Source organism: Pygocentrus nattereri, chromosome 19, assembly GCF_015220715.1.
Source record: "Pygocentrus nattereri isolate fPygNat1 chromosome 19, fPygNat1.pri, whole genome shotgun sequence".
NCBI lineage: Eukaryota > Metazoa > Chordata > Actinopteri > Characiformes > Serrasalmidae > Pygocentrus > Pygocentrus nattereri.
This window is the reverse complement of record NC_051229.1, coordinates 19,397,673-19,522,731: the sequence shown is the minus strand read 5'-3', so window position 1 is coordinate 19,522,731 and position 125,059 is coordinate 19,397,673. Positions and strand designations below refer to the sequence as shown.

The following is a 125,059-nucleotide window of genomic DNA, read 5'->3' as shown; positions in this document are numbered from 1 at the left end:
CTGAGCCCCCTTCTGTATACACGCTTCACGTATGACTGCATGGCCTCCCAGAACAACACCAGCATCATCAAGTTTGCTAATGATACTACAGTCATTGGACTGATCACTGGTGGGGATGAGACAGCATACAGGAAGGAGGTGGCTGAGCTGGTGGCCTGGTATCATGACAACAATCTTTCCTTAAATGCAGACAAGACCAAGGAAATGATTGTTGATCCAAGGAGGAAGCAGGAGCTGCACATACCCCTGTACATAGGTGAGACAGAGGTGGAGAGGGTGAAAACCTTCAAATTCCTTGGCATCCACATTAATGAGGATCTCACCTGGTCCCAGCAGCGACTGTACTTTCTGAGAAGCCTGAGGAAAGTTGGCATGCCAGCCAAAATTCTCAGCATGTTCTACAGGAGTATGATCGAGAGTGTTCTTACCAGCTCCATCACGGTCTGGTATGGAAACTGCACTGCTCAGGATAGAAAGGCCCTCCACCATGTGATCAAAACTGCACAGTCCATCTCAGGAGCAGCATTCTCCTAACTACAGGATACTTATCACACCAGGGTCATCAGGAGGGCCCACAACATAATCAGGGACAGTACACACCCCCAGCACAGACTCTTCACACTCCTACTTTCAGTAAGACGCTACAGGAGTGTCAAGTCCAGGACTGCAAGACTGACGAACTGAAGTTTCTCTTCACAGGCCATCAGGCTTGCGAACACCTCACTCACTACCTCTTCCCCACTCCCACTCTGAACTGGTTTAACTTTTGGCAGACCTTACACTCAATAACTGCACCTTACATACACTTCGTTTACATCTGTTACATCTGTATATCTGCAGCATGCACTTTATGAACCGCTGCTCTACATACTTGCACATACGTACGTGTAACTTTGATTTTTCTTTCAACTTTGCACATATAACTGTACTTTTACTATTATTTTACTATTGTTATTCTTATATTTTCAATTTTATTTCAAGTTTTCCATTTTTTGTATTCTAAGATTATATTTGATGAATGGAGGAACAGCAAAGGAAGAATTTCATTGTACAGTGTAACTGCCTGCTTCTGCTGTGCAAACTCTTGAATCTTGAAGCTGTTATAGCTGCAAAGGGTGGGCCGAAATCATATTAAATCCTAAGGCTTAAGAATGAGACATCAATCAAGTTCATATGCGTGTGAAGGCAGATGAGTGAATACAACCCCATTTCCAAAAAAGTAGGGACACTGCATTCTGTTTTATTTATATTTTTCACAATGACGTGCAAATCATTTAAACCATATATATATATATATATATACACACACACACTGCTCAAAAAAATGACACAATATAACTCCAAGCAAATCAAACTTCTGTGGAATCAAACTGTCCACTTAGGAAGCAACACTGATTGACAATCAATTTCACTGCTGTTGTGCAAATGGAATAGACAACCGGTGGAAATTATTGGCAATTAGCAAGACACACTCAATAAAGGAGTGGTTCTGCAGGTGGGGACCACAGACCACTTCTCAGTATCTTTCTGCTTTCTGGCTGATGTTTTGGTCACTTTTGAATGTTGTTGGTGCTTTCACACTCGTGGTAGCATGAGACGGACTATACAACCCACACAAGTGGCTCAGGTAGTGCAGCTCATCCAGGATGGCACATCAATGCGAGCTGTGGCAAGAAGGTTTGCTGTGTTTGTCAGCGTAGTGTCCAGAGGCTGGAGACGCTACCAGGAGACAGGCCAGTACACCAGGAGACTTGGAGGAGGCCGTAGGAGGGCAACAACCCAGCAGCAGGACCGCTACCTCCGCCTTTGTGCAAGGAGGAACAAGAGGAGCACTACCAGAGCCCTGCAAAATGACCTCCAGCAGGCCACAAATGTGTATGTGTCTGCACAAACGGTTAGAAACCGACTCCATGAGGATGGTATGAGGGCCCGACGTCCACAGATGGGGGTTGTGCTCACAGCCCAACACCGTGCAGGACGCTTGGCATTTGCCAGAGAACACCAGGATTGGCAAATTCGCCACTGGTGCCCTGTGCTCTTCACAGATGAAAGCAGGTTCACTAGCAGGTTCTCAACCATTAGGTACCGAGATGAGATCCTCAGACCCCTTGTGAGACCATATGCTGGTGCGGTTGGCCCTGGGTTCCTCATAATGCAGGACAATGTTAGACCTCATGTGGCTGGAGTGTGTCAGCAGTTCCTGCACGATGAAGGCATTGAAGCTATGGACTGGCCCGCCCGTTCCCCTGACCTGAATTCAATTGAGCACATCTGGGACATCATGTCTCGCTCCATCCACCAACGCCACGTTGCACCACAGACTGTCCAGGAGTTGGCGGATGTTTTAGTCCAGGTCTGGGAGGAGATCCCTCAGGAGACCATCCGGCACCTCATCAGGAGCATGCCCAGGCATTGTAGGGAGGTCATACAGGCACGTGTAGGCCACACACAATACTGAGCATCATTTTGACTTGTTTTAAGGACATTACAGGCTGATCCAACTTTGATGTCGTGTGTTTTTCCACTTTAATTTTGTGTGTGACTCCAAATCCAGGCCTCCATTGGTTAATAAATTTGATTTCCATTGATGATTTTTGTGTGATTTTGTTGTGTATAGTGTATGTATGTATGTATATATGTATCCCTATATATAATATATCCCTCCAGAATTATTGGCACCCCTCATTAAGATGTGTTAAAAGCCTTAAATAAAATTTTTATTTCAGAAGCATAAGCTCACTGAAAATTGTAGAAAAATGTAACCTTTAACTCAAGTGAATTACAAAAAAAAAATCCCTGACTAAGAAATCATTATTTTTATATCACAGGTTCCACAATTATTGGCACCCATAACAATTCCTCGAAAAATAAATGTACACTGTGTACACAATTATTAGGCAAGTCTTATTTTTGAGGATTATTTTTATTAATGACCAGCTCCAGTGCTCTCTGTTAATCCAAAATGTTAATAAACCTCAAACATGAATGTTTAAGAAAAATAAAGTGAAGTTTTGGCTTTCTTAGGAGAATATCTATATGTGCACATTTATTGGGCAACTATAATGGTGCAGAATTATTACGCAACTAAATGAAAAACACACATTTTCCCATCTCACTTTTTTATTTTAATCTGTTCAAGTCAGGGCCATGTCATAAGTTTTTCATCTTTAATGCCTTTACTGGCTAGCCATGCAGAGGAGTACTTGTAGCATTGTCCTGCATAAAAATCTTTTTGAAAGATGCAGATTCTTCCTGTACCACTGCTTAAAGAAAGTGTCTTCTAAAAACTGGCAGTAGGTTTGGGAGTTGATTTTGAGCCCATCTTCAACCCGAAAAGGTCCAACCAGCTCATCTTTAATAATACTAGCCCATACCAGTACCCCACCTCCACCTTGCTGGCGTCTGACTCGAAGTGTAGCTCTGTCCCGTTACTGATCCAGCCACGGGCCCATCCATCTGATCCGTCAAGAGTCACTCTCATTTCATCAGTCCATAAAACCTTTGAAAAATCTGTCTTCAGATTCTTCTTGGACCAGTCTAGACACTTCAGCTTATGTGTCTTGTTCAGTGCTGGTCGGGTTTCAGCCTTCCTTACCTTGGCCATGTCTCTGAGCGCTGAACATCTTGTACTTCTTGATACTCCAGCTAGGCTGCAGTTCTGGAATATGACAGAACTGGAAGATGGGTTCCTGGTAGCTTCACGCTTGATTCTTCTCAAATCCTTGGCAGTTATTTTGCGTCTTTTTTTCTCAACACGTTTCTTGCGACCCTGTTGACTATTTGCAACAAAACGTTTGATGGTTCTGTGATCACGCCCCAATATCTTAGCAATTTCAAGAGTTCTGCATCCCTCTGAGGGACTTTTGGTACTTTTTAACTTTTCAGAGTCAGTTCAATCTCTTTTTTGGCCCATTTTGCCTAAAGAAAAAAGCTGCTTAATAATTATGCACACCTTGATATAGGGTGTTGACCTCCTTAGGCCACACCCTCCCTCATTACACAGATACACATCACCTGCTATGCTTAAATCCATTAAGCATTCAAGTTTATCCAGCTTGGAGTTAGAAAATATGCCTAAAAATGATAATATGGTCAAAATACTCACCTGCCTTATAATTGTGCACACAGTGTAATTGAAGCATTTCTGTCATTTCTACTGTAGTTTGTAAAGTTGATCAGTGTACCTTTAATTAGTAATTCATCACTTCCTGTTTCCCTGGGGTATAAATATGATGTGACACAGAGGCCTATTTCTCTTATCCACTTTTAAACACCTTTCAGGTAAGGCAGATGTGTGTCGACCTTCATAAGTCAGGCAATGGCTACAAGAAGATAGCCACTTGCCTACACCTTCCCATGTCTACAGTCAGAGGAATCATCAAGAAGTTTAAAACAACTGGAACAGTGGCAAACAAGCTTGGATGAGGACGTAAGTTTATCTTGCCACCACGCACAGTGAGGAGGATGGTAAGAGAAGTCAAAAGTTCTCCAAAGCTCACTCTTAGAGAATTACATGAAAGAGTAGTATCTTGTGGTCGCATAGTCTCCATAACAACCATCAGGCGCTATCTACATACCAACAAGCTGTTTGGGAGGCATGCACGGAAAAAGCCTTTTCTCATTTACAAGCATAAATGTAAACGTCTGGAGTTCGCTAAGTGGTACTGGGACTTCAACTGGAACCATGTGCTTTGGTCATATGAGACCAAGATATAGATTTTTGGCAACAAACACTCTAAGTGGGTCTGGCGTAACACAAAATATGAGTATGCGGAAAAGCACCTTATGCCCACTGTGAAGTATGGGGGAGGATTGATGATGCTGTGGGCCTGTTTCTCTTCCAAAGGCATAGCATCATGAAGTCTTTGAAATACCAGGACATTTTAAATCAATGCCTCTGCCCAAAAGCTGAAGATGGGTCGTCATTGGGTCTTTCAGCAAGATAATGACCCTAAGCATGTGGCCAAATCTACACAAAAATGGTTCACCAGACACAAAATCAAGCTCCTACCATGGCCATCTCAGTCCCCAGACTTCAACCCAATTGAAAACCTGTGGGGTGAGCTGAAGAGGAGAGTGCATTAGAGAGGACCCAGGACTCTGGACGATTTAGAGAGATTGTGCAAAGAGGAATGTTCGAAGATCCCTCTCTCTGTATTCTCCCATCTTGTGAAATGTTATAGGAGAAGATTAAATGCTATCTTGTTTTCAAAAGGGGGTTGTACAAAGTATTAACATCAGGGGTGCCAGTAATTGTGGCACAGGTGATTTCATGTAAAAGAATTATTTCTTAATGTGGAAATTTTTTCCCACTGAATAAATGCACTTGAATTAAAGGTTGGATTTTTCTCTTTTTTGCATTGTTGTCCTATGTTATTTAAAAAAATAAATAATAATATTAGAAGCCTAAGAACACATCTTAACAAGGGGTGCCAATAATTGTGGAGGGTGCTGCATATATATACGTTTCATAAAAGTGGGGACAGGGTAACAAAAGGCTGGTGAAGTTGTGTAATGCTAAAATAAACATCTTGTGATTAGTTGACAACAGGCTGAGTCTTTCAGAAGTAAAGATGGGGAGGGGTTCACCACTCTGTGAAAACATACGTGGGCAAATAGCGCAACAATTTAAGAATAACATTTCTCAACCTTAAATAGCAAAGAACAAGGGGATTTATTCAATAAAGTACATAATATTATTAAAATATTCAGAGAAACTAGAGAAATCCCTGTATGGAAAGGACAAAGTGAAAACCAATATTGGCCATGATGTTCAGGCCCTCAGGTGGCACGTCATTAAAAACACACAATTCTTTAGTTAAAATCTCTGCATGGGCCCAGGATCACTTACAAACCCTTTGTCTGTGAACAAAGCTCATTGCTGCATCCATAAATGCGAGTTAAAACTCTACCATGAAAAGAAGAAACCATATATAAACAAACATTGACAACTTCTTTAGGCCCGGGTTCATTTAAGATAGACTGAGGCAAAGTGCCTCAAGTGGAGGAGTTTAAGTATCTTGGGGTCTTGTTCACGAGTGATGGTACAAGGGAGCGGGAGATTGACAGGCGGATTGGTGCTGGGTCAGCAGTGATGCGGGCTCTTTACCGGTCTGTTGTGGTAAAGAAAGAGCTGAGCCATAAGGCAAGGCTCTCGATTTACTGGTCGATCTATGTTCCCACCCTCACCTATGGTCATGAGCTTTGGGTAATGACCGAAAGAACGAGATCGCGAATACAAGCGGCTGAAATGAGTTTCCTCCGCAGGGTGGCTGGACTCTCCCTTAGAGATAGGGTGAGAAGTTCGGTCATCCGGGAGGGACTCGGAGTAGAGCCGCTGCTTCTTCACGTCGAGAGGAGCCAGTTGAGGTGGTTCGGGCATCTTGTTAGGATGCCTCCTGGACGCCTCCCTTGGGAGGTGTCACAGGCAAGTCCACCGGGGAGGAGACCCCGGGGAAGACCCAGGACACGCTGGCGTGACTATATCGCCCAGCTGGCCTGGGAGCGCCTCGGAATCCCTCCCAGGGAGCTAGTGGAAGTGGCTGGGGAAAGGGAGGTCTGGGCTTCATTGCTCAGGATGCTGCCCCCGCGACCCGAACCCCGGAGAAGCGGAAGATGATGGATGGATGGATGGATGGATGAGGCAAAGTGGAAAAGTGTAGCGGTGCTCTGTGGTCTGCTGAATCAAAATTTGAAATTCTTTTTGGAATCGTGGACCCTGCGTCTTAATAAACATCACCCAGCTTGTTATCAGCACACATTTCAAAAACTAGCATCCATGATGGTATAGGGGTGCATTAGTGCACAAAGCATGGGTGTGAAGGCATTATAAACACTGAATGATATGTATAGGTTTTGGCGTAACATATGCTGCCATCTAGATGGCGTCTTTTTCAAGGAAAGCCTTGCTCATTTCAACAAGACAAAATACTTTCTGCATCACCATTGAGAACATTTGGTGCATTATGAAACAAAGTATGATAAAGGAGACCCCAAGCTGCTGAGCAGTTGAAATCATTTATCAAGCAAAAGTGGGAAAACATTTCACTTTCTAAACTACAGCAATTGGTCTCCTCACTTCCCAAACAGTTGGAGAGTGTTGTTAAAAGCCGAGGTGATGCAACACAGCAGTCAACATGCCCCCATCCAAACTTTTCTGAAACATGTTGCTGGCATTAAATTCAAAATGGGCATATATTTTTCAAAAAACAATAACATTTCTCAGTTTTGAGGTTTCTCAGGTCACCTTTCTACCATATTCAATTAAAAATATAGTTGAAAAGATTTGCGTATCATGGCATTCTATTTTTATTTATATTTTGCCCAGTGTTCCAACTTTTTTGGAAACAAGGGTGTAGTCATAGTATTAGTAGTACTAAAAGTTATCGCATCAGTATCAGTAGTAATAGTCAAATGGCCTTTTCCCCTCCTTTTTGCAGGTGCACTACATGCTTTAGTACATCAGGCCTATTATTGAATATATTCTATTTGTTGACTGTACTTTTACATAATTAAATTGTTCTCAATAGTTTAACATCCTCAGATCATTACTCTACTTTTAGTCCAGTCAGCAGAGTGTTTTGAGTTTAGATTGCCATGTGATCTAATTAGATGTAGCACACTTCCCCTTAAATGCAGCCCATCGCTTTCTGCTTGTCAGATGAGGCAGGTATCTTAACATGATCAGAGTAATTTGTATTGTTCAGTGGCAGTATGCACTCTTATGCTAAAAGCTTGTGCAGCTAAATAGAAATTAAGGGTGGCATTTGACTAAGGGATGGTAAATATGTCTGTTATATTAAAGAATAATTGTAGAAAATTAGATTTGGGCTGCATTGAGAGAGCTAGCATTGAAGGGGCATTACACAGAACTGTTCAGCCTGGTTTCATTGGAACATACAAAGAGATCTGAGGGGTTTTTTTTCGTATCTATTTATTTTGCATTATATGGAGTTTCATAAATCTTTGTTTCTAATGAAAACTCTACAATGTTGATTACACACAAAAATGATATGCATTGTATTGCTGTAAAGTGTGTTCAGTTTCCACACATGCTTAATGGAAAATGATTGCCTCGACTCGACAGAGCTGCCCTTGCCTAATTTGGTTATGCAACTCATAAATAAAACTTTCCCCAATGAAATAGCTTTTCCTAATTGATTAGCTCATTTCTTCTAACTGAGGTCATTGTTCTCAGAACAGTTAAAGTACCCATTTAAACACAATTTACTCAAAGTGAACTGCGGAATTATGTAATGCTTGCATTTTTCACAAGAAATTTAAAAGGGAATCAAATAAGGAGACATCAAAATGATACTGCATGTGGGAAGATCATTTCATTGCCTGTGTTGTGGCACAGAAAGCTGTAAAGCCTCTTTTTCAGGATGTTCAGCAGCCTGTAGATTAAAACTGAAGGGAATAAGTAGTGTAACTCAATACATACAAATGAAATGGCAAGAGTAAAGACTGCCTTTGAAAATAAAACTTCATATTTTCCGCTACTGTTAACAGCACTGAAATTAATTTGTTGAAATTTAAGTATAGAGAACCTCATGTTAGGATGTCAGCTGAGCACATGAAAGCAATTTTGTGTTAGCAATTCAGGTGAGTGGACTTTTATTGTGTCTCTTTCCATATTAATGATATTTGCTTGTGTGTTAATTTCAGTTTTCCTGTCATCTAATTCATGACCTTTGGAGTAAATCTCTATAGTAAACTATATGCTGTGTATGCAGAAGGAGGCTGTAAAATAGGGTGTGGTGGGAGCTCAGGTCATTGAACTGTGTTAAAAGCTTGAGACAGCTAGCTCTTAACTGCAGATTTGCATGCTACAAATGGCCTCCAGTAATGCATAGCAGGATGGGTAGCCCTGGAAATTAACAGGACATTATAAATGTTTTAGGGATGATAATGATGATGATGATCAGTCATGTACATAGCATTGCGTAACTGAACAGATAAGCACTGTAATGGACAGTATGATATTGTTCTGTCCAGCAAATTCTGATGTCCTGGTTTTTAAAAAATCAGCTTAGTGATTATAATCAAAATGAACTTATCATCAAAATAAACTGACGCACGAAAGTTCAAATCATTTAAATGTAAACATTTATGCAATCACCTTAAGCCAAACAACTCATTATTGGCCTGTTTGTATTTCCATGTAAAGTCAAGTTAAAAATAGTGAATATAATACATTTAAATAAAGTTATTAAATAAAGTTTGTATTAAATAATTAAATAAAAAAACAATCATACTCAAAATGACTGAGTCTCAACAATTCATTTTTGAGTTAATTTGAATTTTTCAGATTACGTTATTCCAACTTTCGGTAGTATTTATTTAGTATTTGTGTTAACTTAATTATTTCATTAGGATGTGCAATGAGTTTTACAATGTACACTGAACAATTAATGAATTTGTTATTGTTTGACACACAATCTCATGTCAGTTTTCGTATATACACTGCTCAAAAAAATAAAGGGAACACTTAAACAACACAAAATAACTCCAAGTAAATCAAACCTCTGTGAAATCAAACTGTCCACTTAGGAAGCAACACTGATTGAAAATCGATTTCACATGCTGTTGTGCAAATGGAACAGACAACAGGTGGAAATTATTGGCAATTAGCAAGACACACTCAATAAAGGAGTGGTTCTGCAGGTGGGGGCCACAGACCACTTCTCAGTACCTTTCTGCTTTCTGGCTGATGTTTTGGTCACTTTTGAATGTTGGTGTTTTCACACTCGTGGTAGCATGAGACGGACTCTACAACCCACACAAGTGGCTCAGGTAGTGCAGCTCATTCAGGATGGCACATCAATGCAAGCTGTGACAAGAAGGTTTGCTGTGTCTGTCAGCGTAGTGTCCAGAGGATGGAGGCGCTACCAGGAGACAGGCCAGTACACCAGGAGACGTAGAGGAGGCTGTATGAGGGCAACAACCCAGCAGCAGGACCGCTACCTCTGCCTTTATGCAAGGACGAACAGGAGGAGCACAACCAGAGCCCTGCAAAATGACCTCCAGCAGGCCACAAATGTGCATGTGTCTGCACAAACGGTTAGAATCTGACTCCATGAGGATGGTATGAGGGCCTGACATCCACAGATGGGGGTTGTGCTCACAGTCCAACACCGTACAGGACGCTTGGCATTTGCCAGAGAACACCAGGATTGGCAAATTCGCCACTGGCACCCTGTGCTCTTCACAGATGAAAGCAGGTTCACACTGAGCACATGTGACAGACGTGACAGAGTCTGGAGACGCCGTGGAGAGCGATCTGCTGCCTGCAACATCCTTCAGCACGACCGGTTTGGCAGTGGGTCAGTAATGGTGTGGGGTGGCATTTCTTTGGATGGCCGCACAGCCCTCCATGTGCTCGCCAGAGGTAGCCTGACTACCATTAGGTACCGAGATGGGATCCTCAAACCCCATGTGAGACCATATACTGGTGCGGTTGGCCCTGGGTTTCTCATAATGCAGGACAATGCTAGACCTCATGTGGCTGGAGTGAGTCAGCAGTTCCTGCAAGATGAAGGCATTGAAGCTATGGACTGGCCCGTCCGTTCCCCAGACCTGAATCCGATTGAGCACATCTGGGACATCATGTCTCGCTCCATCCACCAACGTCACGTTGCACCACAGACTGTCCAGGAGTCTCATCAGGAGCATGCCCAGGCATTTTAGGGAGGTCATACAGGCACGTGGAGGCCACACACAATACTGAGCCTCATTTTGACTTGTTTTAAGGACCTCACATCAAAGTCGGATCAGCCTGTAGTGTGTTTTTCCACTTTAATTTTGTGTGTGACTCCAATTCCAGGCCTCCATTGGTTAATAAATTCCCATTGATGATTTTGACATGCAACTTTGTACAAAAGTATTCAATGAGAATATTTCATTCATTCAGATCTAGGATGTTTTATTTGAGCGTTCCCTACTGAGCAGTGTAATTTGATCTGTGTCTATCAAATGAGCTGTCTCTCTATCCTATAAATAGATAATATATAATGGTTGGAAAGTATATTTGTTTCTTAAAACATAGAATTGCATTGAATTTGTTTGCACTCATTCATCAGACCTTTCTAGCAAATATTACAAATAACCACCCATGAGGTAAATTGTGACATTGCACTTACTGTCATTGTCATTGCAAGTGTTCGTTTGTAGCAGAGATGTGTATGTTGCTTGTGTAAAACCATGATTATTCATGTTTTTATACAAGCAACATGGAAGAAAACCTTGTATCTCAATGTTTCAGTTTTTGGCATAATTTAAAAATGCCTGTTGCCATTTATATTTTGTGTAGATTGATTGATTAATGGACCAAACGAAGTGGCCCAAAATGTTTTGGAAAAAAGTTGACTTGCATTTCCTGTAAATACCTATCATTTTGGAGATACAAGGTTTTCTTTATTTTCTTAAATTTTAACCCAAAATGGCTAGTAAGTGTCATTTATTCATTTTTCATAAGATGCTTCTAAGAAGGTTATATAAATATAAAATAATTCACTTGTGAGAAGTCAAAGAAAAATAAGTGCAAAAACAAGTGTTTCTAAAACACAAATAGGACTCTTAACAACCATGCAAGACCTGATCTGCATTAGATGGACAGTACTCTTTGAGAGAGAGGATAAATTTAGGCTCCACTCTTGCTTCAGATCTGAAAAAATCCACAGGTGTTTCTGTCCATCCTTCCACTGTAAGAAGACACAACAGTGTGAGTCTGAAAAGATGTGTAGCTGTCAAGAAGCTGTTACTGAGAAAAATAAATAGATAAGAAGAAAAGAAAACCTGCAAATCCAACAGAGAAGCTGTTCATGTTCTCATTCTGGACAGGTCACCCCAGAGGCTGGACTTCATTATCACTAGATGTGTTTGTCATTAGTGTAAATTCTTATTGTTATTGGACTGTGAAAAGGAGAAAATGCAACCAACTTCTATGACTGAACTTTGAAAGAGTCAAAAAAATATGCCTGCAGATTTCAAAAAATAGAACGCAAGTCTACAGAAAGGACAGCATTGGACACAGTTACAGTGGGGCAAAAAAGTATTTAGTCAGCTACTGATTGTGCAAGTTCTCCTACTTAGAAAGATGAGAGAGGTCTGTAATTTTCATCATAGGTTCACTTCAACTATGAGAGACAAAATGAGAAAAAAAATCCATGTAGGATTTTTAAAGAATTTATTTGTAAATTATGGTGGAAAATAAGTATTTGGTCACCCACAAACAAGCAAGATTTCTGGCTCTCACAGACCTGTAACTTCTTTAAGAAGCTCTACTGTCCTCCACTCATTACCTGTATCAAAGGCACCTGTTTGACCTCGTTGTCTGTATAAAAGACACCTGTCCACACCCTCAAACAGTCAGACTCCAAACTTAACCATGTCCAAGACCAAAGAGCTGTCATAGGACACCAGGAAGAAAATTGTAGCCCTGCACCAGGCTGGGAAGAGTGAATCTACAATAGGCAAGCAGGTTGGTGTGAATAAATCAACTGTGGGAGTAATTGTAAGAAAATGGAAGACATACAAGGCCAATGATAATCTCCCTCGATCTGGGGTCCACGCAAGAGCTCATCCCATGGGGTCAAAATGATCATGAGAACGGTGAACAAAAATCCCAGAACTACACGGAGGGCCCTGATGAATGACCTGCAGAGAGCTGGGACCAAAGTAACAAAGGCTACCATCAGTAACACACTACACCGAGAGGGACTCAAATCCTGCAGTGCCAGGCGTGTCCCCCTGCTTAAGCCAGTACATATCCAGGCCCATCTGAAGTTTGCCAGAGAGCATATGGATGATCCAGAAGAGGATTGAGAGAATATCATGTGGTCAGATGAAACCAAAATAAAACTTTTTGGTAAAAACTAAACTCACCGTGTTTGGAGGAAGAAGAATGCTGAGTTGTATCCCAAGAACACCATACCTACTGTAAAGCATGGGGGTGGAAACATCATGTTTTGGGGCTGTTTCTCTGCAAAGGCAACAGGACGACTGATCTGTCTTAAGGGAAGAATGAACGTGGCCATGTATCGTGAGATTTTAAGCCAAAACCTCCTTCCATCAGTGAGAGCATTGAAGATGGAACGTGGCTGGGTCTTCCAGCATGGCAATGATCTCAAACACACTGCTTGGGCAACGAAGGAGTGGCTCCGTAACAAGCATTTCAAGGTCCTGGAGTGGCCTAGCCAGTCGCCAGACCTCAACCCCATAGAAAATATGTGGAGGGAGTTAAAAGTCTGTGTTGCCCAGCGACAGCCCCAAAACATCACTGCTCTAGAGGAGATCTGCAGGAGGAATGGGCCAACATACCAGCTACAGTGTGTGCAAACCAGATGAAGACTTTTAGGAAACATCTGACCTCTGTCATTGCCAACAAAGGTTATGCTACAGAGTATTGAGTTGAACTTTTGTTATTGACCAAATACTTATTTTCCACCATAATTTACAAATAAATTCTTTAAAAATCCTACAATGTGAATTCCTGGATTTTTTTTTCTCATTTTGTCTCTCATAGTTGAAGTGAACCTATGATGAAAATTACAGACCTCTCTCATCTTTCTACGTAGGAGAACTTGCACAATCAGTGGCTGACTAAATACTTTTTTGCCCCACTGTACATGTTTTCTGCTTTTTTTCTCATGCTGAAGCTTAATGGTATTTGTGTTTTCAAGGAATTTCTTTGAACATCTTCATATGTTATTGTTCACTTAGGGTCACATTGAAAACATTCTATGAGTACAATGACTTTTTTTATTTTTATGCAACATGACAGTGGTGGACGAAGTACACATACCATGTACTTGAGTTAAAGTAGTGATACTCAAGGTAAAGTATTACTTCAGTAAAAATAGACGCCCTCCCTTTAGACCTCCACTTGAGTAAATGTGCAAAAGTATTTGCCTTCAAATGTACTTAAGTATCAAAAGTAAAAGCACTAACAGATTAATTATGACTTCAATGTCCTTTTATCATTTTTATAACAGGACTCTTACTTCATAAACTCATTTTAGGTCAAAATACTGTGGTGTCACTCAGTCTTTTAATAGAATGTCATTAATTAATCTGTCACTGACGTCTATTAAAATGATCATAATGGCAAAACACTGAAGGCAAACAATTTCCATTAGGTAGAACCAAGTGGCTCTGAAATAACTTTTTATGAACAAGCAAAGTTTCAGTTTAAGATTTATTTGCAACTTAGTTACAAATAAAAACTTTAAACACAGGTTCACAAATTAGTTTTCCTTTACTATATTGCAACTGTAGGTCTCTGTTCATGAACAAAAACTAACAAAAACAAATTTACTATGAAATGAAAGTCTTTGTATAAATTCAGAAAAATTAAACATGCCAGTCACAACTGCATATGTGTACATATTTCTATATTGTGGTTTATTTACACAAAGTTAGATTAGTTCCATCATTTATGTTGAACAGATACCCCCAAAAATTTACACTGCTGCACTGATGTTGAACTGTATGCTTGTACTGGGTCGGTATGTCCAACAGGTCAAAACAAAGTGCAGGCTGTGCCCTGATTGGTGTTCTTGCTTTGCGCTTCTTTCTCTGTGACATATTACGTTATGAATATGTTATTGGCATGTTATGTTTTTTATGCACACATAAGCCAAAAGAAACAACAGATTTTACATAATATAGTGGAGTAACAAGTAAGATATTAGACCCTGAAATGTAGTGGAGTGAAAGTAAAATGTCACCCAAAGTAGAAATACTTCAGTAAAGTACAGATACACAAAAAAATGACTTAAATACAGTAATAAATTACCTTTACTTACTTACTGTCCACGGCTTACATCCAATCAACATAGATTACATAACTCTAATCCATGCCAGTGTAAAATCTGCAGACAACAGATGAGTAAGATGACATCTGATAAGCCTTTACAGACCAGACAGCCCAGCTTAAACTATAAAGCAAAATGAAATATTTTTTAGTGGTTTGGTCATGTTCTTTCATCTGTGTTTATGAATGAAGTCAGCGGTATGCATTCTGAGTATTATTTTGCTATAAAATGATCAATTGTGATACTTTTTTGACCCACTGTTTATAATCAATATGTTTTGCTTTGTCTACCATTAAGCCTCACTATCAATCATATTTAATGTGCATAGATAAAACTTTGGGACAAAAAAAAGTCCCTACCATTGCCAGTGAAGGGGTGGGGGGTGGGGCAAGAAAATGGCATCCATTTCGTCTGCAACATTAACTCAACAACTCCTAAATTATGGATAAAAGACGATTGTTTCCTGATGTTTGTTAGTCACAGAGACGGGCCTTCGGAGAACAGTCTTAAAAAGTATCGGCATCAGTCAATAGATGCCACTTTGCTCTGTATTGATTGACTGTATGCCATTCATCCATTGCTTCCTGAAGAGAATTGCCTGAGTAAAGTAGCTGTGTTAACGGGCAGGGCGGGGGAGGGAGTGTTGTGAGTGAGATAATTCTGCGTGAACATCCTCCCCTATAGATCTTGATCATCTGTAGTGTCGTTGGTTTGCTCGAGAATGGGTTCAGTGGCTTAACTATTGAGGGAGCCAGGGGGTGCAATCATACTGGAACTCATAAGATCACAGTTACATCAGTGGATGGGATCACTACCCTTAGAAAGCAAATTACTGTTTGCCTCAGTCGGAAACACATTTAGGAGCTAAATGACTTGATGGTAACTTATCAATGTCAGCTCCCTCAATGTGCATATAATCAAATCCTGTGCAACAGCAGCCATGCTGGAGTTTGCTGGAGTTTGAAAAGATAGTATTATTTCTGCTACACATGTGATATAGGAAGCATGAAAAATGCCAAGGCCCACAGCAAGTTCCAACTGCTTTAACCAAAGAATGGTTATACAGATGACCCAGATTGGTTCTATAAGTCAATTCTTAGTTTCGTTGCTTTTGTTCTTCTCTCAGAAGTGTACAGTGGGTTGGAGTTAGGAAATTTAGGAAAATGATTGTAATTTTGAACTTTGGTTGTAAATTTAAAAGCTTTTTTATGTCAGGTCTTAGATTTAATGATGGCCTGGTGGCATGGTTGGTAGCGCTGTTGCCTCACAGCAATTAAATTGCCCCTATATGTGAATGTATATGTCTGTCTGACCTGCGATGGACTGGTGACCTGTCCATTGTGTACCCTACCACCCAATGACTGCTGGGATAGGCTCGAGCTCCCCCCAGAAAGATAAGCGGCTTAGAAGGTGTGTGTGTGATCTACACTTAAAATGATCATCATAAATATCGTTTTCAATGAGGAACGCCTAGGAAATCTGTTCCTTTATTACCTTTTTCACTTTTGAACATTTCCCCCTACAGAAAGTACTTGCATATCTAGAAAGCATATTTAGGATGACCACCCTTTTATTTCTCTGATTTTCAGTCAAAATGACCTTTACGTACAAGTTATTTATTTTTCAGTGTTAGAAAAAAGCAGTAAACATATTTTTTAACAGAAAATTGCACAAAGGCCTCCAACATTAGCAAATTTATCATTATTTATTTGATCTACTCTTTGCTTTTGTGCACCCTACTATCACTTTAGCTGTTCCATCCCACCATTAAAAACCACCATTAAACTACAGCTAGTCCTGTCATGATTATGAAATTTTAGCTGATGATTAATTGTCATAAATAATTAAGATAAAAAATTAATTTGTCTTTTCTAATTAATTGAATTCTAATATTACAGTACAAGTTTAAAGTGGCTACATTTGTTGACACAGCTTGATTAGTGATGATTAGTTTGATTAGTAGCTAATTTTTGTTGTACTGTCAAAATGACACACTACTGTTGTGCCCAAACACTCACACAAAGAATCTACATAATCTTATATTTAGTCAAGCAAAGCTACCCAAGAGTGAAAATATAAGCAAAAAGCTCTGCTAGCATGCATGCTGAAAATGTTAGAATTAGCTACATACATAAACAATTATACACCAACATTGGCACTGTCCTCTAAACAAGTTAGGAGGTAGAATATTTTTGTTTTCATAAGCGCCATGATGTCTCGGTGAATGCATTTACTGCTTTTTTAATTTACATTTACATGCCTCAACCCAGCACACTCTGTTTTCATTTTACTTATTGCAGAAATCTAACTAACCTAAGTGTTGTAGGACTAAATAATTGCAACTATCTCAAATAATTATGAACATTTCAAAGAATTGAGATTAGGCGATTATGTAAAAATTGTGACAGGCTGAATTACAGCTGTGCCCTCCCAACTGAAGCTGTTACCAAAGGTTTCAATGGCATTATGCTCCCCTTCAAAAAGACACTAACATTCACGAATTCAAATGTATGTACATATCCAAACTCACCATAGCTGCCTTGCAAATTTCTTTCTCTTCTTCTTCTTCTTTTGGCTGCTCCCTTTAGGGGTCGCCACAGCGGATCATCTGCTTCCATCTTGCCCTATCCACTGCTTCCTCTACTTTTACACCAGGCATCTCCATGTCCACCTTCACTACATCCATAAACCTTCTCTGAGGTCTACCTCTTCTCCTTCTACCTGGCAGCTCCATCTCCAACATTCTTTGACCAATTGCAAATTTGACCTTGCAAATTTCTTTCTCATGTGCATCTGAAATATCTAATGAAATATTTTTAGATTTGATGTTGTTCTCAGAACAATAGACTGCCTACCCCAGAGCCCAGACCTTAACATCACTGAATGTGTTTGGGATAACTTGGATTGTGAAGAAGCAGAAAAATGCAACCAACTACTAAGACTGACTTTTGGAGGTGTGGAAGAACATTGACACAGAATTCATTGAAAATCAGAAAGTGAAATCAAACTCCACTCTTGCTACAGAACTGAAAAAATCCACAGGTTTTTCTGTCCATCATTCCACTGTGAGAAGACAACTCAATTCTGTGGGTCTGAAAGGATGTGTAGCTGTCAAGAAACCGTTTCTGAGAAAAGGAAATAGCTGAAAAAGAGAAAATTAGCACTAGAACACTGGACAGCTGGATATTGAGTAGGGTTTTTCAGACTGATGAGTATAAATTTATAATTGGCTTTGGATCGTGAGAAGCAGAAAATGTAACTTATAAGACTGATCTTTGGAGGTCTGGAAAAATATCCCTGCAGTTTTCTTTGTAAAACTTAAAGCAAGTCTTCCAGAAAGAACAGACGTTGCAATAAAGGCAAAGGGTGATCACAGTAAACACTGAAAAAAGATATTATACTTTTGCTTCTGTGGAATTTTCTATTGAATATTTGTTTTAACTGGAATTTACTCTGACTTTTGCATGGTAGATTTACAAGAGAAGGCAAGAATATTTTTAGCTTTTAATATAAATTAATAAAATACAATTTTATTTCCATTTTTTTATTATGAGTATTTTACACAGTGTAAAGGACAGTTGATGTAGAAAAATAGAGATGCATGGTTGTATATGACAGTGATATATACAGTTCAAGACATTTGTATGAGGTGGGCAAATATTTATTGATATTGATTGATAAATTATTTCATTATACACTTTTCTAAGCAAGTCATGGACATCATTAGTACCTAAAGAACATTGACTAACTGTATTTTTCACAATACAGTGACCAAAATTACACCTGTTTAGTTGGTTTTCATTCAGTACAGTTTGTAAAACACTGAATAAACTCATTGTAATTGTAGATTTATTATTCTTATTGTTGTTGTATTTTTTTAAATATGGCACTACAGGTTCTGTTTTGTCTGTTCCAGCTTAATAAACATGGAACAAAACCTTAATAAAAAACTTAATAATCACAGAACAAAAACATTATGAAAAAGACTGAAAGTATCTCACCCCACATTTACTCACAGTAAATTTGTAATATGCATTTCTATAAAAATGTAATAAATTATGACAGCTTTACATTTAGTCAATGCTGTTCAACAGAGTTACAGATACACTCTGTTTCCAGAAGTATTCAGTCACGTATCCAAATCATTGAATTCAGGTGTTCCAATCACTTCCATGGCCACAGGTGTATAAAACCAAGCACCTAGGCCTGCAGACTGTTTCTACAATCATTTGTGATAGAATAGGTCGCTCTCAGGAGCTCAGTGAATTCCAGCATGGTACTGTGATTGGTTGCCACCTGTGCAACAAATTCAGTCATGAAATTTCCTCACTACAAAATATTCCAGTCAACTGTCAGTGGTATTATAACAAAGTGGAAGCGATTAGGAACAACAGCAACTCGGATTGCAAAAGCGGATGCTGAGGCGCATAGGTCACCAACTTTCTGCAGAGTCAGTCACTACAGACCATCAAACTTCATGTGGCCTTCAGATTAGCACAAGAACAGTGTGTAGAGAGCTCCATGGAATGGGTTTCCAAAGCTGTTATAGCTGCAAATGAAGCTGTTATAGCTGCAAAGGGTGGGCCGACATCATATTAAACCCTAAGGATTAAGAATGCAATCTCACTCAATTTCATATGCGTATGAAGGCAGATGAGCAAATAGTTTTGGCAATGTAGTGTATGAAGTCACTGCAAGGGTGGGCCACTTGAAGATACTTTGGGTTTGGTGCCTTGTACAAGGCCACTGCAGCTATAGCCATCAAGTAGGGTCAAATGAGCTGATGTACCAAATGTAATAGAAAATAAACCTAGTGTATCTATTATTAGCCATGAGGAAATTGTTAGACACTAAAAGCTGCAGAGAAGTTAGACACAGCAGCCTAATTGCTTTTGGCAAAAAGAAAGTGATGATGTAATTGACTGCCTATGCCTAAAAGTGGTCTTCAAATAGTTTACAACATAGAGTAGAAGCAACAAAATGTAACATCAGTTCTTCTTTCCTAATCAAAGCCATTAGTGGCTAACTTAACATTAAAAGTATTATACAGCAGTAAAAACGTTTGCATTACACTGAGAACGGTTGGGTGACATGTATGGATATTTTGTAGAAGAAGCCATTAAAAATACGAGGGTAATGTAAACAGATTATTGTTACAGACATTTTAATGATTTGAAGTGACTTTTGTTCTGGCATACATAAACTTCATACTTGTGCAGTACTTTGGAAGTGTGAAAAAATATCTCTTTGACAGTTTGCTTTGAAAAACTGAAAGCACGTCTCCAAAAAGAATGGATACTGTAATCAATGGCCACAGCTTGCCGACAGACAAAAAAAATAAAAAAAATATTACACACTTCTATAAGCTAAGAATAGCTAAACTAGTTTGCACTGTAGTTAATCTATAGGGTTTAATATGATGTCGGCCCACCCTTTGCAGCTACAACAGCTTCAACTCTTTTGAGAAGGCTTTCCACAAGGGTTAGGAGTCTGTTTATGGGATTTTTGACCATTCTTCCAGAAGTGCATTTATGAGGTCAGACGCTGTTGTTGGACAAGAAGGCCTGGCTCACAGTCTCTGCTCTAATTCATCCCAGAGGTGTTCTACCAGGTTGTGGTCATAACTCTGTGCAGGCCAGTCAAGTTCTTCCACACCAAACTTGCTCATCCATGTCTTTATGGATCTCACTTTGTGCACTGGTGCGCAGTCATGTTGGAACAGGAAGGGGCTGTCCCCAAACTGTCCCCATAAAGTTGAGAGCATGAAATTGTCCAAAATCTGTTGGTCTGCTGAAGCATTAAAAGTTCCTTTCACTGGAACTAAGGGGCCGAGCCCAACTCCTGAAAAACAACCCTACACTATAATCCCCCCTCCAACAAACTTTACCCAGACTCATCCATTGGATTGTCAGACGGAGAATCGTGATTCGTCACTGCAGAGAACATGTCTCCACTGCTCTAGAGTCCAGGGGCGGCGCTTTACACCACTGCATTCGACGCTTTGCATTGCGCTTGGTGATGTAAGGCTTGGATGCAGCTGCTCAGCCATGGAAACCCATTCCATGAAGCTCTCTACACTGTTCTTGAGCTAATCTGAAGGCCACATGAAGTTTGGAGGTCTGTAGCAATTGACTCTGCAGAAAGTTGACCTCTGCGCACTATGCACCTCAGCATCCACTGACCCCGCTCTGTCATTTTATGTGGCCTACCGCTTTGTGGCTGAGTTGCTGTTGTTTCCAGTTGCTTCCACTTTGTTATAATACCGCTGACAGTTGACTGTGGAATATTTAGTAGTGATAAAATTTCACGACTGGACTTGTTGCACAGGTGGCGTCCTATCACGGTTCCACGCTGGAATTCACTGAGCTCCTGAGAGCGACCCATTCTTTCACAAATGTTTGTAGAAGCAGTCTGCATGACTAGGTGCTTGGTTTTATATACCTGTGGCCATGGAAGTGAATGGAACACCTGAATTCAATGATTTGGATGAGTGACTGAATACTTTTGGTGATATAGTGTGTGTAATATATATATGTAATTAGTTTGCTAATGCTTGGTCCTTAGATGAGCTCTGTTCCTCACATCTCCAACACCTTAACTTAAACTTTAAACTAAATGAAGCATCACACTTTACTTGAACATAAGTTTAAAAGGTTTTATAACACAGCAGATCAAGAGAAAGAGAGAGTTTATAGAGAGAGAAAAATAGTATTTGAAAAGAAACGATATCTTGTCCGTACTGTATGGAGCCTATCTGGCGTTGATTGATTTTTATCAGTAATTTGCAGGGCACATTTTACAGACCATTTAACAGCACTGGTACAATTTTAAATTCCTACATATTATTCTATCTAAAATGTAGTGAAAGTGGACTCTTAAGAGTATTGGAGATTTACCTGACCATTAACCTATCTAAGAACAATCTGCTGGAGAAATCTTGGGAAAGGTAGAGCTGGGCTTTTCATACTTAAAACTTTTCTAGGCCAAATACACGCAGAACCCAATGGTCATTTCTTAGTAATGGATCTGAACTGGTGGCCTGTTTCTCAGCAGATCTATTGTGATATATGCTAACGCAGAGATATGATAATTGTTTGTTTACATTCTTGGCGAAGTGCAGACTTCCCCAGCTGTGACTGTTTTCTAGGCGCTTGGAAAACGGAAGATGTTATTGAAAACCTGATTCTTTTACATATTAGTTAGTCAGTCAGAAGATACATCTGCAACAAGGCGGCTGACAGGAATAATCTTCTCTAAAAAACAAAAAACAAAAAAACAACAACAAATTTTTAATGTACCGGAGCTCCTACTGAACGTTGGCGCTGTCTGAGTGCTCCCCCCACCACCTGTATTCCGGAAACCCCGCCTCTCTCACGCGGATTGGTTGCTACGATCCCGCGTTCTGCGCTGGGATTGGCTAGTATTTCATACTAGCTTTCAAACCACATATCGAACTGCGTCTGAGTGGAATCTATTGGCCAATCCTAGCATAGGAGGCGGGGTTTGTCTGAATATGGGTGGGAAAGAAAGAACGCGGTCAGAGTTAAACTGCCTCTCGCGCTGGTTCTCATTGGTTGTGTCGCTGATTGCGTATGAATTATTTTGTTATTGCCCCGTGAGCGGGCAGCATTTCAGTCAGTGCAGCCTCGTGGAGTTTTTGGTTGAGGTGCGGAGGAGCACCGCCTCAGAAACCGAGCCTGAGGTAAATATGAAACCATTTATCTGATAGTAAATTTCACATAAGACTACAAGTATTTACTCAGTTTACTCCACCAAACAGCACCGAGAACCTTTTTGTCCGGCATTTCATTGAACGCTGTGGTTGGTGTTGACCGTTAAGTTGAACCAACGGCGACAGAAAAGCAAGAAAACACACTTTTACCAGTAGACTGAATATTGTGACTCAGTGATACCTGCCTCCGTTTTTGTGCCGAGGTGAGTCTACCACTTTAATGAGAAGCGTGAAACTGCGTGAAATCTGTGGAGCTGAGAAGTGAAGCAGCCCGGGGACTCTCTGAGGGACTCATGTAGCGCGATGCCGCCTTGTTCGGACTCGAGAAGGGAAACCACACGGCCAAGTTCATTTGCTTTAACTGAACCGCACAGCAGAAGTTTTCCGCTTTTTTGACGTTTTGAACTAAGCTGGATGTGAGACCTCTGGGCCATGGCAAGCGAGGTCGTGTGTGGACTCGTCTTCAGGCTACTGCTGCCGTTTTGCCTGGCGGCAGGTGAGTATACCTACATCCTCATCTCAGAGACTCTCAGCTGAAGACTTTCTGATAGGGTTAGGGTTCAAATTTAATGGTCTTTTTCCTCACATTTTTCTCGTCTGCAAGTAAACATTAAGAAACTGAATTTACCAGAATGCGAGAATGAATCCACTGAAAATGTTCTCAAACACCCTGAGTTAGTTTCCCAGACGGGATTAAGTTTAGTCCTGGATTAAGCAGTCTTCTGTATTCTGGAGATTCTCCATTGAAAAGAAGAATGCAATCCAGGTCTAGGTTTAATCCCTGTCTGGGAAACTGACTTAGTGTGTTTGACTCAGGAAAGATCTTTGACTTCTGCTTTGTTTCAGACAGTGTCTTACATTTGGAGTTCATTCAGAATCAGATGGTAGTTTTTTTGTGAAAGCTCTTGAGCTTTGTGTGTGTGTGTGTGTGTGTGTGTGTGTGTGTGAGGCCGGCCGTGTGGGTTTGGGCTGCAGTCAGAACATTTTCACTTGAAGCAGATTTTTGGGGAAAAGACAAAACAAATAAAACCACTTTAGAGCTCCATTTCTTTCTGCTGAACTGCTAAAAAGGCATATTTCTCAATGAAGGTGACTTTTGTGTTCGCCTGCCTTTTTAAAAAGTTCTTCTTTACATGCGTGCTGAATTTCTTCTTTCAAACTCTAATGTTTGCCATGGAAAGATGTTAAAGAGAAAAAAGGTACATTGAAAACATTTCACACAATTTAAATTCTTGATTTAGGTGGTATTTTTAAAAGAATAGCCTAAGAAAATAACAGGAATCACAACACAGTGCATCCTCTTTGTGGATTTATAATGATGCAGGACTCACATATATAGAACAAAAGTACTTGGGTGTTATATTGAATACACACAGGTTCATATCTCTGAAATCTCACTGGGTGTTTTTGAGTATGTATAGCCTTTTAACAGTGGTCAGGTTTCACTGCCAGTACTCATCTCTGACAAAATGCAAAATGGAGCTCTCTGTGTTGTGCCAACACAGTTATTGAATTGGACCCAGATATTGCAGTGTGGTGTTAATGTGCCATTCCTGTAATCCATTAGGCATCAAACACCAAGCACTTCATTTTAAATCTACATGTAATAAATAATGCCACTTAATTTTACATATCGAAGGTCTTAATTTGATGTATGGGTGACCACAATTGATAAGAATTAAGCCACTGTCACTCATAATACTCAGAATCGCTCTCTCAGTGTGGGCTTTCAGCAGCTTGGAGCTTTCCATAGATAAGATCCACTCAACAGTATAGACTGATAATGTATCGCCTGACAGCTGACAAAGTCTCTTCTTTTTCCTCAGAAAGCAATCTCACCAAGCTGTGGCGCATCCCCATTAATCGCTGGAAAGTCGCTTTAACCGCATGAATTAATAATGTGGCATGAGAGGAGAGAAAAATTGACTGCCCATTATCGTAAACACACCTTTAATATTTGATGATTTTTCTTTTTTAAGTGGGGATGAGCAGAGGTCACTCACAGGAATGTTCCATGCTAACAGGAACAAACAATATGGAGAAGATAGGAAATCTACACGGGTAATGAAGATGAATAGAACACAATGAATTATGGGAAACAGGGTCATTTACAGTCTTGTATGAGTGATCTGCTGTTTGGATGAGTCCTTAATAAATACTACTTGCTGATTGTTCTGGCTTTTAAAGACTCTGAGATGTCTGTGCTGAGACGCAATTTATTGGAAACTACCAAGGAAACAAGGCCAAAAGGATCATAGCGTTAAGATGCTCTTAACTAATGAAAAACATTATCAAGTGATGGTAAAATATTTGTTTTACATTCGGTTTGGCTATCTATAAATCTGTAAAAATGGAGTCTTTTGTGCCTGTTTCACATTTCTACGAAATAATTTGACGGATGTGAGTTAACGGAAAAGTGACGGATCAATAACAGTGTGATTTGTTGACTTTAGAGGTTTGACCTCTATATGTAATGGCAATTCCTCATGTAGGCTGGTTCGGTTAGTGTAATTTGCTGTGCATTTATTTATGCCTGTTAATCTGTATCAAGTTCAATAATATCAGATGGTTAATGTTTCTCTGTTTACTGCTCAGGTTTCTCAAATTTCAGGCTCAAAAAAATCGTGCAAAGGTTAAATAATCAAGAATGATGTAGACATTAAATCTTTAGGTGTTCTCAAACCACATCATTTTAAACACAGCACACAGCTGCTGTGGCTTCCACTTCTCAAAAGGCATCAATTATTACTGAGTCGGTTCGCCATGCTGGTCAAACCCGGCAGTTAAGACAAACGCAAGACTGTTGCATTCTGAAACCGCTGCTTTTTTAAATTCATGCTCATGAGCTAGGCCAAGTTCACTACAACTAAAGATGAGCATCACTGTAAACAGTCCTATAATGGCTGACAAATACATAACAACTTAGCTTAACCTATCCTTAGATGTTCTACATGCTCTGAAATGAGCCTGTGTGTATAGTGTGGTTGTCATGATGAGAATATTTCAGCTTTACTGCTGATACCAAATGATCCATAACAAAGCAATTCTGTGACAAAAAATGAAAAACACTCATCGTTTGAATACCTAATGATTATTTGAATTGCTACAGTTTAATTAACCTATCTGACATCTAATGTGTTCTGATCTATTAAGTAATTGAAATCTCTTTCAGAATATTCTGAAGCGTAGATCAGCAGAGAGATGATTAAAATAACATTCATCGCACTCTGAGACAACCAGTAAATAGCTTGTACATTATATTGACGGTTTCTAGGTGTGAATGAATGAGATTCTTCAGTTTTGTGTAGAGATGGCACAGTACCACTCACATTTTCTCATACCGCTATGGATATTTCAGCTTTGACAAGAGTTGATTCCATATTTTTTCTTTAAGCATTACCAAACTTTAAAATAAGCCTTTGCATAAGATTCTAAGCTGTTTTCACACCTAGTTTATGGTAGTACATGCTAAAGTTTAGGCTTTTGTGACATGACATCTTTTTCAGAATTATACGTATGGGTGGTTGTTCATTGGTGAGAAACTGCAGGGATACAAAGGCCCTGTTACTGTCACACTTGCTACCATTTGAGCCAAAAACTCATATTTGCATGAACATAGAGAAACTTACAATCTATGTGTATTACAAAACACTTGGTATGTGCTTCATTGTGATTGGGTTGTCAAATTGATTGTCAGTTGCTGTTGTGAATTAGGAGGTTATCAGTTTTTAGTTGATGACTGAGGGCTGTCTTAGATGGCACCCTAAAATATCCATCCATCCATCCATCCATTCATCCATCCATTTTCTAAGCAGCTTCTCCGTTAGGGTCGCGGACCCTAAAATATGTAGGTTTCAAAACAAATACAAGAATTAAGTGAAGCATTTTTGAACATGTTGACTTACACCAGAGAGCTACTCTTTACTCTCCTGGCATTGAACTCCATTTGTTTTCATTGCGTAATTGTGTGTTAGAGCTCTTCAGTGGGCATTATTTCCAGGGTAAATAACACTCTCTCTGCCCTGCAGTCAGTGTGGCGTAGACAGAGGGATGCACAGAGGATACGTAACTTTAGATGAGTAAGGATTTTACCCACCTTTCAATACATAATACAGTACACCTTAATTAGTTTTGAGTCCAGCCATTACGACACGTGGATATGTCAGAATTGAACATTGAAAAGTGATTGGAGTATTGCTGAGTCTGGTTCGACATAATTGGATGAAAAGGGACCTCAGATAATTTTGGCTCATCCCTCCCCACACCAAAACTACTGTTTATGTACTGGTGATGTCATGTCGACACAGATCGTCACTCACAGGTTTTGCTCAAGTTTTAAGTTTGCAGCTTGACTCAGATGACAGTCATTTTTTCTCAGACAGCGCTCTGCTTCTTCTCTGCATTCTGGTTGTGTGTTTTATCAGCAGGACAAACGTGTGCATTGTGACGATATATAAGGTTGATGCCCCCTTTGGTGTTTAGAGGGTCCTTATTTCAATGTTAACTTTTTTTCTCTGTCTGATGACAGAGCTGTGGGTTTGTATCACTGTGAAATTGCTTTGTTTTCCATGTAGTTCAAATGATCTTGCTTTAGAACAAACTCAGCATGTCTCTGTAAGGAGGTGCGTAAAGGAACAACATTTCAGTGCAGTGATTAGGGCTGGCCTGAGTAATTCAGATACCTGTTTTTGTTTGTACTGTTGGTATTTGTTTCTCGATTTACTGTTCCGTCCATAATTAACCTTTTCAGGTGGGAATCTTGGCTTTTTCCTCATTTTCTTTTCTAATTTCAGTTTTACAGCTTGTTTCAAACTTGATAGCAGAAATGGCGAATCTGTCTATCATGGACAAAGTTTTTTTTTTTTTTTTCGCTATTGGTATCAGAGAAGAGTAGTCTCCACATACCATTAAGGCAGCGCAGTGGTTGCAGGGCAACTACAAGATCATCACATTTAAATAAGTTATTATTTTGACTGGATCTGTAGATCTGGAAATGGAAAAAAAAGGAAAAAATAGGCTTTTTGATGGACACAAAATACAAATCTAATGTGTCCGTTCCATCAGCAGCCATCTAGAAATAAATAAGTATTACTAAAATATACAATATAAAGAATACATCAAATATGATTGTTTTTGAGGGTGATTTTGAGAAATACTAGCAAGTATACAAAGCCTTTAAAATGCTTTTTGGACCAGCCCTACTAACAGTGAATAAAAGCTAAGATTTTCAATTAGCATGGATTTTTTGTATTAACCTGTAACACTGTTTCACTGTGAAGTCATTGTTACCTGGAAATGCTTTCTTTCATTGTGACTTCATGTTAATTGGCAATGCTTGTTTTCATTCATTGTGAGCTCACACTGATTGACAACACAATCTCCATTATGATAAAATCCTCATTGGGTACGTTTATGTTCATCCATTGTGATGCGATACTAACTGGCCACACTTGCTTTCATTCAAGGTGATGTCATGCTCAATTATGAGCCTTGTTGTTGTATATATTGTTTTATACAGGTCAACACAGGACCCATAAACATGTGTTATATTAAGAACTTACAATCATTACTCATGTCGGATACGACGGTATAATGCTGAACGAGGCAGCACTCAGAATGACGTGTTCAGCCGTGTTGGGGCAGTTCATGCTGAATGGAACTCCAGATCAGTTGACCATTACAACATGCAGGTTATCGCCCTCTTTGACGACCGCCTCCCGATAAAGGGTTTCAAACACCAGAAGCAAAAGAAAATTTTCAAAAGCAAAAGAGCAAAGAAAAAATCTACAAAACAACCAACTGGAAAAAGGAATATTAAATGTGTATCAGAATGAGTGAAAATTTGTAGTAAGTAGTTGTAGTTATAATAGTAGTAGTAGAGTTGATTTAAGTTGATTTAACTCATTTGCATTTTCAAAACATGGAGATTTTTGATATTGCTTGTGGATTTTAGCATTTAATTTTAAACTTTTGGCACAAAATTAACTGCATACTATAGTGTTGCAGTTTACTGTAGTTATTTCTCTTTTATTACATTACAAAAAAAATTTGCTGCACAACCAGTTAAAGACACAAGGCACAATATTTTAATCTTAGTGTATCGCCTCTGAAATCATCATCATAATATCCATCATGTCCTCATGTTTTTATGTCCAAAAAATTTGTCTAGTTTACTGCATAGTCAGTAATTGTGTGGACTGCGTAACTTAAAATTGGGTGGCATTATGTCAGTGTTTCATAAATGTTATATGAACAGAATGTTTTGGTTATAGATTACTGCCAGAGGCTGCAGCATGTGAAAACGACAGGAGGAACCTTGCTTTTCACATAGTTTGAAACAAAAAAAGATGGATTTATAATAAATCTCAAAAAATGATCTGCACTTACAGCTCAGCTCAAACTTATTATAATTTACCATGACAAAAATGTCCTGGTCCAGTGAGTGCAGAGAAGAAATGGAGGGATTGACTCCATTGTCCAGCTGTCGCCATCTGGATGGCAATGCTTCAGAGCCATTAGTGCAGCAGCTCTGCAGAGGCCAGATCAGACTTCTTCCTCTTGTCCCTTTTTCACACATTTTTACGGGAAAGAAATGCTGACCAGACACAGACCTTGCCATTAGACACCAGTTGAATGAATGTAATTTCATTTTATTGGCAATTTCTATATTGCAACGTAATTGTTTTCTTGATGGCCTGGCACACATTGAGGTTTTTCTTATGTTTGATGAATGGATCGCTGTTAGATTAACATGAGATCTTGGATTGATGATTGGATTTGTTTGTTTTGTGCTTCAAATATGTAGTGATGATATGGCAACAGTTTGTGGCATGATTTTTTTCTAGAGCTTGATTTAGATATGTCACTTAGTTTTAGTCCCAGTGCAGGTTTAAAAACAGGTGTTTTTAATGAAGAAATTATCCTCACAGTGCCCTATGAAAATTACTACATAGCCTCTGACCAATGGACCTATGAATCAATGTTGATTCGCTGAATAAATTCACAATATCCTAAATGCACCATTAACCAGCATTGATTCAAGCCTATGGAAGACACAAATGTATTACATCTTCATATATATTTATTGGTATAGCCTATACCTTTTACCACAAACATGTCTGAGAGATGTGTAGCCAACCTGAGATAATATATATAATAGGATAATGTTTGTGTGTATATATATATATATGAAGTAGTCATCACATGAAATATTGGCATTAGGCTAATTTAAAGGGTTACATCTGGTTGACTTCATATATTGACATTCTGAACCTTAATGTATTGATGAATGTGGTTCATACATGATCAGTTATAATTATCTTTGCTCATGGCCATGTCTTGAAAGGAGATCTCAATGCAGTCAATCTTGCTTCTTCTGCTCCTCATTTTGTTTTTTGTTTGCTATGACGGTATTTATAGGGGATTTAATGTTTTTTTTTACTGTTCTTACTTTTCTTTGGGTTGCACTGTAGCAAAAGTAATTTGTTTAGCTTGTCTTAATTTAATCTTTGGCTCTGGTTGTTTTATACTGAATTCCATTTCCCTGGAAATGCACCAGTGCAGTATATTACCTGGACGAGGTACGAAAAGCTAAATTAACCACATTTCAGTACTGCAGAGCTCAATTAGTGAGCCTGGCGTTTGTGCAGCATAGCCCCAGAAAGACCATCACAGAATGAAGCCTGAGTTGTAATAACACTTTTAGAGGAAAGAGGAAAGGTTTTATGACATTGACAAATTTGCCTTAAATAAATGTTAGATTTTCACAGATTTTATCACTGTGTTGATTATACAGTGCAGTAACTTTTTATTTACCTGTATTAAATCTTCCATGGTCTGTTTTTTTGTGTTTGTTGTGTCTTGTTTCTCTGTAGCGTGTTTGTTCAGGTACAATGGTCTCTCCTTGGTCTACCTAATCTACCTCCTCCTCATCCCGCTGTTTCCCGAGCCCACAACCAAAACTATGCAAGGTAAGAGCTGGTCTAATTCACCACTGAGTTTAAATATAGTGCTTGAACCAAATCCACCAAATAGCTGATTAATAGAAACCAATGGACATAAAAATGTGAATGAAATTATTTAAGATAATTATTATTCAATTTATTTAGTGATCTTAGTCCTTCAGTGTTAAGTATTGATCCAATACTGTTATGATCTGATTTCAGAATTATTTTTCAGAAATAATGCAGCCACACACAGCACGCTACCAGTGCATAATAGGTCAATCAAGTGTAGCTAAGATGTTCTAGGGTGCCAGTTAATGTTACTGCAAAAAATACTTCATATGATTTTAGTGAGTAAATAATGTCTTACTCTGAGCTGATACATGTCATTTTTGCGCTAGTTTTAGGTGTCTGTGAAAATTTATATTTAAAAAGCTATTCATCTGAACAGTAAGTAATTATGCATTTAAGGAAAAAACACTATTATTAGAGTAAATACAAATAATATTATAAGTTCTGATTTAATGTATGCAAATGTGTTTATTTCCAAACCTCTCATTGATGAAGCTTGAATTATTTATAGTTATCATCCAGTACCTACTTCAGCTAATCAGCGCTTCTTTAGCTTAAATAATGTGGGCTGTTGATGGAATTTAATAAATTCATGCAGCCGCTGAGGGCACAGACGAAATATCTAGATTGGACAGCCGACCGGCCACTTCCTGAAAACCACCTCCTTGTTTCTACACTCATTGTCCATTTTATCAGCTCCATATAGCTGCATATTTGTAGGTCTTCAGTTACAGTCTGTAGTCCATCTGTTTCTCTGCATACTTTGTTAGATCCCTTTTACCCTGTTCTTCAATGGTCAGAACCCCCACAGACCCACCACCAGAGCAGGTACTATTTGGGTGGTGGATCATTCTCAGCACTGTGACACTGATGTGGTGGTGGCATGTTTGTGTGTTACATAGTGCATGTGCCATTTAATTGTTTGTCTAGATAAGAGACATACTGATATAACTGCCATTTCACTCATTTCTAATATACCCTGCTTCGTTATCATGTCTAGCCAGTTCATGAGAGTAGCTTTGTATTGTTGTTTATTCATGCTCCTACATACCTTTTGTCTTTATTACACATTTATGTAAGAAGCTTAAGCGTCGCGATTTTGTAGTGCTTTGTAGTCACAATAAAGATTTAAAGGTCATTAAAGTTTAATTATTTGAGAGACATTCAGTGACTGGGGCAGGACACTGCATTGATCCACTGACACTTAAAGTTTGCCATTTTATCTCTCTTGATTAAAAACTTGTAGCCTTGTGTGGCAAAGCCTTGGGAAAGTCCTTGCAACTGGGTTATATGAAGTTAAAGCCTCTTCTATACAAACTAAACACAGCAACTTTGTTCATTCGTTCATGCATTCAGTCACTCATTTATGAATATTATTTGAAACAGCTAAGACAGTTGAGAACAGAATACAGTCATGAAGGGCAATAACATACAAACATCAGAAAGGTCATTAGTCTTAGATTGGAGATACTGACCATCATGTGTCACCAGAGTCACTGTTGTTACAGATTATTTTACCATGCAACAGCACAGTAGCTGTGTGGTCTTAAGTGTCGTGCTCAAAGACGCTGTAGTCAGAGTGGTCAGAGGAAGGGGCAGGGACATTACTGCATTGTGTCTTATGAAACCAGGAGAGAAAGGAAGAGGATGGGAGTTTCTAAAGTGGACCATTACACCCTCATCAATAGTTAAAGAGACCTGCCTACATTGTAAAGAAAATGCACTCTGCCATGGTGTTTCTTAGAACTTTGTGTTAGAGTCATATAGTTTTGTAATACCTGTAGAAGAGGACAATATGATGATATTATTGTTATCATGATAAATTGCAATGATATTCTTTCTTGAGCACAATGCAGGTGTCATCAGTATTTCTACAATAATGAGATCATCTTTCATTAAAAATAGGGATTTAGACCTGACCTGACCTGTAAATTCACTAATACAGTACTGTGCAAAAGTTAGAGACTACTCTTTATTTATTTAATTTCCAGTCGAAATGGCAAGCAGCCAATCTCTGAGACTAAGCTTTGGAGGTAAGGAAAAATGTTCCTACAGATTCTGTTTGAAAACCTAAAAGCAAGTCTCTTGAAAAAAAAACGGATGCTGTAATAGGTAAAGGGTTGATACACTAAATACTGGAAAAAATGGTGCTATATTTAATTCTTGAGGCTTCCGTATAATTTGATGCTGAAAAGTGGGTGGAATGGAAATTAAATCAATGAAGGGTGGTCTGTGACTAGCACTGACTGATATATCACTACAGTAAAGGTTTAACAGAAGTGAGCAGGACTATGAGCAGGACTAGAGTTATGTGTATTTGACCATCAGTATTTGTCAACTGTATGAATACCTGCGAGCTTCAGTACATTATATTAATCCAGTGTATATATACTATAAAAGTAGCACACACACTCACTATACAACGTGTTCAACACTTGAACTAGATTTTCTCTTCTTCAATAGCAGCACTTAAACTGGAACAAGTGTTTTCTGTTCCAAGCTGTATTCTTTACACTCTACAACAGTAATATAACTGAGTTATGTGTTGATAAAGGCACTGTTGGTTCTGTTACTGTGTTGTAGAACTGGTTTATATCTTTTTCTTTATGTGTATGTCTTTTTTTTTCAGAAAGCTGTTGGTAAGGCTTTGAGACTTCAGTGATGCTTTTGATTGTAGAGTCAAACATTGAGATAAAAGCAACTATGAAAAAATATTTTAATTTAATAAAATATTTTAATATTTAGAGTCAACCTTCCAGACAATGATTAAATCCTAGATTGGCAATGAATATAAAGCTTTCCCCTTGAAGATGTTAAACAGACTTTTATAGGCACTTATTTGTGCTCTGCTCTAGATAAGAACATCTGGTAAATGATAATGCAGCAAAAAACGCAATGCAAAAATTAGACACAGACAGTAAATTCTATAATTAAATGTTAGAAAATAAGTTACTGTAAAATATTAATGTAGTCTTCTGTATTTAATGTTTTACAGATAGAATATTCATTCGTGGCATGTTAAACATTAAATAGTGAGTTAAAATCAGCTTCATTAATAAAATATGACATGATGCATGCGTCTTTCAGTTATGATTTAACCATTGAGTGATTAATTTGTTTGTGGGTTTTGTGACTCATTTAGTAACCTGGGGTGTTATGTCTGTGACGTTAAGTGTGTTTTCAATACTACTCAGCTGTTTGAAACTATTGTTAGTTTGTACTCTGTACTGAAAGGTTATGCCAGGAGGCATTTTAGTCACATCTGTGAAATGTAGATGATGAAAGAGTTTGCCTTAGGACAGATTTGAAGAGCGGGTACAGTATCCTGTATTGTCACCAGAGATTGAACACGGACTTGCATACACAAATAACCATGGCATATAAAAGGAGCCAAATAAGGGCAATTCAGCTAAATTAGTTTAAGCTGTGGTCCCACAGTAAACAACTTTAAAAACAGTTATGTAATCAGACCGTAGATATTTAAGAGGATTATATTATGATCTATTTTTAAACCAAGGCATTCATAGGGGTAGTAATACGCTAAATATGTGCAAAATCATCATCTTTAGGATACTTCCTATTTGGAGGTGACTTTCTCTAATCAGTACGTTGTAAGTTGTGAAAAGATTTAATTTATCGTAAGTTTAATTTCTAAATAATAAAACATGTCATTACCTAAACACAAAACTTTTTAAGTCAATGGGCAGAGGCTTATTTTAGCTGTACCCCTGCATTTTAGAACAGGAAGTGAGACTGCATGGTGAGCAGTTGGGTTACTGTAATATACAAATAACATTACAAAACAAGATCAGTTAATATCAGTTAGTTCCTAGTTAGCTTGTCTTAATTTAATTGCTGATATCTTGATAAGTCGTATTATATAGGACTGTACAGTGCTTATTCACATTCTGTTCTCATGTTCTCAAACATGTATGTCTACACTGAACATGTGAAACTTTGTTTATTTCTTACAAATGTAGTCCTTTCTGTGCTTCTGAATTTTCCTTTGTATTACTGAACTTTTTAGTCAGTGTAATCGGTGCTATGCTGAAAAAATGTTCTTGATTAAAATGTGGTAAGTTGCATCACAGTTGCTTTATTTAAATATGCTTATTTTGGAAATAACGTTTGACAGACATAGCAACAATAACTAAGGGAAATGCCCTTTTTATTATTATTATTATCTAATAACATTATGACCATCTCCTTGTTTCTACACTCAATGTCCATTTTATCAGCTCCACTTACTATATATGAGCACTTTGTGGTTCTACAGTTACAGACTGTAGTCCATCTGTTTCTCTGTGTACTTTGTCTAACAGTGGACACAATGTTTCAAAACTCCAGCAGCCCTGCTGTGTCTGATCCACTCATACCAGCACAACACACACTTACACACCACCACCATGTCAGTGTTACTACAGTGCTGAGAATGATCCACCACTCAAATAGTATCTGCTCTGTGAGTGTCCAGAGGGGTCCTGACCACTGAAGAACAGGGTAAAAGGGGGCTAACAAAGTATGCAGAGAACAGATGGACTACAGTCTGTAATTGTAGAACTACAAAGTGCACCTATATAGTAAATGGAGCTGATAAAAATGGACACTGAGCATAGAAACAAGGAGCTGGTCATAATGTTATGCCTGATTGGTATATGTACTGCATTTGAATTAAATGTTTTAAGTGACAGTCTCCATCTTTTTACAGAGATGCTTGTTAGGAGTTTTAGCTAAACACAAGCACATTTCTTTGGATGCACATTGAAAATGCACATTTAAAAATTGTCATATTATTGCTAAATATAACCAGAAATGAAATTTAAGTTCGTATTTAAGTACTTACTTCTCATCTGTCATTTTTTGATAAAACCTGTTTAAAAAAGCTTCACTAGATTTACCAAAATGTGGCCTTTTCCTCATCACTTACACTTTTGTTTTATGGGGACAAAAGCAGTCGCATCTGGAGCAGTGTGATGTGGTTTAGGGTTTTAGCAGGGAATTTGAACCACAGGCTTCTGGCTCTCTCTTTTCCATCAACCTCACATTAATGAGCATTCTCTATCCTCTCTGTGACTGCCTGGGGCAAACTTGAGGGGAAATTAGCACAAATTGTTTTGTGCTCTCAGTTTTATGAAGCCATGGCAGGCCTGAGCCAGGGCTGAGTCAGATAAGGTAGGTTAAAAAACCTGGCAACCTGGAGCTGGTCTGTGTTTGGGATCCTCGGGTCTCTGTACTAAACTTAATGGTCGTTTGGAGTAGGTTAGAGATCATGCTTCACAGCAACAGTTGGACCAATACATTGGAGCATATGGAAATTTGGTTAAGAGAAAGTGCAGAAACTCATGATTATTGCTTGCTGTATTTTTGCTACAGTAGGTTATAAGATAAAATGTTTATTGGATATGTAAAGGAGTGTCCATAATTACAGCTATATTGCAGCTAGATATAAGCTCTAACAAGTGTTGATAAGGTTTATAGTTCTCTAGTGATAACAGGAAAATCCTTATCCAGTGGAAAATGAAGGATTCACAGTGAAATTATCACCCAAACAACCCTTAGCATCACTTCAAAATATGTGCAACATAAACATTCCTGAGTGTTTTGCTGCATTTGCTAAAAACATACTTTTTCCTTAACAGCCTTACTTTCGTTTTAACCAGAGTAGGTTACATTCTATCATGATTTGCCACTTTTCTTCCTACATCAGCCTGATGTTAGTCTCTTTATGGCTTTGTTTGGCCAAAACATGGACACTCATCCAAAAAATACTACATTATTGAGATGTTCTGTGACCCTGTGGAAGAGTGTGTAAATTCTGTGTGTTGTGTTTCAGAGATTTCATGTAGTATTCTTGTATTCATATTAGCAGTGCATGATTAGTCTGATTTATCAAATCATTTGGCACCAATATGATCTAATTAAACTAATTAATAATCATATGAATTATGTTGTATTAGTTATTCAGTTACATAGTTACCAAGACATACAATAGGGTATTCATTTAAAGTTGTGTGTGTTTGTAATAACATCTTGTAATCCCTTTCCCTGATATTGTTATGTCTTCTACAGGCCACACAGGGCGTTTGCTGAAGTCTCTGTGCTTTGCCTGTGTGATCTTCCTCGTGTTCCACATCATCTACCAAATCACAGTCAACAGTCTGCTGGCAGGAAACACCATTAGGCCTGACTTCAACTGTAAGTTCAACACGCTTTTAAGTATGATGTCAAATCAGCTAGACATATTCAGTTACAAAGGATTGTACAAGGTAAAGTAGTTAAATAGTCATTGGCTGTGCAGCTTGCTTACAGACTTAAATGCCTACCGTGACACAATACAAAGCAGACCTTAGTTATTAGTAGCTTGGAGTAATTTAAAATTACAGATCATTTTTAAGGACTTAGAAACACATTAATTCTGGTCTGATAGAGACAGTGGTCAAAGTGGTCAGTCTACCATTTTATAATGATCTTTGTCCAGCAGTGCTTGTGGAAAGACAGGCTCACACTTGCCAACAGAAAAAAGAGGCTACCTAAGCACAAACTGTAACATCTGCTCACAAGATGTGTATTGATAGATAATCAACAGATGGAAAAGATTGGCTTGGTGTTATCGCTGACTGAGGTCATTGCAAAAGCCTTTTAAGTGTTTCAGAAGTGGAAGATATTGGTTAAATTATACCAATATATTCGTCACGTTTCAAATTATATCTGACAGATAGCTACATATCTTTTTTTTCTTCTTCTTCTTCTTCAAGATTTATGTTAAAAAGCAAGTGCCTTCTGCTTTTCACAGTCCATTAAATATAAACATACTGGATCAGAAGTACTGACATTAGTTTACATAATATGTACATAAATTGTGTTAAGTTTATTACTATCAGTTTTATGTAATATCAATATTGGTTCTTAAGTCAAACGGACTGAGCAATGCTTGATTGCAACATACTCAACGCATGTTTATATGACCATGAAAATCACTTCAGGCTTTAACACGATATTATTTCATGAGTATCTAATTTAGGAGAAAATGGCCATATTGTGTATCCAGTGTGTGTGTGTGTGTGTGTGTGTGTGTGTGTGTATATGTATATGTATATATATATATATATATATATATATATATATATATATATATATATATATATATATATATAGAGAGAGAGAGAGAGAGAGAGAGCGAGTACTTTTCAAAACAGCCATTTGATTGCTAAGCACTATAATAACCCAAGACCATATTCTCTAAGGGGGTAGCAATCCTGGGTTCACGATTCGATGTTCTTATGATATTTTGAACAAAATACAAATGAAGAAACATGAGTTTCATAAGATTGTTGACAGCTTACTAACAACACTTGAGCCGAGAGGCATGAGGAGTGCAGGTAGTTGATTGGTGCCAAATGTTTGCAAACTTTGTATTTAAACTATGCAGGTGCATTAGGTGGCTTGATCAGTAGAACATCCGTTATCCATGATGCATTGTCACACCTGCATGATGCACATTGTCACAGTTTTGCATATCTCCATATGAAACATGTTGAACGGAGCTTACTTTAAGGAGAAAAGACAGAGAGACCATGAGTCTGAAAAGCCTCTTGGGCTGGGCAGTTTGTGGATAGTTGGCTTTCGAAAGCTCGTGAAACTCTGCCTCAAACCATTAAAGTCATATTTGTCTAGACAGGACTGCTCCTGAGCTTGGAGAGATTCCTCACCAGAACTTTATATTTTCATATTTTATATTTTGCCTTCACAGACAGGTGTTTAGATCTTAATGAAAGCTGATTTGCAAACATTAGAATATGTTGTTCATATCTCATCAACCATTCTAGTGTTCTAGTCAAATATAAATCTATAATATGTTGATTTTATTTAGGAATAAATCCATCAGACTAAGTTCTTATGTTTCACCCTGTGAGATCCTTCAGAGCTGGCTTTTCTGTCCCAATTAAAAGTCAAAAAAGCACAAAAACTCTCTACACTGCGTAGGCCATCTGTCTGGTGCTCTGATAACATGACACCCTTCCCTCCTATTTCTGTTCTCACCATGCTTCTGTCCTCACTGTGCCAAATAAGCCATTAATGCAGTAACCTGGAAACAAACACAAAACATGGGAGAGCTGTTATTTGAGCAGTGTTTTGACTTTAAAAAATGTGACGATGATGTGTGTTACAAAGTTATATATATCTCACTGCTCTTAGAACAGATTTTTTAATTTTCAGTTTTTGTCTTGAAAATGCCTGTTGCCCCTTACATTGTGTCTGGATTTCATAAGTGCACCAATAGACATGGCCCAAAATTATGTGTGAAAAAAAGCCTGATTGCATAGACTTACGTTAAATATAAAGTATGTTTTTCCTTCTTTTATGAAGTTCTTATTTTGGTGATGTGACTTTGATGTGAAGGTTTTCTTCCGACAGTAACGACATGTATGTACCTACATTTAATGTATTCTAAACCTAACCTTAACTCTAACCTCACTTACAAAAATAAATGGTTTTGACCTATCAGTTAAAATAGAATGAAACAGACCTTTTGTAATATGCCTAGACCATTTTGTCAAAGTTAAGACCCTGTTGTTGGTCCTGTTAGTGTAGCTCGCCCTTGTTTTTCTCAGGATTATTGAGACATTTTTATTCTGAAACGTTGACGCATACACATATTTCTTCAGTCCTCGCCAGAACCTTTGCAGAGTTAGTGATGTCTCACTAAGCCAGTGGTGTCTTGCCCCTTTAGTTCCTTCTCAGGCTCCAGTGCATTGTGCTGACCACAATCATTTTTATCACTTTTTATAGACACGAGTTACTGCTAGCTGAAAAAGACATATCCTGCTGCAAAAAAAGACAGAAAATAGCACAAGATAGTAAGAGTAAATTTTCGGTTACCATCAAAGATAAAGTTTCTATTAGCTCCTTCTGAAAAGTAATGATCTTAAAAACATCTGACTAATGGAAATGCTACAAAAACAGCCAGGAACTGCCTCTAAAAAGAAATGAAAACAAAACAAAAGAAGTATGTGCAAGGAACACTGACCAGATGGGTCCCTTGGGAAGGATTTGGCTTAATAAATAAAAGCTGAGGGTTGATTGCAGCCTTTATGAAAAACAAGACCATAGTGTTGATTAATGATAATGAGCACAGTGTTGCCTCATAGCTTCATCAGTGCTTTCAGCACTTAGAAATGCATGCCCCTTAAAAAAAGCTTCTATGAACTTATGGTCTTTTTGACCTTTCTGACCTTGTAAAGCTTTTGAATTTTCCATTGTGCCTCGTATTGATGTTTCAGGCCTGCAATAATATGGAATGCCTGTGCTTTTAGGTATACTGCTATGGATTTGAACCCCATCACCCTTTCATTAATACACTACATTTGGCTTGGGACATTATCCAGTGAAATTCTGTATATTTATTTTTGGTATCATGACTTAAGCCAATATTGTTAAATACAGACCTTGAGCCAGGTAACTCTAACTGTTCATATGAATGATACAATCTTATGGGGAGGAGTGGCATTATTGCTGTTGTTACAAAATGCTTAGGATTGTCCATGTGAACAAGTCAAAAAACATGGAAATGAGGTATTATTGTATTGAACTGACCAAAAGATTGCACATCAGGGAAAGTTTAACCATAAACCATCATAGTATAAAAAGCATCACTTAGAATACTCTCTTTACAGTAGATGTGATGTTTTGAAAGTTTTGCCAATTGTCTTCTGAAGCACAGTTGTTTCTGTTCCGTGAAACAGCCATCAATACTCATCCACCTGTTGGCTCGGTTTGGGCTGGAGGCATTTAGGTGTTACGAATGTTTGGATCCAGGAATGTCAGTTTTTCTTTTATGGCAGTGCTATTCACAGCCTGACTAGACATTTTCTATTTACATCCTCAGCAGTGCTTTAGTGCTCCAGATTCTGTTAAAACAGAAGGATAAAATATTACTACTCAAAGTTTGTACTTGGCTGAAATCCTGCAAATTTGGTAGAAGGCCGATTTTTCCAATTGTCATAATTCCTTATAAATTAACTTAATTCATACTGTCACATCTTTGCTATTATTGGATAATATGTAGAATAGCAATTATAAAATGAAGAGTAGATGTGTTCAAACCTTTGATTAGTGTATGCGCATATGTACTTCAATATAAAAACCTGTAATTGCCTGCGATGTTTGTTTGATGTTTACCAAATGCAGTTCCTAAAGAAGTGGGTTCCTGTGTGTGATGTCACACTTGAATTATGGAGGTTCAGACTTTGGTGATTGCTCAGAGGCTGAGTAATGCACCTCTGCCTCAAAAGGCAATCCAACACCTAATTACACACCTAATTTACTAACAAAACAGACAGACATATTGATTTGTCATTATTGTAAATACTTCAGTTATAGATGAAGCTGTGTACAGTTCTTCTTGGCAGCCTAACAAAGTCCAGTTACCGGCACCACTCGGCTCTCAAGGCAAAGAATACCTGGAAATGAAATGCAGTGGCTGGAATGACGATCGGGAACTTTATTAAACAAACATTTAAATAGAATGTACTTTGTCTGTTTGTTTGCTTGTTGAAATGTTCCAGACTGTGTGAACTATTTTAAACCATTGACAGAATAAGGCCATGATATAAAAAAACTAACTCAAGAAATAATGTAAATGCATTACACAAATATTTTTATCACTGTATTGATTGATTGTGTTGTGAAACTGTAGCTATAAATGACTTTTTGCTCACATGAAAGCAAAAGATAAATTAGAAGTCATTCACTAGTATCACAAAGTTACCTGAAACGAGCTCCCAAGAACTCTGCAATGGCTATTTTCATTTTGTATTTACAAATACAGTTGAGAAAATGGGTTATAAAGAAAAATGTAAACCAAATGTTAAAAGCCTTTGTTTTTTGTTTCTCCAGGTACGATGTGGGAGAAGTCTATACGACAGATTGGGTTTGAGAGGTAAAATATAATGATTTTACTTTGTCTTCTGACTCCACATGGATTATTTTATGTCTGTCGCATACACTGTATTGCAAGTTGAAATCCATTTCCAAATGACTTTGACGCATTGTAGATTAAAGCTAGAGGTGTCAGACTGCAGTCTAGGAGGGCCAAGAAACTGCTAAGCTTAGTATTTTCCCTGATTTATCACACTTAATTCAACCTTTATGGGTGGATTTGAATGTTTTAGAGCAGTAAAATGCTCTGCAGAGCTGTGATCTTCCAACATTTGAGTTCGAGATTCATAGATATTCTCTCTAGAGAGAGTGTTGTACGTTGGTAATCTTGGAGCTGCTGTAGATTGCCATAGTGTTCTGCTGCTGGCTTTTTCAGTTCTATTTGCAGCATGAATTGTGAGGCTGCTATACTGGATAAATTGAGCATGAATCTTCCCCTCCCAGGGTCAATCAGCTCTGACCACATGGCATTTTACAGTCAATAGAGTTTCACTCGGGTGAGTGTATGCTTTGAAACTTAAAGCAAGGTCAGCATGAAAGGAGCGTATTAAAGAGAGAAGAGAGCACGAGAGCAAGAGAGCACAAGAGCAAGAGAGCGAGGGGGGGCGGGGTGAAGAAAAAAGAAAGTCTTTTACACTTTTGATACTGGTGCATTAAGAAAGGAGTTTGTGTGTAAAGTACCAGGGAAAGGTTTGGACTCATCTCATTGAGTGTGTTTTTCATAATCTTGCAGAAATTTTGGTTTAAAGGCTTATGCTTAAATGCTTGTTTTTTTTTTCTCAGACAAATATAAGCCGTGAAGTTGATGACAGTAGTCTCATTTATATTTACGCCATTGCCATCACATAAGGAGGGCCTAGTCCATTTTTGGATTTGTAGGCAAGAATTCTGGATCATATGCAAGGGCCTGATGGCATGCATAGGAAGACCAGGAGCAAGTTGCAGTAGACAAGCCTTGAGATAATAAGAGACTAAACAAGCATCTGGTTGGTCTCCCCATGGAGAAAGGGTTAAATACTTTGGATGCTGTAGAGGAATAGCTTGCATGACTGAGTCAGGTTTGCAGTATGAGCAGAGAATGACCAAATCCCCACTTAGTCTCCATTTAGAAATGTATTGACGTTTAGAGATGGAAAATATCGAACCACAATCATTGTATCATCCCGATTACTGTATATTAAGTTAATTTGTCTGATCAGCTGTGTTGTAAGGTAGGATGCCTTTAAATAGTTTTATTTGGGTGAAGGGCAATATTTCTAATTGCAGTAATTCCATATTCCGCACGCACAGCTGTTTCATCATTTTCATGTCTTTACTATTAACAGCGTGAATGTCCAAAAGGGGCTTGTGCTGGATGTTGTGTTTTTCAGGTGCGTTTTGACAGTTTGGGGTTTAAGGGAGGGCTGTATGGAGGAGCACCAGACTTGGTCCGTTTGTTTGGAAGAGATTTCACTCATGGTACACCCCTTGTAGCTTATAACTTAACATGGTGGAAAAGTATCGACTAGCACACTCTTTTGCAGTTGGTTGTCTCGAGTCTAGGTGAGCGAGAGATGTTTGTGATATTTTTAAAGTATTGAGCCGCTTGCCTTTGTAAGCATCATGTTAGCAGAAAACAGAATCAAACAGCATTACAGCCCACTCACATACGTGTTTAGCAGTCTGCCCATCACTTCAAACGGCTCCAACCTGTATTCTCCCTCCAACCGGCAGCTTCCCTGAAGATGACTAAACCCAATTACACCTGACCTGAGCTTGACAGCCTTATTTTTCAGAGCCTGTCTTGACATATGGATGTGCTCACAAGGCCCTGATCCTATTAACCGCGGTTTTCCTAAGTGCGGGAACGTCCGAAGCATGTCTTTTGCCAGCAGCACTGCAGACAAGGAGCCCAGGGCTGCTGGAAAGTGGCAGGAAGCTGAACTGTAAACTGTTTATGTCCCTAATTGACCTGTTACTCCAACGAAGGCATTTAGCCATGACATTACGGCACACTGATGCCTCTCTCCTCTTAAACCTGGCATGGAGATGCAGGAGAGGGAGGAAACAGAGCCGCCAAATTGACTTAGAGCCGGGACGGCAGGGAGTGATGAGTCTAAAGTGGCTGCTTTGGCCCTGAAAAGATAGAAACCGGGCATGTTATTACATAGTGTTTTCGCCAAGAGCTGTTAGCGTGAGTTGAAGCACCTATTTAGGTGTGGTTTAATTTGAGTTTCTACAACCCCCACCACAGATGAATTATTGACCATTGTGTTTATTTGCTTTGTATAGATGTTTATCCTTCATGCATGTGTTGCTTCATATGTGTGTTTCCTGGACATACCCATGCAGCTTGTTGAAGCAACATAGAGGTTCTATCAAAAGTGCCATTTGTAAGTATTTTTAGTATTTTTCAATACAGGATGCAAATCGAATGTAAGTGTGATTTAAGGTCCTTCTTGTTTTTATTTAAAAAAAAAATACATATTAAACTTTAAACTCCTGCAAAACAAGTTTTGACCTGAATAGCCTACCGCTTCATTATGCGTGAATACAAACATGAAGATTTGTTTGAATGATGCATACCTCTAGCCTCAAATGCTATATAACTTGTTTAGCTGACAGGTTTTGTGCTGTGGTCTCATGGCAATAGACCTAAATCTCATGGGTTTTATGCTCTCCAGAGAAGTTTGTTTCAGCTCAGTGCCATCACAAAACAGAAAGTGAGATCAGCTGCGTGTTTGCAGTGCGTTACTCAGCTCAGTTAGTTGCCAATATGGCCTCATCACATTAAAGCAAAATATGTTGATTAGGCATGCTGTAATGATCACAACATCAAGGCTGTTCAAACTGAAAATTTGCAGTTTGCAGATTAATATTAAGTTTGTGCTCATAAATTTTTCTTTCTACATCTGTCTATTTTAAATCAAGCTCCTATGCTCATTGACAAGAAGACAGACAGAAAAAACGTCTGTTTCCATCCATCACGTTCAGTAGCTCTGTAGGTACATTGGCCCTTTGTGAAAGTATTGTTTCATTATGTTTTAAAGGGCAAAGTTAAGCTCTTCATCAAATGGAAATACCAGAGGTTCCTAATTAGACAGGAATTCGTTTTTCCAACATTGATTAACTGTTGCGCCTCCACTCTGACACTTATAAGGCACACACCCCTTGTTAATCTAGTCAGTGACAGGCTCTTTTCTTCAGAAAGCCACATTTTACTGACAAAAAACATTGCAGTGTTTTTTGCAATCAAAGTGACAGCAAGAGTTGCTTATTGTAATTAGTTTCACTTGATTAAAAGTGTGGCATGAGAGGTAAATACACTTTGGGTCACAGGAAAAAACGTGTATTAAAAAATGTATCTGTGGTAAAATAAATCTCCTTATAAACTGGCAAGTAAAAAGGTTGAGAATCACTTCAAGGATTATGTTTATTTCTCATCTCTTAGCTATTTACACCTTCTCTTAACTTTGAATATAAACATAATGTCCTGATGTTCAGTAGTTTAGGCAGGAGAACTTCAAACATTTCTCAGGGATTGTGAGGTGTGATATTTGACACATTGAATGAACCATTAAAGTGTCCCGTTGCTTGGCTGCAGCTTTCTTATCACTGCTTATTTCCTGAATTATAAACGTACTTATTATTTTGCAAGCCCCTGACATCACAGAAGTTTCACTTTGTGGTTTTAAGTAAAAGTTCAAACTGTTTGCACAGACCGAAAGTACACCACAATGCTTCTGAAAGAAAAGCCAGCCTCCTTCAAAAACAGGATTTTATGGACACCCTAATGGAGCTCTGAAAAAAAAAAGGTTTTGAAGAAGTCATTCCTATATAGAATAACACTTTAGAGAAGGGTTTAATTTCACTGGGGATGCTTTAGAGGAAGCCAATGTGTGTTTAATGAGAAATATTTATATCCTTTTAACATGGGGCAAGGCTGATTTTATGGAACTGGGTGGAGAGGCATATAAAACCAACGCATTATAGCACACAACAGATGTGCAAAAAGCTGTAGTTGGAAAATGCTGCCGGAAAAATCAGCATTCCCAGAAAGTTCCCACCTTTCCATCTGTCCAGATGGTGTTTGTTCACAGGAGCTCTGCAAATGCATGTGGTATTTGGTTACTGGCAGATGAACCCCAATAACAAGTTCACACGTGACAGGGTTCTCATGAAAATACTAGCCTTACTTTAACATTGCTGAAGTTCTCAGAACATGAAAGAAATTACACAGAAATGTATCTGTATTGTGAAATATGCACATATATGCACATTAATGGTGTTATATCAAAATATGATGCTGGTCCAAATATTGCCATAATCAGAAAACCTTTTAGTAACTTTTTTAGGGTGAGATGTTGCATTATTAAAGCAATAGTTTGATAAAAATTCTAACTTGTGTAATTTTTCCTTGAATGTAGGCAAAGTAATGTCAGCCAGGTAATCTCAAAAAGACTTTCTCATGTCATTTCTGACCCTGAATGACCTTCTAAGTGTGTTGTATAGAAATAAACAAAAAGTATGTTACAAAACGACATTTGTTCATTTGTGAAGATACGATTATTTTGTATAGTGTCAGAAACCACAAGAGCAAGTCTATGATTTTATAATACATATTGTGTCATATATAATTGGTGAGGTATAAGCTTCCATTAATTGCTAGCTACATTATATATTATAGCTCAAGTGTAATTCCAAAGCCAACTTAAAACAGCAACTTAAAACAACTTTAAACAGCAAACATATTGGCTGATTGACTACATTTTGGGAACAATTAAAAATTATATTTAGATTTTTTTGTTAAATATTTGCTTAAAGAATCCCAGTAGAATGTAAACCCACAATCAGAGCCTTGTCAACTACTTGTCTTGAAACCCAGCAACTCATTTCTGGTGTCTTCACTGTGGTCAGCGTTGTAGGGGCAGATGCAAGCAATGGTATCCGGGTGTTTATCCCAGACATTGGCATGTTCATGGTAGGCCTGGGCACCTGGCTGCTGTGTAGGAGTCTCGAGCAGAAGAGGCCGTCGGAAGAAATGGCTCAGTACAACCATGACTTTGAGGCAGAAGATCAGGTAAGATTCATATAGACTATTAAAGCGTATTTTCATTCTTACTCTTATTTTTACTCTTCTCACTATCAGTTCAATTAATTGTGTTGACTGTAGTCACTTGTGGAAAATGAATAGCTTGTACTTAATGGCCATCTGGGCTGGAGATTAAATAAATGAAGGATGGTCTCAGGCTTTTACACAGTATTGTATAAGTACAATGATAATTTTAATTGACATCCTACATCTAATTAGGCATGGTCAGTTATCCCTTTTTGGTCTGCTGCCATCATCTGAGACCAAACTCACCCAACAACAGAGCGAAAACTTTAACAGCTATGCTACTTAAGAGGCACTTCTAAACCTCTTTTTAAAGAAACATACAAATATATTGTAATACCATCCAGCTCTACAAGCAACAGAGAAGCAAGCAAAAAAAACAATTTGGTTTACCCTCAACAGAATTCTGACTTGTGATCGGGCAGTTATTTCAAATCTGGTAGGCCAAATAAGCAGCACACAATGTTTAGCTAGTATTTCATTTGATAACAAGAATTTGTATTTTTAAAAGTTTCATCTGGTTTTCTGTTTGATTTTCACTTATTCGTATAGCTTATTTTACAGCATTTTGCTGGGTGGCTCCGCAGCTCTGTGTGTGTTCTATAAATGCTGTGTGCTTTTCTTTTAGAAATGTCTGACTTGTTAACACGAACGCTGAAACACAAAAAGAGAAGTTCTGGGTAACTCACGACATGCAGAGCTGGTCTTTTGAATTAAAAATATTTTCACTTAACAATGAACAGTAAATTAACATTACGAGCAGATCATATACCGTTTTCTCACTATGTGGTCTGCTCATAAAATTACGATAGTACAGCAGTGCAAAGGGATCACATTATCTGCCCAAAAGTTTATGATACTGAAAATGAAATAAATTATTAATATTTAATTTAATATGTAGTCAGCCATGACTTTAGTTTCCATCCATCCAAATTAAAGTCTGTCATCAGATTAGAACATAAATTCTTTTTTTTTATATATTTATTCATATTTACAAGTGCAAAAAGCAGAGTCTCAGTTTGGTCCTAAACAGTTCAATTGCAACAGGTGTGGCAATAGAACAGTAATTCCATAAAACAGAGAGCCATTATTTTTTGGTATTGATTTTGCTGATATACTGGGACACTGAAGTATTTGACTACATTAACAGTTCAACAAATTCAGAACAGTTGTGTTGACAAAAAGTGATGTTCAAAAGACGTAGAGACATGCTTGCACACTTATGTACACACACAAGCACATTTTCTAAGCCGCTTATCCTCCTGGTTCATGGGGGTGCAGGAGTCTGTCCCAGCACTCGTTGAGCGGAAACACCCTGGACAGATTGGCAGTCCATCACAGGGCAGCATTCTTATACAGACATGCTGTGTTTATTAGTTTGAAGGTTCTTTTACTTGCTCTAGCTTCAGCTCATCTTGATGTGCATCCTTTATTTCTTGGACTGAAAACAAAGTGAAGGGCTTGTGGCAGTCTCTCCAAAGCATAGCTCTATATTTTCCTGTAATAAAACCCTGTTGTATTTTACACTGGAATGACTTGTAAACATCAGAGTGACAATTAGCTAACAGAGAATCTCTTTGAAAAGAATGGCATCCTTAGATGAGGGTGACGTCACTGTATTTATGATTTTTATTTTAAAAAGGCTGCTTGGGATCGCATGTAAAATGCATGGCAGAGCTATAAAGTACTTAAGTTTTATTTGAAGAAATAGAAAGCTATGATTAAATGTCTGTAAACGGCATTTTTCCTAAAAGGTTCTGCTGTTTAGTATTTGTTTACCTCCATTATAAGGCTTTATTCTCATGAGAACAACTTTATTATGCTGTAGAATTAAGGTGGGAAAATGGTGCATAGCCAAATTTAGACTGTAAGATATCCCATACTGAACTGAAAATGTAGCTGCATTTACATTAATGTGGCTAATTTATTTGCTTTGGGTGCTCAGTTCAGTTCAGAATGGTTTATACAAGACTGCCACTTTGTGTAGTTTGCCTTGCATTTTGCATCACACTTCTTTTTGTGCTCAGCTTATAATGAACTGAAATAAATGCTTAGCTGTCCACATATATTGTCAAGGTTTCATCTTCTTAAAGGCTTTTAACAGCATAAAACTAGGATGCATTTTCAGAGCCAGATGAAGTCTAAGCCTAGACAGAAAAGGTATAGGTTGGTATAGTTTAGTGGTGGTTAGTATTGTGTAGTGGGTATCACCTCTGCCTTCAGACCCTCCCTGGTAAAGCACCCTACACTATACCAAAAAGAGTCACTGGACTCCTAACACTACCTTCACCTACCTTTGTAAAATGATCAAATTGTAAGTTGCTGTGGGTAAGAGTGTCTGCCAAATGCCATAAATGTAAAATGATTTTTAGGTGTGTATATATATATATATATATATATATATATATATATATACACACACACACACACACACACACACACACACACACACATTGCAATGTAAATTTCCCAACTAGCCTCCTGAAAAGTCATTGGTACAGAATGTAAATGTGCAGTTTCTCACATAACTGTAAATTATTATGCAAGTGTGTAATTACATTCATACAGTGTAACAGGACAAAAGCGATAACTCTCAGCGTCTAATGGTTAATGTCAAATTCTAGCCTTACTTAATGTTCAGGAAACCGGCCCATAGTGTTTAATCAGTAAGCATTAGCACAAGGTCTGTGAAGAGCTCTTGTGTGTGTTCAGTAGAGCCAGAATGCCGTGCTAAGGTTAGGGTGCTGGTTCCTGTGCTGTAGGCCACACATGTGGAGTAGTTAAAAGCTTGTTTAGTTTATTGTGTGTTGTTGCTGATGGAGTACAGATTTACAGAGGTGGGTTAATATGCAGCAGGTTTGTTATGTTGCAGTCATGCAGGGACACAATTTTACACAGACGTAAGGCTGATTCATACTTGATGCACATTAGGGCTGAAAGATTAGCCGTGATATCACAACTACAAATAATTGGCAGACTGCACGAGGATCAGCGTTCAAGCCTCAAGCCAGAAATAGTAGAAACAATTGCAGTTTAAATCATAATTACATTTGTCTGAAAAATTGTAGTTAGATATTTTGCCAAAATTGTTCAGCCCAAGTGCACATAGATGAGTCTACATCAAGACACAGTGAAGAAGTTGATGAAGAAGTTCCACTGTCTCGCTCGCTAATTTCTTCAATTTTCCACTTCTCCCTCTCGCTTGTTTATTAAGTATAAAACATTTTCAGTCACAGTTTAAATTTATTTCATCTGTGCTGTTTTCTGTGCTCTCCTTATAGAGGAGTTCTATAGGAACTCTCCTATAGTTCTTCTAGGAGCCTTAAGCCAGAAACATAACCTATGCAAGTATGCAAGTGCTTTAAGATAGAGCTGGGCAATATGGCCAAAATCTTTATCACGATAAACAAAATTCATATCGTTCAATATCGATACATATTGCAATAAATGTCCAATCATTATTTCTTTTAAGTTTGAAGGCTGATTTTTGCTCCTGGTTGGTTAATTGCTGTTTTAAACTATACTTTATGGTCAGAACTTAACACCAAACAGTGAAACATTTCACAAATCTGTCATGAGAGAATGGGAGAAAGTGTCTAGTGAACTGTTTTTATCAGCTGCAAAAGCACGACTGCAGTTTTTGTAATAGTTATGATTTAAGAAAGAAAACAGATCATTTTTAGCTGCCTGGTGACGAGTATTCGGCTGTCCCGTTACAAATGCTAAATAAGTGGCCAACAGTACTAAACTGTTTAGTTTCTCAACAACATCAACTTAGTATGAACAGCAAACATTAGCTTGCCCGGTAGGTCAGTGATGGATTACACCGCCTTACTACCATCACTCCTACCACATCCATGTCAAAGCACATTGCACTATTCAGTCACCAGCTATTAGACATCTGGATTTCTCTATGGTAATTTGAGGGGTGAACCAGAATATATCTAACATCAGACAAATAAAGTCCAACTTTTAGGTGTGTTTAAACTGAAAGCGGTGCTTTTGTGTCTTATTTGATCTACAGTAACATCAATTCACTGTGTTGTGCAAGTGCTGCTTCAAGTTAGCCAGCTGCTAAAACAGCTAGCAGATACTATTCTCCTGCTTTCCAGTGCCTCACAGCTTCCTCGTGCACTAATACTTGAATGTGACTTTTTGAGCGCTGCAAATGTTTCTGGTATATTTCTGTCCTTAGCCTACTCCACGAGAGTTACTCTGTCTGTATCTGTTGGGATATATTCATGTTGTCAAACAAGAGCTTAGTTAAGGTTTGGGGAGCACTCAAAAGTGGAAGAATCATTAGCTAGCTTCATTGTAGTTCTGTTTCATGTTGTGTCATTTGACATTATTTCTGTGAATCCACATGCAGGAGGAGGAGAGTGAGGAGAAGCGGGACCTTGATGATGAAAATGACGAGATGCTTTTTGATGAGGACTTTGATGCTGAAGATGAGGCTGAGGAAGAAGATGATGGTCTAGAGGAGGAAGAAGAGGGCGAAGAAGTGAAGGAGAGTGCTAAGATGAAGGTCCTGCGTATAGTTGCAGGAGTGGCCTCTAAAGTGAAGGATGTCATTGGTAACCTCATCACTACAGCAGGGAAGGTGGTAGTGACTGTATTGCTGGGCCTGACTGGTAAGAACCGCTGATAAAATGAGGCTGATGTTTAAAGCAAAAATGACAGACATTTTCAACAAGAGGCACTTGATAGCAGCAGCTTATTGTCAGATAACAACAACATTACAATGTGGAAGAATGTTATTAGTTCTCCTTTTGCTTTTTAGCAATTTCAGGGAATTCTAGACATGTTCATTTTTTATGTGAACTTAAATTAAATTACTAAATTATACATTAAACTCTTAAGAATGGACACCAGCTCCAGGTCATAACAAAGAAGAAAATAGCACAAAAATGTGAACAGTATGTTATAGTAAATATTTATTTTGTGGGAAAGTTTTGTCATTGTGCTTTCTAGTCCAGTGTCAATCTTTCATTAAAGCTACATGTTTTCTGTGTGCTTTTAACTTTATGTGCTCTCATCTTTTCTTTTCCCTCTGTGCTCACAGGTATGATGCTGCCCTCTCTGACCTCAGCTGTCTACTTTTTTGTCTTCCTGGCTCTGTGCACATGGTGGTCTTTTTGCCGGACTTTTGACACCCTCCTTTTCAGTTGCCTGTGTGTGCTGATGGCCATTTTCTCTGCTGGTCATCTCATTGTCCTCTACCTCTACCAGTTCCAGTTCCTCCAGGACAGCATCCCACATAATGACAGCTACATCAGGTTTGGGATAGAGAATCTGTAAATCTTTAAATTTAGTTTTTAAATTTAGGTTCTAGGCATCACACTAAACTTGAAGAGCCTAGGATGAAATAGGGACTTCAGTCTTCATTGCATTCTGTATCTGTTTCTGTAGCTGTTTCATCATAATTTTTTTTGTTGTTTTATCTCTCCTGTCTAGTACATTGGTCTATTAAATTAAAGTCATGAATGGCATCTTTAATTTGAAGGTGTGTTTATTTTCAGGCCTTATATTTTGGCTCTGCCCTGATGGATGTTTTCTGATTCTTCAGCCTCATGATAGAATACTTCTGGCATTGACATTGATTTGGTCTTCATTTTAAAAAACAGCAGCAACAGACTACAAATGTAAATTCCACCTCTATAATGAACTATAGACATTTTGCTAGCTGGATTTTGGTTGAACAACAGAGCCAAGATACAACTAGCAGCCAATACAGGTTAGCTTTTTACATCAATAGAACAGCAACAAAGCTACAAAAATGTGCTAACTAACGCACAGCACCGGTGTAGATCATGGCATATGTTGGCTGTTAGCAGTTTTGCAGCCAGTGTAGTACGTTCACAGTGCCAGTAATCACCCAAAGAACCCTGTTAAGAGTACTGTATTATTCTGAATGCTGACTAATCCGTCAGTGGATGTATTCAGGATGTACTATCAGATCACTTTTTAATCAATACTGGCTTGATAAATAATGCATGTCTAAATGCACCTCTACCCTGTGGCATGGTGCTATGTTGTATTTCAGTATCATAGATAACCTTTTTTGAAACAGTATTGTTTTTTGAAGCAGACTGTGTCTGTCAACAGCTATTTTGAAACATAGGTCAGATCTCATCCAGCACCTGTTCTCATTCTCTCATCTTTACAACAGCCTGCCAATAAAGGAGTTTGCGTGTGAATGGAGTTTATGAGTCAGACAAACTGAAACTATTTTAGTTGTTGTGTAAACTTGTGTAAGTTTATATAATTGAAGTAATGGCTGAGTAATATTAGGAAAAAGTCAGATTGCAATATTTAAGATTTTTGCAAGAATATTGTGATATTTGATAGAGCAAATAATCTCCCTAGTAATGGAAATACTTGGTTTAGAGAGCTACTTAAGGAAGTAATTCAGTATTCTGGTTTGCTTAATGACTGTCTTCTATTAATACTTCTGCTTCACAGTATGTACAAAATAACACATTTAGTTTATTTTGTTAGATATTTCAGATGCGACATGGCTTGCAATATATTAAAACACATTAGTGAACCTCTGATATGCCTATATTTTTAAAACCTCATTAAATGATATTTACTGGATCATGTGAAGGCCTTGATTTGTCAAAATACCTATTGAGGTTGGTCAGCATACCCATCACACACAATAAAGAAAAAATTCTGTAATTTATTAGAGGGCTCAATTGCATGCTGTAGCATACTACTGTTTCATTGTATCATATTTAGATAGGCCTGTTTCACAGTAATGATTAACAAACAATATAATGTGCAATTTTAGTTGGAATGTTCAAGTAACCATGCATACACATATTTTGTAGTTGGGAGCTTTGTATGTTTAAGAGTATGACAGATTATTTAAAATGTTTTGTGCAATTAGTCAATTTTTCAATCAGCCAGAGGCTATATTATTAATTAGATTCCCACAAAGACTAAAGCTGATGGCCAGCACGCACATCCTTAATTCGTCTGCACAATATGGAACATCTCACTATGGCAGGAGCTAGCAGTAGTCTACAGCTGTAAAACTGCAACATGTAAAGAATATATTGTTAACAAGCTTCAAATATCAACGTTTAAGCTAAATCTAGTGTGTGAAAGTCAAAGTAAACTACCATTAGCAGCACTAGGTGAGGAAAAAAGTTTAGTTAACATTGTACATTTGTATATTGTTTATTCAAACAAATAAAATACATGGTTAGCACTTGTTTATGATTATATGACAAATAGTAAAAATTGAATTGAAATGACTTATTTATTAGTAGGTTATCATTATTAGTATTAGTAGGTTATCAGAGCACCTTTAGAGCTTCCTTGTGCCCATGTTTATACAGAATAACATTATATATATATTCCCATTGGGAATACAATATTCAAATGTAAACATTTGGTAGCATAAATGGTTAAAAAAACCCTACCTAATGATATGAGAGTGCTGTTTGCTGGCATTACTCTTTCCTTTTCCTTGTCATGCGCTAATTTCCATCTCTCATGCTCAATAACCTTTGAAGGTGCCTGCTTACCTGTCAGCACAGGGACTAATGTGCTAATATTTAAAGAGCAGAGAGAAATCAAGCATCCCTCATTTTCAGAGGCTTTTTTCTAGAGTGATCTTTGTCACTCTGAAGTTACAGCCTCACTGCATCTATTCTTAACTATTAGTTCATTATCCACAATATTTCTGTCTGTGTGAGGTATTCTGAAATTTCCCCACCTTTCCCATAATACTGCCAAGCCATGCTCTGATTGGGTTGCTCATGTCTCTCTATACTCCCAGCACTTTCCCTGTGCCTTTGTATTGTTGTCCTTGACTCACTGTTTGCAAATTGATTTCAGGAGCTTTAATTCAGTTGCCTTGGAAGAATAAGGCCATTACTTCTAAGTATAGCTGCATCATCTTGGACGACCCTCACTTCCTCCTTTTCATTTGGTCTAATCTCAGGCCCCTTATAAAAAGATATCAATTTGATGGAACAGTGCTTCGCATTGTTCATCAGCAAATGCAGTGATGGGAGTTTATGAGCCTGACGATTATGTGCATGATGCTAAACTAGGTGATGTGAAAACTACATGCAATCACTGGTGCTAAATAAACACCTACAGTGTGCGTTGGAGGCTGATATAACTCTCCATTGTTCACTGGGTCTTTATACTGTATGTCTGGCATCTGAGAAAACTAAATTTTGTGGTGGCTCCAGTGAGATTTGCAGAATATTATGTTTCTTCAGCATCACCTATGTGAAAATTGTTTACATGATGTTTTTGCATGTAATCCTCTTATGGAAATTATGCATCTTGGAGGTGGCACCCTGTTCCCCGGGCATATTGGCTCACTGTGGCAGCTTACACAGTAGGTGTGTCCATGTCCCATGTCCCATGTCCCATGGCCTAATTGTGGCTGTCGACAGAGTCTTGGCCTTGGTCTACATGACTGTTGAAAGAGATTGTCGACAGACGCCACTTCCCACATCATATCCTGTTTGCATTCACAATAGAGCCATGGAACTTGACCATTCACAAGTACAGGAAGAAGGTTTAGCAGGAAGTGACATCATCAGGATGGAGGCTCATGTCTGTGTAGAACTGGCTCTGATGATTCACTGCAAAGGAAAATAGAGAAAATACTTTGCCTAAAAATGCTTTAAAAGGTTTGCTCAAAAATCATGATCTCTCTCTCTCTCTTTTTCTCTCCCCAGTGTGTTTGGCATCTCCTCTATAGTTCAGACAGACTGTGTCTCCACTTGGAGGTTCAATGTGAATTCCAACCTGAAGTGGTACCATTTTGTCAATCCCATCATGCTCCTGGTACTGTACTACACACTGGCCACCTTGATCCGTCTTTGGCTGCAGGATCCCATGATCACGGTTAAGACTAATGTTACTTTTCTTTCCTATTGTCCTGTAAATTAAATATTGTCCATATACAGCATTCATAAGGAGTTGTGATTATAGATATGTTGATATAACAGGCAAGCCAAAATTTGCTACTGGATATCTATTAGCCTAAACAGTTTTAATCTAGTTTCTGGCATGTGAATAAGACAGGTGTGCCAGAACTACAGGGTGGTAGAGCTCTAGGACCAGAGTTGAATACCATTAGAGTAACACAGTCTTTTCATCACAAGTAGGGTTGTAGCAACAAATCAATTACATCAGTATCTCTGATAATTTTATTAAAGAATAATTGGTCTCACAACACCTACTTTTTTCCATCTAATATTAAATCACTCAACTAAAATGCAGGCATTGGAAGCCGTGCAGGTGTGTATGACCCAAAAAGTGAAAAAAATGTGAGATGTATTCACTTTAACATTACCTAAAAAGACGGTTTCATGTAAACTGTGTGAAACTGAGCTGACACTATGCTTGAGAATCTTTGAGAGAGTGCACTGCATTAGGCTCAGCATGGTTAGCAACTGAGATACTACAACTGCAGTCATCATCTGCTTTTTAGCTGGTGCTGTTTTCATTTAATAAATAGAAAAGTGAAAAACATTGCTGATGGGATGAATTATACTTTGGAGTTCTACACCCGAAACACATTGTTTGCAGTAAAATTATGCTACTCTGTTGCCAAAGTTACATTTTTCTGGATTTAGAAAATTATTTGTTGAGAATGCTGCAGGACTGTGTGCTTCACATAGCTGACAACAAAGCTGTTTCGGTATGGACTGTATTGTGTAAAATGTTAAATATTTATAGCTAATTGCTAACAACCTAACACATAATTTCTTTTCACAGTTAACTAATTAATTGAAATCATAAGGGACTGATTAATCGATTACTGACCATCATTAGTATTAGCCCAAATGACAATTGGAATGGGTTTGGAATGAATTTTCCTTTTTTTGAAATGTCTGCATGGTTGAAGAGTGTAGTCTGGCATTATTAACTGGAAGCAGGTGGCATTATTAACTTGCAGAGTAGAAGACACAGTAATACGATTTGTCTGTAGTAGTGGCTGTGAAGTAGCAGAGATGCTATAAGATCACTAGAATGTCTAATCAGTACACTCAAATTTATTGTCTTAACAAGACTTTAGCATGGATTTCATTTGGTAGTGCAGTAAATTGTAACATGTTTAGTTAACAAACTTTGAGCCATTGTAACAATATGTAAAATTAGCATAGCATGACATTTTGTCCCAAAAATGCTAAAATCCAAAATCAATTGCTTAGCGTCCAAGAACAGAGCAGTATTCCCTACTATCCCCCCTATGGCTACACAGCCCTGCAGTACATAGTTTTATAGAGTGGTCAATAGTCCATGTCCTTTAAAAAGCTGCATGTATGAGAATGTATTGATCTGTGGGCTGAGTGTTTCTCTGTTTACAGTTTGGAAAGCTAGCAGTGATCATATCTTATTACACTCTAAATCTGTAGGTGACAATACAGGGAAGCCATTCCGGAAAGCAGTCAATATTAATGTTGATGTCTATATAATTATAAAACATTTTGTTTTCATCCAGCGAGATTGACCTTATTTAACATTTTGTGAGTCATATTTTTATCAATATTATTATTTTATTTTTAAGACATAAAGAATTAGTCATAAAAACTCAGGAACCTCATTCATTTTTAATTTCTTTGCACTATTTCAAATGCTCTTTTTACTGTGCCATCACTTTAAAGTGTTTTTTGTTTTTTCTTTTTAAAAAAAAAAAACAACATACGTTGAGTTAGGAACATTTGTTCCTTCTGTAAAGTTACATTTTCAGAGGTAAATACTGGCAGTATTAAATTTGAATTCATTAGGCATAATTCTTTTTTTTGTTTCATTATTCCCTTATTTATAGGAGAATGAGGAAGAGGAAGTGAATGAAAACAGTGATGCACAAACAGCAAACAGGAGGAGGCAGTTGTGGTGGATGGCACATCAGAAGACTGAGGAGAAAAACGTAAGTAATGTGCGCTCACTGTAAATGGATTAATAGTAAAGAAGACCAGTCATGCTATCAAATAATACATTTTAGCCTTCTGTACAAACATTAAGGACAAAATTTAAACAAACACCTCCACTATAAGTTAGTTAGCAGTACCAACTTTTGCTGTTGAAGATTGTGTAAGAAGCTAAGGCATTCTTCAGCGCACACTGCTGAGAGACTGTGAAATTGGTTAAAAGTGGTTGGCTTCTAATAATAACATAGGCTGAGATGAAACGCACAATCTACTAAAAACATTCTGTTGTGATCAAAAATCTTTAAGAAGTTTGTAAGGTTTGGACAATATCAAATCCAGACTGGAGCACTGGAGCTTTTTCTTTCTGTGGACACCGATAAACTGGAGCTTAGGTAAGGTGTGTGTGTGTATGTATGTATGTATATGTATATGTATATATATATATATATATATATATGTATATATATATTGCTTTAATATATATACAATTGCTTTAGCTGCTAGTGCTCACTTAATAAATGTTTGTCTCAACTCAGTAAAGTCACCTGAAATATGCTGAGGGGAAAAAACTGTGTGTGTTTTAAAATTGCATGGTTTTATGGTGGCTTCACAAACAAATGTTTCATCTTTCGCCTCTACCAACTCTATAAATGTAAAAGTTTCACTGGAGTCAGCCATATATAAAATATATAATATTTTAATACTGTACTTCATCAGCAACAGCAGTCATTGGGGATGAGTCCTTTCTCCATTTGATATCAGACCAAAAATGTCATTGACCTGGTTTGTCCTCATTTTTCTCACTGAAATGACTTGAAATGGTAAATAATGTTTTTTTTAAAGCTCTGGCATGACGCAGTACATTCTTACTTACAAAAATAGCCAGCATAAGAGTTGCTCTTTAAATGGTGGACATTTTAATAATTTCATGAACATTAATAATTTCATGTTTTTTAAAGTGGCAAGTGCCTCAAAAGAGAATATCAAAACACATAAACTGGGGGGTGAAAGTGTCTTAGTAGCTCTTGATAGATATTAGGAGTCGTAGCCTTTGGCCATGCGCCAGTAGATGGCAGCCGTATTATTCCAACAGCAGGGTTTCAGCTGTCCTCAGCAGGACTGAAAGCTTTTGGCTCAGGGAGGAGCGAGTCAGTGATGGTCTCTAATCGCTATAGGCTACTCCTCTTTGTTCAAGCTTTGCATTGATGTTAGAGAACAGAGTAATGCCATCGACCCTCTTCTGCTGGTCAATACCTTCACCTCACTCTTTTTTTTTCTCTCTCCATCTCCCTCTATGTCTGTTTCTCTCTCTAGCTACTGTCCACTCAGGATGGTTACAGCACCTCTGAGGTTAGAGCACATTTGTGGTTTTCCCAAGTGTTCTGAAAACTGTGCGTATCGACAAATTTAAGCCCAAAGATGTTACGCCACAATTGATTCTGTCCTTATATAATTTCGTTGCCCATAGTGCACTTGTTGTGGCATGATTTTTAGTGGTGTTGCATTAAGGTGGGTGTACACTACAGAATTGTTAACCCCGATTTTAAGTCAGATTTACCTGTTCTGACAAATTGTCAATGGTACTGGCATTTCGCAAACACTCATCCATCCGAAGTTTTGAGTTTCTGCTACGCTTCTTGCACTCTGTTGTTTATGCTTCCAAATCACAAAAAGTTGGGACGATATAGAAAAGCCAAATTATAGACAGTTAGACTTGTATTTCATTGCAGTACAAACACAATATATTTCATGTTTTGCCTGGTCAGTTTCATTTTGTAAATATTCCTCCAATCCTGCCTTTCAGACTTGTAACACATTGCAAAAAAGTTGGGATGGGGCAATTTAGGGCTAGTAATGAGGTAAAATAGTTAAATAATGATGTGATTTGAAAGCGGTGATGTCAACATGTGATTATAATCATGATTTGATACAACAGCAGCATGCAGGAAAGACCTAGTCCTTTAGTATCAGAGGTTCGCCAGGTTGCCATCAAATGCATGAGCGGGATAACGGTTCTTTCTGATGGTCATTCATCTATGAGAGATATAAACACATGGGCTCAAGATTTCTTTGACACACCATTGTCAATGGTGTCACTGCACTGCATAGTGTCAAATACCAGTTAAACCAATAGAGAATGTGTGGCACATTTTAAAATGGAAAATGTGACAACAAAGACCTTATACTGTTGCACACCTTAAAACCATTTCACAGGAAGAATGGGACAAAATTACACCTGAAACGCTAGGTATCTTCAGTCTTAAACATCTTTTAAGTGTTGTGAAATTAAATAGCAACATTACAAAGAGGTAAAGGGTTTACTGTCCCAACTTTTTTTTAATATGTTGCAAGAATCAAAATTGAATCAAGTGTTTATTAAAAAAATAAAATTGTCATGAAGTAAAACATCAAATAATGTACTGTTACATTGTTTTCAGTGCAGGTCAAAAATTATTTACAAATAACTGTTTTCAAGCTAAAATTTAATTTAACATACAATCCCAACTTTTTTCTTATTTGGGACTGTACTTGTCTTGCATGTAATACCATCTGTTTGCCTAGTCATCTAATGTGCACTCTCTCACAATAGTAACAAGAAATTCTGTAAAAGACTGACATTAAGTGTGACATGCTCTCTGTTTTTGCAGTCTGTTGGATTGTGTAAGTCGTGTGGTGTACACTTGGCTTGTTGGAAGAATTTGATATATTTGTTTATAGTTTTGCCTTTACTAGACATTTATAATATTAAAAATTCAGTGTTTTAGACACCTATAATTGCTTTTATTAAACGTTGAGGTGCCTTTTTTCACAATGTGTGGATAAATACTGCTGGATCTTTGAATCTTTTTAGTTGTCTGGTGTGAATATACACTTATCATATAGCTTAATATTAGGATAAACAGATTAAGTAGATGGGTTTGTTTATTTTGGATAACCATGAAAGATAAAAGTGTAAAGCAAAAAATATGTTTTCTGCCAACTTACCTCACAGGCAGCGATAGTGAACTCCAATGGGACATCTTTTGGCTATGTCTCCACCCAGAATTCAGAGAATGGACCAGTCAGCTTAGACCTCTACTCCACTCCTAAGTATAAAGTGGACCACACCAATATTGTTGATGGTGAGACTAATGTCGTAATTTCATATTCTTCATATTTATTTTTAAACAATGAGTTTTTTGTCACATATTTTGCATTTTATGGATGTTGCCTTATGATTACTGTATTAAAACATACATATAAACAGACTGATGAAATGTTATAATTATTAGAAGTGCATAAAGCTAGCAGTAGAGGTAGAGCCAGCAGTTAACTGCTATTTGTGGGTTGAACTATCCATCTAATAACAGTCTGTGACTATGTATAATGGTGGTCGTATACCATTTAACACAGACCAGAAAGATGGAGAGATATATGAAGTAGTGGAGGTGCCACAGGAAGAGGAAGAGGAGAAGACGGAAGACAGTGAGCAGTCCAGCAGCCCTGGAGCTTTTGCCAAAGTCTTTAGGTTCATCATGAAGCAGAGCTATGTCTGCGCTCTCATTGCCATGATGGTGAGTATGTCAGAAGTCTTAATGTTTATTGGGAAAAGTCAAGCCTAGGTTGCATGTTATTTATTTGTTTGTTTATTTATTTGTTTGTTTGTTTGTTTGTTGCTATTGTTGATTTGTTGGGCACTCGTGGGCTGGAGGTTGGGGAACCAGCCTTGTGACTAGACGGTTGCCGGTTCAATCCCCTGAGCTGACAGGACATGACTGAATTGCCCTTGAGCAAGGTCCTCCAACAGTTCTCTGGGTGCTGTGGATAGGGCTGCCCACTGCTCTGGGCAAGTGTGCTCACTTGCCCCTAGTGTGTGTGTGCATTCACTAGTGTGAATGGAGAGTATGGGTTTCACTGCACAGATCAGGGGGAGGTTAATGTCCCTGTTGTGGGACTAAGAAAGGGTAACTTAACTTTAAAGGTAAAGTTAGCACATGCCGTCCTCAGAGATGCGTAACACCAGCCATTTTAACTTTTCAAACTGCCAGCAGAGAGCAACTCAAAAATCCTGCCTATGAAGTTTAAATCCAGTTGATACAATTTTTTCAGTTCCACCAAATGAATCAATCAGCCAGTCACACACCTGCCTCAGACTCCATCAAGTTGTTAAGTAATGTCTAGAAGATTTGTTTATGTGGTTTTGACCGTACCTGACAAACTGCTATCTGTAAACATAGACAAAGACAAAATTCAGGCTTGGAAACATCAGTTTTTAGCTATGCAACATACCTTTGTCGATTTTTAGAGAACATAGTTACGTAGTGTTAGAAAACACATAAGCCAGTTTGAGTTAGTGTGTTTTGCTACTTGTGTTGAGACAAATGTGTGATAATTTAGGCAAGCAGTTTGCGCAATGTTGATTGCTGTTAATAGGCTTCCGTTACTTACTAATTACATTAGTTTTGTAGTTCTACTGCCTGAAGAGACAAACTACATTAGAAAAAAGCAGAAAATTGTGCAAATTTGATTGTCTGTTCTTTTCTCTCTTCTTCTCTCTTAGGCTTGGAGCATTACATACGTGAGCTGGTTGACGTTTGTTTTCCTATTGTGGTCCTGCGCCTTATGGATGGTGCGAGATAGGAGGAAGTATGCCATGCTGAGCTCACCCTTCATGGTGGCCTATGGCAACCTATTGCTGGTGCTGCAGTATATCTGGAGCTTTGAGCACTTAAAGCAGGTCCCCGGGCTTTTCCCCAAAATGGATGTGCCCTTCACTGCTCTCGGCTCTAAGGTAAAAATAGAAAGACTCATTCCAAACCCAACGAAAGAAAAGTCAGCCTTTTTTTTCTCCTAAAACTTGACCAGCATAAGGTGAAGTTTTCTTTTAAACATTTTTGCTTAGTGATGGGCACAAACACAGCAGTTAAAAAAAGAGGTACATTGCAGGATATCCTAAGAAGAACACCATTGTAGTGTTAGTTCTAACCTGTTGGTTGTGTGCAAGATTAAATAATGTATTCTTGAGTATGTTCTGTATAATTGTGTTGTCCGTTAAAGATGGTGTCCATTTCCTTTCTTTTTGTTCGGGAAGTAGAAATGGCAGTATCCAGTGATTTTTTTTTTTCTTAATGTATTCTTTTACTTACCTGCTTTGGGAAATGACTCTGTCTGTGTATGTACTTTGTAAACCCTGTGTAGGTGCTGTGTCTGCTGAGTTTCTGGTTGCTGTTGCATCAGACCCTGACTGAACGGCAGGACAGACTGAAAGAGGAAGCACCTCTTTCTGAAGTTACAGTTGACTCTGAAAAGAAAGGTGAGATGGTCTCCATACATGATCAAAGGTTGCTTTGTACTGTGCTGCTCAGTGCATTAAATGACCAAACACAGCAAAATATTGTATTTTTGTCTGAGAACATAGAATGAGATTCTTTGTACAGCTACAAGAATAAACAGAATGTGTGACAAATCACATATTTCACATTGTAGCCTACATCATGTCAGACATATAAACCGTCCCTAATCAAACACTATTCTGAATTAACGTTCTACTTTTTTGATAAAAGCATGTTACCTTAAGGAGAAATACTAAGCTTAATACTTAAATAAACACTAATGTCAGTTGTTTGTCGGAATGTCCAAAATGGCAAACATTTTAAAGCTCCTCCCTTCTGCATACATTTGCTGAAATTGCTGATTAGTACTCAAAATCAGAATTTGTTGATCAGTACTAAAAATGATTGTAGTATCTGTTGATGTCTGATGTGGTAAAAAAATGTTCATCCAAAGAATATGGTTGCTTAATTTTCTATTTATTTACTAAACTGAAAATATTGAAAATATTATTTGAAGCATTTTAACATATTTGAAGTATATTATTATGATACAATGATGATGAAAAAATTATGGTATTTATTGTATACATATATACATCAATGTATGTGTTATACACCAATTATTAGTTTTATATAAATATTGTATGCATTGCCCTTAAAATGCATTGTCATATAACGAATGAGAAAAAATGTTTTGTGCTGTAGAGGTGGAGAAGCCAGAGGAAGAGGATGGCGGGGAGAATGACTTGATGCAGGTTGTGGGAAAACTTGTGATGGCCATGCTGGTGAAGTACTGGATCTACATCTGTGGCGGCATGTTCTTCTTTGTCAGCTTCGAGGGACGCATCGTAATGTACAAGATCATCTACATGATGCTGTTGCTCTTCTGTGTAGCCCTCTATCAGGTACTGCTTAAAAGTTCAAGATTGTACTTGCATTTGTAATATGATTGCTCATGTAATGGAGGTCTGTAATGTTCAAAACTCTAGACTGGTTCCTACTGTTCACCATCACATGCTTTAGATATGAAGTTGGCCCTCTCTTCCCCAGGTGCATTACGAGTGGTGGCGCAGGATCCTGAAGTACTTCTGGATGTCGGTGGTGGTGTACACCATGCTGGTAGTCATCCTTATCTACACCTGCCAGTTTGAGGCCTCTATACCCATCTGGTCCAACATTACAGGCATAAGTGTAGCTAAGTGAGTACAGCAGCAATTTGGTATATAAACTTTTACGGGCTGAAAATAATTCGATGCAATTTTAAGGGGCTAAAAATTCTGATAACTTACTATGTTCAAATTATGTTGTAATTCAACTAATCACAATAGAATTTCATATGGTCAGTATATATTATTTTGTAGGTAATGTTGGTATAAGGACACAATAACATTTAATACAAGACTATTCACATTTACTCATCCATATGGTCAATCTTCTTCTCTCATCCTTTAAATAACCACATGCAGCCATTGAGCCTGATACTGGGACCAAAAAGACAAGGAAAGCTGCACATTTAAATCTACCGCCAGACAGTAGTTCTATCACTATATATAAAATATGCATGAGGCTTCCTTTCTTGTTGGGTGCACTGTGTTTATTTCAGAGTGCAGTTTAAATCACTAAGTGCTTTTTGACTTGTTTAATTAGAGTAATGATGAAGCGTGACTCCCGAGTGACTTTGATTTCTATTCATGTGTTTTCTCACTTTCTCACTATAAATTGTAGTTTGTGGTACATTTTATGCTAAATGAAAATATCAAATATTATATTTTGAGCTTTGTTATATCACATTCTTTACATAACAAATAAATGCGACAACATTCAGAAGTTGCATTAATAAGATATGTACCCACTTTCTATAAAAATGATGAAATGTTGATATTGATATCAATATTTATAGCTGCAGTCATTCTATGAGGCTAATTGTTGGTGCCATTGAAAACGGTGATTGTTTTAGCAAGAAAAAGCCTTAGTCGCCAACCGCTGTAGTGTAACATCGTCATCTTGTGAATATTAAATGCTGCATCCATACAATCCTCACAGAGGATTGTAGAAAAGTCGAAACCTAATACCACAAAAATGTGGTTGCTACTGCTGTACTTGAAATTAAAGGGTACTAAATACAGGGAAAAGATAATAAATGTTATCTTCTTTCTCTTCTGCAGACTGAATGATCTGGGCTTGGAGAGGTTTTCCTTAGGTGAACTGTTTACCCGGATCTTCATCCCTACTTCTTTCCTTTTAGTATGCATTCTTCACCTGCATTACTTCCATGAGCACTTTCTTGAGCTCACCGACCTCAAAGCTGTGGCTGCCAAACAGGACAGTGCCATCTATAGGTGAGGAGCTACTCCACAACAGATTTGTTTGTTGTTGATAAGTGCACTGGTCTTGTTAGAACTTCATAGTCAGGAGGCCTACAACAGTACTATGGGGAGTTTTTAGACAGGCAGTTTTAAAGAGATCCTGAATAAATCCGTTTTCACTTTCTTTGTGTTCCTAAGAACATCATGCTTTTTATTTCTTTGCTTTTATCTGCTGGTGTATTTGGAAATCTGTCTTTAGATCCAAACTAAAGGGGCTAAAAACTCTGATAACTTATCCTATTTCATTGCAATTCAACTAAACACAATATAATTTCACATGGTCAAACTTTAAACAGACTCCAGTAGTTCTAGTTAAACGGTGCTTTACTGACTGATAATCATTTTCAAGAATGACTGCTAGCTTTCAGTTTTCTAAACTAATATAAACTACAGCCACTCATAGTCATAATATAAATAATGTAGCACAGAGGGTGGAGTCAGAATATCAGCTCTTATTTGTCCTATTATATCAGTTAGAATCAATTCTGTAGCACAAGGTCACTATTCTGTGTATTCAGGGTTTTATATTTTAAGAGTTTCTTATCCAAATAGTGACCTTTTCTCATGTATGTCCTGGACCCATCTTAACCAATCCTCTGCTCTCATCTCTCCTTGCCATCTTTCATGGCACTGGTTCCACAGCCATGCCAAAGTCAGTGCTCGTATCTGTCTGATTATGGATAGGTGGGTGACTGCTCTTGTCCTACAGCATCCATGGACCTTCCGCACTGCAAATGTGTGAATTTCCCTCCCTCTCTTTTCCTTTAAACCTTTTTTTCCCCCACTTTCACTTGCTAGTTTGTACAACTATTCAAAAATGTTTGCTCCTGTTTCTCTACCGAATAAGAGTTTGTGAATGATTTGTTTGTTGGAAATGAATGCAGCAGTTAAGTAATGTTTTCATCTATTTGTTTATGAATGATCCTGTTTTTCAGTCCCTGGCACAGTAAAGAGACCTTTGATCCTGACCCACAGTGATCTCTCTCTATAGCCTTCTCCTTCTCATTCTCCACTGCATTCAAAATCCTTTCCTTTCCTCAGCATGTAAAGAATGTATACATTTATTTCCATGGTCCCAATCCCTTTTCCCCCATTGATAATCTCTGATGATGTCTTATTGTTCTGCAGAATTATTCTACTGTATAACCTTGTGGTTTCATATTTGAATTAAGACTGTCACTGTCGATTATATTAGTAAATGAGCTATATTCAGATGATTGATTAAAAATGTACTTAATATTATTGACTTTTTGAACAGTAACACACTATGCATAGCATACACAAGAAAAAAATCTACTATATGAAAAAATCATTTAAAAAATTGTATGTTAATGTATACTTACTATAAGACAGTCAATAGATGAATTTACAATAGGCATCATCAACAAACCCTTTCAACTAATCATTGCCGATTCATCAAGAAGGTGCATTTTAATTGGTGAATTTATGTTAGAGTTTTTTAATTTCACTGATTAATTGTGACAGCCCTAATTTGAATCCTGATCTTTTCCTCTGTTGTTGTTCTGATTTTCTATGTTTATATGTTCCTACTATAAATTATTGCCTTTGTAACAGCATCAAGCAAAGAATCCCCCCTCCTCAGAGCAAGTAAGTGAATTTGAGGCAGTGCAGAAAAAACTTACACTGCCATGCAGCCATGCCATGCAAGCATTCAACCACCTGACCCTCTATCACTTGAGGAGACAGCACTTATGGCACTGTTGCTGTTTTTTGCTCTACTTTAGCTCTTCATTGATATTTTGAGCATCGTTGACCATGCCCGTAATTCTGACGGAGATTGCTGCAGTTTCTTTACTTTCTACCCAGTACATTTGACCTATGACTGACAACCTGTGGCACAGAAATGAGCATTTGTTTTGTTTTGAAATGCTTTTAACCACCAATATTTCCCCGCTGTGCTATGAAGACTCTGGACTCACAGCATCCATGACCCAAACCCTGCTTGTACAAAAGAACCCAAATCCAGCTGTTTGATATTTATAAAGGCACTAACCTATAAATCCATCTTTTTATTATTTTTTTCAATATTCAAAGTCAGATTATGGAATTATTGTCAATGCTAAATAAATAAATGAATGATCTGTGATTTATAACAGAAGACAACATGAACTGTTAGTGCTCTTATAAATAGACAACTATGTCTGCCCATTCTTTAATAATAATAAATAAAAAAATAAAAAAATTTTGATGTACAGACTTGCCCATCCGGATGGGAGCTTGGCAGACCTCACCATGATGAGCTCCTCCCCTGAGCCCTTACTGAAAGAGGAGAGAGAGAAAGAGGTGCTAGTGGTAGAGGCCATAGTGGAGGAGAAAAAGGAGGAGGGGTCGGTTCACCTATCCAGCCATGACGGGAGTCAACAGTGCAGCATGGCTACAGATCCAGAAATCCCATCAGAACAAAGCTCAGGTATTCACCCACTGTTCTAACTGTGCTGAAGGGCTGAGAGCTGTATGTCACAGGACTAGACCTAGGACTTGAACAGATTTTATGCAAGCTTTACTTTTACTTTAAGATACTGTCCTTCAGTACAGCATCAGTGAACTGAACGATACTGTTAAGCAGCAATACCTGCATACAGATTTGCCTTTGTGGAATGTGTCATGTTACAGCAGTAGGGAACCCTCAGGAACTTCTAATGAGTTCTGATTTCTGTGAAATAATCATTTAATCATTTATTCAAGTTTATTTAATAATGCGTGTTGTATATAAATTCTGCAACTGTTGTAGTAATACTCTTGTTTCATTTTTGAGTTGGAGTTTCAGTTTTGGTTGGAAAGGGTGAATTAAATTTGAATTGAATTCAGCACCATTAGCCAACTGTGTTTTGCACACAGAGGAATTAGACCTCCGCATTTAATCCATCTGTGCAGTGAAACACCAACATACTAGTGAACACTAGTGAACACACGCACTAGGGGGCAGTGAGCACACTTGCCCAGAGCGGTGGGAAGCCCTATCCATGCCGCCTGGGGAGCAGTTGGGGGTTAGGTGTCTTGCTCAAAGGCACTTCAGTCATGTACTGTCGGCTCAGGGGATAGAACTGGCGACCTTCCAGTCACAAGGCTGGTTCCCTAACCTCCAGCCCACGACTGCCCCGTGGTTGGAAGGGGTTAAAGTCTTGAAGCGTCCAATTGTACTGCTGCCAAGTGATCTCTTTCAGGAGCTGGTCTTAAGGCCTAATTAACATAATTGGAAACTGACAGAGGAATCGGCCAAATACATTTGATTTCTAATGGGTGGGACCGAGGCCCCTTAGTTCCAGTGAAAGGTAATATTAATGTTACAGCATACAAAGACTAATAGTCATGGTTAGCCACTGCAGTATAGCACTCCCCCGCAGGTATAATTGCATAGTGTCTATTTTGTTTTCATTAAAAGCTCTGTTCATTCCTCTGATTCAGTTCTATAGTGTATGTTATGAACCATACAAAGCAAGAACAGCGTTTGTTATGCTGACCACAGAAGGTGGTAAGGAAAGTAATAAACAATTCAGTGAGAGGAGCACTGCAGGCTGTTCTAGGTAGTTTATGTGCACTTTACAAGTTTTATGAGTTATTTTATCACTGTGTACTGCCACAGCTTGTACTGAAGCTTCCAGAATTGATTCTAAGTTGGCATAGTTCCTTTGTATCGTAAACAAACCTGAGGATCATTCAGCAGGATTTTTCATTTTAAAGGTTTTCTTTTTAAGAGTGTTCCACACAGATCTGTGTGAAACTGATTACAGTCATCAACTACGATGATGCTAATCAGTTGCCAATAACCCTAAGCTAATTGCTTGTGTTTAGATCTGAAGAGCAAGTGGCACTTGGTGGTGGATCGTCTGACTGTGTTGTTTTTGAAATTCCTGGAGTACTTCCACAAACTGCAGCTTTTCATATGGTGGCTTCTGGAGATCCACATCATCAAGATTGTGTCTTCGTACATCATTCTTGTGTCTGTTACAGAGGTAATGGCTGGCTGATTCATTCTGACGTATTAATAACAAATAATTAACTGATGCTTGCTTGTAGGGTAGTGTGTGATACATTAATTTGAGAACGTTCAAATCAGTAATTAATTTTTATACCATTTCAGTTCTAGGACTATTTTGAAACATACAAATCGAAAACTTTGGTGTATTTTAATCGCCTGTATTACTGTATGAAATTTTCCTCCAGTCGCTTCCAGGTGAAAATGTCAAACATTTTGGTGATGTTAATCGGGTATTCAAGGAAAGAATGCATATTTTGGAATCTAAATGTCTATATTAGAATATTGTATATTGCGCTTTACATTACTTTACCCTTTAAACTGCATTCAGATGAACTAGGATTTCCTACACCGTGTGGCAAAAAGCATGTAGACACCTCATAATTATTTCAGGTGTTCCAGCCACACCTATTGCTAACAAGCGCACTCCTGTAACTGTAAAAGAAAAAAGTTACCTTTTTTTGTATAAGATGTACTTTGGTTCTGCTAGATCTGCACCAACTATCAACTGTAAGTCCTGTTTTTGTGAAGTGGATACGTCAAGGAGCAACATTAGCTCAGCCACAAAGAGCTAGTCCACTTAAACTCACAGAGCATGGCTGCAAAGTGCTGAAGTGCGTAGCACATAAAAACAGCTGTTACATTACTAACTACAACATGCCTCAGGAAGCAACATCAGCACAAGAAACATGCGTCTGCTGGTGCTTCATGAGTTTGGTGAAGAGCAACTCCAGTGGCCTGCACAGGGCCCAGACTTTGCCTCTAATGAACATATTTAAGATTAATTTAAATGCTGATTGCAAGCCAGGCCTTATTGTCCAACATAAGTGCCTGACATTACGAATGCCTTTTGAATGGCCACAAATTCCCACAGACACACTCCATAATTGTGTGATAAACCATTACTGAGGAATGGAGGCTGTTACAGTCACAAAGGGGGACAACTCCATATTAATTCACTCCTGTAACCTTCAAAAGAAAAAAGTTACCTTTTTTTTGTATCCTGATTACATGACACCGCTATGTGTATTCCATTACTACCCAGCCCTGCCCTAATTCTGTGGTGTTTGCAGGTGTCTCTGCTGAATTACGTGTTTCTGGCCTCGTGGGCCTTCGCTCTGCCCTACCGTCAGTTACGCCCTTTGGCCTCCAGTATCTGCACCGTGTGGACCTGTGTCATCATCATCTGCAAAATGTTGTACCAGCTACAGACCATAAGACCAGAAACATATTCCAGAAAGTGCACAATGGTGTGTGCCTGATGTTTAGAGATTTGAACAGACCTGTAGATATATTTATGTTGCTTTATGCAACAAAGGTGTTTTTGATGGTTTAATTCAAAACACGTAATAGCAGATTAATTCTACAAACTAAAATCCAGTCCGTTATTTGAATCCATGTACTAAATTCATGAATTTGTTTACTTATTTCCCATCAGCCTGCAAACTACTCTCAGCGCGAAATATATTACATGAATACGTCTCTACTGTACATTGAGCCAGTGGACCCTGCAAACTGGGTTGGACTGAAGAAGTTCGAACATCTCTTGATAAATCTGAGGGTGAGGAAAAGGCTTATATTCTAAAACCTGTTCTTTAATGATTTATGAAAATACTTGTCTTGAGATGTGTTGGCATCATTTATTTTGTCTACACTATTGGTAGAGGGCTTAGAAGTGAAGACAATCTAAATGAATCAAGGCAATCTATTTCCATAAATCAAAACAAATGTTTATTATTCAGATATACACTCTTATCAAAACATTGCTTGATTTTGGAACAGCTGATATTTTTACACAAAAGAAAACCTTCCTATATCTCTTTTTAGAGTTGTTTACAGTAGTATTTATACTAAAGACATCGAATGGGAAATCATTGCTCATACTGTTTTACCAGTCCTTGTCTGTCCTGTCTTCCAGAATAACTTGCTAATACTGGCCATTTTGGCTTTTGAAGTGACCATCTACAGACATCAGGAGTATTTTCGGCTACACAACAAACTCTCTCCTCCCCATTCTAGAACGATTTTTCATGATATTACTCGCCAACACCTTGACAATGGTATTGTCAACTGCATCAAATACTTCATCAACTACTCCTTCTACAAGTTTGGGGTAGAGGTATGTCAAATCATGTGTTGCTTTATAATAAAACTTATCTCCAAAATGAAAAGCAAGGAAAATTTATTTTAGCTTTAATACACGTTCATGTAACCAGATTTTATTTTGGACCATTTCTGTTCTATTCCAAATCTTCATGCAGTGTAAAGGGCTGCTGACATTTACAAATGGTTCCTGTCTCAGGTGTGTTTCCTGCTAGCAGTGAATGTGATTGGCCAGCGGATGGACTTCTACTCCATGCTGCATGCCATAGCACTGGCAGTGGTGATGTTCCGGCGCAGGAGGAAGGCCATTGCTGAGATGTGGCCCAAATATTGCTGCTTCCTGGCCTGCATGATCACCTTCCAGTATTTTGTGTGTATAGGCATCCCACCAGCAGCTTGTAAAGGTGAGCATTAGTGTGAGCCTGTGCAGTTAATTTGTGTTTTAATTTTTCAGAAGAATAATGCTTTTCTGTGTGAAACATTAAAGGAAACATTAGATTTTAAAAGTATAACCCCGTTTCCAAAAAACTTAGAATGCTGTGTAAAATGTAAATGAAAACAAAATGCAATGATGTGCAAATCATTTAAACCCAATATTTATTTGAAAATAGTACAAAGACAACATATCAAATGTTGAAAATGAGAAATTTTATTGTTTTTTCAAAAAAGTGTGCCCATTTTGAATTTGATGCCAGCAACACGTTTCCAAAAAGTTGGGATGGGGGCAACAAAAGACTGGTAAAGTTGTATACTGTTTTATAAAAAAAAAAAAAAAAAAAAAAAAACCTGATGGTTAATTTACATCTGGTCAGTAACATCACTGGGTAGAAAAAGAGCATCCCAGAGAGGCTGAGTCTTTCAGATGTTAAGATGAGGAGGGTTTGTCACTCTGTGAAAGACTGTGTGGGCAAATAATGCAGTAATTCAAGAATAACATTTCTCAACATAAAATAGCAAAGAACTTGGGGATTTCATCATCTATAGTACATAATCTAATTAAAAGGAACAAGGCTGAAAACCAGTACTGGCTACCCAAGATCTTTGACCTCATGTGGCACTGCATTAAAAACAGACTTGATTCTACACTGCAATGGGCTCAGAAAAAAAACCTTCTTCTAAAAACCACACAGTGAACACAGTTCATCATTGCATCCTTAAATACAATTTAAAACTCTACTATGTGAAGAAGAATTTATATATTAACAGGATCCAGAAATGCTGCCACTTTCTCTTTCCCTTTCCCTTTCTCTGGGCCTGAGATAGACTAAGGCACTGTGGAAAAGTGTTCCGTGGTCTGCCGAATCAAAATGAAATTTCCTAACTACAAAATATTTCACAGTCAACTGTCAGTGGCATTATAACGAAGTGGAAGCGATTGGGAACGACAGCAACTCAGTGGTAGGCCACCTAAAATGACAGTGAACACAGAGGTCGCCAGCTTTCTGCAGTCAATCGCTACAGACCTCCAAACTTCATGTGGCCTCCAGATTAGCTCAAGAACAGCATAGAGAGCTTCATGGAATCAGTTTCCATGGCTGAGCAGCTGCATCCAAGAATTACATCATGAAGCGCAATGCAAAGTGTCGAATGCAGTGGAGGAATGGTCACAAATTGCCATAAACACACTCCTAACCTTTGTGGAAAGCATTCCCAGAAGAGTTGAAGCTGTAATAGCTGCAAAGGGTGGGCCATCATCTTATTAAACCCTATAGATTAAGAATGGGATTTCATTCATGTTCATATGTGTGTGAAGGCAGACGAGCGAATACTTTAGGGCAGTATAGTGTATTTTTTAATAAACCTTACAATTTCTTAGTTTTAGCATTACATGTGTTGTCTTTGTATTATTTTCAAATATGAGTTTAATTGATTTGCACATCATTGAGTTTTGTTTACATTTTGCACATCCCATCTTTTTTGGAAATGGGGTTGTACATATTCAGCTTAGCTTTATTATTCACATATTAAATGCATATTTATAGCTTATCTGAGGTTAATTCAGTTTGGATAACTGACTTGTTTGTATTTACACAGATTACCCTTGGAGATTTCCAAACTCAACATGTTCTAACGTCATTAAGTGGCTCTATCTGCCTGATTTCCACACCAAACCAAATTCTAAGTTTCTCCTCTGTGAGTCATTACAGTCACCTATCACAGTATATTAGTTATTATGAATATTAGTTACATGTAGTATTAGCTATATTATGTCAGTTTGTCCATGTCATTATTATTACAGACATTTTACAGCTACTGACCCAATTGTTGACTCAAAAACAATACAGTCATTTAAATCAGCTGATAAAATGTAGGTAACTGAAAATTAAAAAAAAAAAAATCACATTGTTATCTCTCCCCAACCCCATGCCTCTCCCCATATAAACCTCCACCCCCCTCTTTCTCTTTTTCTGCTATAGATGACTTCATGTTGCTGCTGAGTGCCTCTCTGCAGCGACAGGTGTTTGATGAGGAGAACAAGGCAGCAGTGCGTTTGTTGGCAGGAGACAATGTGGAGATCTGCCGAGATCTAGATGCTGCCTCTTTCAGTGTGCACAACCCTGTGCCAGACTTTATACACTGCAGGTGCAAGCCCACACACATTCAGAGAATGAGGCATATACAGTAATGTATTAGTTTTACAGTATGATCATATCTTATAATGCAATACAAAATTTAAAAATGAGAGAAGGTAAATGAAAGGAATTCCATGAGATGTAAAAGAGAAAGAGAGAGAGATCTGCATTACATTAAAAAAATAGGCTCCCCTAGCAAAGACTCGGTCATCTGTATTTGGTAAAACATCCAATTGCCCCAAAGGCAGAGACCATTCAAGTCTCTTGAGATACATTTTGGTACATTTTAGCCCACTAACCTTGTGTTTCATACCTGAATAGACATTCCCACATTCCAGGATGTCAGCTGTATGGTGTCTCTGTGTGATCCGTTCAGCAGACATGATGGGACACTGAGACAATTTAACTGACCAAAAAAATCACCTCAATTGCAATGTTCAGTTTGGAATAGCAAGTAAAATTCTTAAATAGACACAAATTCAGGCTGAAATGTGCACCCAGTTTATGGAAGAGGGGGCTAAAGTTTTATCCTTACCTGGCAGGTTTGGTGCTGTTATTAAGGCAAGAAGATAGGTGACCAAATATTAGAAAAGAAATTATATATGTAACATTTTATTGTACTATGTGTTTGCATGAGAGTGTGCACTGATGTCATTAATATCCTGACAGTGCGTGTCAGGCTGAGAGTCCCTTGAGTTTTTTGTATCTGTAATCAAATCCATAAAAGAGCTTTGGAATGAGAAAAGATGAAGTGGTTTTAAGTTTGTCAAAAGACGGCGATTAATAAAAAGAGCTCTCTGCTGTACACATTAACAAAGTAACTAAAAGGATAGAGTGTTTACCGTCATGACAACCAGAACACTAATTATTTTAGTACTGACATTTGAGTTAATGCAAAACACTGTTTTTTCAGTGCATGACAACATATCCAGGTTAACAGTAAAACTGTAAAGTGGACATAATTTGGAGTTCACAAAATATGTGAATATTACCTCACTTTGCAGGACCCTGTTATGGTTGTTGGGACTGTAAACACTGTCCCTTGAGCTGCTTTGTTAATGTTTACAGCAGAGGGCTGTTTTTATTAATTGCTTTCTGTTGACAAACTTAAAACCACTCATAGTTGCCCTTCATCTGTTCTCATTCCAAAGCTCTTTTATGGATCCGATTACAGATAGTGTTACGTATAACTCGCCATCGCTGTCTCACTCGCTTGCAATTTTGGCCTTAACTCAATAAACTGCTTTTAAGTACAAAGAGGCTTGTTTTCTTTCCATGAGGCAGTTGAGCTTGGTGAGAGAGAGATATCTGTTTACCCTGAGTCATCAGCAACACGAATCTCATAACAACTTAGTTTTTCATCAAAGCCTGTGATACTGTTTTATCTTATGTATCGTTGGTGCTACATTCAGAGACTTTGTCCACTTTAACTCATTAAAACCTGCTCCAGAGTAGTTGGAAATTGAATCAGCATGTGTAATTGCAATTTCCTGTGATCTTTCTGTTTATTGTGATTGTGTCCACACATTCAGAATGGGATTCAGATTGTTAAGGACTTTTTACTGATTTGTTTAATCAGAGTAACAATCAAAAGGACTGGACTGTGTTCCTGTTTGTTTGTTTTTGGCACTCACAAAATAATTTTGTTGACTCAGCTGATAAAAATCCATACATACTAGCTTTTAGAGGCCGGATAGCAAGCACTCACCTCCTTTATGTACATACATGGAAAGTGCTCCAGGTATCGACCTTGTAGTCAATGTGACACTCATGTACAAATAAGACATAAAAAGACAGATAGTTGCTTTACAACATTATTTTTTACCATTTTTTTATGGTCCTTTAAATGACTTTTGTGCTTTGAATAAGCTACATTTATACTTCTGGTCCATATGCAGTGTTGATTTTTAATGGAAAAAGACAGGCATCAACATGTCTATACAGAATGTAAATTAAATGTATTTCCAGTTACTTTTACTAGATGGTTAAGCATTTTACTAGATGATGTAATTATTACATTATTTAAATAATTATTGTCAACTTGATTATGTCTAGGCTTGATAGTTACTTAAAGCTTATATGTTATATTGTAAATGAAAGCAGTAAAACAATTCAGTGACTTGTTACTCTGTGTCAGCAGTTGTTTGAGATTCAGTACACACGTTTAATTTGGTATGGGTGTGTTTCAGGTCATATCTGGACATGTTCAAGGTGATCGTGTTCAGCTACCTGTTCTGGTTTGTCCTCACCATCATCTTCATCACGGGCACCACACGCATCAGTATCTTCTGTATGGGCTACTTGGTGGCCTGCTTCTACTTCTTGCTCTTTGGGGGAGAGCTGCTGCTTAAACCAATCAAAAAGATCCTGCACTACTGGGACTTCCTGATAGCCTACAATGTCTTTGTTATCACAATGAAGAACGTATTTTCTGTGAGACACAAAATAGTTCAAATAATGCAGTGCTGAATCTCTGTAATTTTAATGTAAAAAAGACATCTTGTTAAAATACAGACATTCTTTGTGTATATTTCCTATTTAATATTGGACATTATAGTGAAGTTCTAACTTTCTCATCATTGTTTTGATCAGATTCTTGCATGTGGCTATATCAACAAACTGATAAAGAATTTCTGCTGGCTAATACAATTGCTGAGTCTGGCCTGCACCATCAAAGAATATGAAGACCTGCCAGGTATGAACCTCAGTGTTTAGCCTCAATGGTCCTTATTCATCAAAGTTGTGTAGAAATGAGTTCAGATTTTCCAGACCTGTTTGACTACCCGAGCTGTCTGATTTGGGAAACTGGTTCTGTGATTTCGTATTTTTAGGGAGATAATTATTTACTATAGCAGTAATGTAAAGCGGAAGTCTTTAAATATAGTTGCATTTGTTTGTATCATTGTGCAGATAAAAAATAAGTACATCCACTTTAGTTAAAGTATTTCTGTGTACACAGTTATCAATGTTCTCATTTGTATTTTCTGTTTTTCTTGTTATTGTTAATAAAATACTGATGATATTGATTATGCCATGGGCCCACCAATGGGCCCAGAGTTTTATTGTACACTTCTATACCCTAAAAATAGCTCAATTAATTTGCACTGAAGTCGCTGTAGTTACTGAATAATAAGTAATAAACCCACAGTGTTAAGGGATGTTACATACTCAATGTAAAAAACCTACAAATTAATGCAGAAAATACACTTATTATTGACTGATTATGTACTTATGATTATCCCTCATAGAAACGTTGTGAATGAAATGTTCCACATGGACAGTGTTTTCTTTTGTTCGGTTGCTGCTCAAATTGTTTGAAAGCATCTTTACTGAGTGGCACAAGACAACAAAGAAAACAAACAGCATTTTTAATCACTGCTTTTTATTTTCATTAGGCATCTGGAAACTGGCATTATTTGCCTAATGCTATTTGTACTACAATCAACATTTTCTGGTTTTTGCTGAACTACAGCAAAGATTTTCCAAACTATGACGCTACTGTTTTTTCTGTAAAATGTCACCTGGTGTGTTTTTCCAGGCTTCAAAGCTGAGTGTGACTTGCCCCGGGATGAGGCAGGGATCATCTGGGACAGCATTTGTTTCAGCTTCCTGCTTCTGCAGCGACGCGTCTTCATGAGCTACTACTTTTTGCATGTGGTGGCTGATATCCGCGCTGGACAGATACTGGCTTCTAGGTAAACTGCATCCAAATACACACATATATAAAAGAAACACAAACTTTTATATACTCTTCAGGGCATTTCTTTAACTTGCCTTTTCCCTTTTTATAATTCTTTAATGTGTCATCATAATGCTGTAAAACTAGCATTATACCCAGTGTATCTTATATCTTGCTCTGTTGTTCTTTCTTTTTCTCTTTTTCTATGTCTCTCAGAGGAGCAGAACTGTTCCAGGCTTCCATAGTGAAGGCAGTGAGAGCTCGACTAGAGGAGGAGAACAAGTCCATGGAACAGCTCAAGAGACAGTGAGAAACAAACACTACTAAACATTACCCTGAGTTATCCAATCAGGGGGGTGTGGGGGGTGGGGGGAGGTGTCGAGGGTGCTGGAGCCTATCCCAGCGGTCATTGCGCAGAAGGCAGAGAAATGAAATAATAAAGTTTAGAAATAAAAAAAATACTTTTACATATTGCTTCTGTCTATAAACTTTCTTTGACATTTGAGACTCTAATCATAGCCATTTACATTTTTGTTAAACACTGTGGAATATGCTCTGAAGTGGATTGTTAAAAGTGGTTAATAGACAAGTGCTGATATTTCAGTTCCAGGTTTTTGCCATGTAATATCTGTAGTCACTAAAGAAAGCAGCTGTTCAGTTTTATTGGGCAAACCTGTTTATTAGGTATTTGAATACTCATTTTGAGGAGAGTGATTAACATTTTACTCTCACTGAGTTGAGGGAAATATGTGAATAGGTGCATTGATATGCCTTAAATACATCAGTTTCCCAGTACAGTGTTGCTAATGTGTGATGGAGAGGGCAGCTTCACAGTTAAGTATCTTTCTATCAGGTTTTTTTTGGTTTAATTGTTTAATGATGGGTATCAGTTTTTATTGACTGTGATACATTAAATCATATCATGACAGGCTTGGATTTCTGGCAAAAAGGCTTTGCTGCATACAGTAGTGGCATATTTATTTGAGTCTACATTTGTTCATATTTAGCATATAATATATAATAACATATAATAATGTGACTGCAACGAGTAAGAACAAATCAGTTGCTCACAGGTAAAAAAAAAAAAACAGTTTTGAGGTTTTAATGAAAAAAGTTATCCAAGAGATCCAAATTCACAGTGATTAACAGGCCAAGCTCAAAACCAAGAGAGAGCCAAAAGGAACATCCAGAAAAAGGTCAAAACACAAATAACTCAAGTCAAGAACAAGACAAGACAGGCAGAAAACACTCAGTACTTTGGCACTACTTCACAAAAAAGTAGGAGCAAACAGACAATATATTTAGCCCTAGGCACAGGTGAGGAAAATCGACAATCAGGTGAAGCTGATCTGGGATAGGCTGGTACCTGAGAGTTCTGAGTCATGTGATCCTACTCTGAATTCTGGGAGTTGGAGTTTAGGAGCATGAGAGTCTGTGAAGTAGCAGAGTCAGAGGTAGGCATGATGGTGACTAACAACCTTGCTTTAATCCAAAGATGACATCAGAAGGGGAAAAATGCTTTTTTAAAATTACTGTGTGAAAAAAAGTTTCTTGTTTTATTTAAAATGTAAATTTATTTAAAGTGCAGTGACACTCCTTTTTTTCTGAATTGGCTTACAATTATGACAAATAATCATCAATAATTTCAATATTGTCCACAAATTGTATTCCTCATTTTATTTATCACTATTATTGTACTGGGGAGACACCTAAAATGATTCCTGTGCTGCAAACAGACATGAAATTTAACTCATGGCAAATTATCATCAAGGTAATATGCTGTCCATTGTCCCTCAATATACACTGCTCAAATAAAGGGAACACTTAAATAACATGTCCTAGATCTGAATGAATGAAATATTCTCATTGAATACTTTGTTCTGTACAAAGTTGAATGTGCTGACAACAAAATCACACAAAAATCATCAATGGAAATCAAATGTATTAACCAATGGAGGCCTGGATTTGGAGTCACACACAAAATTAAAGTGGAAAAACACACGACAGGCTGATCCAACTTTGATGTAATGTCCTTAAAACAAGTCAAAATGAGGCTCAGTATTGTGTGTGGCCTCCACGTGTCTGTATGACCTCCCTACAACGCCTGGGCATGCTCCTGATGAGGTGCCGGATGGTCTCCTGAGGGATCTCCTCCCAGACCTGGACTAAAGCATCCGCCAACTCCTGGACAGTCTGTGGTGCAACGTGGCGTTGGTGGATGGAGTGAGACATGATGTCCCAGATGTGCTCAATCAGATTCAGGTCTTGGGAACGGACGGGCCAGTCCATAGCTTCAGTGCCTTCATCTTGCAGGAACTGCTGACACACTCCGGCCACATGAGGTCTAGCATTGTCCTGCATTAGGAGGAACCCAGGGCCAACCACACCAGCATATGGTCTCACAAGGGGTCTGAGGATCTCATCTCGGTACCTAATGGCAGACAGGCTACCTCCGGCGAGCACATGAAGGGCTGTGCGGCCCTCCAAAGAAATGCCACCCCACACCATTACTGACCCACTGCCAAACCGGTCATGCTGAAGGATGTTGCAGGCAGCAGATTGCTCTCCACGGCGTCTCCAGACTCTGTCATGTCTGTCACATGTGCTCAGTGTGAACCTACTTTCATCTGTGAAGAGCACAGGGCACCAGTGGGGAATTTGCCAATCCTGGTGTTCTCTGGCAAATGCCAAGCATCCTGCACGGTGTTGGACTGTGAGCACAACCCCCATCTGTGGACGTCGGGCCCTCATACCATCCTCATGGAGTTGGTTTCTAACCGTTTGTGCAGACACATGCACATTTGTGGCCTGCTGGAGGTCATTTTGCAGGGCTCTGGCAGTGCTCCTCCTGTTCCTCCTTGCACAAAGGCGGAGGTAGCGGCCCTGCTGCTGGGGTGTTGCCCTCCTACGGCCTCCTCCATGTCTCCTGGTGTACTGGGCTGTCTCCTGATAGCGCCTCCAGCCTCTGGACACTACGCTGACAGACACAGCAAACCTTCTTGCCACAGCTCGCATTGATGTGCCATCCTGAATGAGCTGCACTACCTGAGCCACTTGTGTGGGTTGTAGAGTCCGTCTCATGCTACCATGAGTGTGAAAGCACCCACAACATTCAAAAGTGACCAAAACATCAGCCAGAAAGCAGAAAGGTACTGAGAAGTGTACCTGCAGAACCACTACTTTATTGAGTGTGTCTTGCTAATTGCCAATAATTTCCACCGGTTGTCTATTCCATTTGCACAACAGCAGTGAAATTGATTAATCAATCAGTGTTGCTTCATAACTGGACAGTTTGATTTCACAGAAGTTTGATTTACTTGGAGTTATATTGTGTTGTTTTCCCTTTATTTTTTTGAGCAGTGTATAAAGATACAATCATATACAAACGTTTGAACACACCTGGTCAAATTATGTTTAAGTGAAAACATGTTAACACACCCTCTACAGCAAATAAATGTAAATATGCTAATTTTAGAGCATGTTTTTTTATTCATTTGCCAAATTTAAGGATATTAGGAATTCATATTAGGAAAAAATAAATCATAACATATTAAATGTTCCATTTTGTTTTCTTTTTTCCAACTTGTTAAATTCAACAAACAGTAATTGTGCATTTGTGTGTTCATAAATTTTCAATTAGAAAATCAACAAAACATTGGCTTTTAACTAGCGATGCCCACAATTCTGCATACAACTGTATGTAAGGAATAAATAATTACATAAAATAAAACAATTCTAAGTAAAAGTGACTTCACAGAGCTCAGTTAGACCATTGTGAGTTCATTGTGAAATCAGAATCATATTTTTGAGTGTGAATGCATTAAACCAGGATGGACCGAATTAAGACCCGGCAGGAGAAGTTTAAGAAGGGGAAGGAGAAGATGCTGAGCATGGCCCAGGAATCTGCAGACGGGCAGAACCTTATCCCACCTGAAGGAGAAGACGATGATGGTATGATGGAGGCCTCTGAATTAAAGGGGAATATGTTTGGATTGAGTGTGTGGTGTATGGTCTCATCAAAAGACTGGCCTTTACTACAAAGAGTGGAAACTGTAGACGAAAAGTGACCTCACTGAACAGAATCATCTTCTCTGTCCTGAAAGATTTTATCTGTTTAATGATAAAGCCTGTGTGCTGTGACAATGCTTAAAAATGACATTGCTAGAAATTGTTACATCATAAGAAAACACAGCAAAATAATCTTACTTGTTGCATGTGCACATGGTATCAGTTTTGTTAATGATCTTGCCACCATTTTATTTTAGGAGCAGAGAAAGAGAAAACCAAGGCCAAAAAAAAGCAGTGGTGGAGGCCTTGGGTTGACCATGCTTCCAGTAGGTTTACCATCATCATTTCGTCTGCTCTGAGTGCTCCTCGTGTCCTTGACCAGAACTGAGGATTCCCATACTGCACCAGGGCTCAGTGAGACTGACCCGTCAACAAACACATATCACCCAGACCTTACATTTCTCCTGCATCTATTTAAGGCTTCTTACAACACTGGCAAAGCATGCAGTAAATATATATATATATGAATATTATATTTCATAGACATTACTGTTCAAAAGTTTGGAATCACTCGTCATATTATTGCTGTTATTTTATTCAAAAACAATTTGACTATTTATGGGAACATTCTTAATTCTGAATGTTATACATTCATGAATGTTATACATATACATCATTTTTCACTGCTTCATGCAAAAAAGTTCTAACCTGTGACATAGGGTAGGGTTGAAGCATAGAAGCGTTTTTATTAGAATCATTTTATAAATGTATTTGGAACAGAAATGGGTTCATACAGTTGTGTGGAAATGCTTTATTGATTTTCCAAGTGAAAGTCAGTTAACACATCTGCTGCAGAGAACACATTTCTGCACATTTTAATGCGTAACTACTATTTATTTGCTGAATTTAACAAAATGGAAGGACCAATAAAACAAAAATTACAGCACGTGCAAAAGTTATGGCACATTTATTGTTTTATGTTTGTCTTATTTTTACAATTATGTTAAACTCAGCAAGTAAATGTCATATTTAAATCTGTTCCTTGTAGAAAATCTGTTCATTTTTTACTTAGAAAAGCAACAAAGCATGATTTCACAAGAGGTATTCAAACTGTTGCGTATGACTGTATTAAAGAAGAGTGATTCTAAACTTTTGATGAAAGCTTACAAAGTTTTGAAGAACGTTGTGCCATTTGTAATTTATTAACTCAGTCCACTGATATCAAGTGTTTACTCCTGAAATTATATGAAATAATAAGTACCTTAAATAGATTTGTAACACAAAGCTTCTTAGTACAGGAAAAATGTTGAAATCTGGGTGGTATCAGGTTTTTGACCATGTTGTGACATGGATTATAAAAATGACCAGGTCTCCAGAGCCCACAGTTGAGAATCACTCTGCTGTGTTTCAAAGTAATCTCAAACCAATTAAGAGAAAGAGAGAGTTCATTTTTCCCAGTCACATGTACTTCTTAGAAATTAAGAATCATGACTGCAGTCTCTCTCTTTCACAAATAGAGATAGAGACACCTGCGGAATGAACTGATGTCTGTGGATAAAAGGTTTGATTTCATATACAGAGATGATGAAGATGAATTAAAAAATAGCTCTCACATGTATATTTTATGTCACATCTGAACAAAACTTTGTATCTCCAAAATGGTAACTTTTCAGGAAAAGGAAAAAAACATTCTCAACTTTAATTGTAAGTTGATGGTTAATAAACATTACATTTTTTCCTAAGTAATTTTGGGACCTTGTTTGTTGGTCCAAAATTACTATTTTGCATGAAGCATGAAATATTCACACAATTTAAAGACCAGCTGATATTTTCAGATTGTGTTTAAAATGCATGAAAAAAATTAGTTACAAGGTTTTGATCTGACAGTGATATTGTTCTACTGTACTAGACTATGGATGGTTCAACCTGGATTGCTAGCTAGCTAGCTTTGTCATATTAAGCCCAATTAACATTTCAACTACCCCTTAATAGTATAAAATAAATTACAAACCAGTCCAGATAAAAGCCAATTGAACATTCTCAAAATGTTCAGAAACCTTGAAGCAGAACAGTTCATCTGTGTGGGGTCCTGTCTATTATAAATCATGCTAGACATAATTTGCTTTCATTGTTTTTGTTATAATTTCTGTTCCTTCATCCATAGAAATTGATTCTGTTTCTATGTGGTTTATCATGTTTTGATTTCTTTTATTACCCCCACCCTATCCCACCCCTCTATATTATGACTCTTCTGTTCAAGGACATAAGGCAGTTTCCCTACTCGAATTCCTGTCCTGCACTGTGAAACTGAGGACAAATATGTTGATCCATTATTTTCTTTCATATGAGGACAAACTTCAAGCAGGGCTTGATTCATGATGTTATCATGTTTAGTCTGTTACAGGGCACTACTTAGAATCCTTATATAATGTCTAGTAGTATGTTGCTTACTATTTCCAGGCTTAATCTGTCATTTTAAGAGGAAAGCTAAAGTGTCTTAAAGCCAGTTTATCCTTTAATCCAAGCGTGCTTCTTTTCATTTCCCTTGACTTTTGCATGCTGTCTTCAAGCCACAGCTTTAATAGTTTTAGTTTTGAAATTGTACTGTCTGTGGTGTCTGTTGTGTTAGTAACATTTACCAGGTTTGTAGATTTTTCTTGAGTACTGTTATAAGTTTGGTTGAAAACTGGATAAATGTTGCCTTCCTTTGCAATCCATTTTTGGCTCATATAATCAGACAGTACAGATTCTTAAGTCTGAGATTAATGTAAATCACATCATTGACTGTGTGCTGTTGAATATCTGTGAATATCTCCATGTTAAACACTTTTAAACCTGCACATTTGATGTTATCCTGTGCTACTGTTCTAGCTAGAGACTTAGGTGCATTAGGTGACTATTCACACTTTTCCTCTCTTAGTGGTGAGGAGTGGAGATTATTACCTGTTTGAGACTGACAGTGAACAGGAGGAAGAAGAGGAAGAGAAAAAAGAGGATGAACCTCCCAAGAAATCAGCTTTCCAGGTGAGCAAACCCTAGGTTTGAGAGGAGAAAAAAATGGCAGCTGAATGCCAGAGTGGCCATATTAACATATTTTTTTCATGTCAACTTTTGGACCAAAGAGTTCTAACATTAACATAGCTCAAGAGAACAGTGTTTCAATTTTCCTATACTATGACTTTTAGTATTCACATTTATTATTTGTATCCTTTTGTCAAGCATGTGCATCATATCAATCTGTGCATATTTATTTATGTTTATTCAATTGTAATACAAAACATTATTGATCTGAAATCTCTTGTGTTGTACATATCCATAGCCTGGTAAAGGGATATGTTAACCAAAAAAACAGCTTGTACCTGTAGTGTAAATATCTGACCTAACAAAAACTGTATTTGTTGATGATTCTTTAGTAAACGACTCATTGTGTCATGAAATTTCTAATTTATCTTGATTTCCTTTTATTGTTCTGGATTTTTAAAAAATACTTTGTATATACAACCATGACTGGAGGTAATTAAAATTTTCAAATTTCAGTGAATCTTTGTTGAATGTTAATATAATCAATTATAATTATTATAACATTCAGACATTGTTGCACTGGAATCACCACCTACACCCTTATTGTTTGTGCTGTTGGCATTTGGTCATATTAGCACTGTTTAGACAAACTATCCCTTTAAAAGCACCCTTGAGGTGTTTTTTTTTAGCCCACTTACTCAGTGACTTTTTTTTTTAAGTTCCCTTTAACTCTGGCTGACTCTGTCCTTCTCCCTCAGCGAGCGATTGGAAAGTTTGCCTCAGCTGTCCTGGCATTGCCCAGGTCTATCATAAAACTGCCCAAAACTATCCTGCAGTATATTATCAGGGCAGCCAAGGTATCACACCAGAGTTATGCTACCACTGTCTGGTTGCTTGTGTTAGATTATGGTGTTCTGTTGGCAGTGCTTAGCCTTTCCCTCCCATGGTGCTGTTTGTTGTGTTAATGGGGTCTTAAAATGGGTCTAAAATATTGTCCCAGATGAGGCAGCGTGGAATGGAAAAGCTCTGTAAAATATGCCATCTTGTGTTTGTTTATTGGTTTGTTTATTTATTTAAAGTGCAAAAATCTTTGGTTAGCATGTATTTCAGATGTGCCATTACCTTTATTGATGTTGATTTGTATGTGAATTGTACTGTGTTGTGTAGTGTGTTTTTTTTTTTTTGTTGTTGTTGTTGTTTAGGTTCAGTCCATTTGACTTGCCCCATTGTATGATAGTAATCAGACCAAGCAAAAGCACTCACCAGTAAGCTTATTCAAAATTTCAGAAGTGGCTTCAATCTCAGTGGGGCAAACAAACTGTAGTCATGGCATTGTCCATCATGGTTGGCTTGTGTTGCCTGGATTCAAACAATCAAAATTAACAAAAATGAAAGAAAGATCTTTAAAATTGCAAAAATGATGTAATTGAGATTTCACATCACATCAGATCTTTGCTTGTTGATATGAAGATACAGAGATTATGAAAGTTGAAAGCAAGTAAGTTGAAAAATGGTTGTTTGACTTCAGTCTGAGGCTTGGCAATGTAAAAAATTGTGATATGTTGCCTGCAACTCACCCATGTAATTAGCTAAGTCTGTTTAGATGCTTTGATTTTTGTAGCTTATGTTACTCCACAGTTTGTGTACCACGCGTGGATTACAGACTCCAAAACAGCTCTGAAGCAGCGAAGCAAGGAGAGACGCCATTTCTGGAGAAGATACGGTAGAGGGCATAAACATCGTAAAGAGAAGAAAGAAGGTGCAGTGTAGAGCTTATAAAGCATTATTTGCTATTTCACATACAGTACACACTTCACATAATAAGACTTGATGATAGTAATGATAAGATGAATTTTGTTTGTGTGTTCAGGGCATGTAGCAATCGAGGTAGGGGATGATGAAAAACAGACTACAGAGGAGAAGAAAGAAGGGCCAGGTATGCCTGCAGATTTGCATGAAAGCAAACGTTCATGCTAATAAAAACCTCTAGTCATGCATTTGACTAAATCTGTGTCATATGCACGTGAGAGAGTCTGGGTCTGATCTGGTTGTCATTATTGGAAAAATGAATCACATTTTTGAAAATCACAACTGTCATGCTCTGTGATAAACAAAACAGTTTCAAGTGTTACTACTGTTGGTAACTATTCAACTGTAAAGTTTCATGTTTAATTACATAAGGAGTTACATTTATATTCAATTTAAAGACTTCAGACTTTTTCTCTTCCCTGTCAGTAAATAACATATTTAGCATAACATAGGACAAAAATATTTTTCTTTCCATGAAACAGGACTGTATACACAAAACAGTACTTCTGAGCAAATCCAGATCATAATAATATATCTCCTCTTTTACTTAAAGTGACTATTGAAAGTTTATAATTTATATGTTGAATTTCACTACTTCTTTTAGTGTGCTAGAATTGAGAAATAATTATATCAGGGTATATAATGCTTTTGTTATTGCCCATTAATGAAGCGTGCATTTAATATCTTTGTATTCCAGATCCTCTGTATAAGATTAAGTGAGAAAAATATTAAAATATAACTAAAAAATTTTTTTGGATTTATATTTTATTAAGATTTCCTTCACTCCAATTAAAGAAAGGCCTTTTAGCTTCTTTGTGATTCAGAAAGTTTATGGTTCTGTCTTTCCAAAACAGGATGCTATGGACTGTTTCAGGAAGACATTTTATACACAAGTTATTTGAGTAATATGTCCATCTTTTTCAAATAGACAACATCATTAAGAGGGTTTTCAACATAATCAAATTCACGTGGGTGCTGTTCCTGACCACATTGGACAGCCTGACTGTGTGGATCAACTCCATCTGTAAAGAATACATTGATATCTCCACTGTCCTTCGCATTGAACGCTGTATGCTCACCAGAGAGGTCAAAAAGGTGCTGAACACAAATATAAAACAACATATATGCATCCTTTTCCAATTACCTGCTTCGAAGTATACAGTCTTTGTGTTTTGTAATTCAGGCTAGACTGAATCATGCATGAACAGTCATCTAGTAGCCTTTCTCTTTTAATAAGAGCTAACACTTTCTTAGGGCATTTTGTTCTTGTGTCTTACAGGAGGGATAGTAATGTTATCAGTTTAATTTGTTGTCTCAGAATTTGTCTTAAGAATGCACAATGTCCTGTGTTGCACAAAAACAAATCCACTAGAGTAAAAGAAAAGTCAATTGTATTGAGCTTTTTTTGATGCCAAGAACAATATTTGCCAGAGCTGCTCACATTTGGTCTGATTCCGCAGGGAAATGTGCCATCACGTGAGAGCATCCATGTGTACTACCAGAAACAGATGCGTCTAAATGCATCCCGGGAGTCAGGGCTAGACAGGATCAGCGAGGAGGATTCTACTTCAGGCTCTCAAAGGGTCCGCCGCAGACGCAGGGGCTACACTATGGAGAGCCAGGACTCTGTGATGTCCAGAGACAGCATCTCAAGGTCCCTTTGACACCATAAATAGAGAATGTCTTTTGTCTTTTAACTATGTTGCTGACCTGTTTTTGAAACAGAACAGCACAGATCTACATTTAGAGCTACCTTTAATTCCTTTCTTGTATTGGATTTTTACTCAATTTACTGAATATCTGTTCATGCGTTTTAAGACTAATAACTGATTAGTAGCCAGTTTATTAAGCCAAAAAGTTCAAAGGGTTCAATTATCAGACCGTCTCTCCAAAAAAAAATAATCGCTCTTAATAGCTTGAGGACACTGAGAGCTTTTTTTGCAGTGAAATCATGGTGGTGTTACACTCTGCCTGTATCACACTCTAGTTCCACTTAGAAAACCAGTGGGCATTTATTTTTGCTGCATTCCATCAGTGAGCCTTTTGATAACAATACCCAGCCAAATGCTCAAATTTGTAAGCTTCATATGAATCGCACCCCATTCCCAGCTATAATATTGTGAAATTCCTTTAATGCTTTAAAGAAGAAAGAGTCTGAAATGTATGGCTTTGAGGATAATGTCACATTTCATCATTTATATACAGTTTGTATAATTTATATATTATTTTGCTCATGTTTTCTTTGTCCCCCTCAGTCATTTCATGTTTCCATCTTTCCGTCTCCTCATGTCTCCATCCATCAGTGCATACACAGAGGCCACCATGCTCTTTTCCCGCCAGTCCACACTGGATGACCTGGATGATATGCCTCAGAATGTGCCCAAAACAAGCGAGCGTGCTCGGCCCAAATTGCGCAAAATGTATGGCCTGGACATGTCCAACTCATCTGAGGACAGCGGCAGCAGTGCCATCTCCAGGTCTTTAATGCAATTACACATCCTCGGTTGTTAACGCTGTCATACCATCTCTTCTGCTAGATAACTTATGAAAAGAACAGGATTAAGGTCTGTTTTCAGTACTGCTAAAGTTTGCGGACACCTACGTTTTCAAAATGCTCAAGACATGAGAATTTTCCTTTTATTGAAAAAGGAGCATTTTAATTTAAGGAAATTTATCTTGAGGAAAGCATTATTGGAGGTAAATATTTGTGACAGTATTTGATAGAATACTACTCTACCATCAGGAATAGTGTAATTTTTCTGAGGTATTAGGAAACAGCTGTTTCATGTTGACAGCACTTTTGCGGGAAATCTTTCTTGACGAATAAAAAAAGCAAGAAAATTAAAATTTTCAAAAGAGGTTAAGGTGTCTCAAAACTTGATGTTCATAATTGTACTTCATAATTTACTTCTGTTTATTAGGATTGAGTTTGTGAAAATTGCTTTTTTTTTTCAATAGTGAAGCCACTCAGTGCATCACTTTATTCTCACGGCAAGGCACCAATGACACTATTGAGGAGGCGGAGGATGAGCAGGACCAGGCACAGACCAAACTGGAAAGTCCTAAACAGGTCGAAGAACAAAATGAAGACCCTTGGAGCTCCAAGAAGCCTGAACCAGAACAGGAGCCCAACTTAGAGCAGGAGCTTGAACCAGAGCAGGAGCCTGAACTAGAGCAGGAGTTGGAACCAGAGCAGGAACCTGAGACAGAGCAGGAGCCTGAGCCAGAGCAGGAAATTGAACTGGGGCAGGAGCTTGAACCAGAGCAGGAGCCTAAACCAGAGGAGGGGCCCAAACCAGAGCAGGAAATCGAACTAGAGCAGGAGCTTAAACCAGATCAGGGGCCCGAACCAGAGCAGGAGATTGAACCAGAACAGGAATCTGAAGAAAAAGACCCTGAACAAATTGAATGGGAACCTGAAGATCAGCAGGATGAGGAGCAGTACAGGATGGAGCGAGAAGCTGGAGATCAGAGCCCCAGGAGGACTGATGGTGAGTCATCTGGCCCAGAATACGTATCTGCAGATCGGGTAGCTGGCCAGCTCTTTACCCCTGACACAGATGCCCCCAACACGTCTGATGCAGATGTACCGCCCAGCTATAGCAAGGCCGTGAGCTTTGACAGGCTGTCAATAAGTTCGGAGGAAAGTGACAATGACAAGAGGCTGATGCTGATGACTTCAGACAGCAGGTCAGACTTGGACGACTCACTGCTGCCTTCACAGACCACCGAGCTCACGGCCAGCGAGCTGCTCCTCAACAAGTGAGCCATACACACTGTACACATTATATGTGTCTGATTATATGTTTTGAAGCTGGGAATTAGAGGTCTGCAAAGGCCTGATTATTTATACCTGCACCTGCCTGATTTAACCACTAATCACGTCCACCTGCACCCACAAAATCTAGTGTAATTCTTGCCCATCCCTGCCCGGTTCAGCCTACTTTGGGCTTTGCATGTGGTCCTCATCAGCTCCCACCTGTGTTTGCTGCAATCAGCTACTCTGATGTAGGATGTGTCCATGCAAATCCCATGAAGCTCCCTCCAAACCCTTCACACATCTGCACACCCTGCAGCATGTATAAACATTTCAGTGTTGTAAAAGAAAAGTTAATATTTTTGTATTTTAGGAAATATTTTGTGTAGCAGCTTGGTGTCCCTACTAACAGTTTTTTTTTTATCTGTGTCATCATTATATTCTTAGCTAATTACTCTATAAGATGTCTACAAGTTAGCTGAAATTCATTAAAAGTCAAAAAAGAAACTTATGCCACGGTGCAAGTTAAAAGGCCAAAAGATTTGTTATGGGAAAAAAATCTGTTTGTTTTTGTGCATAGATATTTCTTTAATGCTCTATAGCTTCATGTGTTTTGCTGCTTGTGATTATCAACATGTTTTTCTCTGTGGCCCACTTGCAGCTTATTTGTTGCTTGTTTGCTTCAACTTATTAGTTGCTATTCAAGCCCACCCAAGTCTGCCAGCCAAAATACCCACCAGAGTGTTTACCTGCAATGACCACAATGCTTCACACGGAATCCCACCCACAAATTATTTAGCAGAAATAATAACGCAGAAGCCGTGGGTGAACCCGCCTTGTGCAGACCTCTACAGGAGATGAAAGAGGACTTTATATTTTTTTAAATAATACAGTGGTACAATGTACAATTTAATTTGTTTCTCTCCATTTTCCAGAATGTTCTTTGACGAGGAGCTTGAAGGCTCTGAGCGGTTCTACAAGTCCCAGCCACTGGGTCTACAGCTGTGCTATGCCCTCTACAACCTGCTGGTGGCGCACTCTGAAATGGTCTGCTACCTGGTCATCATCCTCAACCACATGATCTCGGCCTCCATGGCAACGCTGGTGTTGCCCATCCTCATCTTCCTGTGGGCCATGCTCTCTGTGCCACGGCCCAGCAAACGCTTCTGGATGACCGCCATCGTGTACACAGAGGCAAGTGCCTTTTTCGTACTGGATAGTTTTTAGAGCAGATTTAAAGAATGTTGTAGTAGACACAGTTTTAAAATATCTGTGCATGTATTTGGACAGGTAATGTTCTCTCTTTCTTAGAAATTAATTTTATAAGAAAAATGAATCTCTTTCTGCCTTAATAAATTTCACAAAGTCTACATAATTAAATTTCATTATGATATGCAGTGATATGCAGGACTTAAAAAAGTGGGTAAACTCTTCTTTCAGGTTACCATTGTCATCAAATACTTCTTCCAGTTCAGTTTCTTCCCCTTCAACCAGAACATAGCGGACAGAAATAAGCCCTACCACCCCCCTAACATCATTGGGGTTGAGAAAAAAGATGGCTACGTCCATTATGACCTTGTCCAGCTGCTTGCCCTCTTCTTCCATCGCTCTATTCTCAAGGTGCTTCCCTTTGCTTATTTTTTGTCTTATTTCATTTTTAGATTATGCTTGCTAAGATAAAAAGAAAGTGTTCTTTATATATATATATATATATATATATATATATACAGTGGGTTGCAAAAGTATTCAGCCCCCTTGAACTTTTCAACCTTTTGCCACATTTCAGGCTTCAAACATAAAGATATGAAATTGACATTTTTTGTGAAGAGTCAACAACAAGTGGGACACAATCGTGAAGTGGAACGAAATTTGTTGGATATTTTAAACTTTTTTTAGAAATAAAAAACTGAAAAGTGGGGCGTGCAATATTATTCAGCCCCCTTGCTTTAATACTTTGTAGCGCCACCTTTTGCTGTGATTACAGCTGCAAGTGGCTTGGGGTACGTCTCTGTCAGTCTTGCACATCGAGAGACTGAAATTTTTGCCCATTCTTCCTTGCAAAACAGCTCGAGCTCAGTGAAGTTGGATGGAGAGCGTTTGTGAACAGCAGTTTTCAGCTCTTTCCACAGATTCTCGATTGGATTCAGGTCTGGACTTTGACTTGGCCATTCTAACACCTGGATACGTTTATTTGTGAACCATTCCATTGTAGATGTTGCTTTATGTTTTGGATCATTGTCTTGTTGGAAGATAAATCTCCGTCCCAGTCTCAGGTCTTTTGCAGACTCCAACAGGATGTTCAGGGTGATGAGCTGTATTGCTTTTACGCCAAACATAAGTTCGATTTTGGTTTCATCTGACCAGAGCACCTTCTTCCACATGTTTGGTGTGTCTCCCAGGTGGCTTGTGGCAAACATTAAATGAGACTTTTTATGGATATCTTTGAGAAATGGCTTTTTCTTGCCACTCTTCCATAAAGCCCAGATTTGTGCAGTGTACCACTGATCGTTGTCCTATGGACAAAGTCTCCCACCTCAGCTGTAGATCTCTGCAGTTCATCCAGAGTGATCATGGGCCTCTTGGCTGCATCTATGATCAGTCTTCTCCTTGTTTGAGCTGAAAGTTTAGAGGGACGGCCGGGTCTTGGTAGATTTGCAGTGGTGTGATGCTCCTTCCATTTCAATATGATCGCTTGCACAGTGCTCCTTGAGATGTTTAAAGCTTGGGAAATCTTTTTCTATCCAAATCCAGCTTTAAACCTCTCCACAACAGTATCTCGGACCTGCCTGGTGTGTTCCTTGGTCTTCATGATGCTCTCTGCGCTTTAAACAGAACTCTGAGACTATCACAGAGCAGGTGCATTTATACGGAGACTTGATTACACACAGGTGGATTCTATTTATCATCATCAGTCATTTAGGTCAACATTGGATCATTCAGAGATCCTCACTGAACTTCTGGAGTGAGTTTGCTGCACTGAAAGTAAAGGGGCCGAATAATATTGCACGCCCCACTTTTCAGTTTTTTATTTCTAAAAAAAGTTTAAAATATCCAATAAATTTCGTTCCACTTCACAATTGTGTCCCACTTGTTGTTGATTCTTCACAAAAAATTACAATTTCATATCTTTATGTTTGAAGCCTGAAATGTGGCAAAAGGTTGAAAAGTTCAAGGGGGCTGAATACTTTTGCAACCCACTGTATATATATATATATATATATATATATATATATATATGTGTGTGTGTGTGTGTGTGTGTGTGTGTGTATATGTATGTATGTATATATATGTATATATATATATATATATATATATATATATATATATATATATATATATATATATATGGTCTAATTTATATATTTTATTTATTTATTTATTCTCACCCCCATTGATGGGATGCTATTTCCTAGGGGACCATCAGCCAGTCCACATTTATGTTCTGTTTCAGCTACAAACACATTTGCCTTGGGTAATCAGTCTGAAAAATACTGATTGCCTGACATGGGTGTATTGTATACTAGAACAGATTGCAGAAAATGCAGACTGGCTAGGGGTTCCTAAGGACTAGGTTGAGAACCATTGGTGCAAAATACACACAAAGACATTGTTTACCTTATATCACCAGTGGCAACTTTATAAAAGAAGATGGATAGAAGTGTTCTTAATTTTAATGTGCATTAATTTTATGATTAATTTCAATGTAACTGTAGTGTTTCTATTGGCCCATAAAATTTTCACAGAGTGGAAGCTAACATTTTAGAATGTTTTAAAAAAAAAAAAAAATACAACAAGATTTTGATATGACAGCAACTGCATTCAGTATACAAATATATGCAGCTCCATTTATTACTTTCATATGTCTATTCTGATGGGTAGCAATGTCTTTCCAGTTTTGACCACTTGTCTTCTCGTTTTCTGCTTCCAGTGCCATGGTTTATGGGATGATGATGACCCAAAAGCAATGAAGAAAGATCACTCCCTTCATCGTGACGAGTCTGAGGATGAAGAGATGACAACGAAGACAACCCCTGCTGAGGAAGAGAAGAAGAGCTTGTCCCCTCACTCCATGAAGTCCATCAACATGGGCACCTCAATTGACTCCATGCAGGTGCACGTACATATGCGCTTCCCTGAGCAGTGCACGTACCAGCGACGCAAAAGCTCCAGCGGGGTCTCACACGTGTCCCGCAATTCATCTATGCGCTCAAAGAGAGGTGAGGGGTCAAGGTAGCCAAACTAGACAGAACATAACTATTCACATCAAGTTTGGTCAACGGAAAAAATGAAATATATCCTGAACAGATACAAAAGAAAATTTAAAATCTCCTGAAACTATATTTAAGGAGATTATTTGTATAAACATGTTGTTTTTGTATGTTTATAGTTAATATTGTATGTTTTTTGCCTCCCCCAGGCAGCACAAGTACAAGAAACAGCATTCGCAGAGAGGGCAGTGAGGCCGGTGTGCAGCCGAAGAGCCGCAAAGAGCTCATCATCGAGAAGATTCGAGAGCAGCTTATCAAAGCCAAGGTCTTTCTCCTTAGGAAGTGAGTGTACATAAAGCAAAACCTACAGATCCTACAGATCATTATTTTTGGTTTTATATCTAAATCTAAAGTATAGGATTTTCTCTTACATTGTTTTGGGTTTTAGCTTTCTATAAATTTTACAGCTAGATGTAACTATAAAAATGTGCCTGTAATAGCAGGTTGTCTGTTTCATTTAATTATAATCCAGTTGACCTTTCTCTGTGCTGTTCTTTATACTTTCACCAGAGCGATGGAGATCTACCTGCCCATTCGTCAGTTCTTCTATAACCTGATCCATCCTGAATATAGCGCTGTCACAGACGTCTATGTCCTTATGTTCTTGGCGGACACCGTTGACTTCATTATCATTGTCTTTGGCTTCTGGGCTTTTGGGGTATTTAAGATCAGACTGGTTATGTAATAAAACTGACATTTAATTATTTAATTGTTAAAGGAGCTATCAAATATAAAACATATATCATTGATAAATGAAAGATGCATCAACATCAGTTTCTTAAAATATTAGGCTGCCAACTGAAATCCAACAGAGGAAACACAAAATTGGAAGATTATTTTAGTCAACAATTGTCCTTTATTTGATAGTTAACAGTAAGTTGCAGGGCCCTATAGCAAACAGCAAAGAATGGATGAATGCAGTAAGTTGACAGCCCTCTAAACCTGTTGTTTTTTTAAGACAGAAATAATTTACCATTACCTCTCTCACTTCTAGTTCTGCTAATTCAAAGTCATGTTTTATGTGTGTCAAGCCAGTGATCTTTTTGTCTCATTAACATGTTCCTCTCAGAAACATCAAGGAGGAACGGATATTACATCCTCGCTGTCTGAAGACCAGGTGCCAGGAGCATTCCTGGTCATGGTACTGATTCAGTTTGGGACAATGGTGGTGGACCGGGCCCTGTACCTCCGCAAAACTGTGATGGGAAAAGTGATTTTTCAGGTCATCCTAGTGTTTGGCATCCACTTTTGGATGTTCTTCATCCTTCCAGGGGTGACAGAGAGGTAAACAGAAATGTCACAGAAATGTATTGCTTTTTCATACTAACGATCTGTATTGCTTTTATGAGGCTATTTAGCATTGTGTACAGAACCATTTTCTTGTGCAAGTCATTTAAAACCTATTATGTGCTGTATTGTTTTATAATTAATTATGCTAAAATATTTTAAACAAAGAGCGTCTCCCCTCTGTGCTCTTCTCCAGGCGTTTCAGCCAGAACACCGTAGCCCAGCTGTGGTACTTTGTGAAGTGTATTTACTTTGGTCTGTCAGCCTACCAGATCCGCTGTGGTTACCCCACTCGTGTGCTGGGCAACTTCCTGACCAAAAGCTACAACTATGTCAACCTCTTCCTCTTCCAAGGGTGAGAGCATAAGTAGCTATAGTGGTCAAGGCGGGAGTTATGGTGGAATACTGGAAAGCATTGTGATTGATTTAGTTGATTGAGGTTGATTGAGATATGCTTGTGGTTGTGAACAAGAGTAAGATTGTAAATGTTGGGAACCTGACGTGCAAATGTTGCTTACCAGAGAGGGAGTAAAGAGTAACAAGAAGATTGAAAACTTATTTAATGCTGCATGATGTAAACCAGCATGCATCAGTTATCAGGAAATGTTCTGGTGGATCGTTTCAGCCTAAGCTTGTAAAATGATGTTCCAGAGCTTCTTAGTTATTTAAAAAGGTACTTAGTACAGTGTATGTGGCCCAGATCATTTTTATAGCCTTTAAAGCATTTACAGGAAATGGTTTGCTTGACAAAATGAGAAAGTGGTAATACAACTGGATTGGCATAACTCATTGTTTCTTAAGCCTACATTCCATCCATCCATCCATTTTCCAAGCCGCTTCTCCGTCAGGGTCGCGGGGGGGTGCTGGAGCCTATCCCAGCAGTCTTCGGGCGAAAGGCACGATACACCCTGGACAGGTCGCCAGTCCATCGCAGAAGCCTACATTCTACTTCTGAATTAACTTATTTGTTTAAAACAGTATCTCAAAATACAAAGGATTTCAGTCTTTTTTCAGTTTAGTTCACATGCTTCAGTTTAAACAGAAATTACTTTCATGAAGTGCATGTTTGTAGTGAAATGTGTATGGATTGATAGCACATTGTAAACAATTTGAGATTTTTTTTAGATTCATTATTATCTTATTATCAAGATTTCTAAGAAAGAATTATCATAAAGAAAAGCCCATGGTATTTTGTATACCAAGTGTTGTATTCTCATGACATATGTGAATTAATTAAGTGCATCAGGGATTCAGTGAATGTACTATTATGATAATGTGTCATACAGACTTTTTTACACATCACATTTCCTTTGATTTTGGTGTTAATAGTGTGAAGTTCTTCCCTGAAAGCCACAATAGATCACTTTGAATTATTTAAGGAATTGCATTTCATCTGAACTGAAATTAGTCAGAATGCCTGTAGTCTTTTTCCTGAACATTTCCATTATTTCTAATTATTTTAATTAGTGTTGTAGAATTCTTAATTATCAACCTAGCTCTATCTAAAACTGACTAAAACGATAGTCTGCTGAAAGTCTGTGGATTGGTCTCAGAGCATAAGCACTGCCTGCTGTGCAAGGAAATGACTTTCTAACTGTGTTGTGAAGGTTCCGTTTGATTCCGTTCCTAACGGAGCTACGGGCCGTGATGGACTGGGTCTGGACAGACACCACACTCAGCTTGTCCAGCTGGATCTGTGTGGAGGACATTTACGCCCACATCTTTGTGCTTAAGTGCTGGAGGGAGTCAGAGAAGGTAAGAGGCTAAAAGCATGCTGTAGTGTAGATGTGGAAACACAAAGAAAGCTTATTGAAAGAAATGTCAATGTGTGTACATTTATTTAAATGATGCGTTCATGCCCTATGTAGGTCACTCACACTTATTACGTAATTGCCTATTTATTTAAGGTCATTGTAATTATTTAAACTGACAACAATAATTTACCACAGTCGTCAGATTTCACTAGACGCAACAAGCAAAATGTAATATCGGCAAGTAAATGTAAATAAAAGAAGTAAATACAGTACTGTGGGAAAGTTTTAGGCATCAAAGCAAATTTTTAAACAGTTTACTTCAGCAGTGAGTTTATCACAATATACATTAAAGTCATATTCATAATTCAAATAAACATAAAAACAATAAAAAGTAACAAGAATTTCTTGGGTCCATATTTTTCCTTGACACCTTCACAGCCGCCACAGAGACATCAATTACATTATGAGCACAATTTAATGAAGCGCTGATTGGTCAAACCAGGAGCTGCTTTTTAACTACATATAATACTGGGCTTCCTCGTGGAGAGGTTTGAAAATGGTTATATATATATAATTATTAATTCATATTCTATCAATTTTGTTTATTCAAGTATTAAAATAACACTTTTCTCAGCAAATAGACACATATTACACAAATAGATAGATTTTGAAAATGTTTTTTTGAAACTTTTTGAAAAAGTACTGTATATTAATTAAGACACAAAGTAGAGCTCATGAAAACTTGGTTCTCTAACTTATTTACACACTTATTCATCAACCGTTAAGAAGAAGAAAGTTCTTTTTCATAAAGATTCTGACATTCTCCAATGTTGTCCTGTTTGGGATTTGTGCTTGGGTATGAACAGAATCTATGCAAGCTCAAAAGCACAAAAGAACCTTTCATGAATCTGACATAGACTTTTCTTAGGACCTTTCTTAAGAGCAAATTTAAGAAAAACATAAGAAGATATTGGTGAATGAGGCCTATTATTGGCATGAATGCTAGCGTAATGAGTGTTGGTTTTTTTTTTGCATATATTTTAACGCTTTAGTAAAATTGTAGCTTTGCTTTACTGTAAACATGATCCTGTGCAACTACTAATTTGTTTGAGTGTGTGCATACTCATAACAGTGTAGAATAACTTTTACATAGCTACTAAACAGAGCTAGAATGCAACATAGCTGATCTGCTTATTTGGCCACTTTGGCTTGTACATTCAAAGTTATATACAATGAACAAAAATATACAATTAAATGGCTAATCACAATAATGTGACACTTCATAATCATGACAGCCCTAGTGATCTGTGCTTGATTGGGCAGAGGCCTGTGAAAAACTCTACTGTAACATTACTACGCCGGTAATGGTCACATATTATGACAAACTGTCTTTCCTTGGGAAAACTAGTGCCATTTTAGAAAGAACAAATTATACGTTTACAATTTTTGTCAGAAGAATTAATAAAAATGCTCTGTACAAAATTTGTTTTGGGATTCAAATGCCCACTGGTTGTTATTGTTAATGTGTTTGTTGTTTGGTTTTTGTCTGTTTTTGTCTAAGCAAATATTCATCAAATTTATTGTCCACGATAACTTACTGATTAACTTTAAATATAAATTAAATTAACTTTAGTATAAGTAAATCCTAGTGCAGCTTCACTAGGTTTTGGGAGAAATTAAAAGCCTTAAACATAAAATATAAGGGATAAAATGAGAGTGTGTACTGACCTGTTCTGTATGTTTGTGTTTGTGTTCCAGCGTTATCCTCAGCCACGAGGCCAGAAGAAGAAGAAGGTGGTGAAGTATGGCATGGGTGGCATGATTGTGATGTTGCTCATCTGCATCGTCTGGTTCCCCCTGCTCTTCATGTCTCTAGTTAAATCTGTGGCCGGTGTCGTCAACACGCCTCTGGATGTCTCCGTCAGTCTCACACTTGGAGGATTCGAGGTGTGTGCTTGTGGGTGGGTTGGTGTTTGGGTGGGTAATTGACGGTTCTTAACAACTCATCTGCAGCATTATTAGAACCCTGACTTACCTGGTTTTCCTGATCGTTATATTGCATATTACTGCCACGTACATACAATAATGTTGTAAGGCTGTCACCTGAGCTCAGAAATTTAATTTGAATTCTAATTACATTACTGTTTCAGGAAGCAGTGTAGCACCTCTTTGCTAAGAAGCTAATCCAGCAGATTACTGTTACTATTATCGCACTCTGCTATTATCGCACTTTTGGGAACACTGGCTTATCACAAAAGTTCACTGCCTGAAACAGTCTGTAGAAAAAAGCATATTTCTGCATATTGTTATTAAAAGTAGACATATTGCTTCATTCAATGCGGCTAATGTGCTAAAGATCTACCAGGTGTTTCCAGTATTCCTAAACATTAAAATTTATAATTAAAGCCAGACTAGTAAATTTTATTTTGTTTATATATTGGTCAGCAATGACATGGTCTTCTGCATGTTTGGTATCCATCATATATGATTGATTGGCCTATAATGCTGTTTACAATGATATTTAGATTTTTTATGCTGTTCTGTTTTGTTCAGTTTAACCTTTTGCATCTTTTTGCTTTTATTCAGCCAATCTTCACAATGAGTGCTCAGCAGAAAAACCTGAAGAACGTCACAGAGGAAGAATTTCATAATTTCCTTAAAGAGTTTAGTAAAGATTCTGTAAGTAACTGGCAAAATAAATCGTTCACATTTTGAATTGGATGCGTGATATATTTTGTTTAACCCTTTGGGGTTAACTTGTTTTTTTTTATTTTTACCAAAAGTATTTACTCACCCATCCAAATCATTGAATTCAGTAGTTCCTATCACTTCCATGACTACCGGTGTATAAAACCAAGCACCTAGGCATAGACAAACAACGGCGTCTACAAAGATTTGTGAAAGAATGAGTCGCTCTCAGGAGCTCAGTGAATTGCTCATTGTGTTACCGTGCACTGTGCCAAGCGTAAAGTTTGGTGGAGGGGGGATTAAGATGTGGGGTTGTTTTTCAGGAGTTTGGCTCAGCCACTTAGTTCCAGTGAAAGGAACTCTTAATGCTTCAGCAGACAAAGAGATTTTGGACAATTTCATGCTTCCAACTTTGTGGGAACAGTTCAGGGATGGCCCCTTCCTGTTCCAACATGACTGCGCAAGAGTACACAAAGCAAGGTCCATAAAGACATGGATGAAATAATGGTCATAAATTCCCAGAAGCGCACTTGTTAGGTCAGACACTGATCTTGGACGAGAAAGCCTGGCTCGCAGTCTCTGCTCTAATTCATTCCAAAGGTGTTCTATCAAGTTGAGGTCGGGAATCTGTGAAGGCCAGTCAAGTTCTTCCACACCAAACTCACTCATCCATGTCTTTATGAACCTTGCTTTGTGCACTGGTGCAGTGCTGGAACAGGAAGGGGCCATTCCCAAACTTCCCACAAAGTTGCCTTCCACTGCTTGTCTGAGTTGTTGTCGTTCCAAATTGCTTCCACTTTGTTATAATATCACTGACAGGTGACTGCGGAATATTTAGTAGTGAGGAAATTTCACAACTGGACTTGTTGCACAGGTGGCATCCTATCACGGTACCACGCTGGAATTCATCAAGCTCCTGAGAGAGACCCATTCTTTCACAAATGTTTGTAGAAGCAGTCGGCATGCCTAGGTGTTTGGTTTTATACACCTGTGACCATGGAAGTGATTGGAACACCCGAATTCAGTGATTTGAATGGGTGAGTGAATACTTTTGTGTATGTGTGTGTGTGTGTGTGTGTGTGTGTGTGTGTGTGTGTGTGTTATAAAAATATATATAAACAGCATTTTCATATGAAACATATGGGTACATTATTTCATATGTGAGTGTCTTTAAAGCTGAAGATATTTAAGAACATCCTAGCAGAGGGTTAACATGAATGTATTTGGTACAAAAAAATACAAACTGAATTCCAAAAGAGTTGGGACACTAGGTAAAATGTAAATACAAGCAGAAAGCAGCTGTTTATCCACTTTGACTGTATTTAAACTAAAGCAGTGAAAAGCCAAGATATGTAATGTTTTACCTTATCAACTTCACTGTTTTATGTAAATATATGCTCATACTCAAATTGATTCCTGCAACATGTTCCAAAAGAGTTGGGACAAGGTCGTTTTAAGACTAAGACATTGTGAAATGCTTCAAAACAGGTGGTTCAATTATGCTTGAAGGAGCGTCGAGGAAATGTCTAGTCCTTTATGAGCTAGGATGGGTTGAGGCTTACCACTTTGCCAAAAATACATCAGGAAAAATTGTAACACTTTAAAAGGAGCATTCCTCACCCGGGGATTGCAAGGATATTAGATATTTTACCCTCTAGAGCACATGTGTCAAGTCCCAGTCTTCATGGGCTAAAACATTGCAGTCTTCAGCATGCTGCTTAATTATACACATCTGATAAGAGCTTGTCAGCTAATTTGCAAAGCCTTCATGAACTGAATTCAGACAGTTAGATGAGGGTAAATGCTAGTCTGTGCAGCACTTTGGCCTGAAAGTTTTATAATATCATCAAAAGATATTTCTGTGCATAAAAGGCAAGGCTGAAGACCACAATGAACGCTTTGACCACTTAGACTGCACAGCATTAAAAACTGGCATGCTTCTGTGATGGGCATCAACACATGAGCCAGAAATACTTTAACAAAGCGTTGTCAATAAACATTCTCTGTCATTGCATCCACAAATGCAAGTTAAGTCTATACTATGCACAGTGGAAGCCGAATGTCAACAACATCCAGAAACGCTATGGACTTTTCTGGGCTCAAAGTCAGTACAGTGGAAACATATTGTGGTCTGATAAGTCCACCTTTCAGATTGTCTGTGGGATTAATCGATCTTGTTTTCTTTGGGTCAATAAAGAAAAGAATTGTTACTAGTGTAAATGTCAAAGGCCAGGTTCTCTCATGATTTGCAGTGAGTAACTTGCACATCTGTGAAAGCAACATTATTGCTGAACACATTTCGAAGTAACATATGCTGTCTTTTATTATTATGCTTATTTCAACATGACAACACCTTTTAAAATACATGGAGCATTATTAAGCTCAAATTACGATAATAGAGGTCCCATATTGTTGTACAGCTGAAGACTTGTAAGAGAAGGATCTCAAAAATCCTGCTTTCAAAACAGTTGGTGTTTTCATCTGGTGTTGTTTAAAGAAAATGTCATGTTACACAGCAGTGAACTGCCCTCACAACTTTGTTGGAATGTGTTTTATGCATAACATTTGGAAATAGAGTATATTTACAAAACAATGCCATTTATAAGATGAAACATAAAATATTGTGTTTTTGTACTGTTTTCAGGTCAACTTCACCAATCACTGCTTTGTGTTTATATTGGCATTTCACTTAGTGTGACAGTTTTGGAACTGGGTTTGGAATAGGCTTAAAATGCTTTGCATGAAAATGCCACTTAGAATGATACGCATGGGTCTGTGTAAGGATCGGTTCTGTTTTAGTTCAACCATATTGAGCTTGAAGACTCATAACCTTACAGCAGACATTTAAATAAATAATGTGACTTGAAAACAACCAGATTGAACTGACCCTAACCCTAACCCTGTCTCTCTGCAATTAGATACAGTGGATGAGTTTTACTTACTTCCTGTAAATCTCAACTCTGCCAAGTAGTAAGTGTGAGAACAGTAGGTCTAAATAAGGTGTGTTGTTTCATGTCTAGACAGCCTTGCAGTTTCTTGAGGCATATGTGCATCAGGATCTTACTATAGCTCACCTTGAGGGAAACTCCAACTCACTGTGGACCATCAGCCCACCCAGCAAGAAAAACCTGATAAAAAGGCTGGCCACAGATGATGACTTCCCTTTAACCATGACCTGGTCTATACAGAGGTACAACTCACTTTCTCACTGAACAATTTACAGAGGAGTTTAGTGAACACTATTTTACACAATACAAAATTGTCCTTTAAAAGAGCACTTTGCAACATTGCGATCTCTCTGGTGAAAATATACAATGGCAAGCAATTTGTACACAAACACTTCAAGTATGTTCTCCATGTTTAACAAGTTGGAGGGGTTGCGTATACGATGGTAATTTGCAAATGTAGACTTGGATATATGGTGAACATGCAAGGCAGTAGTGTCAACCACTGTGCTACAACCACACTGCCATTCTTAAAAGCGCTTTAATCCATTTGGGTGTATAGCCCATCTGTCTGGACTGTCTTCTTCGTTAAGCCTTAGTTTGCAGCATAAATGATGTAAAGATGTAGCATTGACTTTTGAATGAATATTTCAGGCTTTACATGTTGACTTGCAACAGCATACAGACACCACATTTGTTTTTCTGACTCAATATCATAATTATTAACTTTTTTTTTGTAGTCCAGCTTTAAAGAACTACACTCTAAAGAACTAACTTTAAAGAACTAAACTTTTACACCGTAAAAGTTTTTTAGGGTCCTAAAATTGGTTCACTATGGCACTATGGCGCTACAAAAAACACCTTTTAGCACCTTTATGTTCTGAAAAGACTGAAAGAGTGCAGAAAAAGAAGGCAAAATGAAGAAACCGATACAAGATCCTAAGTATTCTCTTTGTCATTTGAACAAGTTTTTTTGAAAAACTGGATATGAATTCTTTGGTCGCTTTTAGGCTTTTGCTCAGAATTTTTTCAGCATAATCCTCTGCACACCTATCCACCTATCCCTGTCAGTGAATTTTAAATATTTTGAATATTATGTCATGATCTGGGACAGCAGTGCTGCTGCAGTTTTTAAACGCTTAAAAGTGTCACTGCTGGACTGAGAATAGTCCTCCAAACAAAAATATTGAGTCCACAGTGTCCTGTGAAAAGCATCCTCTGACCACTGATGAAGGACTAGAGGATGACCAACTCAGACTGTGCAGCAACATGAACTTCTGTCTTTGATTTATATTTACAAGGTGGACCAACAAGGTAGTAGTGTCAGTGAGTGGACACATTGTTTAAAAACTCCAGCAGCACTGCTGTGTTGATTCACTCATAGCAGCGCAACGCATGCTAGCACACCATCATGTCAGTGTCACTGCAGTTCTGAGAGTGATTCACCACCCACCAACGAAGAATGGGGTAAAAGGGGGCTAATAAAGCAGGCAGAGAAGCAGATGGACTACAGTCTGTAATTGTAGAACTATAGAGTGTAGCTATATAGTAAGTGGAGCTGTAAAATGGCCACTTAGTGTAAATACAGTGTATTTAATAAAGTGGTTGGTCGGTCTGTATAAGCCATCCATATAGGCCATGTAGTTCCAGACTGAAGCCCAGCTACATATGCACTGTATGTTCCTATGATAAAATCTTATACAAATACAGCTTTAAAGCTTTAAAACGGCTTTATGACCTTAAGCACCCTTTCACTTTTCACACTTTCCCTTTTCTATACCATTCCCGATGCTTGATCCTGATTTAATGGTTTTACAATAATCAGTGACCTGCTTAGTTAGCAGTGCGCATGTACAATGTAATATGGTGAGCAGTTAAAAAGAACTCTATGAAAGTTTCCTCTAAATAAATTTTGGTTGTTGATTTTGTTCAGGGACCTGGATTTAGGAGCCAAAGCAGAAGTGGCAACAGGCAAACACATCATCAACTTGGACAAGGAAACAAAAGAAAATCTTACAGTACTGCTGAATAATGCTACAACGAATAATTCTAAAACAATAGATGTTGTGTGAGTCTGTACTTAACAGTTTAAATTCATTTATTACATCTTTAGCATGTTTTTCATTGTGTGATAATTTGTTTCAAAATCCATTTTTTTTCAGGCGAATCAAAAACATTTTTCCAAGATATCTTCGGGCACCTAGTGACTCCAACAGCAAACCCATTGAGCAGCTGAGTGCAGGTAAGACAGGGGATTTGAGATTCAGCACATGAAAGCTAACCATACACTAAAAGACTTTTTAAAGACCTAAAGTCTGACACCCTCTCACATTTAAAGACGGTGTCATAGTTTTTAGTCACAGACTATGATTTTGCAAAGACTAGGAAGTGTCACTGTTTACAAGACTGCAATTAGATTTTTGAGATTATTCCCCATCATGCACCCTGTTTTACAAGAAGATAAACACTTTTCCCAGTCAGTGGCTAACCTAATCATTTTCACTGGCTTGGCATGTGCCAGAGACATTCACATGTCACTTTTTGCAAGTCTGAGTCAAGTCTGAAGTCTTTAGTTGTGAGCTTCAGTTCAGTCTCAAATTGTAAAAGCTGTAGACATTCATTGCACATAAGCAATGAATGTGCAATGCGTGGTACAAGGCCTGTTATGGCCACAGTTACAGGCTTCCTGTCACTGATGGCCATTGCTGTATGATTGTACACCTGACATGGATTAGAAAGAGTCTTACTCTGTTCCACTGACCACTTTACCTTTTACCTTCATATATTCAGTAATCTTGTACCTGAACAACAAAGAAATCATTTCAACCCATTGTTCTTTATCGATAACCTGTAAAAACTTACTATAAAAAAAATATATAAGCTGTCAGGCTATGTAGCTATTGTACTCATTGAATGCACGCTTTAACCCCTTAAATGGCTAGGTCGCACTAATAATAAGCTTTAAAATGTAATAAGAATGAGATTTTTTAAATGAGATTTTTAAGAGGTTTCATCTTATCAAATATCTTTTTTGTTTAGAGTCTGGGAGCAGTCATAAGTCCTATACGCTAACTCGCGGCCCCATTTCTGGCATGTGCTAAATGTATGAGTGTAAGGATATTTAGAAGCATCATATATTCTATATGGACAAAAGTATTAGGACACCTACATATTACATCTACAGGAGCGTTTATAATAATATAATAATAATATATGAAAATAAATATTTTCATTTAATATCAAAGTAAATCATCAATGTAGTAAGTGTTGCTTTATAAAGTCCAACATTGAGAGTTATGGAGTACAAGAAACACATTTGACATTATATCTGATTAAATCTTGATAGATCACAGAATACTACCACGTGCTTCTTTGGTCTAACAGACCTAATTAATCTTCTGAGCTAGTTATCAGTGAAAGACTATATTATGCTAGTGCAGGGTAAACTGCCAAAGAAATAACAATTTTATGCTTATGCTTGCTCCAGATTTTGAAGATATTAACCTGTCTCTGAAACGAGAGCAAATCAGTTCAGGAAAGTTTCAAGAATGGTGGATTGTGAACGAGATCGAGCCAGGCATAATCTCGCTGAAATATGGCAACCATTCCAATCCACCTAAAGGGATGGAGCTCTATATCTTCAGTGATCAGGTCAGCCCCCCGAGCTTGGGCTTTCTGGCTGGATACGGGTAAGTGGCTACAAATTGGATCTGACACGATTATTTGTGCTTCTCTTAAAGCAAAATTATTGATATGCTCAGGAACATATATTGTGACACAGTCCATCATGAAAGCATTATCATAGTCGTATGGTCCATCTCAAACACAAAAATATAAACAAGAGACATAAATATACTGTAACGTGGAGCGATAAGGCGGACGCATGTGCGGAGGTAAGCGACTTTTATTAAGGGCAAATCCAGGTTCATAGTCGAGACAGTCCAGGTTCGTATAGCAGTATATAACACGGACAGATTGGGGGACAGACATGACATAAACTGGAATAAACAGCAAACAGAGACAGAGACATCAAAGACCGGCAAACACAAGGGGCAAACACAGGGCTTAAATACACGGAACAATGAGGGACAGGTGAACACAATCAGGGGCGGAGTAACCAAACAGGGGGCAGAACTTAAACCAAAACAAAGGAGCACATGGACAGGACTGGGAGGGGCCAATCGTGACATATACAACCATCATCATACAGGACTGCATTTGAAGTACATACTTCTGCCTTGACATTTTCTTCATTTGCATGCATTGTACTGTGTATTTTAAATCTTAAATATATAGAATGAATTACAGCATCACTACTAAATTCACTTGTGCTATATGCAGTATGAGGGATCTGTAACGGGTTTTAACTGAGCTGAATTCTTCTCTCTCAGCATCATGGGTCTGTACATGTCCGTTGTGCTGGTGATTGGCAAGTTTGTGCGCGAGTTCTTCAGTGGAATCTCACACACCATTATGTTTGAGGAGTTGCCCAACGTGGACCGCATTCTCAAACTCTGCACCGACATCTTCCTCGTGCGAGAGACTGGAGAGCTGGACCTGGAGGAAGATCTCTATGCTAAGCTCATCTTCCTCTATCGCTCTCCAGAGACAATGATCAAATGGACCAGAGAAAAGAAACAGTGAAGATGATGGTGATGGTAGTAAGAAATGGCAGGGAAAAAGACACCGATCACATGGCATGAAGACATGGAACATGGAAAAGCACCAGGGTATGTGTCGGACAATGCTGCTACCTGCGTGTATTTGTTTAACAGGTGGACAGTAAAGCAGCCAATAGCCATGATTAGTAATTGTAGCTGCACTTCAGTTGACCATACACAAAGTACCATGCGGCGTGCAGTGCCTGCCCAGTGAGAGATGCTTGATCTGCGGCTACTTGTATTTTTAAGGGCTTTTAATGGACATGAAGTCTTCCTGTCATGCATAAAAAATGCTAAACTCTTCACGACTGGGAATGCATGAGCCAAGGAGGTGGTCCATCATGACCATGTGCTGATTGGCAGATGAGTCAACAAATCCCAGTGTGATTACATTCAGAGACTTTTAAACTGTTAAGAACTGATTTTTTAAGAGACCTATTTATCAAGCTTTTTTTCCTGAAGAGGAGAGAGACAACTTCTGTTTTTGCAGAAGTTTGAGGAAACTCAACATCAACAGCAATCACCTGACAATATTCACTTGCCTTATTTAGTTTATACAAATAATTGCATTTTCATTCACCATCGTTTTCTCAGGAACACAGACCAGTCATTTCTTTACGAGATGTTCACTTTTTCCAGTGTGCATTAGGGTAGAGCTGTAAAAATGACCTGTTACACATAAATAGATGGCATCTATGGAGGGAGAAAACAAGGCACATATCATGATGATGCAATGCTGATTACTGATTGTCTGGTTGGTCGACAGTGACGGAGTATGAACTCTTCACAGGTGGCTATTGTAATGCTGTTTATGCTGTAGAAGACTTGGGAGTTCTTTTGTTGGTCGGACTGAAAGATATAGGACTATATGTGAAGATGAGATAATGACTAGTTGCTTGTATTAAAGGGTTAAGCAATATATAAATATACATTATTAAAAGATGGACAGGTAAGTGTAATAAGTTCATTTGTACATATATATCAATAGGATCCAGTTTAATGAGCAGGAAAGGTCTGTTTTTGAATGTATCATGATTACGTGAATATAATGGTGCAGCGACAGATGTTTTGAATATGACCTCCAGCATTCTAATACTATCATGAAGACACCACAAGAAAGCTGGGAGTAATAAGAAGAGCTTTATCAGATGTGATTTTGAATCAGAAAACACCTTTTACGTTTCTATGCATTATTTAAAGCCACTGTAGCATGAGAGAATACTTACTATTTGACTTGAGACATTTTCATTACATCACATGTACATAAGCTTTTACAGGGACAAAGAAATGTGAAATTCTTAGGTTTACTATGTAATGGTACGAAAGGATGGAAAAGAAGGAGCTGAACAAGAGCAATGACCTCCAAATAAAGCACATAATAGAAGGGCACTGTTATTTTCCTCTGTGCGCTTTATTCACACTTGTTTGTTTTTGTTTACCAAGAAGTTCAAAACGAAGATTCTATAAATGGAAAATGTTTTTCAACCTGATTAAACCTGATGGTTCTGTAGTGTACAATTGATTATCATGGACAGGAATTTCGAGTCATTTCCCTCTTTCCTGCTTAGTAAAAAAAAAACTGCTCGACTCACAACATATTTAGAATAGAAATCAGTGGGCATTTGCTTCAGATGAGGTAAATCCTGAAGCAGTTTTTTTGCGTATGTGCATGCTGTGTACAGGTATGCACCAAAAAAATCTTTCAGAGACAAGTTAGATGCACACACAGGAACTTATGATGTCGGAAGCTGCAGTAAATCTGTTTAACTGGAGTCTAGCGAAGGCATTTTCAATATCTTAAACAATCCCCTGCTCTGCTGCACTCCACTAATGCACTCTTACATCAAAGACCTATTGGAAAAAGCATCAGCAACAGCAGTTGCATACATTAATGATGAACTAAAGATGGAATAGGGCAAGAGTTCAGCTCCGTACTCTACATCCTCATTAAATATAAACAGGAAGAAAAAAGTTTAATGTCTGTACTAAGGGCTCTTAGTGCACAGGAAGTATACTGAGATGCATGTGAATGCTAGAGTGGAAAATGATCAGGTAGCTGTGCGTTATAACAAGACTGTTACTGTAGAGAACCCGTCATCAACTATAAACAACCCTGAAGCTTTGCAGAGTTGAATTTTGTAGGAGCCTTTCTTCAAGAGGTTAATCCACATATGGTCAATTTCATCCTGTAACCTGTAATTGTGAGCAACTGGGGGCCGGTTGACCTGCAAAATATATCTCTTATACACACAATACAAAGAGCATTAGTTGTGCACCAGCAGTGGTGTTTATTGCTGTGCATACATTTAGATGTGTTCGTCATAATCATCATCATCAGTAGAGGAATGCATTAGACAGACATGTTTGATTGTATATAACAACCATGTGGTCCAGTGTGCCTTGATTACAGTGAAGTTTTAGTGTTAAACATACAGTATACATAAGAAGAGTTAGGGAGGCCCTGGTAAAATGCAGTTTTGTTGATTTTCTAAGTAAAAATGAATGTACATTATCTACAGAGAACACACTTCTGTGTATCAAAAATGACTATTTATTTGCTAAATTTAACATGTTGGGGGGGGCTTGTGCCTATCCCAGTAGTCTTCAGGCGGAAGGCAGGATACACCCTGGACAGGTCGCCAGTCCATCGCAGGGCAGATAGACAGACAGTCACTCACACCTAGGGGCAATTTAGCACGTCCAATTGGCCTGACTGCATGTCTTTGGACTGTGGGAGGAAATCAGAGAACCCGGAGGAAACCCTCGCAGACACGGGAAGAACATGCACACTCCACACAGAGAGGACCCTGGCCTGGAATCGAACCCAGGCCCTCCTCGCTGTGAGGCGACAGCGCTACCCACCACGCCACCGTGCCGCCCTTAGATTTTTCCAATACATTAAAATAAATAATAAATACAAACAAAAGAAAAAATGGCATATTTAAATGCGTTCTCTGTAGAACATGTGTGAACTTCTTTTCACTTAGAAAATCAACACATGTAATTTGATTCCATAATCTCAAATATATCTCTGATTGTAGCTCTGATGCCACTGCCTGTCATTGTGCTGCTGCTGAGAAGAGAAATCTTTATGTGCTTGTGGACATAATTCAGACAAGAACTACACAGAATATAAGTACTGCCCTCATGTTTGCTCTACCTGTGCATTGCCTGGTTAGGACCTGTTGTTTAATTATGTAATTGCTTGAAATATAACTGTGTTCCAAAACCTAGGCTGCAGTCTAGATAGGCTGCATTTCTACACTGCTTTGTCACTGAAGGCTGTTCCACTTTCAAGGATTCTTTGAATTTTCAAGGATGCTACCAGAGTACCTTCCACAGTCTTGTCACCCATAATCCTGTGTGCACTTGAAGAAAGTTGCATGCTGGCAGATTAAACCATCATCCATACATGTTGTTTAACAAGTCCAGTAAAATGTACAGTAAAATATACAATCCACTTTCTTTAGTCGTATCTGTTGAAGAGATTGTACATTGAATGCAAGATGTTACCTGCCTTCAGTGAGTTGAACAGTTTTTTAGCTTGCAGGATAGTATTTCATTACCAACAAATTTATATTTTGTGACATCATTCACGTCAATGCTTTGCTTGCTGGCTTATTATTCAAATCAACTACATTTTCTCCATCAAATTTTGTGTGCCGACTATACAAAGCAGCCTTGTTAAACCATTCTATGTTGCATTAAGTAATACGAACAAAGCTTTCAGAGGATAGCACAACTGAGGACCCACCCTCCTTAGCTGCAGCCAAGCTATTAGCTGACCTTAATCAGTACTGTCATTTTGACTAAATATATATACAGTATATACAGTATCACTATTACCGCATACAGACTTGCAGAACATTCTTCCTAACAGTTACAACAATCTTTACACTGAAACTGTCAGGAAAGCAGACTCAGATTATACACTCAAAAAAAGTTATGCACTTAATGTACTTGATTCAAAAAAATGTGCACATCATTACCACATAAATAAAATACATGAACAGTTTTGTCTTTCAGTTTAGTTACTGTAGTCAAAACTGTTTTGATGTAATATATTTTATTCATGTGGAAATTATTTACACAGTCGATTCAAGTACATTGATGCACGTTTTTAGTGTAGTTGTTAATTTCAAATGGACTAGATGCGATTTGAAGAAAAGAAGGCAGTGCTTCCAAAAGTGAATAGCCAAATATACTGGCAAAACAGTCATAAACTGCTGGAGTAGTGCAGAGCTTCTGGACTTACAGTGCCGGTGATTGCAAATGAACCCAAAGCTGGTTTGGTTGGCTTATTTGTCTCAAACACAACAAACAGCTGAGATATTTGCTCAGTCATTTTTCTGGATGTTGTTCACTGTCCCTTACACTAAACATAGCTACACACTGAAGGAGTAGTTGGGCCAAAAAATGGCAGTGTGGCTAAGCGTGAATTGAGATTAGAAGGACACAAAAGCCCCCACGTAGCATAATCATGCTAAATGTTGGATTACTGTGCCTGGTATTCACTGTCAGGCACGTTAACATTTTTGGCTAAACAAACCCTTCCAGTTCAAACAACACTGAATAAGTCACTGTATGTTATGGTCATTTAAATATGATTGCAGAAACTACATAAACATATTTGATACGAGACGTCTTCACTATCTTACAGACATGTCAATATTTAAATCATACATAATACATAAATTGATACTGTAAACATGACAATACATTTGTTTTTATCATTGAAAGTAAACAAAAATACATCTTGAGAGACATTTTCATAAATAAACTGACATTTAACATTTATATCTAAAATTTAAAATAGATTTAGCTTCTGTTAAGTATCCTCTTAAGTATCTTTAAAGGTAAATATACACTGTTCACATTACAGCATGTTTGTTCTGAGTGGACTTCCAAGGTCCAGAAGGTTTAGACAAAAAAGGAATTTGTCAGGACTTGGAATGAGTCCATCTTGCACAATGGGGAAGGTCACGTTAAGTCACCAAATACGCAAACAAGCACACGTACGCCCACATGCTTTCTCTCACTTTCACACGCTCAGACTGTTGGAAGGGCTGAAATGTTTTAGATTAACACAGTCCTCCTTCATACTCATCGTCCTCCTCTGCTGGTGGTGCTCCTCCAGCGCCCCCCTGTGGAGCAGAGGGTGATTTCTTCTTCTTCCCTCCTCCCCCTGGCACCTTCAGAGAGATGGCCAGCTTTGCATACTGTTCAAAAGGGAAAAGGGCACTGTTGAACATTTCTTTCCATAATGGTACATACATGTTTGCAAATGTAAAGTACATGTATAACCACCCAGTGCAAAAACAGTTTATTTAACATTTCTATGTAGATGTTTTGTATGTAGTTCTGCAGAAGTCAGTCAACACTCACATCATTGTCCATGTACTTCAGAAGAGGTGAGTTACACACACGATACACCTGGTCCTCATCTTGCTCATCATAACCTGCCAATAATGTCTCCATGGCAACACAGTCCTCACTGCCACTGAACCCTGGGAGACTACATGAAGAAGCATAAGACCTGTATATAATCGCTGTTGGAACAATAAAGTAATTTCTCCAAAAAAGTAACTTTATGAATGGTTTTCCTTCTCCTGTAGACTGTTTTCTAAGTAATTCTGGACCATTTCTAGCAGCTGACATCAACTTATGCAAAATAATAAGAAACCAAAATGGCAATACAAGGTTTTGTCCCAAGAGCAACAATATTTATCAGTTTTCTCAAATGCAGTGATTCAGAAAAGGTTTATTCTCTTTTCATCTTAAATAATACAGTTATATGGACAAGTGGATCAGTAGTGCCACTTTGAGAGGCTTGACAAATATTTTTCATGGATGGTACCCCTCTATGTGCATCTTTTCTGAGTAAAATGAAAAGGTAGGAAGGGGGCTTATACTGTAGACATAGCCATACTCAAATTACCAGCCTTTCATTAAGCTATACATAATTGTTTTAGTGAACTTTAAAAGCTGGTATTGAAGTTCTATTTGAGAACTTTCATTTATCTGTGCCAAACCAATCTGCATAGGATATAATTTAATAAACAAGACAAAAATATTGGAAATCAAATTGAATAAAAAAATCATGTGTGTGTGTGTGTGTATATATGTGTATATATATACACACGCACACACATACATACATACACACACATACATACACACACACCCCGATTGTAACACAGCACAGTCATACCTGTAACTTTCTCTCACACACTTATCTGCTGCTACAAAGTCTCCTCTGTGAAGATGGACCAACACTTGGGCTATAGTTTTCTGCAGAGAAAGCAGATTAACAATTGCTTATAAACAAATAACATACAGTGAAAATTGTCTACAAGAAATCACAGGCCTGTACTTTTTCACAGCAACTATAAATGTGGAGTTCAGTTTGTGAGTTGTGATTTAAGAAATGAACATGAAACTGTAGTTTTTCCATCATATGGGTTGAAAGTTATATAGTACCTTAAAGCAAGTGGGATAGTTCTCAATTTCCTTGTACATGTTTTTTTCTTTCTGGAGGGAGACTGCAGCCTCATCCAGCCTGTGGAGCAGATGAAACGTAAGACGAGATGCACTGCATTGTACTGCACAGTAAAGAGGCTAAAATTAGTCTCTGCACCAAGTCTCAATTTTTACATGAAAACAAAAGCAGGAAGATGAGAGGAACAGAGAATGGAAATGTTGTGCTGTACATCAAAACAGATCAGACTGCCGTGCTCACCTGCGTAGTCGCACCAGCAGTCTGGAGGCTTTTCCCAACAGTTCTGCAGCCTGTCTCAGACGGTCCTCATTCTACACACATACCACATGTGGCACTTGGACATTCATAAAGTTGTGTATAAGGATTGCATTTAAAAAGAACCAATGGCAGTCCGGTGGCACCAGCACCACTTCTGTAAGGCCTACGTTGCTGACTTATATCAGCTAACACAGGTACTGTCTATAGGACAAATTTCAAACTGTTAAAATAAAAAATTTTAACAGTTTGAAATTTAAAATGTCATCAGGATAATGCAATCATCTAGTAATATTGGATATTAGTGACTATAATAATTACCGTCTTACTATAGTGGCAGTTTAAATTTTGAAGTTCTCTTACCTCAAAAACAGACGCTGCTTTCTGATACAAGTCCACCGCTTTCTCTAGATCCATTGGTTCAATAAGTCTGTGAGAAACACAGCTGTTAACTGTGTGCATTACTTTATTTAATACACATGATCAACAACCACAATGTTGTTATAATGCCTACTATTGTAAGTGAGATTTATGGTCAGCAGGTTTTATATAAGGAAGTACATCAAATTTGCTGTCCATAGTAGCTGGCAATATGCTACATGTGTGATAAATGGATATGTGGTTTATGAACTCTAAAGCTATGGCTAATTCTTTCTCCTTTATTTAGGTCCTGTGGTGTGATTGTCAATCTTGATTCCACCTACTTGCCGGCCCTGTCCAGAGCCATGCCTGCAGTTCCAGATGTCCCATTCTCCACATACATCACACTGGCTTTCTCAATCAGCTCGACAGCCTCTGGTAATCGCTTCATATCCTACAGGGAGGGGATATCAACTCTTACTCATGGCAATAACAGCGATTCAGTTCTGACTAGTATTCACTGGCTATAGATTCCATCCAAAGGCATTTTTGTTTCACTTTAATTTTATGAACCAAGACTAAAGAAAGCAATACGAGTTTTTTATATACTTAAAACATACAGAAAAAAGAATTGCAAAAATGCAAATGCAAAAAGAAACAGTGACTGAAACTGTGCAATGTAGGTGGACAGGACTGCTTCCTAAAAATAACATTTGAAAAAAAACTTACCTTTAGCATCATACCTGCTGCTTCAATTGCCCTGAAGGAGAAACAGAATTAACCCACACAATAAAACTGTATTTATTTAATTACTATCATGGCTTCTTATATTGTTTCCCATTATAAAAATACAATTACACACATACCTATACTCACTGGCCACTTTATTAAGTTCGTCCAAACAGGTGGTGGGCGATTCTTAGCTTTGCAGTGACATGGCAGTGGCATGATCACACACAGCAGTGCTGCAGGATTTTTATTAAAAATTACTTATTAGTTATTTATTAACTCTGTGCTGTTTAGCTAGAAAGGAACCAAAAATATCCAGCCAACAGCATGCTGGGACCAATAACTGACCACTGATGAAGGACTACAGGTTGACTAACATAAACTGTGCAGGAACAGATGAGCTTTCATATCAGACTTGACATCCTCAAGGTAGGCAAGGTAATAGAGTGGACAGTAAGCTGTGTCTGATCCACTTGTACCAGCGCAACACAGATTAACGTACTACCACGACATAAGTGTCGGTGCAGTGCTCAGAATAATCCACCACCCAAATAATACCGGCTCTGTGGCACCCAGAGGGCATGGATGAATGAGGTCAAAAAAGGCTATTAAATTATGCAGAGAAACTGAATGCAGTCTGTGATTGTAGAACTACAAAGTGCACCTAATAAATTGTCTATTGAGTATGTCTATCATAATTAGCTTCTTTTTTTTTTTTGCAGCATTGTGCTTATATTTGGCTCATTCCACTTGGCAAACTGTCCTCAATTCCACAAGGCTACAAGAGTCCCTCTGTAGGATTCACAATTTGAAAATCCTCTATATACTTTCAGAGACATATCAGGACATTGGCCATGCAAGCACCTTCATCATTAGAGAGCTTGAAAAGCGCTCTATTGTTATCTCTCATACTTCTTATTCTTCTTCCACACTTTTCTGCAATTAATACAGCCTTAACCGCTTAACGTACAGACTCCATTCAAACTGCGTTTTGAAGGTCTCTGCACTGTGACTTGCGCTATGTATTTTTGGAGTCGACTGGATTGGTAGCTTTTAATAAAATTAAGTTTCAATATTAAAAACCTCCCATAAGAATGAATGGCGGAATGTTCAGAACTTCAAATTCTAACTGACATCAATGACGTCACAGCAGGCCACTCAGTCTCACAGACATGCAGGGAATCTGCTTTAAAATCCTTGAACTTTCACCTAGAAACTCCATTTCGGTTTTAAGTGGTAGAGGAACTTGTCCTTTCTGAACCCTCAAAATATCTCATCATTTTATCAACTAGCTTTAGAGTTATGAGCATTTGTTTGGCACTAGGCACAGAAAACTGCCCCATTCGCTCCAATGTAAATTTCTCAAAATCAGAATCTGCTTATTTCAATATTTCCTCTGTGTTTAACTTAACTCAGACATCATAACATAACTCAGACATTTTCTTCTCAATCCACACAACATTACACCAAAATAATCCTCAAGAGGCCTTATCTCACACCATCTATCCGGTTAAGCGATAGAGTAAACCCAAGTATTTCCCGAGTTATGATTTGAATGACTCCCCCTCCCCCCCAAACACATACACCTCTCCCTCTCACACACACACACCACACAGACACACACACACAGACACATACCTAAGGAGGTGTTGTTCACCTACACAGAAACACACACAAACACACACATCCTTGCAGCTCTTTTCAAGCACTCTTGCAGTTCCTTCAGGAAATGCACTTCTAGTTTTAGAAAGCAGTCTTGAGGTACTGAAAAGTCTTGTTGAAACGTCCATCTTCTCACCTTTCATGGCCGATGATCTAGTTTAAATTCCTCTCTAACGCGTTCTGGTTCATCGCTCCTCAGTACCGCCTCAGTTTGCATAAAAGCTGCTCCATATAATGAAGCTCTGTGCTACATTGTGGGTAGGCTGTTCTTGCTGAATTATTGCCAGAGACTTCTGTTTTTGTTTTGTCAGACCAGAGTATATTGTTCCAAAGAGTTCTGATTTATCTACATGCTCGTGTCCAATTTTAGACACACATCTCTGTGCTTCTTTTTTTTTTTTTTAGCAGAGAAATTTTGCAAGGCGTGTATGAATGGAGATGATTATGCTGCAGTTTATTGCTTATTGTTCTCTGTGTAACTTGTTTCTGCTGCTCACAGGTCGTTCCTGACATTTTTTCTGAGTGTCTGCAGCTTTCTTATCATTATCATGAGCCTGCGAGCAGGAAATGATTAGCAGTGCTTCCAAAAAGTTTCCAAATGCACATTTTCAAGCAAACTGTACTGATAGGGATGCATAAGGTACTGAAAGTGTATTAAATAACTCAAACAGAAGTGTGTGAATACTTGTTTCAACCCACTGTGGTGTACATATATGAATACTCACTTTGCAGCGTGGAATAATCTGTTGTTTAAGGTTAAGTAAAGAACTTGGCAGGAATAATGCAAAACAAGGTTCAATACAGAACCATGGACATTCAAAGATCCCTTTGCGTGATTAAAGGGTTCTTAGCATCATAAAGGGTTCTTTAGATCGAAAGAGAATATGGCATAGATGGTTCTACATAGAATCTTTTTGAAAAGGCTTCTACATAGCAAGAAAAAGGGTTCTTGTATTGTTATGGTGCCAAGCTTGTTAGAACAGAAGACCCCTTTTTGGTTCTTTTCAAAAAGGTTATATAAAGAAGCATCTACAGCATAGTCTCCATTCATCTGGAGAACCTGTTCATGATGCAAAGAACTCTTTATTCATGAAAACATTTTTTTAGTGTTCATGCTTTTACTTAGATCTCTTTTCTTTACTAAGGAACCCTTCAAGAACCACCTTTTAAAATGTGTAGGCCAGATGTCTGTAAGAGATTTATTTTGGGATTTAACACTAAATATTAGTGTACTGTGCTTTGCAATAACAGGACTCTGCTGTCACTATATCCAGCATGATATCGCTGACCTCTAAAATTACAGCTGATCAGGAAACCACTGTATAACATTATACATTGTATTGTAAAGTGTAACGGCATAACATAAATATGCAAATATGCATAAATAAAATCAAAAACAGGAGTTTGAGGAAGAAAGTTTGTCTAATTTTAAAGCCCCCAGCCATTGTATGAATTTGTTAAACTCCATGATCAGCACACCTGTTTAACAGTATATAGTACGGATTAGCTACACCAGGTATTGGATGATAACCGATATAGTAATAACATATATAATACTATAATAATAATGAGCTGAAACAAGGAGAGGTAAATTGTTAAAACATGGGTGCACCATTGGAGAACCAGTGTCCAGCACCGTTTGGAGGTTTCCCCACTCAAGCACACTCACTAGACCTTGCAGGTAATAGATGAGCATCATTAGGTGTGTTTGAGTAGGCAAATCACCAAAAAACACTGGCCTTCCAGGACTGGAGGTGTGCACCCCTTGGATAAATGAACACACTGACATGCATAAAATCACTACTTATTATATGTTCTTTGTGTTTTTCCGAACAACTACCCAGCTTACTGCCAAATCAAATAGCTTTCTAAAGCTTTTGCACAGCACTGTATAAATACACAGAAGCACAAATAGATGTCAATTACTTCTGATCCCGTGTCTACAGGGATATTCTACCATTTCTTCACCCTACTTAACCTCCTCATTGCATACATTTTTGTCCTAGATTTGTGTTTGTAGTTGTTATGCCATCAGGTCCAATTTTTCATATTTCTACAGAACTCTGACTTTCTACTTGTTGGTCTTCTGAATTTGCTAAAATTTTTATCCTTTAAAAAACAAAGGAATTGTACCCAGAAATAATGGTGTTCTCTGTGTTTGTTCTTTATTTTAATATATTAGTAATAATAAAAGTGTTCATTTTTCAAAAGCAGGTTATGTGTACAAATCAAACCATACCATATCATTGCTGTAGGGACAAAACCTCCCATCTTCATTTTTGTTGTTTTTCAGTTTTTGACATTATTTGAAAATGCCTATTGTCCTTTACATTGTGTGTCATTTTCATGATGAAAATTTACATTAAAAGTAAACTTTACATTAAAAGTAAAGTGTTTCTCCTTCTCCTGTAGTTACCATTTTGGAGATATAAGGTTTTGTTCTGACAGCAGCAATATACCAAACACTGAGTGTTCTATAGTTCCAACCCCAAAGATAATAGAATTAATAAATACTGTTTCATGTGCAACTTCGAACATGTTTCACAACACAGCGCATGTTTGTACCAGTCTTGTTTTTACAGTCTCAGAACTGAGGAGGTTAAGCTGGATAAAGTCACAGTACAGTGAATTCACTCTGAGTCTGATTCTGGCTCAGAAGGAAAGGATACGCTTTGTTCTCAGTGTGGTATTCCGCCTCCTTCAGGTAGGCGTCCTTTGCTTGCTCAAACTGCTTGGCATTCTTGAAAGCAACAGCTGTGGATATCGACACACAATAGTCACATCATTTCATCGTTAATAATCAACATTAATTACCTCTCTGCTGGTTCTAACATTGTCTGAATGAGGTGTTCTTACCAGCTTTTGCCATTTCAGATGCTGCTCCATCATAGTCTGGTTTCCACTTTGTCATGCTGGTCTTCAAACTGTGGGAACACACTCAAAAACATCAGCCATGTCTATTTACGTTTGTTGTTTGGCTAATTAGCACAATGACAGTGAGGCTAGCTAGCTAACTTCAGTAACTAGGCTGGTCACTCTAAGCCGCAGCTTTATGTTGCTGCTTTCTAGAAAAAACATGCAAGACTTTTCCATGAGTGATCTCATGTTTCTGTAACAGTTCATTCCAAAATATTAACATTTTACTGTTTGAAAAAAGACCACTCAGAAATTTAAAAGTGCTGAGGATAAACTGGTTTAAATTCACAAGTTTTGCTTAGCCAGCGTCTTATATTTCTATAATTCTCACTATTATTCTGAGATATTTAGTGTGTGAATGAAGTTATCTATTTCTGCCAACATGCAAGTGTGTAAACTGCAGTGCTCGTCCACCTCCTATCTGAATGAACATGCACAGCAAAATGTAGTCTTAATAGAGAAACCCATCCATTTGTTTTATATCTGCATAATTAAACCACTCCGATGTAAACAAAACATAAGGAACTTAAGAATCAGAATTGTTCACAATGGTTATGATAGGAACCAGACGTCAGAAGTGATTAACACCTTTAACAGCTACATTACTACTGCTTGATGCCTAAGCCATTGTTTTATGGCAGTTTTTGGCCTAAAACATTTTTTAAACCATTTATGGCAGAGTGGTATATGCATTTTTTTTTTCAGATTTGTCAGTAATTTACCTTTATGAACATTACATATAAAATGAAAGTTAACTGACTGCATTGGATAGTAAATAACACTGCTATATTTGTGTTGTACACATTGCAACACCTGGTCTGTAAGTTACTGTCTATAGATATGCACATTTAAATTTTCATGGTTATATATTTCTCTCTAATGAACCATTTCACATCAAAACACTCAGAATGACTTTAAGTCTCAATAACTGAATTATGCCGGAATTTTGAAAAATTGCCTCATAGCGCTTTTTTTAAGTTCCTCCCACCTTCAACATACATCATCAGAGTTTTAAGTATTTAAAATGTAAAAATATTTTTAAAATTTAGCTTGCTGTACTGTGGCAGCACTGTAGGATATGAGTAGGTCTGTTTACAAGAGATATAGCAATTTACATTTTTTTTTTTTTTTTGGATGGAGTGCCCCCTTTACAGTACAGTAGTATGCTGATTTAACACTGACAAGTTGCTCTGTATGAATCAAACCCAGACCACTAAGGAAGCCATGTAGCTCTTTCTTATATTTACTTAAAATTTTTTTATTTTATTTATTTACTTTCCAAACCACCAGTGAACATACACATGTCTTCGTAGTGTTTATATGTGGTGATGATGGTAAATTACCAGAAAATCTGGTATTTTTCTTCTGGCACTGTTTCACCTTAAAATGCCCTACATCTGCTCCTCCGCCATGAATGGATTCAAATAAATGGATTAACAAGATGTTTTAGGCCAAAACTTCATCACAAACCTACTGCAAAGCAGTGGATCAGCCCTCAGGCAGCGTATTCATGACCGTTTGGTGTATCAACGTTCTGTGAGGAAGATTTAAGAGGCTTCAATGCTTCAGCCGTCTGGTTTCTATCGCCACCACTGTCAATGACTGTGACTCCCTAAGTTTCTCTAGAATTAAGCCTTTTACGCCGAACCACCCTGGATTACTTTATTCACATCTTAACCAATAAATCATGTGGAATTTTTTGAAAAACTGGTGGAGTTCCCCCTTAAGGAGATAGGAAACGTCGAGGAATCTTATTCTTCACCGTCTCTCTGAAAGTTTTGGGGAAATAGTGAACGTCTCACATCGCCAGCTGCACGCGACCAACCTCAGCACCACTACAGCGGTCACCAGGGCAACCACGGCAGTGCACGCGCGATTACGCAATCCGCACAGCGTCTCCTTAATCTAACCTACAAGATGCACCGCGTACTAGCAGGACAGGGATAAATATCCCAATATTCTTCATAATTACAGCACACTAGTGATTAAAGTAGTCACCAGCCGAGTGCACATGCCCTAAAATACCGAACACACGAGCTCCATTAGTGGGTGACACTGCGCTCTGCATCGCTACTCCGATAGCAAGGTTAGCTCGCGGCTAACGGCTCTTTAACGCTTCTCACGGCGCGTCTTCACAGAAAACCATTCAAAGACGACGTTGTTCTCACCATTTCTCAGCTTTGGCGATGTGTTCATGAGCCTCGTTTATCTTCTGCGCAGCCATGGTGCAGGAGGAGCCCTCAGACAGCAGCGGACGGGTTTGAGGGTTGAGGAGGGAAGAAAAGGCAGTGGATGGTAAACAGTATGGCAGCAGAGCCGTTACGTAGATTATCCGACTTTACTCGGGAGCTCAACGTCACGCTGGTTTTCTACGGGGGCCGAAGCGAAATGCTGCATGAACTTACATTTCATTCCTCAGTATGGTTATTCCCTTTATTTCAGCGTAAGAAATAGAACAATGCTTTTAAATATCTCATACATTCACATTATTATTTTGATTATACTGTAAAATAAATGGTTCCTGTGTGTTCATAAATTCTGATTCCAGCATTTCCAGGGTTGTGATGTAAGGGAAAATAAGGACTGGGAATGGGTATTCAGAACACAGAAATGACGTAGCTGGTCTCAGTCCAACTTACATTTAGGGGAACACTTTTTAGATTACTTACCTCTCACCTGCTCGGTGTGTGTGTGTGTGTGTGTGTGTGTGTGTGTGTGTGTGTATATATATATATATATATATATATTATACACATACACACACCCCATCTTCAAAAGAAACACCATCAAATCTTGTTTAGGTTATTTATAATGTGAATATGTAGGCCTACTCTAAAGAAGAGCTCTAAAAAATAGCTTCTTTACAAAGAAAAGGTGGACTGATAAAACACAGTAATCTAACCGTTAGTAAACCTTATGAGTTATGAACTTAACCGTCTCTTCAGTAGTGGACATGTTCACTCACGAGTAAGAAGCTTATCTTTTTTATTGTATTGGATTGTATTGGAGTGCATGTGTTGCATGGCAAGTTATATGCTGTGCACATCATTAACTGAAAATCACACACCGAGCTTTTGCTGTAGGGATATGGCAAATTGTTTGCTTAGTTTATGACAGCAGTGGAATTATTGGAGCAGCAATGAAGTGAAGCAAGCAATGAGAGCTAAAATAAGATAAGATAGACTTTTATTATCCCACTGGGGGAAATTTGCATTGTTACAGCAGAATATATAGTAAGCAGATAAAGAGCAGTAAGTAGACAAAGATGTGCATCATGCAAAATACTAAATATAAGATGTACTATAGAAATAAATAAATAAACAAGGCATCTGTTAGCAGAAAAAAATATTTAAAAATAAAAATAGAATTAAGAAACTATACAAATTTACAGTTTACACATGCAGTTGTATGGATATTGCACATTTCTGAGCAGGTAATGACTGGATATTGCACAGTAATAATTACATATATTGTGCAGAACTTGTGTATGTATTGCACTTGTACCATTCTGTCAGCAGCAGATATTGCACATTAATTAGAGGTAGGAAAAGATATAGGTCAATGTGGAGTGTTCGTGATAGAGTGCACTGTGATAGAGTGAGGTGTGAATCCATAGTGTGTTTATGAAGGAGAGTGTCTGAGTCTCTGCTTGGGGAGGTTTTGATTGTAAAGCCGAACAGCAGTGGGGAGAAAGAAGCTGCGGTATCTCTCTTTTCCGCAACGCAGCCTGACACTGAAGGAGCTGCCCAGTGCTGCAATTGCCTCCTGTAGTGGGTGAGAGGGGTTGTCCATTATGGATGCAAGCTTGGCCAACACCCTCCTCTCCGCCACGTAAAAGATGGCTGATGCCACCACAGAGTCATAAAAAGAGTGGAGAAGTCCACCCTGTATTCCAGAGGACCGGAGCCTCCTCAGCAGGTGGAGTCTGCTCTGGCCTTTCTTATACAGGGCGTGTGTTGTCAGACCAGTCCAGTTTGTTGTTTAGATGAACACCCAGGTACTTGTAGGTCTTGACAATCTCAATGTCCTGGATGTTCACTGAAGTGGGTGATGAGAATCCACCACCAGCTCTCTGGTTTTAGCTATGTTGATCTGGAGGCAGTTCTGCTGGCACCAGTCCACAAAATCCCTTTCTTGAGAATTTTACATTTATTTGTATTCAGTTGAACAATTTTATATAATTTTAAATATTTTTTTATATTAACAGCAGGATCACATGAAGGAAACTGCCAAGCAGTGCCTTATCAGTGTGTACTGTAAATGGACTTTAAATGTATTTTGAATATGTTACTGTTATGCGTTGTAATGGAATGTTTTACCGAATACACTAAATTAGTAATTTTACTGCAGCATTTCAAAGCGATTAGTAGCCTAGAATGTCTTACCTAAACTGGATTGGTATTAATTGAATTACAGTTGAAGTATGAACCATGTATTTTTATCTGCAAAAATAGATATCGGTTCGGATTCCGTATTTACAGATGCCCAATATTAATATTATGACAATGTCGACTGTGCCCGCTGTAAAAAGGTCTATACAAACGCGATTTAAGCGTTAAAGTGGACGTTCGATTCATTGAATCGGACAGATCGAAAGAATCGGTTTGATGAACTGACTCGAGCTTCCCATCATATGAATCCCTACGGAGCTCGACGGAACCGGAAGGCGCAATGACGTAATCGGTCGCTCTCTCCGTTCCCAGCGCAGGACAACAAACCGAGAAGAGAAAACAACAAACAAACAAAACTTTAACAAACTCGACACAGGACACTTTAGAAAGTTCCTTTAAATATTTCCCCGCTATGCAGACTTCATTCTAAGCAGGAACAGCGTCACCGATGTGGAAGTAGGTCTGTACTGATGGAGTCACGCTATGAGATCCAGCGGAGGGCCGGCGGAGGCG

The 125,059-nt window shown here is 38.1% G+C and overlaps 3 protein-coding genes across 5 annotated transcripts in view; 2 read left to right on the top strand and 1 right to left on the bottom strand.

Moving 5' to 3' along the window:
- The first annotated feature begins 22,475 nt into the window (after positions 1 to 22,475).
- LOC108414168 (piezo-type mechanosensitive ion channel component 2) lies at positions 22,476 to 109,421 on the top strand. 3 transcript variants are annotated; one of them, XM_037531148.1, is made up of 54 exons: positions 22,476 to 23,044; positions 30,423 to 30,518; positions 36,633 to 36,758; positions 41,460 to 41,502; positions 46,398 to 46,560; positions 50,966 to 51,227; positions 51,659 to 51,872; positions 55,305 to 55,473; positions 57,404 to 57,505; positions 58,821 to 58,856; positions 60,499 to 60,628; positions 60,900 to 61,060; positions 62,047 to 62,277; positions 62,685 to 62,799; positions 63,524 to 63,723; positions 63,869 to 64,017; positions 64,984 to 65,157; positions 67,401 to 67,615; positions 68,998 to 69,158; positions 70,255 to 70,431; positions 70,620 to 70,742; positions 71,100 to 71,300; positions 71,484 to 71,688; positions 73,319 to 73,417; positions 73,702 to 73,867; positions 76,047 to 76,290; positions 76,450 to 76,552; positions 77,396 to 77,552; positions 77,753 to 77,842; positions 81,366 to 81,487; positions 81,802 to 81,870; positions 84,465 to 84,568; positions 85,324 to 85,422; positions 86,204 to 86,324; positions 86,436 to 86,501; positions 87,303 to 87,469; positions 87,835 to 88,028; positions 88,678 to 88,851; positions 89,333 to 90,136; positions 91,067 to 91,325; positions 91,572 to 91,751; positions 94,060 to 94,348; positions 94,549 to 94,681; positions 94,910 to 95,057; positions 95,469 to 95,683; positions 95,883 to 96,041; positions 97,294 to 97,441; positions 99,199 to 99,387; positions 100,027 to 100,119; positions 103,149 to 103,318; positions 105,007 to 105,141; positions 105,236 to 105,315; positions 106,561 to 106,762; positions 107,465 to 109,421. In XM_037531148.1, the coding sequence occupies exons 1-54, from the start codon at positions 22,981 to 22,983 to the stop codon at positions 107,715 to 107,717; spliced, it is 8,949 nt and encodes a 2,982-aa protein (XP_037387045.1). In that variant the 5' UTR covers positions 22,476 to 22,980; the 3' UTR covers positions 107,718 to 109,421. The 3 variants fall into 3 exon arrangements, with proteins under 3 accessions (XP_037387045.1, XP_037387046.1, XP_037387047.1); XM_037531149.1 differs by lacking the exon at positions 58,821 to 58,856 and having other exon boundaries at positions 107,465 to 107,717; XM_037531150.1 differs by lacking the exon at positions 85,324 to 85,422 and having other exon boundaries at positions 107,465 to 107,717.
- A 1,186-nt stretch (positions 109,422 to 110,607) lies between these two features.
- On the bottom strand, positions 110,608 to 122,496 carry napgb (N-ethylmaleimide-sensitive factor attachment protein, gamma b). Its single transcript, XM_017722455.2, has 12 exons — positions 122,324 to 122,496; positions 120,096 to 120,163; positions 119,909 to 119,993; positions 117,965 to 117,982; positions 115,578 to 115,608; positions 115,193 to 115,302; positions 114,852 to 114,918; positions 114,474 to 114,544; positions 114,215 to 114,293; positions 113,946 to 114,025; positions 113,120 to 113,249; positions 110,608 to 112,953 (listed from the first exon to the last, which is right to left on the bottom strand). The coding sequence occupies exons 1-12, from the start codon at positions 122,377 to 122,379 to the stop codon at positions 112,816 to 112,818; spliced, it is 933 nt and encodes a 310-aa protein (XP_017577944.1). The 5' UTR covers positions 122,380 to 122,496; the 3' UTR covers positions 110,608 to 112,815.
- A 2,334-nt stretch (positions 122,497 to 124,830) lies between these two features.
- rab12 (RAB12, member RAS oncogene family) overlaps positions 124,831 to 125,059 on the top strand; it is an 18,303-nt gene continuing 18,074 nt past the window's right edge. The window contains exon 1 of the mRNA XM_017722456.2: positions 124,831 to 125,059. This exon is cut by the window's right edge and continues 195 nt beyond it. Coding sequence (XP_017577945.1) covers positions 125,017 to 125,059 — 43 coding nt within the window. The 5' untranslated portion in view covers positions 124,831 to 125,016.

Bases quoted from the DNA above. Each gene is read 5' to 3' on its own strand.
- napgb (XM_017722455.2), bottom strand. From the start codon at position 122,379: ATGGCTGCGCAGAAGATAAACGAGGCTCATGAACACATCGCCAAAGCT. The intron at 114,294-114,473 runs GTGAGCACGGCA...TCTGCTCCACAG, and splicing joins CTGCTGGTGCGACTACGCAG to GCTGGATGAGGCTGCAGTCT. The intron at 114,026-114,214 runs GTACTATATAAC...CTTTCTCTGCAG, and splicing joins ACTATCCCACTTGCTTTAAG to AAAACTATAGCCCAAGTGTT.
- LOC108414168 (XM_037531148.1), top strand. From the start codon at position 22,981: ATGGCAAGCGAGGTCGTGTGTGGACTCGTCTTCAGGCTACTGCTGCCG. The intron at 70,432-70,619 runs GTGTGTGCCTGA...ATTTCCCATCAG, and splicing joins ATTCCAGAAAGTGCACAATG to CCTGCAAACTACTCTCAGCG. The intron at 84,569-85,323 runs GTGAGCAAACCC...CTTCTCCCTCAG, and splicing joins CCAAGAAATCAGCTTTCCAG to CGAGCGATTGGAAAGTTTGC.